Raw genomic sequence first — 126,350 nt, forward strand, 5'->3', positions numbered from 1 at the left:
TTGAGTAGGACTTGAACATTTTTTAAAAGTTCAGTTGTTGCTGTATTTTAGGTGACTGCATTGTTCTTCGTTCACATTACTGAGCCAAGGAGAAGCAGAGACGGCAAAAATTTTCCTGGTTACCATTTTACAGTGCCATCACCCTCTACGGTGCAACCGTTCTCTTGCAGTTTTATTTGAGTGAAAAAACTATTCTCTCTTCATATTTCATTAGTCATTCATCTATTTACTGTTAATTCTTCTGTGCTTGAAAGATCTGAGCCACTCTCTGAGTAAAATCAAACCTGGGAATAGAAAACAAAGATAGAGGAACAAAGTCTTTGGGAAATTAAGAAAGATTGAGTGTTCCGGAGGTTAGGACATAAAGAGAGTAAAATGCTCAAGGTGGGCAGGATGATCCCTAAGGAAGTGTAGGTGAAGAACGCGTTGGAGGCTTTGGAAGAATCCTGGCCTAAAAATTTTAATGGACGACCTGGAGCTGTCAGAGAAGTACATATGGAGTGCACTATCTGCCCAGCTGTCACTTTACATAAGCCAAAGTAAAAGTATGTTTAGTTACCAAAATTCACAGCAAATCCTTATGTTTGGAGAGATGCTTCAGCAGATGCACTTCTCCAGTGCGACGTGCAACTCAGAGTAAACAAAAGCACATCATTGTCAATAGACAGAGGACTTAGATACATACACATAATGACCAAAACAGCTTGTTTGTTCAGTACTGCTCGCATTCCAGTTACGACCTGTAGAAGTGACACACAAATAGGAAAATGGGTCTAAAAATGATGGCAAAGGACCATTTTAGCAAGCTATAATGAGCTCTGGAGGAAAAAAGGGTCCAGAAGAGATGAGTTCTGAAACCTTTATTGACTTAGATTTCTTCATTTGACTGACATTTTTCTCCAACGTGGCTTACAGTGTTAATCTACTTCCAATTACTCACCCATTTAGACAGCTGTGCAATTTTACTGGAGTAATTTAAGGTAAGTAGATTGCTCAAGAGTAATACAGCAGTATGTGGAATTTCAACCAGCTATCTTCAGAGCTGAAGGCAGCAGCTCTAACCACTACTCCATCAGCTGAGTTAATGTCAGCCCCACCAACGGACCTTCAGCACATCAGCTGCAGCTTTTCGCCTTGTTTCACATTGTTGTCCTTCGCGCTCCCCCTCTAACAGCAAGGGTAGCATCACAGGAGGCAGTCAGAGACTGTAGAGATCAGCACGTCTACGATAATGCAAGGCTAAAGCCATTATGCAGTAGCTAAAACCATAGTTTGGCTCCCGACTGCCTTCAGAATGTCAGGGTAAATGTTAACATAAAGAGAAAAAAAATCACAGCTTTTGTGTTAGTTCACTTTATTTGTTTGGTAGCTTTGATGCTGGTATATAACATCAACTTTGTTGTTGCTGCATTTTAATGTTCAGTCATTACTTCTAAAAGCAATAAGCTGGGAATCATTCTTTTGTGCATCTGCATGTACCGGTGGCCACATTTAATTATGGGAATGTCGAGCAAAATTTGCTATGTCGCTGCCACCCCGCTCGGGACAAGCGGCTGTAGGCATTGGTTGGTTGGTTGATTGTTACGGTCAGCTGGGCAGTTTGGTACCAATAGCCCCGCCATGTGCCATTTCAGCATGCGCCCCGGAGTGCAGTGAGCGCTCGAGGTGCGGTTGTCTGGGTTCGAGGGCGTCGGCTTCGTGGTTTCTCGCACGCAGAACACTGCGACCTTCTCTCCTCCACACCCCCACTCGCACCACCAACACCTGAATAAGCCTCAACCCTGAACCTTTGCAGAACTTTACTTGGGGGTGCACTTCAGATAAAACCGGTCTTTTTAGAAGGTTTTCTTCTCTGTTTTAAAATAATTTCTGCTCTGAGTGTGTCATTTTTCCAGTTTGTCCCCCTCTCATTTCACTTGCTGACGCACAGACCTGTCTGGTGGGCGTTCGTTCATTCAAAAATACACTCCTGAAGCTTCCTGTACGGTTTCTGGTTTTATAATTTTCAGGTACATTTTTCATTGAAGTTTCCTTGAGGTTTTCAATAGAATGCAAGAGGTGTATGTGAGATTTGTGACAAGGCTCGGAGTGTTTCATATCATTGCAGTTACATCTCGTTAGCATGATGGAGGGATCTTATGGATCTTATCACTTGCGACAAATTCAAGTAACCATCAAGCCAATTTAATGTTCCAGCAACAATTAGGAATTTGAACACTGATCTCGGAACATCAGTGGGCTAACTCAGTGTAACATCAAATCCATAATAGAAAGCAGCGGCGATGGCACTGTCTTAATTTTATATTCTCATCTCATTCACAGAACCGCCTATCCCATACGGGGTCACGGGGAACCGGAGCCTACCCGGTAACACAGGGCGTAAGGCCGGAGGGGGAGGGGACACACGCAGGACAGGACACCAGTCCATCGCAAGGCACCCCCAGCGGGACTCGAACCCCAAACCCACCAAAGAGCAGGACCCGGTCCAACCCACTGCGCCACTGCGCCACCGTGCTCCCTGATTTCCTATTATACTGAAATATTTTTAAGTAACATACAGCTTGAAAGCCTCCAGTGTAAAGCAAATTCCAGTGCATATAAGAGTTGCTACCTATCAATTTAAAGGTCCCCAGTTCGAATCCCTGTTCCTGCTGCAATACCTTTGATTAAGGCATTTACTCTGAAATAACCCATGAAAATCATTGAAAACTTGCTTATCTTTCACTAGACGATTCCTTGGACAAAATTGTTTCGTTAATAATGGTAGTAATAATACAAAGAGTAAAGTGAAGCTGTTATAGAGAAATTTATATGGAAACTTTCTTGTTACCTACTGAGATGGCTCTAAACCTGCAGGCTAGGAACCTCGACGGGGTAACTTGAGGCCTTGTCTTGGGAAATGCACATTTTGCGAAATGAATAAATTTAGAAGAAACAGAGAATGGTATATGCCACTGCTGGGGAGGGGGGTACTTAGTAGTTCAGACTGAAACCAGCCTGCTGTCAAAGGCCTTAGAAGCAGAAGTCATGCTGTTTTTTTTTTTTTTTTTAAATAAATATTTGGTGCTTCACAGTTGCAGCAGACGTATATGAAGCTGCCTACAGAAGGAGAATCGGTAGGCCAGGTCACTTGACTTAACAATATTTGAGTGTTATGATATATATTTGCGATTTTTTTAGCACATTCCTTGCATCCAGAGACTTGTATTGCATGCATGTGAATATTTGTAATTTGGGCCAGATACCATATGATCAGTCATTTCCTTCTTACTTCATAAATCAGATACTAAAAGCAGATGATCCCAGAATCTCCAAAGCTGATAAAATTGTCAGACAGAGCGATTTGATCCAGACTTTCTGGCAGACGTCTAAAGGAGTACCTTCCGGATGTTTCTTTTTTCATTTAAACTTACAGCTTACGTCCTCATCTTTTCTTAGTCCTGCACTCACTTTCCACGAGAGCATGCGGTGCCCATGAGGAAGCTCGACGCATCTGACCGTCAGACACCGCGCAAGTGCCAGGGTCTCAGAGCTTTTGAGTTCAGTGAAGTTCAGCCTTAATAAGGTGCACCCTCCAGGTTTCCTGTCAGGCTACTCCTCTTTTTCGGTGCACTTTACACACCCACGGCTTTTACGCATTCAACCCCCCTTCAAACCGCACGCACACCGAGAGTGAATCACAGTGTGTTGCAGAGTTAGCGTTGTTTTGTGCTACAAAGGCCTTGGTGTTTGTAAAGCTATGAAGGGCAGTTTCATTTATTACCTTTTTCCAGCATAAAAATATTAGGAGACTCAAATCCATTCCTCAAAGGACCATGCATTTGCGATTTATCCTTCATGCATGTATTTGCATGTTTGTTTTTCTTTTGCCTCCACCCCACTTATTGAGCCAATTAGCCTAATCCACTTGATATCTCTGATTTTTTAATAATCACCAACAGCAGCTGGTGAATGCAGTTTTCCGAACCTCCTACTAATGAGCGCTGTATTTCAGCATACATATGAAAAACACGTTTCCTAAGTATGATTTACTGCAGGACCAATTAGTCTGGTTTAATGAGTTTAAATGAGAACCAGCGCGCAAACGGTCCTCCGTGTGACATTAAGGCCCCAGATTACTTTGCCTGTTTTCTTTTTTCCAAATGCGTGTAATCTTTTCTTTGGCGTTCCAGCTTGGATCTTTCAAGTTTTGGGATCCCAGGGAGAGGAATCATCCCCTGCTACACCACCAGCACCCACCCTAGCGAACCCCAGTTACGGTATGGAAAGCGTTAAGGCCACGAGCAGGAAATTCTACCCCAAAGGACCAGATCAAGTGCCCATCTGGATCCAATCCCACCTGACTGTGGATAAAAATAGCGGCCTGGTGATGCGCCGTGGCTAAAATACACCAGGCTGACATCAAAAGCCTCCAGCTGTAGGACGGGGGATGCCGGTTGCCGGGCCGTATGGGCTGGGCCCGGGCGTCTGCATGCTCGAACCCTGAAAGTAAGGCCCCTGTTCGCACCGCCACGGTCAGCATGCTCCGTTCCGCAGATGAGTTCCACCCATTAGACATGTTGAAAGGATATGTTTCTGATTTGACTCGTGCCACCGTCTCAACACACACACTTGTTTTCCCCATCTGGAAGTGCCGTGTGCCTGACACCTGATTAATTTACCTTCAGAGTGGGGGCAAAGTGGGGATCAATAAATCATTTTTTATATGTCCGTGGGTAAATGAAAAACACATCCGTCACTAAAAATACATTGATTCCATCGCATCGCCGGTGCGGATGGCCGACGTTAATGTCTTGTAACGTTGTTGTAATTTATAAGGTGTCTTTATATTTAGGCCCTGGGGATATGTCTCCTTTCACTTGAACCCTTTCCTTCTTTCCACCGCTTCCCTCCAGTTGACCTCCACGGAGTGATTTTCATTAGCTGGTTGGGGTCCCCGTCGCTGTTATTGGTGTCACTGTGGTCATGTGAAGTCTCTTCCTCAGCGTGGCAGGACGAAGGAAGGAGACGGGCCGATGACGGCTCGAGGGAGATGACACGTCTACAGATGTTGTGGGAACGGCATGACAAATTGAGCCGTTTTATTGTACTTGAGTCATTATTTACTCACACACTGCAGTTTGCTCATGTTGTATATTGGAATCCCTCACGCCAAGGCCCACCCTTGGAGGGAGCATGAGTTCCACTTAACAGGAATCCAGAGTTCTGATTAAGCACAGTGGCATGCCAAGGTTTTCCTGCTCCTTCATATGTCATTGTTCAATTAATCCAGGTACAATCCTGTGTCAGATATAATGGGATATGAAATATTTCATAATTCTTATTTCATAAGTGCCACATTAAATTTTTCCAAGTCATAAGTACGTGTTCATTTTTTTTTTTTTTTTTTTTTTGGATGTGGCACATCTTTTAACAGACCTGTGTGAACCCTGATGTGCTCAGCAAAGATTAACTGAAGGGTCTTAAAAGGATCTGCGATGCTAAGCTTTGGCAAGTAGCCTTTGACCCAGGGTTAGTGGTCATTGCTGCCACCTTCCAATCAAAGGGTCTGGGTTTGAACCCCCACCTTCCAATCAAAGGGCCTGGGTTTGAACCCCCCTACTGTGGTACCCTAGATCACGGTATTTATCTTGAATTGATATGGTAAAAACTACCCAACTGTATAAATGAGTAAATTGCTTGATATTCTAAGTTGCTATAGACAAAAGTGTCAGCTAAAAGAATAAAACATTTAAAAAGCTGAAAATTTATAACAACGCATTTTCTAAAATAGTTTCATACAGTAACAGTTCCTGATGTAGGAAAATTACAGAGAAACATGGTATAAGGAGCTGCACAAAGTGGAAAAGATGCTATCATACTCTGACACTTGTTGAAATGCAGCATCATCAGTTTTACATTCATTTATTTAGCAGATGCTTTTTCTCCAAAGCGACTTCCAATGAACTCTATGTAGTGTTATCAACCCACACGTTATTCACCATGGTGACTTACACTGCTATGTACACTACTTACAATGTGTCACTCATCCACACATCAGTGGAACACACTCTCTCTGTCACTCACACGCTATGGAGGAGCCTGAACCGCATGTCTTTGGGAGGAAACCAGAGCACCTGGAAGAAACCCACACAGACACAGGGAGAACATGTAAACTCTGCAGAGACTGAGCGGTGATGAAACATATGTTCTCTTACCACACTCAGGCGCTGTGAGACAGCAGCGCTACTCGCTGTGCCATCGTGCTACCCAATTCCCCTGGCCATTTGAAACACAGGTAAAAACACAATGTGCCCAGAAGAAGCGGGACACAAACACAAGAAAAACATATAAACTGCAATTTTGAGCGTTATGGTCTTGATGTTTTTAAGTGGAGGCTGTGGAATTTTCCATAACTCATTCTAGAATTTTCCACAAAGCTCTGTTGGATGGCCTGTATCAGAGACAATCTAATGATCCCACTCAGACTGTGGGTTTATCAGCTTCGCTGAAGTCATGTTAAAGGTAATGAATGTGGAGGTAAAAATGTAAAGAGATTTAAAAAAAAAAAAAAAAACTACACTACATTCAAAATATATGACGATGACAACACCTCCAGTGCCTAAAATGAAGACAAAAGAATCAAATGCAAGGAGCCCTGATTTTAAAGGTGTCATTTATTTAATAAGAAGTATGCCTTGGTGTTTGTTTACTGAAATTTTCGCTGACATTTTAGCACGACTCTGTGTGGGTTTATTGTTTAATACAAGAAGTTGTTGATACGTGATGAAAACCAAAGGTTCGCACACTGTTTTTGTGCTTTACACACGGCGCAGTGTCGTTGAGCTCAGCAGGGTTCTTCACACGCAGATAAAGGTGGTTTCCTGTAGAAGCTCCAGTCCTCCTCTCCCCCCCCCTCACCCATGTGAGATCGTGAAAGTGCAATCACAGCGAAAACGAGAGGTGAAGAAACCAGGCTCCTGCACCGGGGCGCTCGCCCGAAACTGGGGTCACTTCCTCCGGCCAGCTGAGGGTGTCCAGGTTAACGGCCTCACATTTATGACTCAGCGACTGCCAGCCGTCGGCTGTGGGTTCGTCGACCCCGAAGGGGACGTTTCCTCCTTCTCCGCATCCCTATCTGGTCCTGCCCACTCAATCTCAATGAGTGCAGGGGAAGCGGGTGTTCTGAGGTACAAGGGGTGGCTGGTGCAGCACTGATTTTTTTTTTACTCCGTTGACTTGATTTTTGGAGGTGTAGGGTGGAAAAATTAAAAAAAAAAAAAACACTTCCAAATTTTTGAAATACCAAACTGGGTATTGTTTCTCCTTGTCAGTAAAAATTCTGGAGTTTTCATCATGATAGAACGCACTGACTTATTAAAGGTCATTGTGACCAAACGTTTTCACACTGTATTCTGGCGCTTGCAGATCAGGGCTCCTGCAGAGCACCAAACTTCTGCTACTGCTGCTGCTGCTGCTGCTGCTGCTGCTGCTGCTGCAAAGCAACACCAATCAAAGTGTCCAGATCAGCGCCCGTCGAAGGTGTCGTGTACAAAGTGATGAACAGCGTGATGCATGACCCTTCGGTTTGACTGGCTTTCACACCTGATATTTACATTTAACAGTCTCTCTTCTATTAAGAAGCTCACACTTTATAAACAAGTATACGAACTGTACAAAGTGTATGTATGTATACAGCAGCGTATGAAAGCATACAATGCAGGCCAGATGTTTGCAGACACCCTTAATACATCTGATTTTTATTATATTTATATTTGTTTTCGATCCCAAATATTAATTTTCGGTGTGTAGGTGAACAATTGTATAGGGCTTAACCAGTACATGTATTATACCAAGGAGTCAGGGAATCAGTGATGCTCCTAGGAGGACTAATGGCTGTTGGAAAGAGTGTGTGTGTGTGTGTGTGTGTGTGTGTGTGTGTGTGTGTGGTGATATCTAGAGCCTGAGTCATCTGTAACTGCTTTCCTTCTGCTCTGCTGTCACCTACCGAGGTCTTCTTTGTCCCCCACCAGTGTTTTCTTTGCCTGTTGCACCCGACACTTCCAGCCAAGCGTGATTCCCAGCTGCACATCTGCTCTACGCAAGACGCTGCGAGGCTGACATGTGAGAAACGGGGGCCCGCGCCTTTCCCAGTGACGGCCCAGGAGACCCGCTGCAGACGGAGAGCCGATGTGAGAACAGCCTGGGAGAGTTTCCGACCGCGCGCCACCCGTCGGCCCATTAAAGATAGCGCCTGTTTTCTCCCACCGCAGTGGAACGAGTTTGCAGTTTCATCTCACAGGGAGACCAAACAATAGTTGCACACATGGTGCCAATAGCTGCTCTAAGGCCCTTCTGGGGGGGGGAATTATTTCTCACTGTAGGGATGAGATTTTGCCGTAACCAGGAGCGTAACAACTTGTCATATTTTGGCAAAAAAAAAAAAAAAAATTTGCATTAGTACTCAGTGGAGTTATGCACAAATAGTGAGGGGGGGACATTAGGCTTGACAGAACATGGGGGGCACATCCCAGACCTTCACCTTCTTACACCACTGCAGAAAGAATGATCAGGAATAATTTTAGCAACAATGTTCCTTTATTTTTGCGTCCTTCTATAAACTGCACTTTTTCCCGTGCCTTTTTTTTTTTTTTTAACTTTTCTTTTTCTGGACCGCATTCTTCTTTGAGGAGCCAGCAGGTCAACAGTCTCCTCAGCCCTGCATCTGATCCCTCAAAGCTTCAGAGTGGTCATATGGGAGCCACAGGTGGCATTATGTGCCGAGTGGTTAGAGCTGCCAGCTTTGGTATTTAAGGGTTTGAATCCCACCTCCTGCTGCAGTAACCTTGATTGAGGAACTGTTCCAGTTCAAATAACTCAGCTGTGTAAATTATTGAGTGATCATAAGTAACTTAACATCGTAAGTCATTTTGTAGAGCACCAGTTGTTCAGTTAAGCGATGGGTAATAAATCTGTGATTTTATCATTCCTCATACATTTTTCTCTGTAACATCAGTGGTTACGCTGAGCCTAGGATTCTGCCCAAAACCTGCAGAACCCCATAGTGCCAAGAACAGCCAGGGTGGCATGATGACATGGTGGCACAGTGAGTAGTGCTCCTGTCTCCCAGAGCTTGGGCAGTGTGAGAGGATGTGGGTTTGATTCCCTGCTCAGTCTCTGTGGAGTCTGCATGTTCTCCCAGTGTCTATGTGGGTTTCCTGTGGGTGCTCTGGTTTCCTCCCACAGTCCAAAGACATGCTGTTCAGGTTCACACATAGTGTGGGAGTGACAGAGAGAGTATTTCAGTGATAAGTGATCCATTGTAAGTCACCTTGGTGAATAAGGTGCGTGGACTGATAACACTACATAGAGTTCATTGGAAGTCGCTTTGGAGAAAAGCATCTGCTAAATGAATAAATGTAAATGTTGCGTGACCATTCACCCTGTTGTCAGGACACCTTTACACAATAACATGATTCACTAGTGTAGAAGTGTGTACACTGAATAGTTTGACAACTGCTAAAAGACAGTAAGTATGATGTGACACCAGGCCTCTGAAGTAGGTGAGGGAGCTAATCTGTTGCTGTAGAAGTATGCAGCTCTTTAATAGAGACATAATTACTCCTTTAGGCATAAGCATCATCATATGAAAGAATATTTGGTTTTGTTTTGTCTGGTTGTGCTTCATATTTCATATTTCAGATCTATGTTCGCTGTGAACTCTCAGGCCATTGTGTTTCCATTGGAGTGTGTGAAAAAGTTGCCCGTTGTCTTTCCCATGTGTTACATTTTACTCCCCTTTACATAGTCTTTCATTCTCATTGACTCAGTGGGGTGGTACCCAGCTGGCAGTGGGATCCAGGCTCTGGTTTATATTAGATGTGAGTCACTTGGATGGCCTTGTTTACATCAGCCGGAGCTTTGCATGCTGTGAATATGGCCGAGGGAATTTTTTCTTCCGTGTGTGTGTGTGTGTGTGTGTTTTTTTTTTGGTTATTGTCCTGCCTACCCCAGCCCTGGTGGAGCACGCAAGGAAAAGGCCCCTCAGGGGTATGTGCGTAAAGGGGCTCTCAGGACGTGGGCGGACTGGTCGGAACTGGACACATCATTCTCCTAACCGCACTGTCATGTGACTTTCTCACGCATTAACAGGAGTCGGATGAGTCCGAGCAAGGGGTCAATACGGTCCTCACGAACTGGGAAGATGCTGTACAGCTCATGTTCCTTTCATCCTTTCATTCCGTCTCAGATTTCATCCGAGAGGAAACTTTTTGACGGTCATCATATCACCGGATTAATGGAATTTTAATAGTAATTGACAAGGCAAACAAATGGTGCTTTATTGATGATACAAGAAAATCAATAGGCTCCAAGAAGTCACTGTGTTTGAGGTAGTGTTATTTCCAGAAAAATTTCAGGAAACGTTTGAAAAAAGACCATTTTAAACTGAACTTTCTTTTCTTCAGCACTGCTAATGAGCGGAATAAGATTTCCATCTCGGGGTACATTGCTCTCCAGCTGTTCATTGCTGAGCATCCACATTTGTCATTGAGAAACACCGAGCCTCTGCCTCCTTTCTTCTACATTAATGTGGCCTCTGGTCGCAAACGTATATAAATAAGACTAAAACCCGAGACATTATCTGTAGCAAACGTCTTAAGGTAAGTTGGATGAGGAGGGAGAGGTCTTATCAGTTGGAGTTCAAAGGTTTTTGAAGTACAAGCGAACGCAGTGCACTTGTCAGCAGCCTCCTGCCGACTGCCGTACAGATTTAGATCAAGGCGTGTTGGGGTCAAGAGGTTATGTGCCCGGTGCCAGGGGACAAGAGCCGACCTACGAGTGCCACACTTCCAGCAGGGCCCTCTCGCCCCCATGGCGCTGAGGGAGCAGCTCCCATCTCCCCCCACTGCTGCTACCCAGAGTTCCAGACAGCAACCGAACGGAGAATGTTTTCTCGTGTAATTTTTATGCATGCATAGCTTGGGGCTCAAGACAGGCCTGAAGATATTTACTGTGTTATTGTAAGAGAATGGCTTCATTCATGTTGCATACGGCCTCGTTCACACAAGCCTCGAGCAGATTCGTCCTTTCCCACAAGACCTCGACCCCTCGAATGCCAAAGGTTGCTCCAGATCACTTTGCTTGCTGCGGCTCTTGGAGGAGCAGAAGGGGAAAAAAGCCAAGCCTCCAGAGAACAGTATGTGCAAGAGCGCTGGGGTGTTTTCAGTCAAAAGCCCGATGGATGTCCGCAGAAGTGTTCCGGGGACAGGGGGGTCTCACTCTTGCTAACAAGGCTGAGGCTGGAGAGCGTATTGCCGGAGCTGCGGAGGATCAGCGGTAGACCCTACATGATTAATATAAACTTTCTTTTCCCTTTTAACATAAACCATTAACCACAAACAGCAGGCTGATTAATGAGATCAGCCCATTTCCACAAGAGAAATACTGACTGTGCTCTCATTCTGTTGGCTAAAACTTATTATAAATCTCTTGCTGTGTCAGTTCGCATTGCTGTATGTGACTATCAAAAATGCAATAAAAACCATTTTCCATTCTTCGAGTTATGCCAGACTACTGTGGCGGTACTCAAGTCAGACCTTTTGGAAATGAGTATTTAGCGTTAATGTCTTCGGAATTCTATCGCGGAAGAGCAATGGCCTTTTCGTTTACGTGAGCGCTATGATCTTATTGCCCATATTAGAGGTATCACCTTGTAGTCCAAGGGCCCAGGGTTTGAATTCTTCTCCTTCGACCAAGGTACTTACCCTGAATTGTTGTTGGAAATATTGATGACGGACAAACCATCAAGTCGACCCCGACTCATAGTGACCGCTTGCGTGGTTTGCGAGACAACGGAGGAACGGAGTTGGTTGCAAGTACCTTCTTTGGAGAAAGAAGAAACATGTAAACTCCACACATCCCAATCAGGACTCAAACCCCACACCCGGAGGCACCGGCTTGACCCACTGCGCCACCCACCGCATCCAACAGAAAAAAATGTTGCCCAGCTGTATAAATAAGGAAATAATTGTAGTTCGCATAGCTAATAAACAGAACAATGCAAGCTGCCTTGGAGAGAAGTATAAGTTAGATTAATAAAATAACGAGTTTTTCGGTCTCTGGTTTTAGGATTACGTCACAGGAAAAGCGATGATCATATAACAGTAATGCAGAAGTTTAATGATTCAGGCGTTCGATGTGATTCTGAAAAAGCTGCAGTCTCAAGTTTCCTACATGCAATTCCTGAATAAAGATACATGTAGAAGGTGTTTCCTAATTCCAGTGGAGGAACTTTACATTTTCTCACTTAGCTTCTGGTTTGCCCAAAGGATGTTGCAATTAGCTGGTGCCTTTCTCCAAAGCAACTTGCAACGTTAATTTAATTACAACTATTTACCCATTTATACAGCTCGGCAATTTTACTAGAGCAATTCAGAGTAAGTCACTTGCTCTGAATGTACTACAGCTGGAGGGGGGATTCAAACCTCCAACCTATTGGACCAAAAGCAGGAGCGTTAACCACTACACTAAGAGTGTCATGCCTCTGGGATAAAGCCAAGCAACCACACCTGCAGCTTGTTAACCCGGTCCGGTACAAAGGGAGTTACGTAACCACACAGAGGTCCGGATTCTTGCAAATGCCTCCTTGTGTGGATTTTGGGCTACTGAGACTTGCTTCACCTGTTTACCGACCTCTGCGCCTAGAACGACCCTCGCCTGTCCCTGACCACTGTTGTCATCTGTCCCAACGAACCCTTCCCGAAATAAAGCCGACCCGCACTTGGGTCCATTACCGGACCTCCTGTCTCCAGCCCGTCTGTCTGACAACCAGCTGCCCCTGCAACACCACAATTACAATATTAGGTCAACATACAAAGCTATATACTGTGATATTTATACATTATAGCCATTTATACAACTGGGTGTTTTTGTGGAGTAATTCAAGGTAGGCACCTTGATCAAGGATACTAGAACAGGGGCAAGAATTCAAACAGAGGTCACTGGACTGCAAGGTAGCAGCTCTGACCACTACACTTTCAACATAACATATGGAGGGTTTTCACATTCCCACTCTATGGGTGTGGCCTGCTGTGAACACGGTTGTAACCCCAACCTGTGTGATGGTAGCCAGAGACAGTGGGGTTATTACACCCCAACCCCAAACACACTCCTCCCCTAAAACATGGGCCAGTGGCGGGAGAGGTGGCTGTGCAGGTGCTCGTAGTTTTACCCCATGCTTATTTATAACACGCCGTGCACGTTCTTCGTGTTTGTTTTCGTCCGGGCCACCGTTAGGGACGCGGCTGTATTCTGAGCTCATTCACTCTCCGCACAATTGGCGCAGACCACTATCCGCGGCTGCTGAGCGAGGTGGTCCGAAACCACATCCAGAAACCAAACATCCCCCATCTATGCTGTTCATTAGCTCTCCTCAGAGTTTGACATCCTTTGCCACAGAAATGCAGGGAGCTTTTCGGTCAGATCTGTGGCAACCTGCTGTTTAAGAGTATGAAAATTACTATGGAAACAACAGTTAAGAGGCTGATTCCTTTTTCTTTATTTTACCCAGTCAACTGGCATCTTGATTTACTCATTCATGCCACTATTGTTAAATCATGTATATTGATAATCAGGTAAAGTACCTTGCTCAGGGGTACATCAAGGCTCTTCAAAGGCTTGAGCCACATTTCAGCCTAAAATCTTCGCTCTAAATCATCCTCAGTGTCTAGAATTTTGGCCAAAATGTTGATGGTTGTCAAAATTCAAGAAAATAGGCTACAACCTTATTACACTGTAGCCATTAGTTCACTATGGTATTCTGTTTCCTACATCATTTACATTTATTCATTTAGCAGATGCTTTTCTCCAAAGTGACTTCCAACAAACTCTATGTAGTGTTGTGAGCCCACACACCTTATTCACTGCAGTGACTTACACTGCTAGATACACTACTTACAATGGATCACTCATCCATACACCAGTGGAACACACACACTCTCTCTGTCACTCACACACTATGGGGGAACCTGAACAGCATGTCTTCAGACTGTGGGAGGAAACCAGAGCACCCCGAGGAAACCCATGCAGACACAGGGAGAACATACAAACTCCACACAGACTGAGTGGGGATCAAACCCATGTCCTCTCGCACCACCCAGGTGCTGTGAAACAACAGCGCTACTTGCTATGCCACCCCCATTATACATTGTAACAATTCATTCAGGTGCTGTTTTCCACATTCTAGTCTTCAGTCTGAAGATCTTGCTCAAGATCCATTACATGTGCCACATGGTCTGGGGCACGCATAAGCCAGGGACTGACCCCTGCACTCGGATCACTGACTAGCGCACGTATCCTCCAGGGTTGCTGTTGGGTGCAGATTTATGTAGCAGTCGGTGTCAGGATTATTCAACAGAGGCAGTCAGCACTACAGAGTAGTAAATCAGGACAGCGGGGAGCAACCGTGGCAAGGGGTCAAAGGTTGATGGATAGGAAGTAGAGATCAGGCTTGTGAAAGTTGTACATCCCATTTGGGGTCACATTTTAATTATCACTGACTGTACATTTCTGAAAAACTGCACACGCTGTTGGATCCTTACGAATCTGATGATTTCGATTTCAATTTATTTTTATTTCAGAGCTTTTTTTCACACAGCAGAGGGCGGATCAAGTGACACAGTAGAAACGCGCGCGCGCACACACACACACACACACACACACACACTTTCCAAACCACTTGTCCCATACGGGGTCGCGGGGAACCGGAGCCTACCCGGCAACACAGGGCGTAAGGCCAGAGGAGGAGGGGACACACCCAGGACGGGACGCCAGTCCATCGCAAGGCACCCCAAGCGGGACTTGAACCCCAGACCTCCCGGAGAGCAGGACCCGGTCCAACCCACTGCGCCACCGAACCCCCTACAGTAGAAACAGATATAGAAAATATAAAGTGCCAGTAGTAACAGCTAAGAGAAGAAAGAGTATACAGCTGTTTATGACATTACTGCAGTCACTAGAGGGTAATGAACTGACATCCATACACTACGGGATTCCAGTGTGATCATCATTGGATGCAGTTGTCAGTTCCCATCAGCATGAAGTGCTGGTGTCGCAGCCAGTTTCATCAGGATGATGGCATTCACAGTGTAAAAAAAATGTTGTACAATTATTTACATCTGCTGTACTTATTACAATAATAATGTTACAAGGGGTTGCAAGTCGCATAGTAGTGACTGTCTTCTAATCAAAGGACACTGTGACAAATCCTGATGCCGTACCTTTGATGAAGTTACTTAGCCTCAGTTGCTCTGGTTAGGATACCATCCATCCATCCATCCATCCATCCATCCATCCATCCATCCATTTTCACTAACTGTCAGGGTCTCAGGGGTCCGAAGCCTATCCCAGAATCTCTAGTCACAAGGCAGACGGGAGTACACCTTCTATGGGACAGCAGACCAATTAGAACACCCTGTTATATAACTTTGAACACCATGGTAAATATACACACACACACATTTTCAGAACCGCTTGTCCCATACAGGGTCGCGGGGAACCGGAGCCTACCATGGTAAATAGCTTTCTATAAAACATGATATGTAACTTTGGACAAAGGTGTGAATTTAATAAAAATAACAACTAAATGTGTCATTTTAAACAAAACTGATTTAATACATATTGTAACAAGCTGTCCACAAGTTATTCTATAATTTTGACACGATGACGTGTAACAATTACGTCCAGGCAAGATGATACATGCTATGATGAAACCACATTGCTGCTTTTTCACCCCAGCTCTACTCTTCTGGCCTCTTCTGGGACTGAAGTGTGTGAAGCTGCCAGAGTGAAGTCTGGCCAGGGCTGTGAGAATAAAGGCAGCGGTGAGAATAAGGGCAAAAGTGGTTCTTGTCTGTTTTTGTTAGCTTCCAGAGATTCGCCAAGCATATTTCGGAATATTTATGGAAAGTACCTGTTATTACAAGCAGGTTTCGGTGTTTATTGACACAAACCAGTAGAAAGCCACGCTTAGGAAAGCTAAATCAGGGACCACACAGGAAAGTAAAACATGAAGCTGAATGGGCGAAAAAGTGAAATATTTGTAAAAACAAAGAGAGCGAGGCGGCACAAGTGACCAACGGGAGAGGAAGAAAAGCCAAGGGGCTTTGGCAAGAAGGGTTGACCCAAGCCCTGCTTTCTCAGGGAGGGGAGATGGCGGGGGCGGGTTGCTGAGAGCAGCAGTCCTGTGGCCTGGGTCTGCAGCCACACAGTCCCCAGTCCTTCCACCCCCCCTAAAACCATCACCCAGTCTGACCCAGCACTCCTTACCCCACTTCACCAGCCTCCCTCCATCTCCACCTGCCTCCCCACCAGCTTCACTTCTTTCAAGGAAAACAAGGAGATATGCTCGCCAGAGACTGATAGGGCATTACGACCACTTTCAATAATTTTATTTGGTTGCATCAATGTCGTGGCCTTCAATTATGGCTTTGGTGCGAAACCTGACAAGAACAAGGTTTCGCTGAAAGTGGTATGATTTTTGCATCCAGTTCGGCAGGTAATTTAATTTCTTGAATTGCTGTCTTTTTGATTTGGAAGACCCAGGTTTGAATCCCACCTCCTGCTGTCCCACCCTTCATCAAGGTACTTTGTAGCACCCTGAATAGCTCTAGTAAAAATGACCCAGCTGAATATAAAGGTAAATATCGATAACTATCTCCACAATGTAAGCTGCTATGGAGAAAAGCATCAACAGAATGAATAAACCAAAATGTAGGGTTAGGCCAATGTTTTTGCGTCACTTCATCTGTCTAAGATGACCGTCCGAAATAATAAGTATTCCGAACAAGGTCAGTTTCTGCTTTGAGTGAAGAAAGTATGGCGTCTGCCACTTTTTTTGGAATGCTCTGCAAAATATGCCATCTGGAATGTGTTACGTCTGCATTTCATATTAGAGTGTGAGTCTAAGTGTATTAAGAAAAAAAAACTGTTCCATGGTCGGTAAGTATAAATCCCCTTCTTAGGGCTATGTAAATCAAGACCGTTTTGCTAAAAATTTAATGCTAGAGGAACTGCAAACAAAGCGAGATGGAGGGCTTTGTGGGGATGGGAGGACAGTTTCTGGGGGGGGGGGGGTGTGTGAGAAATAAAGCAAGTGGGAGAGGAAGGCCAGGCAGCATCTGATTGGGAGCAGATGTTGAACGGAGCAAAGGCAGAGAGGGGCTTGTTTCCGAAAAATTTCTCAGGATGCAGCCTTCCCTTTCTGGGCCCTGGCTCCGACGGCCAATCACAGCTCAGCTTTTCCTGGTCTGGGGGAGGCTGAAGCCGCCGGATTGGTGTACGGTTCGAGATGTGGGCGCTAAGAGCAGATGTCCTGGGAACGATAGCAAATCCCATCCGGCCGGCAGCTGAAAAGAAGCAAAAAGTTTAAATACAGCAACTGGACGGTAACCAAAACCTGTTCTCCTCCAGCTGTGCTCAGACACACACACACATACACACTCACATACTCGCTGTCCATTTGTACAAACAGAGGCACACATGCATAGAATCAAATTTTCAGCAGCACAGACCACGCAAGTCTGATTTTGAATGTGTCGCCATAAGCAGGGACTGGAAACAGCTCATTATTTCATTCATGTGAAGAGTTTTTCTTAGTTTGATTCTTTTTCCTGAATCTTTGAATCACGTGTTCTGTCGACACTTTGGGTGTTTATGCAGGATTCAGTTACAAAGCACTTTGCTTCTCTGAGTTTTATTGTGTTATTATCAAGTGTCCTTTTTGTCTTTTACAACTGTTCGAGGTAATTTAGCACAAAATAATCAATGCGGCTCTAACCAAAATGAGGATCTGGATCACAGAGGCTTCACTCATGAGTAAACCATGCAGAAAGTATTCAGGTTCTTGACAAATTTCCAGCAAAATAAAGTTTCCGAAACAAAATGTCACAATTTCTATGCAGAGATGGTTATATGGTCTCTTCATTTAGGGAGCAGAGAAATTCCTTCTGGGTGTTTTTTCACTCATCCACTGTGATCATGACCTCTTTCTCTGGGTATGACAAAGTCTTCTTTTTCAGTAGGAGCAACCGGAGCACGGGCAGAGAGCAGGAAAACAAGTGTGAGCTTAGATATTAAAATTACCGCCAGACAGTAAACTCAACGATCGTGGTCATGTATGGACCGCAGCAAGAGAAACATACTGAACTGATGAATGTGCTATAAATATGTTTTTCATTAGTGTCAAAACAAGCTTTGTATGAAAGTCAAGTGGGTGCAAACGACTGCTCTACAGGTTTCAACTCATGTCGGAAAGCAAACAATGGGAGGGACTTTGAGTTTGTTTTTTAATAAAAGATGTGGGCACTTTGTATTCCTTCCGCCTTGCCCCGCAATGCCTTACAACCCACTGCTCCGTACTCCTCCTCAAAGGGAGCGGCTCATGACTCCCAGCGCCTGGTCATCGGTTGGGTCCCATCCAGCCAGTGCGCCGATCAATCATCGTTACCGACGGAGGGCCCTCATTACCATCTGAAACCGTTCCATTTCCTGTTGAGAATGCCAGGCCGACCCCCAAACCTCCAAACCCCAGCACGGCCGGCCCCGTCATGAATGCAGCCTGGCCCATGTTGGAGGGTCTCGTGCAGAGGAGGACGTTGTGAGGCGGGAGGCAGCGGACCTCACCGGGCACCTCCTGTCCACGCCGGGGGTGGCCCACATTATTGCCAGACGTGACAGCTGTAATAAAAATGCAAATTGCAACCTGAGCCGGAGCACCCCATCCTCGACCTTCATAAGCCCACATAATACAGTCCCCACCCGCCTTGACACCTTAGCCTACAGCGCGAGAAGAATGCAAAGGAAGGTGAAAATCGGCCATCCGCTCCAAGACAGCAGAAACAGTAAACAAACTACCACCGTTTTTATATCAGTGCGTTTCAGCAACGGGGAAATGCGATATTTCAGTTGGCGCTGAAAGTAAATATTTTGTTGTCTCCTTGCTTCTCCCTGATGTTCCTACTGCACAACTTTCTCAAAAAGTACACGGCGCTGAATCTCCCGCGGTGGTAATAGTTTGAAAAGCCCCCCCGTCACATTGTTATATTTTTTTTTCCATTGCCGGTACAGTGAGAATTTTCAGCCACCTGAAGTACGGATGAGTATGCGGGCAAAGTCAGCCATGTTTACGAAGGTCCCAAGGCAACCCTTCCACTCGCTGATAATTACTGACAAAATCCGATTTCGCCATGAAGGAACAATGAGACTGAAATAGAAAGCACTCGGTGGTGTTATTGTCAGCTGGGAATAGGCGCACTTAGTTTGTGTGTCATGGTTTCCTTTAAAATAGAAACTAGCAGATATGCAAACTTTTGTGAAAAACAAGAATGTCCTATAATCATATCTGGTGCATAGAGGATATTTATGAGCAACTACACAGCAAATTAATTAATTAATTAATTCCTCTGTTTTTGTGCAATTTCTTTCATAATATCTATCTATCTATCTATCTATCTATCTATCTATCTATCTATCTATCTATCTATCTATCATGTTTTCATTTACTGGTCATGCAGTTGTTGCTCTATCCTTATGAAATTCTGAGTGCTCACATATGACATTTAAATTCAAAAATTATCTGGAATAATTTGCTTTTGTCAAAGTGATAAAATTGCAGATACTTTTTGACCTACCCTTGTATGATGCCTCTAACCCGAGAACTTTTTCGGTACTCTCCACACACATCTGGATGTTCAACAGGAAGACTCTTCTCCCTCATCTTTCAGCGATCTGAAAAATAAAGCCGACTGAACATTTAAACTCTGGTCTTTATTTTGCTAGACCTAATTGACGTGGTTTGACAAAGCTTCTTGTTCCCGTACACATAGGAAATCTGATTTCTCACTGAAGGACTGAGAACTTTCCTTATAAAACCCGGTTGTGACTTTCAGAGATTTGTCTGCACTCCAAAAAACATTCAGATTTCGCTTGAATTTATTGTATTAACATTATTTTCAGGAACAAACAAAAACGATAGAACTTTTCTGGTTTTCTAATACTTAGGAAGGTCAATGGACCAGTTTTCTCTGCGTGCCTTTTTAAAACACACTTCCCGAGAGTTTCCTTTGATCAGTCTGTGTTATTCTTGGACGTCTGCAGCGGAGGCAGAGTGGATTACACTGTTTCAACTACCTCCATGGTTCTCCGCATACATTTACTCATTATAGCAGATACCCTGGCACTCTTTAATCTGTGAAGGGAATGAAAACTCAGGTACGTGTGACACGAAGTCTAAACTTTGTCTCCTACAGATGCAGTGTATAGGAAAGGGAAGCAGATGGCAAACCAGTTAAAAAGCTGACCATGTGGTATATACCAAAACCCCACCAGAGCATCTGCTGCTGTAGCCATGAGAAGAACTATTTTCCTATTAGTACTTGTGCATTTAAAGAATATACAAATAAACCAAAGGAATGATTCAGTACTTTTCAAAAACCTGCAGTCAGTCTAATTAAATAAAATATTTAATAACTCCGGTCATTTGCTGTTTGGGAGCGTTGCATACTTTTACGATGACTGTAATAAATAAAACCAACAAATTTGAAAGCAGTCTTCAGCAGCAAGGTGAAATCTGGTAATTCTGGGACGTTTTCAGCTGGTTGCTTGTCCTATGGATCTCAGTTCCATGACTTACTTGTGAGATTGTGAGGTCACCAGTACCATAGTGAACAAGCATGCTGACTTGTAAACCTGAAAGTTCAAGCCCTGGGCCCCACAAACAGCCCTGCTTTATTACCCATGAACAAGGTGCTCAACCTAAATTACTCCGGTAAAATGCCTCCTTGAGTGCAACTTTGCCACTTTGAAAAAAAGTGTTGGCTATCTAACATCATAGAAACAAAAATGAAAGCAACGTGTTTCTTGGGAAGGTTCATCCTGTGTCTTCGTCCTTTATTTTTACTACTTCATGGACAATCTAACGGAAATGGGGAAGCACAGCTTAAAGATTTGGGTGGAAACCTGAAAAGGGGAAGCGTCTCATAGCTGAGTGGCCTAAAACAAGGGTGACAGCCGTTCCGGATGCTCTGGGTTCCAGGGCCATGGAAGCCGACGATGCCAGATATCTGAACACCCTTGCCAGGCGCGATGCCTCTCTTTACTCCTGTGCTACTTCTCACTCCTCTTCTTCTTTTATCAAAAGCAATGGAAACTTTTTTAGGTGAGATAAATATAGCCAGTGAAATCCCCGCATACATGTGCGCACGTCGTTTTTTCCACAACAGACACGCGGGCGCGGAGTCGAGCGCTCGCACCGCGTGATTGCGAGGTGGAGAAGAAATTCGCTGGCGCCCCGGTCATTTATGGTTATGGCCTGGGCCAGGCATGGATTCTCAGATGCATATATGTTCAGCATGTTTATATTAGTGTGTGTATGTGTGTGTATTTCAGGGGGCAGTAATCTCCAAACAGTAATCTCCATCTCCAGGGAGCTGCAGGCCTAGACCTGGCCTGGCTAAAAGAAGCGCTGAGCCTGTGAGGCTAGGAGATGCAGGAGAGAGATGAAAGACATGAAGGAGCTGCAAAGGTCAGCCTTGATATGCCGTAGCCTCTTGCGTTATCTTGGGCGTTGGCCTACAAAGGTTGCTAGCTGTGTGGTTGTAGACGTGTGCAAATATAGTGCTTGAAACACAGCCTTGCCAAAATAGAAAGAAAAAAAAAAGGTATGAATCACTGGCACAGCAGAGTTTCACTATTCATCTCAGTGTTCATGCGCATTCTGCTTTCTGGAGCAGCAAAGTGCCACAAATAAATGCCACAGAGTGGAAAACACTATTTTACAAAAAAAAAAGTTTAACTGAAATATTTACAGTGTTAGGTAACAGTAACGTGCACAATAAAAAAGTTCTCATAAGTTTACATCTATTTCTTTGCTAATGCATCCAATGGTCTGTGACCTCAGTAGCCAGATCTTAAACGAGAAAATGGCGAATTCTTGCCAAGTTACCAAAATCATGCAGCTTATGACAGAAGGATATGAACAGCTCTACATCACATAGAAAAAGCACCCAGGGCAGTTTTTCAGAAATGCTGGGGAGGGGTGCATAGATGATAAATCATCCTTATATTCATATTGTCATCTGCATTTCCATTTCTGAAGAACGCGTCCCTTCACTTTATTGCTTTGAATTATACATCTGACAACCACTAAAACTAAAAAGAAACTAAACATGCAAACAAACCTGCTCACACAGGAGACAAAATTAGCTGTTTCAATAGAGAAGAGAAGAGAAAAAATGCAAAAATAATATTCACTTGACTACTCAAGTGTCACTGCCAACCACAGTTTCAGAGGCCGAATAGTTAATTTACAGGGGGTACTATTTATATAGAATAATAAACTTTCAGACAAAAGCACAAAACAGGCCTTGTAGCTATGAGTTCTGTAAATTTTACCCTTAATAATCAATACCCATTTTGTTTTATAAAATTCTCCTGTGTCTGATAATGTCACTGCATGACCAAGCATTAAAAAGCTACGTACAGAAAACTACAAATAATCATAATGTTAATGCTGACAGGGGTAATAATGCTTTTAAACAAGGTTTGGAATAATAAAAACAAAATTAAAAAAAAAAAAAAATGATTGTTGTGCTGTCAAAAGCAATTTCATATTAGATTTACGGATGAGAGGTATCCTAAATGACTACCCATGTATGTGTTAATCAAAAGCAGTGACGACCTCTGCATTCTTTGCTCTGCCGGTATAGGTAGTATTCACTGCTCCGCTCTGCACGTGGCATTTAGCTCAAATGGTCTTTAGCCTTTATGAAACTGAAATATGTCATACTCTTGCAACATTAAAGGCAGACGTAGATGGCGAAGAGATAGATACAAATCAGCCAGAAAGTAAAATCAGATCACATCTTGAAGTATTTTTCTCCATCTGCTGGAGATAAGTAACTATCGTTTACACTAACAAAGCAGCGCACCGTCGTCTTGCTCTACATTGTACTTTCATGTCTGAGGTCAGTGGTGTATACCCTGCACAAGACCGCCACGAGACCACCTTCTCGCAGCTCTTCGCTGCACTAACAAGCAATAACAAACCTCCTCAAACCGCTTATTATATATACATGAGAGCTCAGTTACAACGGGTGAGACTAGAGGAATAAATTGTACACTAGCAATTTCAGTTTTAATAACTTATCTACATATTTTGCAAACACTTTTCTCCGAAGCAGCTTCCAACAAACTCTGTGTAGTGTTATCAGCCCACACACCTTATTCACCGTGGTGACTTACACTGCTAGATACACTACTTACAATGGGTCACTCATCCATACATCAGTGGAACACACTCTCTCTGTCACTCGCACACTGTGGGGGAACCATGTCTTTGGACTGTGGGAGGAAACCAGAGCACTCAGAGGAAACCCAGGCAGACACAGGGAGAACACGCAAACTCCACACAGATTGAAGCAGGGAGAGAACCCACATTCTCTCACACCACCGAGGCACTGTGAGACAGCAGCAGCCCTACTTGCTGTGCCACCGTAATATATGACAATCAGCAATGATCCACTGTTGTGTGATTTAACAATTATTGCAAAATTCTCTGCCCCTTTCCATATTCACAACTGAGACATTTTTTATTTGATTTCTGCAGCCATGTACAGAAGGGCAGTACAGTGACATAGCAGGTACATCTGGGCTCCAGATTTGTATTCAGCTCTCTCCCATGCAGAGTTTACAGGGTGGGTTTCCTCCCACAGTCCAAATAGATACATTTCAGATAAATTTAAATTTCTCTGAGCGTGTGACATCCTGTCTGATGGCCCTACGATGGCTTGGCGTGGCATCCATGGTGTACTCCTCCCAGGGGATTCCCTCTGCACCTCTGTGGCCTTGTACTGGATTAGCAGTTCCTGAAAATGGGTGAATCCATGTACAGTGCCATGATGAAACGATAATGCCCAGGTTGCTTAGTATAGGTTCTTTAAAAAGTTATAGTGCATCTATATGCAATTTTGCACACAGAAATGCTGATATGAGGGAAGTTCCACGCATACAGTGGAAAAAATAAGAGCACAAAGCCAGTACTAATGTGTAATTTTTCGGAGTAAATCACATCACCTGCACACTCATAATCATTAACACTCTGCATAACAGAATCTTTCCTGGAAAGCAAAAACAGCAGTATATTTAAAAAAGCCTTTTAGGATACACTTTTTTGAGAGATGCCTTCTGCGCTGCTGTGTATTGTGGACAAACCTTGCTTGTAATAAATCAGATGAGAATATAGTCAATGTGATCTTATTATAGATGTCCCCTAATGAAAGAGACATTTTTTTTTTCCCGACAGGAATAACTGGAAAGGGGGCAGCCATAGCCCTGACTGGAAATGAATTAGCGGCAGCTTTCTTTGTTTGCTTGCTGCCCAGCCGTAGGGACGAGGGCCGCTCCGGTTAGACAGGCTAGTGCGGTGGATGGAGAGGAAGGGGGGTTAGACAGACCCAGGATGAGTATTATTTTATTTAGATGTGAAATTCACTGCAGTCCAGGGCTGCAAATGAATGGGGCATAGTGCATCTGCGTTTCCTCTGACATCATCCATTGCTGGCCCACGCTTGTGACGTGGGACATGCTGCTGTATGAGTAAAGATCAATGGGGGGGGGGGGGGGGTCTTCAATCACACCTCCTCAGAAAGCTGTGGTATGCAATAGTCAATGTAGTAATGAACCATCATGGAATAAGCATGTATTTTTTTAGGTTGAGTGAAGCCTCAACCTAAAGAGTGAAGCCTCTTAGAGTGGAGCCTCAACCTCTAACCTCAGCTGGTAGCATAGTGGTTGGGGCTACTGCCTTTAGACTCAAAGGTTGCAGGTTTGATTCCTCTTCTGGCTGTAGTACCCTTGAGCAATGCGCTTACCCAGAAAATGTCTCTGTTAACATAACCCAGCTGTATAAATAATTACAAGCTGCTTTTGGAGGGAAAACAGCCTCAGCTAAATGAATAAATGTAATGTAAATGTCTGCAGCTATGGACCCAGAAAGGTGATGCTCAGCAAATAACTGCCAGAAAAACCTAATACAATTAAGACTGATTTGAAAAACTTGCAGCAATGTATGAAGTCAGGTGCACGTACTGCATTTTCAATACGACTTTTGTTTTAAATGTTAAGGTACTCGCCTTCCTTGTAATAAATCGGATTATTCATTTAGGGTTTAAAAAAAATGAACTAAAATAGCTGAAAGTGTTTGCTATTTTTTTAGGTTCCATTTTTCCATTTACACCATTTTCCATAAATCATCTTTAAAGTACCACTTACCCCTGAAGTCCATCTTGGGCTGTCTCAAATGGTACTTTATTATGTCAAGTCTTTTCTATGATTCAACATATTAAAAAAATAATAAAAGCACAGAGACTAAATTGAGATATGAGACAGAAATTTTCGGAACGTCAAAGCTGAGACTCTCCTTCATGTTAAAGGACAGGCTTGCCGTTAAGGTTTGATAACTGAGCTCAAGCATTAGAAGTGTAGTACGTCCACCAGAACCAGGGTGTATCTTTGAGCCACCACGATGCTTTAATGAGAATGACTGACAAAGCTCAAGCCTATATTTTGCATAGTGGAGCTAAGTGCTTATTAAACTTTCATGAATTCATCACAGATATAAATAAATAATAAGCTGCTCAAGAGTTATGAGCAAGAATCTAGTACATCTTTATAATGGTAAACTGCATTTTTCGTGTTTTTTGCTTTAGCGAAACCTTTAATATTACATACTGTGGGTCTCATCCACTACAAAGTTATTGTAACATCCCAAACAGACCAAGAATGAGACTTTTTTTTTTTTTCTCAGCAGTGCGCAAAGGTTACAGATGGGCAGCTCACTGCGGCAACTGAAGCTGTCAGTAACAGACGCAAGCTTATGTTCAAAGAGCCACTAAGGTTACCAAACTTCAGTTTACCGCCAGTTTTTCTGCTTCAATATTTGTTTCACGTTTTGCAGAGGGACAAAAAAAAAAAGGACACAACTCGAGAAGTTACGAAATATTTTTGTTCACATATATTTTTTGTAACATAACATTTTTTTGAAGTACAATAAGAATAGAAGCTACAGTTTATAAAACTCTCCAGCAGAAATCAATGATGGGCCAGCATCAGCCTTTTCTACAGAACCCCTTTGCAGACAGGTCTTCAGTTATTTGTTCATTTTACTGCATTAAAAAACGAGGAAAAAAAAAAAACGCTACATTTTTTTGTCCCACGCTACCTTTGAATCCCATTAAAGCACCAGCTGTCTGCACCTTGTATTTCAAAGTTTATAAAATATAAATTATTTGAAAAATATTCAAATGTTTGTGAAACAATATTAAAAAAAAAAAAGATCTCATTAACATAAAAAATACAGAAACACTATAAAATATACAAAAAAACAGCAATAACAGTAACAACAAACAACAACAAAAAAATTCCTTACGGAATTGTTGGTGGCATTTAAATACCACAGAATGTGTATGTCGGTACTTGCCAAAGTAAAGTACACTTGGAATGATTTGAACAATGCATTTATACATTACATATAAATCTGGGCATACAAGACATCTCTAATAATCTGATTTGTACACAGCAAAGCTACTTCCTATCACTGTAAAGGCATATCTTGAAGCCCAAAGTTCGCAATGACCGAAACACTGTGTTCCATACAAGCACCGACAGGTGCACTCGCTCACTTAAAACATAAATGGGAATGATAGAAACTGGTGAAATGAATGTATGTTGACCTGAATTACTGCTTTTATCTCTCTAACAGACAAGAGCGGCAGATCTGCCGTTTATATATATATATATATAATTTTTTTTAAAGGAGGTTCAATGTATATTCAGCAGACAGAGACAAAATGTGTGTAGTTTAGGGAGAATGCTGTGGCTACACTCCCGCAATGGCAGTTTTGGCTGGAGAAACTTCTACTCCATCTGTGGCACCAGATAAAAATGGATTGTCCGGTAAACATGGATAAGATTGTCCATTTTGTCCGGTAAACATGGACATGTATAAAACTAGACCAAAAGCAGAAAAAACAAAGAAATTTACACTTTTAATGCACAGGAATTCCATCCCCTAACTAACTCAGCAGATGGACTCTTCCCATTTCACTCCAAGACCCCACACATGGGCACGGTTATTATTAGGGCCTTGAATCTGTTTGTTTATTTGAGGTCTCTTAATACAACATATGAAATACAATCTGTACAAACAGACAACTGTGACGCTATTATAATCATGATGGGTGACACTGCCATTGTAAACAATAACCTTTTTTTTTTTTTTGTATTTTAAGACAGTATTTTTGAGATTTTGCATTTCCCACACGCCCTTTACACAGTGCTATTCCCGCTGAGGGAAACGGCGAAAACCGTCCTGCCTGTTCGTAAAAGTGTAACGCCGGCACAACTGGTAACGGTTTGCCAACATTCCCAACTTACATTTCATATATTCCTCAGAGCACAGTGCTGCGTTCTTTGATTTCCTCTTTTGTGTCGAGCAGCTGCCGGTTCATCACCCTCCAAAATGAAGCGTCTATAAAAACACTACAGCAAAAAGAGTTTGTACCACTCAACCCCATTCATCTTGTATTTTCCCAAACCTCGACATTTATTTTTTTCCCCCCAGTACTTCTTGACACCTTCTACTACATTAAAACGGAGCTTAAAAACACCTGTATACTTGAGCTTGCAAAACCCTCTTCCAGAGCAACTTCACGATAGCAAATCCATCCACGTGTTCTCAGTACAGGAGATGTCTTTCCGCCAACTTATTTGTGAAATGAGGCACATGAGCGAACACCTCATCCGTTTGCCACTGGATCGTTCACTAATACCTCATCTCTACAGTCTTTCGCACATTTCTTCTCAGTATCCTCTCTAACTCCACAGCCTCGTTATCTATTTACTCTCCTCCTTTTTCCAGTAAAACACTTGGTTTACAATAGCTGGCCTCCTCCATTACAAGGTTATGTATTTTAACGACTGTGCAAGGAGAGAGAGGCTTGCTGTCTTTCCCAAGGCTATTGAGTTCCTAATATAAACTATAATACAGTACATTCAAACTACATTCCCAGGCCTTCCACTGTAACAATACCTCAAGTATATGTCTCACAATTCAGTTGAGACCATGATTCAGTCAAACTAATGGGATTTTTTTTTTCCCCCTTCAGATCACCCTATAAATTTAATACTGATTTTTCCTGTTATTTCCCCAATATCATTTTTTTTTAATTTCGGCAAAGGCAGAAGTGAAAGCAACAGTTGCTTAAATTTGTTAGTCAGAGATTCAGTGGGGAGGTTGGTTGAATTAACATGTAATTTCCATTTTAATAATACTTTACCTACACTTGAGAGCGACATACACAATGCAGTGACAGCAAATCACCAGGGACCTTCTGCACAATTCTTAGCCCTCAAACGATATACTCTGTGTTGGGCTGAGACAATTAATATGGGGAGGCAAACACCAATTCCTGACCTTACGTTCCATGCGCCCAAAAATCTTTAAACCCCAATAGAAGCTGAAGGTCGAGTCGCCAATGCCTACCGAAGGCGTTAAAAGGCTGCAGGAGTGCAGCGACGTGCAGTCGGCCGTTTGTTTTTGAAGCCCAGGGAATGTGTGCACGGCATGGAGGAGACAGGCAGCAGTTTAAATTCAACGGTCGCTTTCAGTTGTGTAAATCAACCACTCGCGGAATGAGTATTGTTTTCAAAGCGTTGAAAATGACTCAATGTCAGCATCGACTGAAAACCAAATCAGCACTATCGTGTCAGGTTATCCTCGTTAAAAAGCCCGTTGCTGTCACAGACTTGCATGGTGCAAGGAAATACCACCGGCGTTAACAACTTTATGGTTTCCAGCCTTCATAAACGTAAACCATTCTGAGGCCAAAAGGGAGCCCTCAGAAACAACAGGGAGTTCATTGTTTTAAGACAGGAGATTAAAAACAATAATACTGGCACAAACTTCTATTCAACATAACATAACAAAAAAAAAAAAAAAAACACCTTTGGGGTCTTGGCTAACAACTCTGCCTATTTGTTCTCTGTGCAGAGAGGCAGACAGACCATAAGTATGTAAATACCATAATTTATACAGTTCCTCTTAACTTTTGGCAACGGTTTTTTTTTTCTTTTTTGTAGTAGGAATCATCCATCTCAGATCAGCCTGTTTCAGGATCTTCTACTCTCCTCTGGCCCTTTCTGAGTCAGCTGCTTGTGCTCTAAAGCATAATGGCCTTTTTTAACTGATAGCTTTCCATTTACCACTTATTTGAGCTGAGATTTATCTTTAATGTATATATATACATGTGTTTATGCTTATGTACGTCTAACATCTATGTCTATAAATACATGTATGAATATGTTCCACACACACACAGTCCTGGATGTGACAGGCAATGAAATGACGCACACAAATGGCAATCTTCTGCCCCTTTTCAATGTCAGCTGAAACAGCTCAAACGGTAAAACGGGCCAAAGCTACGCGTTGAAAAAGACCCTGTTTGGTCCTGTTACGCCCACCGAGTTCTGCACAGAATTCTTTGAGCGCCCAATCCCCCTGGCTCCACCCCTCCTGGCGCTGCCCCACCCAGGTGCCATCACTCGTCCGTGTCGGGCTTAACATCCAACATGGCATGAAGCTCCTCAGGGGCATATCCCAGCAGGCTTTTCAAGTCACAGACAAAGCGGTACACGTAACGCTTGCCCGATGTCTTATGGATGATGTTCTTGTCATAGTAGTAGCGCAGGCCTCGGCTCAGCTTCTCGTAGTTCATCTTGGGCTTGTTTTTCCGCTTGCCCCACCTCCGGGCCACCTACAGAGGATGACCAACAATTCATCACACAGTGAAAGTAAGCTAAGAGTGGAGCGACAGTCATCATCAGTGGTTGAAGTAAAAGACACCAGGCAACTTGTTTCTGATGTGTCAGCTTAAATACAGTTGAAAACTGCTGAGGAGAAAAAAAGAACCAAAGCAGGCCATTTCTGCCTTGTTTTGATTTGGAAATAATGCAAGATCACTTATGTAAGCAACAATGGAACAGTGTACTGCTTAAGAAAACAGGAAGATTTGTCCTGACTGCTAAAGCCTTTCCTTCCCTACCCAACTTCTGAAACCCAAGTCCTGGTTGGGAAGCCATACATCGTGGCCTCTTACCTCATCTGGGTCAGACAGCTTGAACTCCCACCCATCTCCTGTCCAGCTGATGAAAGACTGGCAAGACTTGTCTGTAAGAAGCTCCAGGAGAAACTGCCATAACTGAATGGGTCCACTACCTGCAGGGTGGAAGGACACAAAACTTGTGAAAACCACAAAAGAGCGCAAAGTAAACGAGACCATTGTTGGCAAAGTCAGTCGGTTCTTGAGTGTATTAAAAACTGTCACGATCCACTGCTGCTGTTTTAACTGATTATTTTAGCTCATAATTGCAAAAAAATCTACAAAATCTCCAAGTGTAAAAAGGAGAGATGCATGTTCACGAGCACATTTTCAAAGCACAATTTTCTTTGTGTTAGTGCCCTCTGCCATGCCCCTCCTGTCCAACAGGAATTTAATTAATTAATTTATTTTCCAGATCTGCACGATACAAATTCCACGAGGATGAAATCATCACAGCCTAAAAGAGGGATTTCTTCATCGGGTAGCGATTCTGTCACACGGCTGAAACAAGGTCTTGTGTAGGAGGGAACAGGGCCCTGCCTTCATAAGACACGCTCTCCTTGCCCTTCTCGCGGCTGTGGTTTGAGTCTGGCAGCAGTCACGCCACTGCCATGGAAGACAGGCACTGCTCTCCTGCAAAGATCCCTCCCAGTCCTTACAAGGAAAATATTTAATTCTTAATGACTTTCATGCTAGTGCTAACACTGATGAGGCTGTAAACGGACTCCCAGTACATTCCATGCAAAACTATTTTTTTACCCTAATTCACTCAGTTACAATTAATCTTCCAAGTCTGCACAGTGGCTTTCAAAATATCCACTTATGCCTTCCTGGGGTAGTAGAATAACCAATATTTCCCGAACAGTTAAAGGCCTACAAAGCTCAAACTCAACAAAACATTGTTTGAAATATAAGCTTAATTTTCTGTTACCTTCTGTTTACCAACACCCACATGTGTTAAAAAATAATTTAAGGATGTGTTTAGACATATTTTTCACATTTTTCTTTTTTACTCATACACCTTTAACATGACCTGCTGCATGGCAGCAGGATTACAGAAGTCTTGCACCATATTTTATTTCACCTTGTGGTTTTATCAGAATTTCAAGCAAGATTATTTTGACTGTGCTTACTTCTAAATCAATACTACCTTTGTGGCAGTTCACAAGCGACTTTATTTCTAATTTATTAAAGGCCCTCCCTAAATTACCACTTCAAAGGTGCTCCAGTGCACTATGAGCTCAAATGCGAGAAAGGGAAGTGAGGTTGGGCTTTTTTGCTGGCAACAGCATTTTTATGTTCTACCTATTTTGCTGGGTCTGCTCACCACTAAAAGCTTCAAAGCACATTCTTCCAAAAAAAAGAAAAAAAAGATACTCCTACCATGATTGTGAGGTAAATGCCGAGCCAATTTTCGTCAATTTTTTTCCCTCCAAAATTAACGCGTGCCAGCATGCAAAGTGTGCCAGAAACGTGCCAGAAACTCACCAGAGTCACACCCACCACCAACAGTGGAAAACGACTAGAGATTTGGAAATACATGGACTCTGCTTGTTTCTCACTGGTCAGATAGTTTTTCAGTCATTGGCCAAGCTGACGTGGCTGTACGCTTGTGAAAGCGCTCCAGTCAGGGCAGTTATTGGCCATTTCTCCAGAGCAGCAAAAACAAAAAACCCTGAGAGTTCAGGCAAAGGCTCAGCTATCTCCCACCTTTCTTATCGGCCTCCGATCTTGACTTGAGACATCGCTCTGCCTGCGTTTGTGGTACAGCAACAGGAAACAGAGGCTTGGGTTTTCATAAACAGTTATTCTGATTATTATACAAATGTATACGTTTATTACCACACCTGCTCCCCCCTCCTACCCTCTTCAGCTGCTACGTTCTCAGAAAGAAAAACAGTCATGTTTGCATCCTTCTCATTCTTGACTCGATAATGGCACATAATAACAATTTACTCAATGAAGAAACTCTTTTAAAAGTTTTCCCAAAGTATTTACACTTTTCTTCCCTCTTTTGTTTCATCCCCTCTTTTTTTCTGCATGATGTAGACAACTACATAAACCCCTCCTGCTTGGCCTGAGCATATTTTTAGTTGCCATTTATGTGAGAATTTTGTACTCGATTCAGTTTTCTGGTGACTGGTTCAACATATGAAAATACAAGAAAAGAAGCCAACACTGTATTCAGACTGCTGATGACACCACTATAAGGTAAAATGATGTAACTATACAAATTAAACTGCTAAAATAGTATGTTAGCAAATTTCAGCCTTTTTCCAAATTCTCTAAAGTACACTCTTGTCCTTTTCGATTCGTACAACCCCAACCCCCCCAAAAAATAAAACCCTCAGCTCTTAGGAACAGATTTGCTATTGTCATTTCTTCATATAAAGTTTGTCACCACCAGTATCAAAGGAGTTCACATTTAGCTGACACTGTTCTCCAAAGCGGCATACAATGTTAAGCTACCTACAGTTATTTACCCTTTTATACAGCTGGGTAATTTCACTGGAACAATTAGGATAAGTACATTGCTCAAAGGTACTACAGCCAGAGGTGGGAAAAAACCCACAACCTTTGGGTCCAAAGGGAGTAGCATTAACCACTAGGCTACCAGCTGCCATAGTTTCCATAGATATTTGTGTATTTATTTTTTTCCTCATTCACATAGTTATTCTGTGTACCTTTATATTTTAGTTCATATGCTGTATGAAGTTAAAGAGACATAATTTTGTTGTTTTGTTTTCTTCATTTCTACAGAGACCCTAATGGTAGTGTAAGCACGCATCACATCGGCATTCAAATGCCACGAGAGACACGACTATCGCTTCTGTGAAGAAGCTCAGTGAAATGCAAGCCTGGCATTTTGTAAGAGTTTCTACAAAAACTTTTTCACCGTTCTAATAATCATTGTTTTGTTTGTTTTACCTTTTCATGTATAATTTATGTGATTCAAATTGCTGAATGCCTACTGAAAATGCATTGGCCGGATTAAAAAAATGATTATCAAAATCTAAGTATAAAATGAATGAGAACTCAACAGTTACAAAAAGTGAAAGGTATAATGAAACATAAAGCAAGCGTAATCGTGACGCAAATGTGCTGGTATTCCCCTTCTCTGCCAGCTAACCCTGTGACTGCAATTTTGCATTGGTTAGAAAGAGTCCCCCGGGGGTTTTGTCATAACATTCTTTGGTGATAATTCCACTGAATTAATTCTGTACTTAGTCTATCTCTTACTCCAAATCCTGCACGGTTTTCTTCTTCTTTAGACTACTGAAGCAGTCTTTCCACAAATCTTACAGTCTCTCCCCACTGGTAACTAATGGGGTAGCATTGAAGCCGAACGGGTGGACACTAAAGCGTAACAGAGCGAGTCAACAGACCAAAGAAGATTCAGACGAAGCTTCCTTCCCTTAAAGCATTCAGCTACACCCTGTGCCTAAGGATTCCGATGTCATAAGCAATATTATGAAGAGGGTAGCATCCACTTTTGGCTTTATGGTGTCTGGAGTGGTACTGACACTGTGACCTACGTAGGAAGGGCGCACCTGAACACTTGTTTAGCCGTTAATAAATGTTCTACGAATTAACCAGACAAAATGTCAATGAAATATTATGTCCATTAAACAAGAAGCACAGACTATTTTAGCTACATTACTAGGCTACTTACCGGAAATGGTTGGATTAAATTAATTTACTGCATAATTGCTTTCCATGGAGCACATATAGCGCAATTAGGCTTTCATATTAAATCTTAAAAAATATATATTAAAAATGTAAAAACATTAGTTTTACCACAGGTGCTTAGAGATGTTTTAGGTCGGAAGTTTAAAATAGATAGTGCATGCCTTCGTTTGCTATTAAAAATGTGGGATTTTTTTTACAAAAAGACATGATGCTATGTAGGCTGAAAGAAGTCCTCAGAGATGACAAGATACTCTGGTGTCTAAAGTGTGCAGGCAGATATCACTTAGACCTGCTCCCAGGTTGCCAAGACGACCCGAAAAATAGGTCGAGATATGGTTGAGATAAAGCCTGCATTTGAAAAAAGAAAAAAAAACTCCATCTTCATGGGCGAGGCAAGCAGGAGGGAGAGAGAGAAAGAGTCAGTTTGTGTTTGTTTCCTGTAATGTACCTAGCTTCAAATAAGATTAATCTACTTTTTTTTTCTTTCAAAGCACATACAATCTGATGAAAGAGCCTACCAGAGGTAGAAACTCAGGGATATCAAAATGTGCTTCACTAGCACAGTGCACATGTGAAAAAGCTCCAACTGTTGTCAAAGAGCAGTGCTGATCCTTCCAAAAACTGGTGCAGTGATAATGTCATCAAACATCTTAAGCCACAGTTCTGCACTGAAGCTGCCCCCACACAAGCCACAACACGGTCACATGACCTGAAATACTACACAGTTCTAGACTGGAAATGCGGTATCGCTAGTAAAGCCGTTTCTATCAAAGCTTGCAATAAAAATTTTTTTAGCTATCAGATGATTTGAACACTTGCACAAGATCTGTAAAATTTACACATGAAGACCTTTCCCCTCATTTTTCATCAACTATGCTGCAACAAAACGGTGCAGAAAGTGCAGGTTCTCTATAGTTTCTGAAGGTATTCACCAAGAACCAAGCAGAATGAGTAAGATAAGTCACAGTGGTTAACAAGGTGTCTCGAAGGCATGAAAAAGCTGGTGTGGAGGTGGGAGAGTCAAGAACAATGGGGCGAGCAACGAAGGACACACACCTGTGTATCCGGCGAGTGCAGCTGCTGGAATGACAGGCTTGTCTTTGTTGAGGTCAGAGCGCTCTCTCACGTAGTCCTTGAATGTGCCCTTGGGCTTCTGGCCATGAAGTGCAGTGGGGTAGTCCTCAGAGTCAAAGCTGTCATAGGAGGGCACGCGCTGCAGGCTGTTGAAGGAGGACTGACTGTTCCAGGACTGCGTCAGCCGGTCACAGCTCTCCACGCTGTCCATGCTCTCGAAAGAGTCCTGGCCTCCCAGTTTTCCTGCAGGTGAAGGAAAGAGCTCTGAATGCCTGAGAACATCTCCACAGACCTAGAGTACCCTTTCTGTGGACCTGCATTGTACCATCATACAAGCCTCTCTGCATCTAATCTGTCCTTCACATGGATTTCTATGTACCATGATTTTCACTCTTATGAAAATGAACTATGACTTCACGCTGATTATTTTGAACGCAGACCTTGGACATTAAACTAGCTTTTCTCAGAGTAAATATAAACAATGGCATTTGCATACCATGTCAGAAAGTCTGATTTAAGTTTTGCCTGTATTTGTACCTCATCATGTCAAAAGCATTGATTTTTGATAGCATAAATTATTTCTGTTCTAGTCACAGCATTATTCTGATGTTGTTCTACATATTCATATTGTATCATAAAACAGGCATCCCACGGCTGGCAGCAGAATTAATGGAAAATAATGACTTCATCCATGGCTTAAATTCACAAAGTACACGTGGCGGAATTTTTAAGCAAAGGATAAAACTCTCTAGGTTATATACAAGGTTAAGTTACTGCAGCTGGTCTAACCTAAGTTGCAATGCTCCAGAGACACAAAAACAGTAATTTATTGTTCACTTATTGTCACATCAGACTGTCCTCTTGTAGTAAACATAAGTTTTTCTTCTTCTTTAGTGAAACTGGAAAAAAATAAATGAGGACAAATTACTCTACTTTTGCCAAACTAAGATAAAAGCTTCGTTTCTGCTGAGCCCTGTTTAAGAATGAAAGATAATAGTGTGTGGTGCTGATCTTGAAGCTATTCAGCGGCAAAACTGGAGACACATGTCTCTTCAGTGATGCCACAAATCCTTTCCCACGTTGGGAAAGCACTCGATACTGTCAAATGCAGAATTTGTTATGTATTAAGTCTGGACACACCTTACAGGATAATGTCCTTGTTATTCTTCACTCTACAGACCCTCAACTAAGAAATACGGTTCATGTAACACATTCCTGCTTTTGGAATGCGTTTAAATACATTTAAAAACGTTTTGCGGGGGGGGAAAAGATGTGTGCAGAGAGCAAAGGACAAAAAATAGACTGTGAACATGCACCATGCCTCAACAGTGAGGTACTCTGAGCCTGAGCACCTGCTGCACTTTCTGAGAACTTCAAAGTCACACATTAGGCAAGTTAGGAGAAGACGCTCTTAAAGGTTAACTCGCTCTTGCTGTTTTACATAAACGCCAGAGGCAGACAAGACTCGGAACAGTGCGGCTTCACCCGGTTCTCACTTTGACACAAACAATTCAGTTTTCCCCCCACACAGTCAAACGGCTGAGGCATTTTTTTAAAAACCACAACCAAACCAAAGAGCCTCTCTTCTTGTCGTTCGGTGTGCTCACAGATGTGGCACGGTGAGACGCCGGGGCGCGGGCTCAGCGCTCGTTTGTCATGGTGCGAGATTGAGGCCCTCCCTCACTCTTTGTGACCTGCCGTCCACACGGGGCTCAGCCACCGTTCCTCTCACTGCTAACTCTGGGCTGCGTCTCATTTCTGCTCAGCTTGTGGCCATCTTGTGGGCTAAGGCGAAAACGAGTCGTCTGTGGATTTGGCTGATGTATGGAAAAGTTCTTGCGGTCAGATTTGCTGACCCGGTTGCACCCAGATGCCTTCGTTCACCAGCTGCACGAAAGCCGAGCGTGTTCTGCAGTATCCGAGTGAGGTCTGACCCTGCTGAGAAAAGCTTTGGTTTTCATGCCACTTGCTGCATCAGCCTCTAGTATGCATCAACAAGCCAGCAAATGCGAAGGTGGCATCGCCAGCGCCTTACCTCTGCTGATGCGGCCCACACACATGTTGTCTGGAGAGATGACTTCCTGCTTGATAGAGACAAAGTCCCCTTGCAGGGGGTTCAGCGGGGTGTCGCGGAGGATTACATTGGGGTACTCGCTCTCGTACTTGAGCGACAGCAGGTCTTCCGAGCTGATGGAGTGCAGCGTCTGGTACGACTCGGTGATGAATCCCGGCTCTGAGTATTCAGAAGGAGGCACGCACTGGGCATGCTCAATGCCGTAGCCTTGGGAGGGAGAGGGGGGGAACGCTTACTCACACTGGCATCGAAAGCAAGCAAGTAGTCAAACAACAGTGAAACAAGCAATAACTGTGTTTAAACCTACCATGGTCTCGGTTTTTCACTGTCAGCTGTCACTAGGGAACGTAGACTGAATTAAACTGAATTTACGTGGCAAGAGTTCAGGTTAACCTGGAGCCATACTTACTGGCAAAGTAGTCTGAGGTATAGCGGGATTCCTGGAAGTTTGAGATCAGGCCGTTGACGGGAAAATTTTTCACATCTACCTCGCAAGAGACATGATACTGAGAATTAGGAAGGCAATCGATTTGTTTTTCATCTTTGATTGCTGATAAAATACACTTATGCTGAACCCAATAGATAAAAAAAAAAACCTGCAGAAAGATTGTGAAAGATTGTTGTGACTTCAGTGGTAACAATTAAGGTCCGTTTTGATTGAGTGGGCTCTGCTTTTTGGAGGGTTAAGAAAAACAACTAGCAGCATTGAGCAGAGACTCAAGCTGTACCTTTCTGAAGCATCTCTAAATGCTCCCAAAGGATGTCCCCAACAAAATCTGGGGCGAGGTCCAGAAAGCGTTCCTTGCCCAGCGCACACAGAGAGGCACCATTCATGCAGAACTTGTGGAAGTCCACATTCTTCAGGCTGAACTCGTTTGCAGTCCACGTCAGCCACTCGGCCACATGGTTCTCTGTCCACTGCCAGGGGTCTGAGAGTAATAAGACCAATAAATGTTTAAGTCCAGAGGAGCGAAACAGTCTCACCAGATGTCACCACGCTGTTTGAGCAACGTATGCTTAGAAGTATGATCACATATGAGGACACAAACTTGTTGACTCAACCATTATGTATGCAAGACGTTTAAATTGTTAAAAAACGCACCCATTTGGTTAAAACTCTTACTAACCAAGGTTTGCACATTTTAAAGTTCTTCTACCCTTAACAAAGCCCAATAATGAATGTTGAGCGTGTAACTTAAATGAAATGTCACTAAAAACTGTAGAGGACAACTTCCAACCTAGGCAATCTAATGCTTTTCTGAACTAGCAATGAACAATCCATAGCTCCATGAAATCTAAATCACAGTAGATTCACTCTTGCAAATGTCTTCCCATTAAAATGACCTGCGAGCCATGCACCATATACCATTTTAAGTAGCACAAGACACTAAAGGTGCACGGTTTTCATGTAGCTACACCTTCCGGTCAAATGTTTCCAAACTGGCTAACATCACCCACCTCGTGCAGAAAAATCTGTTCAATTTATGTTAACCCTTGCAAAGACTTTAGTATACAATGGTCGTTGAAACTGCGCTCTTCTGTTGGTTATTTAATGCTAGAAAACCACTCCTCCTGCATGAGAAATGTGCATTTTGACAAATAAAGCTGACACACAATAATGCACTCAACTAAGACTTGTTTGGTTTACACAAGAAGTTCTCAGCTACCAGATAACGTCATAATGAGCAGCACATGTTGGTATGCCCCCAAACTGGGCCTGTCTTTTTGTGAGCCGCGTTCACGCTTTACCTTTGGGTATTCCGAGACGCTGCTGCTCCTTCGTGAAGCCACTGAAGGTGTCTTTCAGGGCCTGGGACATCATCTCTTTGCTCCCTGGAGTGAGCAGAGGAACATCGCCGCACTCCAGATCTGTCCAGCAGGAAAAAGAAGAGTTTTGAGCCATTGTGTGTGATCGGTCTGGTAAAGCAACATGCATGCCTTCCATTTTCATGCAACCACCACAAAGTGGCATCCAGTTACATCACTGCATCCTGTATGAATGAAGCACATCAAAGCAAAGCTTAATAGCGGCAGCATCAGTGCTGCAGTTTAAGTACTCGAGTTTCTTGTCTTCTGTACGAAGGTATCGTTGTCTCCACATCCTAGGTTATTTGTTAGGGTTCTGAAACCCACTGGCAGGCTCTGGGATGTATGGTGGGCAGTCTAACCCCTGACCCTATAAAACCCCACCCCTCCAGAGACCCGAAGTGTCCCGGAAAAACACACTGTGTGTGGGACTGAATGCGCCCATCCAGATGCTTTTCACTGAACTGTGACTGCCCTGCTGCTTCGGCCACTTCGTCTAGCCGAAGACAGAGAGGATACTGTAGCTTGAACACAACTCGGGTCAAACGGACAGGGTCAGAGGTCATGGGGAAGAGGGGGAGGTGAGCAAGGGAATGATGTCACCCCTAGTAATGCCAAGCTGGGGGCTTTTTTGTGACACACAGCCCACTGTTCTCCCTGTTAAGACACTGGGCACCCAGTGACAGACAGAGGGATCTTTGAAGACTTAAACAGCAACTGATGAGTTCCAAAGATTGGGTTAGGCTTGGTCCAGGACTGGGAGGGTAGCATTAACTGTGGGTGGGGTGCCTGGCTGGTAATTCTTCTCTAGGCATCGGGGGAGGCTGTTCATCTAACGCCAATCAAGGCACAAAGTTCTTATTTTGGCCCACAACAAAAGAGAGGCAAAAGAACATAGATGCAGAGATCAATGCATCCAGGAACATCCCAAAGAACTTCCCCAAAGTGGATCCATGCTCGGCTGTTACAGCTGGAAGCAGAACTGGAGCCGGTATCCACTTTCACTTCAGACACATGTTAATGCTACCTCTGAGGCAGGATGCAGAGAGAAAGCTATTAGAGGGGCTTTGTGTAACCGGAGCAACTCCAGGAAAAAAAAAAGAAAAAAAAAACACCCAGACTGGCCGCAAAACCCTGAATGACGGCAGCAGTACTCCCACCTTCCATGGCAAAAGAGGAAACACTGCATTCCCCAGCATTTAAGCAGCTGTCATTTTTTTTAGCAAAGATGTCCTGTTCACTTTTAAAATGTCCCCTGAACATAGAGACCATTGCAGTCTGGAGCAAACAGCAGCTGTCCCCTGTCTTTAACCTCCCACTGTAACATAACTCCGATGGTGGACCTTGAGTTCATTGACTTAAACGGCACACAATGGAGGGCTGCATTATGCAGAGGGACTAAATGGATGAGTCTGATAATGCTCTGCAGCATGATTTGATTAGCTGGAGATGTTCCCTTTTCCATTTAGAAAGTCTTAATTGTGCATTAGGGCTTTCATTTTATTGGTTTTGTGTCGAGCGCTTCTGCCATACAAAAGGCCCCATTTTCACATTACCATCTCAAGTATATCTTTTGTTTGTCTCCAGTGAACAGGAATTCGGACTCATCCCTACAAGGTTCTAAGGAAAAGGCAGGATTTTAAAGTTGGGACATGGCGAACGAAGAAAGGTTTCAAAGCCGGTGAAAAATACAAAACATCCGCAGAAAGCGACCGGAGTGACGTGCAAACATGAAGCTGTTTTGGAGACGGAGATCAGGTCGCCATTCAACAGCATTCTGGATGAGATGGAACGTGGCCGTTGCAGAGTGTAAACGCTGCAGGGCCGGTACTGATTCGCCTTGCTGTTACTGTGGTACACAGTGGTACAGAGCCACAGATACTGAGCGATACAGAGTCAGAGATAGCTGATGTGGTGAAGGGGAGAGATCACTCGGTCTGGAGGTTGCAGCATGCACCGAGCGGTTTATTTGAAATGGATCAAGTAGAGTTTGTTTGTGCTTTCGAACCCCTCCCTTGCACCCTGTCGCCCACTGCAGCCTCCTGCTCTCCCACGCAACCCAAAGCCCCTCGCCTATGAACCCCCCCATCAAAAGGCCCCTCTTTATCACGGTTTGATGTGATGCTTCTCATCAAGTATTACATACCAGTGTTTAAAAAAAATATGCTATTAAAGGGCTCTTTCTCTCTAGCAACCCTCTCATACAGCTTTTTATGCTTTTCCCACTTGCATAAACTTAAAAAGTCAACAATAAACAGTACTCAGCAGGCACTGTTAAGCCATTCATTCACAATCTTTTTACGTTTTTACATTTCTTTTTTTTATTTTTACTGCGTCGGCTAATCCGTCAATTTGTATTATTATCTGCAACATTTTCACGCTGCAGGCGTTAAAATAAGCAAGCCTAGGAGGAAAAGGTAGTGGCACGCACGGCCTGCTGTGTGATCAGGCTGATTGCTTTGAGAATCAGCATTCTAAGCTGGTATTTCTCAAAACAAAAGCGCAAAACCCACGAATGTGGTGCAGTATGAAAAAAAGGCTGTAGTGGGGTATCACTGAGTACAATCTACTTAGGACTGGCAGACTGAAAGAGAGGTTATTTACCATGCAGTATGACTGGGAACAAGTCTTATCAAGTAGCCTGGTCAGCAGAGGCAGATTTAACATTTCTTGGCCCAGATCATTGATGTCAGCTCCTCTGCAGTAGGTCAGACTTTCTCAGCAGGACTCACATTAACATTTATTCATTTTGCTGACACTTTTCACCAAAGGAACTTACAATACAGCTGGGTAATTTTTACCAGAGCAATTTAGAGTAAGTACCTTGCTCAAGGTACTACAGCTGGAGGTGAGGCTCAAACCAGCCAACTTTAGGTCCAAAGGCAGCAGCTCTAGCCACGGTGCTACAAGCTCTCCAGCTGACACTGCTCAGTGAATCCCTGGATTTCTGGTGTCCGGTTCGGTCACCGAAGCCTGAAGAGTAACAGTATCTCTGCTTGGTCCACAATCCAATGACATCTCAGGGTTAGTTCTCTGCACTGGAAAAGGTGCCACATCTCTCTGTAGACACTACTTGCCAGGCACTAAAAGAATTGCATTGGGTTACACACACCACATCAGCTATCTCTGACTCTAATGTGTTAGAATTTTTAAAAACCCATGTTAGTCCCGGTCGCCTGGTTCTCCCTAGAACACAAAACATTGAGGCAGGGTAGGGGTGACTGAACCCAGAGTGTTTCTTTCAGGTCAATTTTCACAATCCGCCCAGGTCACAACCCCCGACGTACGACTTCAACATACTGTGAAGTTTATTTCCCGGGCACCTGCTAAGACACTGATACCCCCGTCAGCCCACAGATGCCAGTCATGTAATTCCTTCATCGAGATCCCTAGAGGTGATGGGCAAGCCCCCTGTGCCGAACAAGAGGACATAGCCAGAGAGGCACGGCTGAGGACTGTTGTGGGGGGGAGGGGGGGCACATAAACCAAATTAGCAGGGATGAAGCCTGTGTGTCAGATGAAGGCGTGAAATTGGGATTCTGTGGTCTAGCTGAAGCTGTGGGGGGGATGCTTTAGGGGTGACCAGAGTGATTCATAGAGTGGTAATGTGAGCCGATCACAAGACTAAAATGAATGGGATGGCTTCAGAAGCCTCCTCATAGCGGAAACATCTCATTCAGCGGCGCTCATTCTTAACCTCGCACCCAGATGATGCAATGCCACACTTGGCAACTTTGAATCAGAGGGCGAGAAAAGCGCGTTCGCAGAAATCCTATATATAGTCACAGAAGCCATCTGTGGGGTTAACGCATCTGCGCATGTGTGTCTGTGCGGGGACACGACACGAACGTCCGCATTCGTTACGACGAGGAGCGGAAAACAGCCGAGAACATAGAAGTAAATCAACGGAGCATCCCAGGGCCGGTGGGTTCAAGCGTAAAACGGCCTGCACACGAAGCGTTGCGGTTCACCTCGGTCCACATGCGCGATTAATGGCGCCTGCAGACAATGAGCGCCACTAGCGCGGCACTGCGTGGGAGAGCTCCATTTGTGCCTGAGAAAAGGAGTTTGCAGCTTAGGGCGGAACGCCTCCGTATAACGTATGGGTGAAAGGTTAAAGTTCTGCCTCTTTTAGGCACCGGGAGCTGACCTGGGTCGACCCTTCCAAAAAATCTGTCTTAAATTATGTAGACTTTCCCTCCGCAGGGGGTGCGTTCTCAGCAGAAGGGGCACTGCCCCTCCGCTAATTCATAGGGTCCCCACCGGACGTGACACTGCTATCAGCGCCACTCTTTGATGGCGATCCTTATCTTTCCTAGTCTGGGAACGCAGAGCAATAAACTCCAGTGACATGAAGCAAGCCCATTCAGCCTCACGGGCCACCGAGGAGGAGGGGGAAGCAGTCATAAGAAGGATGCTTGTTCTGCGGCTATTTGGATTTCCATCTGAATATAGAGGCCAGGGACAGGAATAGTAAAAGGCTTTGCTTCTCGCAAGCGGCTCGTCGCTGCGCCAAGCCCACGGAGGGCCAAGCCCACTTCTGAGGTCACAAACAGTTACAGCCGGGGCTATCCCGCCCTGAAACACTGCTCTATTCTTAGACTACTGCCAGTGTCTGCTGGATGGCTTCTCGGGACAAGACCACTGTTCTAAGCCTGTACTATTTCTGCTGGGCCTCTTGGTTGGGAGGCTGGGCACTGTCTTCAGGACACAGAAGTCTGCATTTCGTGTCCACAAACCCGAACCTAAATCCAACACGTTTGTCACAACTGTTCACGCCGTTCATACATCACTTCTGCGGCTTGAAAGAGGTATTCTTCGGAGGCATGTGGAAATTCCCTGAAATCCATGGAGAAAAACGAATGGGAATCACATCCTCCTGACTGAGTGACGTCAAACGACAATATTAGCGAACTGCGCTTCCAGAAAAGCAGAAATATTAATGTGTGCACCAACTAAGCCCCAAGCTCCCCATCAAGGGCCGCGGTGTTCCCACTGGCACCACGGAGCAGTTCCGAGTTCGAGGGCCCTCCGTGCGAGCCACGTGCAAGGATGACCCGCTGTATCAAACAAAGACCAAATCGGACATCACGGTAAACGCAGAAGCTCGATCTGATGCGGAACGTAGCGCCCGTTCGGACTGTAAATGCGAGCTTTTAAATCCATGTGAAACATGCTTTGTTTCACGCCATCGCAAACACCAAGAGTAAAACAGCTTTTAGCCAGAACCAAAAGGCTCTAAAAAGAAAAGCAATGAGAACCTTTACATCACCTGCAATTGTCCTTAAATCTGTCACAAACAGGAAAATTCTTATTTGTAATTACATTATCCATCCTGCAATGATGAAAATGTCTCCATAAGGCAAAAAAAAAGTTCTTTTTGTGACAATGCCAGGCTAGTAGCCTTGCTCCAGCAGTCCACAAATGACTTTTAACCTCTGCACCCAAGCAGCTGCGGTAAATGGTCGTAAGAGATACCCAGCAGCTCAAAAAAATGCTGTCTCAGTCTTAAAAATTGTAGGAACTGTTTAGCTGTTAAGGTAAACACATGATAGAGCAGACAAACTGTTTATACTGTACCTCACACACGTCCCATTTTGCTGTTGAGCCGCCTCTGTTTCGCCCCAAAACAGAAGTTTCCTCCCATAAAGCGAAATAACACAAGCGACCGCATGGACAGAACACCATACTTCACGGTATTCTCATCATACACACACACACATTTTCAGAACCGCTTGTCCCTTACGGGGTCACGGGGAACCGGAGCCTACCCGGCAACACAGGGCGTAAGGCCGGAGAGGGAAGGGGACACACCCAGGACGGGACGCCAGTCCCTCACAAGGCACCCCAAGCGGGACTTGAACCCCAGACCCACCGGAGAGTAGGACTGCGGTCCAACCCACTGCGCCACCGCACCCCCTCTCATCATACATCTAACTTTTTTATACCGTGCTTGCACATAAACATTGCGAGGTCAAAGCGAGCAAACTAACAACTTCAGCCTGTTGGAAAAAAGGCGACAGGGCGACAGGGAGTTTGTCGATAAATAAATTCCCTCCTGACCGCACTGCTTTTTAAGTCCCATGCCATACATTCCTTGGGGGTTTTTACAATGTCTAACTGAAGGCTCAGCATCCTTTGTTGTCATCTACAGGAACCAAAAAAGGGGCTCCTTTATGAAAAATGGGCCTAAGCGTTCCTGAGCACGTCTGCTGCTGACATGTTCGGTTCCCCCATCATGGCACTGAATGCATGTTTTTGATTAAAGTGTGAGGCAGCTGGGTTGCCTGAGTACACACCACCATGTTCTGGCATCTGCCCTGAAGAGGTCTGGCTATACTCCTACATCCTTCCAAGGATCTGTTGAGAATATTACATTATGAAGAAGAAAAACTCCACCTGTGTCCCATACATTTGTGAGTTCTTGCAAATCTACCACAGGACAGGATACAGCTTTGAAATGTGGACTTAGCTTACATTTAATAATAGAGTTGACACTCTTTTCCAAAGTGACTTACAATGTTAAGCTACTTACAATAATTTACATATTTATACAGCTGGAAAATTTTTACCTGAAGCAATTTAGGGTAAATATCTTGCTCAAGGCCACTATAGCAAGAGGTGGGATTCAAACATCGGTCCTTCAAATCCAACCACTACACTACCTGCTGCAGTTTCTTACCTAAAATATTACTTGGGGGACCCCAGTTCGTACTAATGGTTTCTTTTGAAAAAACAGTTTAACTTTAGAACGTATGTACGGTTTCATTCAGGTTGTCGCATCATTTATTTTGTTCGCTTTTTTGTTTTTAAATCCTTGTTCACAACTTCACATAAGCACCACTCCTGCAAGAGCTAGCACCACCAAAACAGCAGTTATATGAGAAGATGAGAGCTTGTTGAATCTTACCCTTTCTTCTTTTTTTTTTTATAAACAGCAGGCATTAACAGTGTCTAAGACATGCACCCATTAGCAGTCCCTTGGGCCTCCTCCTCACACCTAGGGTGGCTGCAGACCACAATCTGTGCCCCTAAATGTGATCAAAATGTGCTGATGTGGAAAAGAAAAAGAGGAAAGCTAATGGCAGGCTCTCCGAGAGCCCCACCTCCCCTTGGATGAAACATGTGTGTCCCATGTGACGGTGTGTGGCTGGCGCCCTGTTTTTCGTCACAGAGGGGCCCCCGCCATTGTTGTACACGTCACGCTAGGGATCAGAGGCCATCAGACAGATCCAGCAGAAGTATTCTAAGGTTTTTTTGCACCTTCAGCTGGCGGAGCTGTCAGGCCAGGAGCGACCAGCCCCGTGAACTCCCAACAACATTGCTCGTGTAATTACAAAACCAGTTTAAGGGTTTGAATGTGAAAACAGGCGGTTTCTGGACAACAGGCACAAAAGACTTAACTATTCAATGTAAGCGTGATGCTCCTTGAGATCACTGAACCTTGATTGCCAATGGAGACCTGACGGGAGCACACAAGTGGCCCTTAAAATAAACAGAGGTGCTACCTGGCCAGTGATCCACCAGTTGGGCAGGTCTAAAAACACAACTTAACCATGTCTTAAAATGAACACTCAAGGAGGTACACATTAAAAATGACAGGGAAGTAGGAGGCAGTACTCCCTGCTGCGTGGCACAGAGGGTTATATGGGCCATAGTCTGCAGAGCTCTATCAAGCCCCAGTCTGTCTCCAAGGATTGGGGCGGAGCATGACCAAGGGAAGGAGGAGCATGACTCACTGGTGTGGCGCATGCTGTATGAGCCATGACTCAGTAATTAGCCATGCTGGACTAGCGGGAGGAGACGGCTCCACTCCAGGCAGACGCCACATAAAGGGCTGAGGTGACGTGAGACAAGCTCATGTGGGCCGCAGAATTTAGAAGGAGGAGGTCAGACGCTGGGGGTGGGTGGGATGCTGTTAAATTTAAAACCTCCCAGTTTGTTATTTTCAAGCAAGCCACATGCTATTCCCAATGCTGTTTTGTGCTATTTAAATGGATACTGTACAGATCAGGTATGTAGTGGGAACATGTCAGAACTCTAAATGTCCAGCAGTTAAAGCCCTTCTTGACCTTTTGGAACTCGTTTACAACATCCAGAGGAAAAAATGAGTAACCCTTCTAAGCGTGAGCTGTGGGAACAGATTGTTTCTAAAAGCATGTTGCCAACACATTAAGCAATGCTGCATGTATCTACATTAATCATATCTGTGATATAAACCTAAGAGAGCATGTGTTTGGAGCTCTCCTCTAATACCACTCTAAAATTTTGTCTTCCAGATCCAGTAACACATGATGTCTATTTAGCTTTGACGTAGCTCAAGGTAATGCATCCTTTTATGACTAAGCTTTAAAAGGCACTATAAAGCGGAACAGTCATAGGGCAGGCATGCTGAACGAGGAAATGATTTTGCGTGAGCATCGTCCCGATGAAGCATTGGAGCACGGCGCCAGTGCGGAGAGCACGCTGGCAGTCTGTGTTATGTGATGACAGCATTAGCCAATCAGGTGCCCAAAAGGAACCTGAATGCACAAGCATAATTGCATCTCAAAACCATAGAAACTTTCAAAGGGCAATAGGACTGTGATGTTCAGTTTATAAAAGCATATGGTCACTCCATATTGAGCATTATGGACACATAGGTTAAGTTCACAATGTCCAGAAAGTGCTCATCTGAGACAGTTGAAAAAATAGCTACACTTACTGGGATGCAATGCTAAGGACTCAACCCCTCTGAATCCTCATTCCAATTGCTTGTATTGGCATTCCTTGTTTTTGTTTTGTACTGTTTTAGAAGGATTAAATCACTTCTAAAAACTACCAAAGCAAAGTCATCTGCTTCTGTCAGCCTATAGTCTACATCAGAGAACCAAGGAAGGTCCACTGCTGTTTGCTCAGCTGTACATCGCCAACTGAAATGAAGCGGATGCATTTTTTTGAGGGGGTGGGGGGGGGGGTGCAACACAGCATGCTGACAGCAACTAAAACCACCAGTTGTTGCACGTGGACCATCAGACTGCAGGTCATCGATAACAAGGCAGCAGCTCACATCAAGGTGGGACTGGCATTGGTCCGTGCCACTCTCATGGTGTCAGGAATCTTCTAATGCACCCTGCTGCCCTGCAGTTAATGCAAGCTCAGTGTCTTAATCAGATAGCAGCTCTCCCCCTCCATGGATTCCTTCCAGCCGCTCAACCCTGTCTGCCTCTGAAGAGTTCTCCACTAAAACAAACAGAGACGTTCCCCCAGAACTGATTTGGCAAGGACAGGACTGTGTGCCACCATGAAAACAACACACCCACACTTATACAATTTTTGCTCACTTCTTCATGAGAGGGTTCAACCACTTCTTTGAGTCTTGAGTGTCACTGTTGGACTCCCCTGTCACTATGCTTTTTTTCCAAATGTGTTGCAAATATTGCAAGGATTTAAGAAGGAGCCATGATTTTTAACAGGCAAAACTGACTTCTTTTGTCCTTTCAGATTTGTGGCGACTGGTGGGTAAGTAACCAAAACAAGAACCGTGCAATGAATCAAAGTCATAAGTTAACTTTCACTAAAAGTCCAGTTTTGCAAACTATGCAACTATGCCTGCTGACACTGTTTTTTATGATATTTCAGTGTACATTTTACAATGAAAACTTTTAACTAAGCTGACATGTGGATTTCATAGAGGAATTTGGGATGACTGGATAAGGTCTCCTATCTTCTTTGTCTTTTTCTCAGTATATTTCTGACTTGTGAACTTTGAATCCACAACTCAAAGTTGCTGCCTGGAGAAGACTTTTATCCTTTGGAATTTACGCATGAATTTATGTTTTTTCTCATGCCATGCATTCTGCAACCGTAATGCTTTTACCCCTGAGATAAACAGAGACCAGCTTCAGAACAATAGTTGGTTCCAGTCAGTAAACCAACACCTCAACAAAAGATAACCATTAATTCACAGAAGTGGGTGATGTTAGATTACTACAGGTTCTTCCCATTATTGGTCATGTGTGAGTGCATATGTATATTTGTGTGTCTGCATAGGTATTTACACCAGTGTGTCTATCTCCCGGCAACTTAGAAGATTGTACCAGATCTGCGGCCACACACCAAATAGTAATACGTTAGTTCAGACAGTTCAGGCATGTTACTAAAGGCCCAGCGAAGCAGACGCTAATCCATTTGATATCTCTCTATTATTAATGCACGTATTATTTTGCAAACCTGCTGCAAGCACTAAAGTAAACTTAAAGGGACCTTACATAGCAAAACAAGCTGTTTTCAGGAAAAACTGACTGGGAAATGTCTAATGCTTTAAAAACAAATCCTTTTCTATAGTGCATATGTATAGTGTATATTGTATGATAGAAAAATCAGACATATGCAACTGTGCTAGACATACACTGAAAGTACACTACATTGATAAGAGCTACTGTAACAGTGCATTAAAAAGTTGTAAGTTCACTTTACACACAAGCTCAGCTAAAATAATGACGCTGAAACAGAACATGTGTGAGTAATGAAAAAACTTTTTGGAGTTTTGGCAATATAACAACGCTTTCAGCACTTTAAGGCCAGAATTTACAAGCATGTGTTTGAGCAGATGAGTGTTTGTGCATGTATGAGCCGAGCTTCTCCAGGTGTCCTCTGGACCGAACTGCTGCACGCAGCCACTGTGTCAGCTATGGAGGTCTTTCTGCATGTTTTTCAATCTGGCATGGTTTACAGGGAGCCGCATGTTTCCATGACGTCCCTGCAAGCTCGCCTCCCTCACCCCTGCTGGCATCCCGCCAAGGTTGCAAAACGCTAGTAAGCATTTGCAGTTCTGTCCAGTGCAGGGATTGCACCGTGTTGTCAAAAAAACAGTGGAACTCATCCTGTCCCTGACCCTGGGGAGAACGGGGTCACGCTCAAAGGGAGCAGAAACAGGAAGGCGACGCTATTTTTTTGTGCATCCGTACACCCTCTAACCACTAGCCCTTTCTGCCACTTCATGTGCCAGTCTTTGTGTCGGGACGAGGTGGGGCAGAGGTCAGTGAGAAAGGGTGAGGAACCATCTCCAAAACTGAAGGCTCATTCTTTCTCAATGGTGCCTGGTTCTTCCCTTGGAGAGGTCAGCCCAAGCCAGACCATTCCATTAAGAAAAAAGTACTGACGAAACCCCAGCTACATCAGCGGTATGCCTCCTGGCAGGACAGGAGGTTTAGCAGCGCCAGCTGTATGGCCAGGGCGTGCGAGATTAACAAAGCACGCTCCCTGTAACCCTCCCACTGTGGCCTAAAGGAGAACAACATTGTTCTTCTGCTCAGTCTTATATTCGCTTCGGCAGAACGACGGGCACCGTCACGCAGCGGCTAACTTACACGCAACTCCGCAACGGCCATTAAAAATTCCACAGAAATACGGGTACAGCCAGAGACGTCGTCTGCTCCTACAAAACAACGCATTAATGCATGTCAAGATCAGCGCATGCACTGACTGAAACGAAAGCATCAGTGAACTCCACCTTTCTGGAGTCTAGGCTTTCACCTCCACCGACTGCGTGGAAAAGGCCTTTTTTTTCAAGCTGTTATATTTATTACACTGCTTATTTTCATATGTGTTGTATGTACTGTTATATTATGTTAACAGTGCCAGAGCTGTGTGGCAGTGAGGGAGTTCGGGTCAAACACACCAACTTCTACTACTAACTGACTCCAAACCTGCAAACTGTGTCACCACGTCACAGATGCATAAAAATAACCAAAAAGTGGCAAACGACTGAAAGGATTTTTAAACGGAACTGTTCGAGAGCGAATAAAACGAAGCATAGCGACATGCTGGCAAGGGGGAAATTCAAAACAGCCGGTGAAGAAGTCCTGAAGTAAAATGTAGCGGTCTGGAGAAAACGGAGCAAATGACAACAGAGGACCGCTAACACTGATACTGCACTAATAATATATCACTAAGAGGACACTAATGTAACATTAACATTGCATTATAGCATTCCGCGCAGTGTTTTTAGACCGAGAAACTGGCCAGGACAGGAGCTCGATCAGCAACGCAGCAACGACACGGCGGAGCGGCGCCTCAGCGCCTCGCGGGTAGACCCCCCGCGCGCCCTCCCCGAGCCTACGTCGCCGGGCGCGCGCCCACACAGTCAGAGCCGCGCACCTAGCCCGCGGGACGCGTCCTCTCGCGCACAGCCCAAACGGCGGTAACTCTCCCTTCCTTCCTCGCCCACACAGACAGAGGAATGGGTACTCACCGTCCACTTTCTCGGACTTTATGATAGTTAACGTCGGTTTCATCATGTCAACGGCCGCCGTCATGACTGGGAGCTCGCGGTGTAGGATAACGGGCTCCGTCCTTCCGTCACGGGCGTCAGCAAACAGCTGTCAGCAGCGGCGGCTCTCCTCGTCCTGCCCTCCGCAAGTACTGCTCTTCGTATTGTTCTTCTTTTTATTATTGTTATTTATTGCTGTCGTTTTCTTCACCTGCTTTTGCACTCTCTTCCTCGTCGTTCCAGCCACCTCAGTTTCTTCAGCTTCTTGACAGAAGTAATTTCTTAAGTCCGACCTACTCTCTCTCTCTCTCTCTCTCTCTCTCTCTCTCTCTCCCCGTGTGTGTGTCTCTCACACACACTCCTCTTTCTCTGCCCCGCTGTTTCACACACTCTGACTCTCTCCCTCCCTCCCTCTCACTCACTCACTCACTTATTCTGTCTCTCACAGACACACACACAGAGTTACGCACTTGCTCATCTAGTCTCCCTCTCACTCTGTGTCTGTAACACTCACACTGTCATTCTCTACCTCTCCTTGTCTCGCCCCGTTCCATCCCCGTGTCTTTCTCACACACTTTCTGACTCTCACTCTCTTGTTCTCTCTCTCCTCCCAGGGTGTTCCCGTCCTCCTCGGTTCCTCATGTCATGCCCTCTCAGATGGGCGGTGTTAGGACCCTTGGGGGGATGGAGGTTGGGGGGGGGGGGTGTTCTTGCCCCCTCTCTTATCCTTCACTTTCTCAGCTTGGCGATATTAAGCACAACCCCCACCCAGCCCCAACACCCCCCTCATGGGAGACAGTAATCACAGCATTACATATGTACTGCAAATTATCCCAGTCCAAACTCGAGGGAGGATTATCTGGATGGGCTGTGCTGGGGGACATACTAATTCATTCTGGAAACTTACCGACCACCGTGTGTGTCATACCAAGTCAAAGTTGAGTTGCAACAGACTTGTCAGGATTGTGACCATTTTTTTTCATAATTTTTTATATGTATATTTTTTAAGTCACACAAACATGAAACACTACGCAGCAGTCTTCGACACATAGCGTGTTCCGAAGTGACGCTGAAGAAACAGATTGCTTAACAGGCAATAACATCTTGGAAAAAAAGGCCTTGCATGAATGATAATTATTGATTTTTTCTTTTTCTTTTTCAATGACCGCTTGGTCAGGTTAAGATTTCGGTCTTTCATCCAGCTGAGGGAACATGTAAGATCTCTGTAGTCCCCTAACAACCGAAAGAAGGTGTTTGCATCCCCATAACCTGAACTGCATCCTCATAAACACCTTGGTGTATTTCCTCTTCACACTGACCCAGTGAGGCACCAGGACAAAGTCAACAGCGTCATCAGAAATCGTAGCAGTTGGAAGAACATCTGTTTCTGTGGTCACATGTCTGTTGTCAAACACTTTTAGGACAGACGTTGCATGAACACAAATCCAGCATGCAGTGTGCTTAACATTTAGGCCAATCAGCTATGAATCGTTCCAAATTGCACGGGGGTGCCCTGTCATCAGGGTTTCAAACAAGAATCTGATTCTGTTTTATTTATTTCATTTTATTTATTTATTTTATTTTATTTTTAGACAGTAAATCGAGTTAAGCATGCGCAACATGTCATTTTTGTAATTGAATTAGGCTGATTACCCCATGCGAGGAATATGTTCTTCCAGTGGAGCAAAATAGGGTGAGCGTAATGGAGGCGGGGCTGGCGAATGGGGCGGGTGAGAGAGGCAATGAGGGATATGGGTACTGAGAGGCCTTCTTTAGACAATGGAAACCCCTAAGCAAATTAACTGTCATAGCAACAGATTGCCTTGATCATGTGCTGTCCAGTCTGTCTTCCAGAGGCTCAGGCACCACACATACGCTGGAAAACGGTGCTGCAGCTTTCAACCCAAAACGCTTCTACCCAGTATTACTCTTTGCAAGGACTTCGGACTGCTTCCTTTCTCTGACAATTAGAGACGTGGTAGTCTTCAATAAAAAGTCTGATTTGCCTCCTCTGTAAACCCAGATTGTGTTTTCGGGGAAGTTATGGTGTATACGTTGATTATTCTTACATATCTTGCAAAGAAATTTATTTTACTGCTGTGGTCTACGTCGTATGCTCCCTGTACAGATATCTGTATAAGTTAACATTCGACATGCATCATAATTAGAATGAATTCTGGAAGATCTGGTCACCCTTTTGGAACTTTTTATATTTAGCTAACATCTCTCCAAAGATAACCCTGCAATGGTTTCATCCAGGGTTTACCCCCACCCAGTGCTTCTGGGATAGGGTCCTCTTCATTGCAACCCTGCTCAGCACAAGTGGTTCTTGAAACTGGATGGATGGATCTCTCCAAAGTGACTTATAAAGTTAACCTACTACATTTATACAGCTGGGTAATTTTACCAGACCAATTTATGGTAAGTACCTTACTGAGGAGTACTGCAGCAGGAGGTGGGATTCGAGCTTGGGTCTTTGAGTCAAAGGTGACAGCTTTACTCTGTTTCTCTCACTAAGTTGCTATGACCCAGTTCTGTCATGTTGTTAATTAAAAAGAATAATAAAAAATACAAGTCAAAATGCCACACTGCATTTACACCATGTGTCAGAAATCAGGGCACTCGGTCAGCTGCTAGAATAAGCAGTATAGCACCAAGTAACACAGCATGCGTTTTCTGGAGATGAGGGCCTGGCTGTATTGATCACGTATGGATTTTACAACGGAAATATCTCTGAGCTGCCCATTAGCCGACCTGGATAGCGTTTCATTTGACCGATATGAGCTGCCGTCAGAAATCCTATGAGATCTGGTGCAGTTTAGCGGTCAGGTCTTTGCATGAGGCTGTCAAGAAAGAGGTGGGGCAGAGTGGGGGTTAGGCACTTCCTCATCCCTCCTCCCTCCATTGTTCTTTTTTGTTCTTCTATTAATGAGCTCCTTGTATGTATTCTTAAAAGGAGAGTCTCCTGCGCCCGGTGGTTGTAGTGGAGTGGCACCGGGACTAATAGTACTCTTGACTAATATCTGGGCTGGAGCTGCTGAGTGGCCTTTACTGTCTAGGAGGTGTCCGGCTACAGGGTGTCTGTTGAAAGGCTGTTTTATTGGCTCCTTTACTGCTTTGATTGAGCAACTCAGTCCCGATGGTCATGCCCATTCTGCACCTCCCGGCTGTTGTTCCCAGCATTTTGTCTTGTTTCGATTAGAAACGTGCGTATTTTTGGGAAGTATTGCACATCAGCTGAGAAAGCTTGCATTTTTCTGCACTGTTCGCAGTTCTAAACTGTCAACGTTAGTATGATTATATTGTCCTGGCCTCTGAAAGTATCAGGAAAAGCAAAAAAGGCTAAATGCGTGCATGTATGTGGATGACAATGTGTTTGTATGCCTGTGTTATATGTTATGTCTATACAAAAAAATTACAAGAAATACCATATTTATCAGACATACTTGTGACATGAAAGCAGATTTTATCTGCAGTCATATTTTAACGATAACTGGAAAGAAAGATGTGATATTTCAGTGTGTGTATATGTAACTAATGCCTTTGCTTTTAAATATACAAAATTCATTCATAAACTTGGGAGTCAAGACAGGCATTTAGTAAATTTCCTGGAAAAAAATGCCAAGCATATACAGTATGTATAGCTTTCTGACCTACCAGGGTTATTTAACTGTATAACACAATATAAATGTCCCTTTTGGCAAAGTATATTAGGTTTTTTTTTTTTCCTCCACTCCAAGTATTCTCTGAAAATGTTCCCCTATAGTGTGGGAATGTGGTTGATGTAAAAAACATGTTAGCAGCACGGGCCAAGTTCAGGGCAGCTGACTGCACTCAAAATTAGACCAGGCCAGACCACAACCATCTCCCATTCATGTCATGCCACATGTACATTTGGGGGGCCAGCGTGCCGTGTTATCACCTGACCAGTGTCATGTTTTCTGCATTTTAGTACTGATACAAAACAGGGATCAGCAGGCCTGTGGCTAATAGGACAGCAGTTAGCAGAGAGCTTAGGGAGAAGCAAAAGATTCCCAGATAAAATCCAACAAGTAGCTATGGTGCTGTACTCTTGAGAAAGGTACTTAAGTTCAATTGCTTCAGTTAAAAAAAAGAAAAAAAAACTTTTACAAATGGGAAAAATTGTAAGCTTTGGTCAATGCCTTGCATAAAAGCTCCTAAGTAATAATCCCGATTGTGGGTTTTCATTCACAGCAGATGACATGATTGACACACACTGACTTTGGGGTCTATTTAGCAGCTTAAAGGAACTTAACTCTGAAATCTGTGCAGCTACTTTAAAGTGTCAGGGAGGGGTCAGTTTTTCTCTTAACAATAGCTCTTTCAAAGCACGCTACACGCTTAGTATTTGACAAGCTCTGTTCATCATTTTTAGTATCCATTTATATTCAACGTGCTTTAAGAAGTTAAGGTGCCATCGTGTTCAGAGGCCTTAATAATAGGCTTTAACGACAGGGTAGTGTTCCCAGAATTTTTCAGCAAAAGCGTTGCTTTATCATGGAACGTACAACTGGTTGTTTATATTTAGTCTTACTGTACTTTTGTATTTTCTTTGCAGTCTAAGTAACTTTTCTTCTCGGGTCTGCATTTTTGTTTGATTGCTTGCAGTCTACCGTGAAATAGCTCACAGAAATGGTTGGGTCGCCAAGTACATCGCATTTGTCACCTCATGCATTTATTACCATTTTAATATTTTTACTTTGTGACAGTTATATGTCTGATTTTGGTTTTCTGCATCTATCAGCCAGTGTTTACAATGGACTTCTTCAGACAGTTGACTGACTGACACGGAATTAATTACGGATGCCACAGTGAAACCTTTCCTAACATACATAAGTGCGCTGTTTCAGCAGGGGATGAGCCCTCAGAGTCGCTTGCTGTTAACGCCTAAGGGGTCGAGTGTGGCATTCTTTTGGCACTGATGAATGTGATTGATCATCATCCCCTCTTGTGGACCCCCTGCCTCGGCTTGACAATGAGCCCTCTTGTGGGCCCCTGGCCCTCCTTGACTGGACAGGGTGGCCGTCATGTTCCTGCTGTTTGGGGAGGCCCCTAGGCCCCTACAAGATCACAGGACTCCTATAGAGACCAAGACAGATTGACACTGATGGGGGCGGGAGAACAGGCTGTGCAGAACAAAGACCTGGGTCTTTCCAAACAATTAGCCCGACTAAAAGGACATCTCTTTACTCCATTAGCGCCACCACGTGCCCCCCCATAGCTCCATTGTCTGCGTAATTAAATTACCCCAGCTCCTTTCGGCCTCCTCGGTATGCTCACCCTCGCCTCCCCTTTCTTGTCTCCCCAGACTCTTGCTCTCCCTATCTTGCTCCCTTCACATCCCAATCTAGAGGAAACTCCCTCCGTGTGCGGCCATCATTTAGTGTAATGCCTTAACCTGCTCCTGCTTCCATTTAACAGCAGGTCACCAGATTGGATCATTCGCTTCCCGTGTTTATTACCTTTAACTTTGTTTAGGTATTGACATAATGCAGTAACTTTAAAAGCCAGACACTATGTGTGGGTGGCATGTACTGACTGTCCATGTTCTACCTACCAGGGTCTGCTACCCACTCCCCCTGGACTTGTTTGTAACAAACCACCTGTTTTATTATTATTATTATTATTATTATTATTATTATTATTATTATTATTATTATTATTATCTGCAAAGCAGCTTATTAAGGTGTATATACTAAGCTACTTAGAAAGATTTACCCCATTAATACTACTGATTCATTTCTTTTTTACTGGAAATCCTGGGACTTTGGAAAAGTTTAGTGATTGCAAGACAATTGCTGGAGCCAATATGCTACCTGGCACCCCACAAGCTCAGGGTTTTTGTAGTGGAGAGTGTTGCTGTCATGTCATGCACTCAAAAAGACCCAGGTTTCAGTCCCATCTCCTGCTGTAGCACTCTTGATTAAGGTACTTACTCTAATTGGTCTTAAAGGAATAACCTATGGTAAATCATAAACAGGTTAACACTGTATGTTGCCTTGGACAAAAGTGTCTGCTAAATAAATTAAGTTGGGTTGTACCATCAGAAATGAAAGTTCCCACAGTGTGTTTAAAATTCCTGCCATGTTACAACATTTATGCCTCAGAAATGTTGGAAGTACACTGACTAGTGTGAAACAAGCAGCGTAAGGTTTAGTATTATTCGCTTGTCTTCCAGCATTCCAGCACTGCATCAAGGTTGATGTGGTGTTGCTTTGTCGACCCGAAAATGGATGCCTGGCACCATTCCTTACCAGAAGGAATAGGCTCTTGAACATCAGTGGAATGACTCCACAGGTGTTTACAGATGCGTCAGAAAGGCCACCCCTTCTTTCTCGCCACGTCACGGCACCACCGGTGTTGCCATGTTCGCCCTAGCCGAGGGTTAGCGGGACCCCGGCTCTCTCCTCCACTGTTTCTTTCCCTCCTCTTGTTTTGTTTTATTGTCGGGGGGAAGTGTGCGCCGGGCTGATTAGCATCACTGCTTCCTCCTTTCCCATAACCTCCAGACCCCCGCGGGCCGCCTGTTTACTTTTAGAAATAAAAAATGGGCCTGCGTCCGTGAGGACGTGCCCCTCATCAGCGGCGACCTCCCCCTCCCGCCGGGTCCCCCTCCCATCACCACCACCACCCCCATGGCGGTCCTGTGACTGCCCCTCCACTCCCGATTAACTGTCCAGCTGTCAAATCACATCAAAAAGAACACAGCCCCATGGTCTGTACACAGAGGCCACAGCTGTGTGAGTGCAGCATGGGTAAGTGCGGGTGTGTGTGGGTGTGCAGGAACATATTATAGTACAGAAGTGCGTAAGCGTGTATACATGTGTGCCCGTTATGTTTCTGTATACATGTCTATGGGATGAATGTATGTATGTGTGTATGTGCCTAAGAGCACTTGTTTGAATTGCATGTGCGTTTGAGTGTAATGTGTTTGCGTGTTTTTCATGCATGAGCAAACAGAGTATACTTTGTGGATCTATTTGTGAATGTTCTTGTGTGTGTGTGATTGCATTCATGTGTGTTTGTGTGTTTTTTTTCTGTTTGCAAGTGTTTTTGCGTGTATATGTTTGTGTCTGTGTGTGCTCTTGTACCTGTCTATATGTTTGCGCAAGTATGTTGTTTTTGTATCTGTAAGAATGTTTGTGCGTTACCATGTGTGCCTGCGTGTGTGTCTGAGGGTGTGCGTGTCCTGAGGCACATTTTGTCTTACGGAGCCCTGCAAAAAGGCGGCCGACCCCGGGCGTGGGGGTAAACGGGGCACAGGGCATCGGAGCGGAGAGGACAGTTACGGTAAACACAGCCGCGGCACTGAGGATGTTGGCCCTCTTTGTGTGACAGGCGGCTTAAGTGCCGAGTGCGGCCCCTCAAAATCCCTCCCCCACATCTGGCAGCTGGAAGCTCCATTGGAACGAGGTGGTTCTCGTTGACAGTTACATAAACGAGGTTTAAGGACTGCACCGTGTACGTTCGTTCACTCGCACTGTTCCATTGGGCTGAATCTCATTTTCACCTCAGGGAGATTGTACCCCGTTTTCTTATTTTAAGAAAGGGCATATTTCAATTTCGCCAATAAAGGGTTGCTTGTCTGCCAACCTGGATCGCTTTGTGCTTAAGAATGTGCACCTGTGCTGAAAATAAACCCACTTGTTATAATCTCTGGGACAAGTACATAACTTAGGTGAGTTTGCATTGGCTCTTTCAGCGGAGCAACACAAAGAGGTGTTTTGGAGATCGCATGATACACGGCACGTCTCAACTGACACCGGCTGACGTCTTGCCAAAACCCAAGAGTGATTTAGCAGCACCTGGTGGCGCTCTGTGCTTAATTGCTGGGCTTCATGGGTGGAACAAAAAAGAAACTCAAAGAATAACACAGGCACACTCACATAGGAAATATGGAACTGATTAAACTGTGCATTTCAACTTACTTTGGGGCTGTAAAAAAGGAAAATCAAAGACCCGCACGGAGAAAAGTGTTCAAAGCACAACACAGGTGCTGGGGGGTTGCCTCGGCGACAGCCTCAGGGGGCTTGCAGCCTGTGGGGGTGGCCTCAGAGGAAGCAGGGGAGGACGCACCTGCTGGTGGTAAGGTGCATCGCTGGAGCACTTCTCTCCTTATTCGTGGCCCCGAGTCGATGAGAAACCAGCATCCTCACGGGGGTAAACAGTTTCAGAATGCAGTAAGATTGTCCTTCTGCTGTTGTACCTTCACTAACGCAGTTATGCTTTTGATCACATTGTGGCTCAGGTGCATATTACCCTTCAGATTGTGGAGTGGCATAGGTGTCCTCACCATACAGTCTACATTAAAAACGGGCAAATTCCACTCTCCACTCTACCTAAAGCCAATTGTAATTAGTGTAAAATTGGCAAAAGGTTTTGTTTTCACACTGGAATAATTGCTGATTTTTAGACTCAACAGGGTACGGGTTCAGTTTAGTCAAATGTGGACGCATAGGGGGGACTACCCTTGAAGCCAGTCAAAGGAGTTCCAGATTACAGCATTTTTACTGTGCTCTGAAGAACTGCTCTTGGTGCCACTGAATGAATGGCAACTGGCCTCCAAAACATACTTCTGCTTGACAGCATTTCCTCAAAGGCCCAATGCTGGGTTTATCAGAGACTCAACACGTGTCCTTGGCAACAAACATCGGCCAGCGCCATCAAATATGGCCCCCAGGCCAAGTCCCCCGGGCCAAGTTTCCTAGGCCAAGTCCCCCAGGCCACATCCCCTGAGCTCAGGGAGGCTTGGGAACAGGCCTGTGATGCGGCCGCCCTCGCTTCTGCCCTGGGAGTTGAGGGAAGAAAGCTGGTGCCCCCTGAGATTGCCCTCCACCGCCCAGAGCCCCACACTCTGCCCCCCCCCCCCCCCCCCCCCCGTGGTGTGTGTCCCTATAAATGACTATAAATCACCCTTTAAACAAGCGAGCTTGGAGTCAAGCTGAGGCGACACTCAGTTAAGAATGTTCTAGTTAAAAATAAACTGGAAAAAAGTAAAAGGACAAAAATGCAGAGCATGCTGTCGTCCTGGGTGGAAAGTTTTCAAGGCATCTGGTAAAGGCATCGCTCTTCCATCAACGTTGCCTGCATCCCCCCACTGTTCGTTGAAAGAAGCGTGTATATGTCTCTGTGTGTCTGTGTGTACAAGTATGCATCTGTGTCTGCGTGAGCGTGTCATCGCTTCTGAGTGTATGTTTTGCAAATTTTCAGAGACCTTTGTTTCACCCATAAATATCATTTAATGATCAGCAAAAAAACAAGCTCTGCCTGCTGCTCCTCACATTTGTTGTTTTGCATTTTGCATATCTTTCAAGTTGACCTTTGATTTTTTTTGTCAGTTGCCTTGAGTTCACGTGGGGATCTATCAGACAACGCATTGCAAACAGCCAACACTTTTACACCCAGTATTTCCCTACACTATGAAACCACATTAGCTTGTTATTTTAAGAAAAAGTGCTGCTAGAAAAACAGGTTGTAATTTGCTTACATAATAGGTAAGACAGCCAAAAACTGTCGCTGTAATACTGAATAGCTTCCTCTGTCACGTGCGCGCACACACATGCACACACACACACACACACACACACACACACCGTGTTCAGCTTCATTTCTTCATTACACATTTGAAATGAACCACATGCTCCCCATCCCCGTTGACATCGGCCTTGACGGAAGTACTGCAGTAAATAGTGACACTTTGACACTTGTCTGTGTGACACACAGAGGGGTATGCTGCGGGATCTTACCTGTGAGGCAGAAATCGTGGCCATTGGGCACTTCCTGCAGGGTCACGTCCTGGGGGTAGGCAGGTCGTGGGTTGTAGTACTGCTGTGCGGGACAGGCACCGGTAACGGGGCTCGGCTCTCCCACCTCCACCCTGCTGCCCTGCCTCTGCGAAGGAACGGATGTCATGAGCAGATGGAGCCCTGCCCTTGTTCACTCGAACAACCAGTTTAACTCAAATTACTTCACCAGAGATAAAGATTTAAATAAAGGGCAGAATGGCAAAGGTTCCCATTCTGTGGCATAATAACAAGCAGCTAATAACGAAACAGTGACAGAAACGCCGGTTTCTGAATCCTGGTTGGGTCTCGGGTTTTTCACAACCCAGAGGACCGTATTGTGCCCACGCTGATTATAAAGACATGGAAATAAATTCCGCTGAAAGAGCAGTCTTGAGGAGGTTGTTTGAAATGTAATAATTTCTAAAAGAGATTATTAAAAATAAGTCTACAAGATGCAAAGCTGTGGTTATGTCTTACAATTTCAAGGTCTCTACTATTGTAAAACTTCACTCCATGCAGATGAGCATGTTACATAACTCATGCAAATAGTATTGCTCTTATTTTAAAAATAAAAGCATCGCCTACATGTACCAAAAATGTAATGTGTTTACAGTAAATACGAGTCACTTAAATTATTTCTTTTACTTCTGAACCATTAGAGAGCTTTCCTAAAAGTCCATGTTTGTTGTCGCCCCCCCCGAGATGTTAAATTTAATTTAATTCACTATCCATATATCACAGGTATCAACTCTGCTGGATCTCTGAAACCTTTTACATATCACTTCCTTGATATGAGTTTGAATTTGATAGCAGATATTTTGAGTAAATCAAGATCATTGCGCAAAAGTCCCTCGTTGCTTCTGGTTTCAGTAGGCTGAGTTAAAAATCAAACTTGAGGTAAAGATGACTCAGCAGCTTGTAAACTATGTTTAAGTGAATTTTTTCCAGTATTAGGTATTGCATGGATTAGCATGAAAGTTTTGTAATATTTAATAAGCTAAATATAAGATGCAAGACAAAAACACATTGTGTATTTTGATGTCCATTTAACATTACAGGGGCAGTGATAATATAACTAACAAGTTTACAGCAGCAGTGTATTCTTATTAATCTAATCTCAATATTAGTAAAGGTGACTGGTGGTGTCATGGTTGGAGCGGCTGCCTTCGGCTCCAAAAGTTGTGGGTTCAATGCCCACCTCCAGCTATAGTGCCTTTGGGCAAGGTGCTTGCCCTGCAATTACTCCGGTACCTTTGCTCGGCTGTGTGCCTGGGTACCTAGTTGTGGCCCTGTGATGGACTGGCATCCCATCTGGGGTGTCCCTTCAGCCCTGTGCCCAATGTCTCTGGGATAGGCTCCAGCTTGCTGCGACCCCACTTGGGACAAGCGGTTGTTGAAATTGGGTGGTTGAATGTTAATAAATTTAAATGACTTTAAGATTATGCTTATGAATTGTTATTTATTATATCTTCACTTGGGTTTTGCATCTAAACTATAGCATTTTGAAGGATGAGTTCTTATAATTTCATTTCCATCTACAATGTGACCAAAGCAGAAATACATGACTGAAAAAATTCAGTGTTTATATGTGTGCTTCTTTAATCTTCAAACACCGCAATTTTACAGTAATGAATGTAGTGATCCAGGAAATATCATGCCGTTTTTCTTGTTCCGAAATGTAACTGTTTGTTCAGAAATGCAAACAGTCCCGTGACTTGCTTAAATAGCAGAGGATGTAAATGATCAGATACAGCCGTACAACAGGAAACCAGAGCACGCAGCACGCAGGACACACAAAAGATATTAATGAAATAAATGTTATTTGGAGGCGCACAAATTAATTGCCAGTGACATCAGTAAAAACTTCAAGTGCCCCAGTTGTTAAAAGTACAGCACAATTTCGCTATTGTAGAACGAGTTATATTTGGATTGCCTGCACAAACAATTACACAATATACATCAGGAAATAAGGAGGAAATTGCCTTTTAATAAATAAATTGTGTGAAAAAATAAATAGACATTTCTGCTGAGATATAGTTTAGAAGTTTGATGAACTGGCCATGTTCAATGCAGTGGTAGCTGAGCCACACCCTGCTATTACAAAAAAGTCAGCCTCACATCCAATTAAACTATTGTGACTGGACCACATAAGCTCATCTTGGATGTAAGGAGCTTGTACTGAAGTGGTAACCTACTATGATAGCTCCCTCGATTTCATCCGTGCCCGCTTTGTGAATCCAGCGGCGAGCCGGTGTCCCGCTGGCAGCCGTCTGCAGGCCTGGCCCTGCCTGAGTGAGCGACTGACTGCCGGTCTGATAAGGTCCCTCGTTAAACCCGAGGCCAGAATTATCAGCCGCTTGTCAGCTTTTACAACCTGTTAGTACGCTGAGGCGGGCCACTTATCAGCCCGTCGGGGCATCTTTGTCAGTACGAGGACTGGTGCCGCGACTCTCGCCGGGACAGCAGTGGGAGTTTCGGGGTGGTGGATAGAGGGGGCAGCAGGCTACTGGATACATCACAGGGCTCTGCTGCGGCTGCCCCATCAATTATTGCCCTCCAGTTCTTGTTCAGATGGCATGCTGGGTCATCTGCCAAGGTTCCGTCAATGCCGGCATCACTTAACTGCAGTGGAGCGGTCACCTCACTTGTATTTTCTTTGGAGCTGCTGCGGACAGTTATAATCTGGCCACTGCGCTCATCGCCAACACCTTGAACGCCTTGAGTCGAACACCTTGGGATACAATAGCAGGGCTACTGGACCATGATCGTTGTACAGTCTTTGTGTACTCAGTCTCAGAGTAGAAGAAGACAGGATGGATTACTTTGTTTTGAGCCAGTTACACCGAAAATACTTAATGTAGCATAGATTAACGTTGCATCCTTTCAGACTCATGCCTAAAAGCATGTAGAGTTTCATGGGTAATTTAAAACAAAATCCGAGTAATCCTGCTTTTCCTTAAACTCCCGAGACCGAGCCTAAAGCTTTTTCAACATATGTCTGTGATTTCGGGGAAGTTATCCAAGCCCCATCCCGAAACATGCAGCATCATAAAATCATAGAATGTCCCCTGTTAGGTGCAGTAATACTCAGCATTATATCTTGTACAGCTGGAAGATAAACTTGAAAATACGTGTCCTCTAGAGTGGACAAAAATGGATCTCAGGAGGTTCAAGGTTTCTGGAAGCATCCACTGGCGGAATAAAAAAGCAGGATTCTCATATTTGCCTGTCTGCAGCACACAACCAGCCTCCTTCCGTCCTGTTCCAGAGAGAGGACAGGAAGGTTTGCAGGTGTAGGAAAACAACAAAAATAATTCCCCCCCCAGTTCATGTAAATTTAAATGGCAGGAAAGAAGCCTGATGTTCACCTTATGACCGGGCCGATCCCATATACACCAATCTCCATATTAAGTGCATACACAACTACCTGGCCAATTAGGGGTGTCACTGCATTGTTCAGGGAGGTTCCATGCAGTGCAACATTGGGTGGCAATTAGCATGTGACCTCCTCTCCCACATCTAATAGGCCTGCATTCTGCATACAAATGAGGATATTTCCGCGGCAACGCATCCCGGTGCCTCCCTAATCCGAATAGGAACACTTCCCGCTCCTCTAATCATGGAGTCCGTATTTATTACTTTAATTCTGTGGTGGCTTTATTGTTTATGTGCCCAGTATGCCATCCCCTCTGACCTCGTGGGGGTGCGGGGGGGGGGGGGGGGGGGGGGGGGGGGGGTACATAACACGACTTCTCCTTTTTCCTCAACAGAGCACTAGTCGTTATTTAACTTGGCAATGATCAGGCCTTAGATCTGGCCATCATCTGGCAACATTCCTCTATTGGTTTTTAAGACCAGATTTTGCCCCCTCTGGAGCTTCTGTTGATTCATCCAGAGTTTGGTCTGACTCCAGGACCAGGACACCAGGACAACACTGTCTTTATGTTTCTCACTGGTTACTGACGTTATTACTGTATTGTGCTTCACAAGTGTGTTCACTACGTTCCATCGAGACAAAGAACAACTGTCCAAACAGTGCTCACATCGCAACTAATTCCTTAAAACACTTCATTAATTACACTTTACTATGTTTACATTGGGGGCATGGTGGGGCAGTGGGTAGGACCGGGTCCTGCTCTCCAGGGGGTCTGGGGTTCAAGTCCTGCTTGGGGTGTCTTGCGACGGACTGGCGTCCCTTTTGCCCTATGTTGCCAGGTTTGGCTCCGGCTCCCCATGACCCCGTATGGGACAAGTGGTTTCAGACTCTGTGTGTGTGTGTATTTACATTTATTCATTTAGCAGACCCTTTTCTCCAAAGCGACGTACATCTCATAGAAAATACAATGTGTTCATTACATTAACAGGAAGAGAGACTTAGATGCAGTGATTCTTAAGTGCAGTTAGTTTCTTTCTTTCCACCATATGAACCAAATGTACATCACATGAGTAGTTGCATAAAACTTTATCCGAATATTAACAGTCCCTAATAATTTTTTGTAATTTAAAGATAAACATTGACATTACATTACAGGAGTAACCGCGTGAAGGTTTATCTGTTCAACAGGTATGACCTCAAAGTTGTAGAGCATGAAAATTTACACATTACGTGAACGTAAAAGATCATGGGAGAAGTGAGTCTGCAAGAGGTGAGTTTTCAGACTCTTTATAAATGTGGACAGAGGTTCAGCAGTTCTGAGTGAGAGAGGGAGGTCGTTCCACCACATCGGAGCCAGAACCGAGAACCACTAACTACTGAATTTAGTTAAGATTGCCAAAGTGTCAGGTTGTGAATGAATACTGTTTGTCCTGAGTTACATTTTTACGCATTGCACGGATGAAATAGTTGTATCCTATCTGTCTCTTCTCAGAACCACGCTGAACCACGAAACCGGTGTGTTGTCTGGGCATTCCACTGGTCAACGAGAGTGACTGCAGAAATTAGCACTGGTCACGTTCGTGGCAACCAGTGCAACATTCTGATAAAGTCCAGAGGGAGCACTGCACGCACATGTACACACACACACACACACACACACACACACGTGCAGGAGGCGAACAAAGGTGATTTATGGCACGTAGGTCTTACCATCAGGCCGAGGCGGTCACAGGGGTGAGAGGCAGGGTACGCGGAAACTGGATCCATGTAGTAGTAACTCATTCTGTTGTCTGGGATGGCTGAAGAGTGGAGAACACAGAGTCTGGTGAGGTGAGAGCAGGTCTGCCATCAATCACACTTTGTTTATCCTGGAGAATCAGGTTCAGTCGGCATGATATTTAACATGGAGATCTTTAACCTGCCTCGCTGGTGCCAAAATGACCAAGCAAACGTATTTATATCTATTAATTAGACATACAAGGAAGTATACCGTCTGTGGTGTTACGCAGAAATAAATTGCAGACAACAGATTTGCCTCTGAAATATATATAATTATTTGTTTGAAAAAGGTCTTGTACCTTGATTACCATCAGATATGACAAAGTTATTCTTTATTGAGCATGTGAGTGTATCACGATATGGCAAGTGCTGTTTTTTCTGTCAGTAACATAACACCTTGAGTTGCACCGAAGACAGTTCACGCATTAATACAAAGTTTGCAAAGCCGAGCATCCGATTTGTGCGGCTGCATGGAGAGACAGTTCAAAAGAATCCACCAGCAGCATTTGAACAGTTTTCCCACACTGACTGTGACAAATTCACTAGACCTTCAAAAAAACAAAAAAAAAAAAAATGCCGGCCAATATCATGGGGAATATCTGGAGAACATTCCCGTTGGAACAAACCTAAGCGACCTTTCACATGTATGTATTTTGACAGTTTGCCTTCATCTATGTGAAAAGGAATTTCAAGTTATTTACCAAAAGCTGCTGCGAGGAGGAGAATGGGGTCAGTTTCCCAAACCGATCCGGAGACGGTTCCTTCTGCCCACCCCGGGGTCCAGCCCTGCCAACCAGCCACCACTTTCTCTTTGCTCAAAAAGCAGCAGGAGAGGTGAGGGATGGAAGTGTGGGAGACAGAGGGGCTGTCTGTCCGGGAGGTCCGCGCACAGCGAGCGCAGCACAGCCACACAGGTACAGCGATGGAGCAGCAGCTCTGATCCTCATGCTGTGCAGCACATCTTGAAACGCTCAGCAAACTCTGATCCTTATGCTGAAAACACTCAGAGCTGCATGTGTCTGGATGCATCTACCCAACTCCCATCCTTCTACAAGTTACACGGCAAAAAATCCACTGAACCTACCTTTCCATATGAAACATCAGTACGGTGAGTGATTGATATATTACCCTGAATTACATTAATACAGTGAGTAAGAACCAAATTAATAAGTAGGCAGACGGAAACTGGCAAGGCAAGTAGTGGCAATCTGAGAACAGAACAGTGAGTGAAATAAATTATATGTCACCGGCGCGAGCTGATACAAAATAAATCGCTTTACTCAAATTTAAAAAGGAAAAATAAATAAAAAAAAAGTCATTTTAGTTCATTTACATTTATTCATTCAGCAGACGTTTCCTCGCGGTGTACGACAAAGAGAATACAAATTTGCGCACGTTCACGTGTTAACAACATGACCACTAAGTTAAGTGCTACTTATCATTCATATCAGTAGTTGTGGTGAAGTCCGGTGAACAAATCACATCTATTACACTCCCTAAAAAACTGATACAGAAAAAAAATAAATAACTGTAACTTCATACAAGTTGGGTAAACACGATTCTTTAATAGCTGTGTGCCCGACAACGTCTCTATTATCATGTCTAAGATAAAGGTCCATAAATGTTTGACAAATAAATAAATACGACGACGTGTCTCTCGCATCCGGACGCGCGCGATACGGCCACTCGTGTGCCTTCGCGCGGAGGCTCGCGCGGACAGTCGCTCTTAAGCGCCTCGTTTTCGGAGCGACGCTCGATCGCGAGCGGCGGCCGCCGGCGGCGCTGACCGTCGGCAGCCCCTCGCGGGCGCGCGCGCTCGCACGCGCTCACCCCACTCGCGCCCCGTTCGGGCTGCCGGCGAAGGATCGATAGAGAGAGAGCGCGAGGGGGGAGTGGGGCGTGGAGGTGGGAGGGGGGGCGAGTTGCGACCTACCGTCGGAGAGCAGCGGGAGTCCTGCGGCGAGCCGACGCGTGTCCTGGGCGCTGGGACGTGTACCTGCAGTCTGGAGGGTGTAGGATGGATGTAGGAGGGAGGATGGAGAGGGGATGGATTATAGACCCACCCTCCGCAATCACGGGGCTCCACTCAAAACCTGGTGGGGGGCTCACCCTCACATAAATATACAAAACATGTCCTCATTTGAAAAGAAAAAAAAAAAAAATCTCCGTGCTGCTGCCGATTTCCTCCTGAAATATTGCCTTATTTCTCTTTAAAAGGTATCACTCCTTTGTTCTGCCAAAAAGCCTTACCACCTGTTCCAAGTTGCCTGGATTCATTATTATTATTATTACTATTATTATTATTACTCTTTATTTAGCTTTATCCATGGAATTCACCCTGTTAAGTTAGTGTAAAGCAAGCTGTCAGATCACAAGGTGACCATCATATCATGACAAACTGGAGTGGAATACCATGTTATAGTAACACAAGATCAACTTGGGACTGGACCAGACATGATCATTTAACAAAATTAAGCCTGGAAATGAAAGGTGAGCTATTACAAAAAAAGCCAGGGGTAGGAACAGAGTGAAAAATTTGAGAAAGATCACAAGTAACATGGGAGAGACGCTTAGAGTTTGTGGGGAAACAAGAGGCTAGTGGTTCCCATTAAATTAAAGCATGGGTTAGACTAGATGCTGTAGCGTCCGGACGGGAGTCCGACACGGACGCGCGTTGCTATTACGTCCAAACACAGACGAAATATATAATGACTTCACGTGCAGTGTGAGGTTAGACGTGTACGGTGCGTATTGTAAGACACTCGGTGGAAGTGAAACAAGAAACACGAGACCAGGAAACACACACGGTGTTGGAACTACGGTGAACAGTGAAACGCTAATCTGTGAGTCTGACCGCAACCCTGAGACGTGACGAAATACCGGACAGGAACGATGGACCAGGACTGAAGAACAAGAGGCAGGAACTGACGGGACGGGCACTCGGGACTGGAACATGCACACCTGGGAAACAAACTGAGGGAACAAGAGACTACCAATCGCCAACGAAGCACAAGAGAACTGCTGATTAAGAATCCGCGACTAGTTCTGCTCCGCTGGCTCCTTTTATACCTCCATGTCCTACGAGACTGTGAGGTGATAGGTAAGCGTTAGCTAGCGGCACTGAGTGGCGCCGCCTCTGACCAGGAGGGGCAGTGACCCCGTGGGATGTGACAGTACCCCCCCCTCCAGGGGCGGCTCCAGCCGCAGAACGCCGGCGGGTAGGCGGTCGCCTCCGCCGTCGCGGAGCAGGCCGATCTGGATGACACTCATGGAAGTCCTCAATAAGAGCTGGGTCCAAGATGTCCCGTGCTGGTACCCAAGACTGCTCCTCCGGCCCATAGCCCTCCCAGTCGACCAGATAGTACAGCGTACCCCGTCTCCGTTTGGAGTCCAGGAGGGCCCTGACGGAGTAGGCAGGAGAACCATCCACATCCAACGGTGGAGGTGGAGAAACTGCTGGGCTCTGCAGGGCGGAAACACAATGGGGCTTGAGGCGCGAAACATGAAACGTGGGACAGATACGATAATGCGAGGGCAACTGAAGACGGTAAGAAACCGGGTTGATCCTCTTCAGGATCTTGAAGGGGCCGATGAAACGGGGGGCAAGCTTCCTCGAGGGCAAATGCAGTTTGAGATCCTGGGTGGACAACCATACTCTCTGCCCTGGCTGGTACAATACAGTCCTACGCCTTTTGTCGGCCTTCTCCTTTTGGTGGGATACCACCTCCTGGAGACGGACATGTGCGGATTCCCACACCGACTCACTCCTCTTGTACCAGTCGTCCACAGCTGGCAACCCACTGGTCTCCATCGTCCACGGGAACAGCGGAGGCTGGTAACCGAGCACACACTGGAAAGGAGTTAAGTTTGTGGACGAATGGACCAGGGAGTTCTGGGCGTACTCTGCCCAGGGGAGGTATCTGCTCCAATCCGCTTGATTCTGAGCACAGTAACTCCGCAGGTAACGTCCAACCTCCTGGTTGAGGCGTTCCACTTGCCCATTAGACTGTGGATGATAACCAGAGGAGAGGCTGACTGAGACTCCTAAGCGGGCAAAGAAGGCCTTCCAGACCCTTGAGGTGAACTGGGGTCCCCTGTCCGAGACGACATCCTCTGGCAGGCCATACAGCCGGAAGACATGTTGGAACAGCAGTTCCGCGGTCTCCAGGGCTGTAGGTAGACCTTTCAGAGGAATCAGTCGACAGGCCTTGGAAAAGCGATCTATGACGACCAATATGGTGGTGTTTCCATCAGAACACGGAAGATCAGTAAGGAAGTCCACCGCTATATGGGACCATGGACGGTTGGGAATCGGGAGTGGCTCTAAAAGCCCTGCTGGCAGCTGCCGTGGGACCTTGGCCTGGGCACATGTGGTGCAGGCAAGGACGAAGTCTCGTACGTCCTGTTTCATGGATGGCCACCAGAAGCGTTCAGCGAGAAGCTTCAAGGTTCGGTTGACCCCTGGGTGTCCTGTACTTGGACCATCATGGGCCCAGTGTAGGAGCTCGGACCGAACAGTGGACGGGACGTATTCTTTGTCTTGGGGCTGCTCGTTGGGACCGGGTTCTTGACGTTGGGCTGCTTGGATATCGTCCAATAAAGCCCAACGGATAGGAGCCACAAACTGCGTCGGGGACAAGATGGTGTCTGGTGGGGAGAGCTGAGGCGATACCTCGAACAAACGGGACAGGGCATCGGCCTTGCCGTTCTTGGAGCCAGGACGATAGGTCACCGTGAAACGGAACCTGGTGAAGAACATGGCCCACCGCGCCTGTCTGGAATTGAGCCTCTTTGCCTTCTGCAGATACTCCAGGTTCCGGTGATCAGTTAACACTAAGAATGGGTGCGTAGCCCCCTCTAACCAATGTCTCCACTCTTCCAAGGCCATCTTTATGGCTAAGAGCTCCCTGTTTCCTACCTCATAATTCTGTTCAGTAGGCGACATCTTGTGTGAGAAGTACGCACATGGATAGAGCTTCAGGGGACTTCCCTGGCGCTGTGAGAGCACTGCCCCTACCCCGGCCTCAGAAGCATCAACCTCCACAATAAAGGGCAGTTTGGGATCAGGGTGCTTCAGGATTGGGGCAGAAGTAAAACGCTTCTTTAGGTCTTCAAAGGCCTGACTCGCCTCAGGAGTCCAGGTCAGGCGCCTAGGGGCTCCTTTTAACAGAGCAGTCAACGGGGCTGCAACGGAACTGAAGTTCCTTATGAAGCGCCTATAGAAATTCGCAAAACCTAGGAACCGTTGCAGGTCCTTTACTGTCTTTGGCTGGGGCCATGACAGAACTGCCGAGACCTTCTGTGGATCCATCGTGACCCCGTTGGGTGTTAGGATGTACCCCAGGAAATCCACAGAGTGCACATGGAACTGGCACTTCTCCCCTTTCACGTACAGCTTATGTGCTGCCAGCTTTTGCAACACCTCCCTGACATGTCCAATATGCTCCTCACGGGACCGAGAAAAGATCAGGATATCATCCAGATACACTAATACTGAGCGATTAATTAGCTCTCTGAGTACTTCATTAACAAAAGCCTGGAATACGGAAGGTGCATTCGCCAGGCCAAAAGGCATGACCAGGTACTCATAATGGCCGAGGGCGGTGCTAAAAGCGGTCTTCCACTCATCCCCTTCCCTAACGCGAATCAGGTTATATGCGCTCCTAAGGTCCAGTTTCGTAAAGATGGTAGCACCGGAAACCTGTTCGAGGGCCGACGTGATAAGAGGCAAGGGGTGCGGGTACTTCACAGTAATGGCATTTAGCCCCCGATAATCAATACAGGGGCGCAAACCCCCGTCCTTTTTCTCAACAAAGAAAAAGCCAGCGGAAGCTGGAGAGGTAGACGGCCGGATGAATCCGGCTTCTAGTGCCTCCGTTATATAAGCCTCCATTGCCTGATGTTCAGGTTGCGAAAGAGGGTATACCCGCCCCCTAGGGGGTGTAGTGCCCGAAAAAAGATCTATAGCACAATCCCAAGGTCTATGAGGAGGCAGTTCTGCAGCCTTGTGTTTGCTAAACACCGCCACTAGATCTGCATACTCCCTTGGAAGCTGCAGGGGCAGATCTGCATTAGGGCTCTCTATGGATGTGGAGTTACAAGACGTCTCCAGGTGTTTGGGACACTGCTGTCCCCAAGACAGCAGTTTCCCCTCACTCCAAGAGATAATAGGGTCATGGGTGCATAACCATGGATATCCCAAAATAATGGGGTTATCAGGGGACTTAATCAGATAGAACCATATCTGTTCCTTATGGAGTGGCCCTACCTGCATAGTAACGGGCTCTGTGCGCTGTTCTACACGCCCCGACCCGATTGGAGCGCCATCAATAGCTTTAATAGCCAGGGGTTTTGGGCATCGGGCACAGGGCAAGCCCCAGGACGCGGCCATATCATGATCCATGAAATTCCCTGCAGCGCCACTGTCTACCATAGCTTTCGTCTGCTGCTGCTGGAAACCCCAGGATACTGTAACTGGTAATGTCAACAGGGAGGTATGGAGAGATACATCACTCACCAGTAAGTCGGTCCGTTGGGGTCCACGGGGTGGCCGCACTGGACAGGAAACCTGAACGTGATCCGCAGCTCCACAGTAAAAGCACAAGCGTTGCAGAAAACGGCGCCTCCTTTCCTCCTCTGTCAAACGCCCGTTACTGAGTCGTATTATTCCCTGTCTGACGCACTGTTCTTCAAGCCCTGCACAGCTGACAAGGTTGCGTGCTTGAGCCGGCTCACTGTCCACAGGGCTGTAGGGCACCTGCTGCCCTGGCGGCGTCGGGGTCCGGCTGGACCCGGAGTTGCTCCGGTAATCCGGCGAGAACTCCTGAGAGAGTGGTCTTGACAATCGGGGGCTGGATGTCTTCTCCACTGGAGACCAGGAACGCACCTGAAAACTCCTGGTGCTGGGGAAGAACTGTCTCTCTGTCTTTCTGTCTGGGCTAGGGGGTGACTCAGGAGAGTAGGGCCCTGGGAACAGAGAGGCTGGACTGGGGATTGAGTATTCTGTGTAATTCTGGTTCTCACCTCTGCTACCTTGCAAAGCCTCCTGGAAGGGAACGGACAGCTGCTCAGTAGCGCTGATCCCATTGGTCTGCACAGGGCTCGTGGGCTCCGCGCGAGGACCCGAGGAAGCATAAAGACGATCAAAAAGACATGTCCGCCAATCATCATGCGTTTGCGAACTGGTCGGATCGGCGCCCCGCCCACCATGACTGAGGAGTCGTGTCAACTGCTCGAACTGATCTGTGAGGCGGCTAGCGGCGTTTGTGCAAACCAGGAGTCGTTCTTGGTTCGCCTCTGTCAGATCCGCCAGCTCACGCCATTCCGCTGAAGTCATATTAGCAGGCGGATTCTTCTGTAGCGTCCGGACGGGAGTCCGACACGGACGCGCGTTGCTATTACGTCCAAACACAGACGAAATATATAATGACTTCACGTGCAGTGTGAGGTTAGACGTGTACGGTGCGTATTGTAAGACACTCGGTGGAAGTGAAACAAGAAACACGAGACCAGGAAACACACACGGTGTTGGAACTACGGTGAACAGTGAAACGCTAATCTGTGAGTCTGACCGCAACCCTGAGACGTGACGAAATACCGGACAGGAACGATGGACCAGGACTGAAGAACAAGAGGCAGGAACTGACGGGACGGGCACTCGGGACTGGAACATGCACACCTGGGAAACAAACTGAGGGAACAAGAGACTACCAATCGCCAACGAAGCACAAGAGAACTGCTGATTAAGAATCCGCGACTAGTTCTGCTCCGCTGGCTCCTTTTATACCTCCATGTCCTACGAGACTGTGAGGTGATAGGTAAGCGTTAGCTAGCGGCACTGAGTGGCGCCGCCTCTGACCAGGAGGGGCAGTGACCCCGTGGGATGTGACAGATGCAGGGCAGTGTGTCACCGTATCATTCATCTGGAACCATCCACGTTACCGCCTTAACAATCTGGGTTCAAGAGTGGATTTAAAATTTCCCCAGTCTCCGTGTAACCATCCTCGGTCAGTGTGCTGTAGAGGACTTTATGACACTGGCGCAAACACCAGTGTTATAATTGTGTTTAACGTATGTTTGCTTTGGGGAAATTTGGCACAAAATACAACCTTGAAGAATTGGCGTGAAAATTAAATAGCGATGTTTTATGCCCGTATAAATGGCAGGGATGGTTATTGTGAGGAAGAAGGACTTTTGCAGGGTGTGTTTTTCTTGGCACAGAGGCAGAACATAAGTCAGTTTGATAGCAACAGGACTTTGCTGATTTGGAAGCGAAACCTCTCCTGCCCTCAATTTAAGGAATAAGATCAATACATAAACATGGAAGTCAAATATTGTTCCTCCTTTAAAATACCATATATCCAACCCCAGCCATCTGTGTCAACAGTCACCCAATGTATGCATGACCCATAACAAATACACTTTGCAAGGACGTAGGCCTTGTCACACCCACTGACACATTCCAGGAAGATGCTTTTTTTGTTTTGTTTTTTTGATTGAGACCCTCTCCCCTATGGTGTCCACATCAGAGGACCTGTTATTTCAAGCAGAGGCAGGAAAATGTCCTTATAAAGAGTAACAATAAGGAAGGACAATCCAGGGGGCATGGGGGTGGTGGTGGCGGTATGAATGGGTTTCCTATGACACGTCCTGAGAAGGGGATCACAGCGGAGCATCTGAGGGGCCAGGCAGGGACGGGATGGGTGGGAGCGATCAGCAAGGACACAATGGTCAAGGCCTGTTTTTCTGACCAAGTCCATCCCTGCCGGGAGGGCTGTGTTTTACTACCATGAGGTGTCATGGTAACAGTAAGCAAAAGGACCGGACATTATGTCGTGGCATTAGGATGCCCATGAATGGAATTGGTTCTGGCCTCGTTCAGCCATCTCCAGTGCTCGCCGGGCCGCTCCCCTCTCCCCCCGAAACCCCTTTTTCCTGGTTTTATTCATAGTAAAAGACACGGGTGTGTCGTGCCGATTAGACTCCTGCATGTTTCCGGAGCAGTCTTGTGTGAAATGAGAAGGCGCCGGCGTGTGCCGTGAAATCTACGGTTCTACAAGCCTGATCCCACGTCGAGATTACATGGGTGACACCAAAAACGGGAGTTTTTTTTTTTTTTCCTGCCTGGGCTGCACTCCGCAGTCGCAGTGGGGCCTCGCTATCAGCTCAGCACTCGCATCTCCTCCGAAACACCTTGTGACACACCGACGCTCCCTGACCCTGGAAAAGCTATTTGTTTGAATTTTTTTAAAAAAAGCAAAGCGGGCTGTCAAAAGGAACAACAGACAGCTTTGCGGCGAACACGAGCGCGCTGACAGGCCAGCTGTCGGGCTCGAAGGGGTGGGTGATGTGTCCGATCCTGCGTCTGTCCTCGCTTTCCCAGCGGGGTCGTTTGAAGCTGCGAAGGGTCGCAAGCGGGCTCTGCGTTGGGAGAGTGGAGCACGGGGGGGCAACGCGGAGTGAGAGGGGTTGAGATGCAGGCAAGCCGAATTGAATAAAGGCACTGGATGGGATCCAGGCTCGCCCGATGCCACGGTATTGTTTCAATTAGCCGACCCAGCAAAGTTCAAAGGCGAGTCCTCGATACACTTCTGTTCCTCGTGCGCTGCCTCTCATCACTTGCCTCTTGTCTTTCGCCTCACTGTCCTCACTACCCGTCTCAACCTGGTCCTCGCACTCGCTGCCTCCTCGCTCACCTTGGGTCTACAACTGCCACATGTCACGTGTTACACTGAACAGACTTAGCCAACTCATGTTAAACACCATCACTCAAAGGCCCACAACGTTTTATTGTCAATGTTCATCAAACCAAACATTCCAGGCTCACAAATATAAGCAAACACGTAGATCGCCAAACGTCCAGCTTTGGTCAAAAATGGTTCCCGTCTCTTCATTCGGAGGAACATTTTACGACAACGCAGCCCGTGTGATGAATGACCGCAGTGACCTTGCTGGAATGCGTCCTTTGTTTTCCTTGCACGCTATTGGTTTGAACTGTGAAATTCTGTGAACTCACCAAAGTATTGGCTTTATGTCATAGCTTTCCAAGGTTTGACTCATTTTAGGATTAAAAGACTGCATGCTTTGTTCTGCATATGCTCAGAGTATCTGGCCAGATGGTTCCCAGTGCAGAGTTGTTCATCTTTGCGCATCCTGAAGGTCTCAACACAAACCTTAGCTTTACAACCTCTCTAGATGAAGTGCTGTTTTATTTTTGATTAGCAGATGCTTTAATCCAAAGCAAATTGAAAATGTATTTATTTAAACAGTTCAAATTGGAGCAATGCAGGATGGCTACCTTTCACAGTAGCGCACCGTGGTGACAGTTCTTCTCCCAGTCTTACAGTTACCATGTAAAGACTTTGTCCATTCAGCCCCTATCAGAGAAACTCAAGAGGTTACTTGATTTTTTTTTTTTTGTTCAATTTATTAAGAAGATCATTTAACAACCAGGAATTATCTTCCCACAAATCACAACATTGGTAACACTTTCCAATATTCTTGATTTCATCACATGTTGTTACATCAAGCCTAATAATGGTTGAGGAGCACGACTTATGGAATGGAATAATGGTTGAGGAGCATGACTCCTTAGCAGACCCTTATTGGTTCAACTCCCTAGATCTCTTAATTATTGAACCTGTGAGGTACAAAGTTCTTAACCCGAATTGCTTCAAAAACAAGGTAGTTTTATTGCAATGGTCTTTAAGTGCGATGTCCTTCTGACAGCTCCCTATGCAATCAACTTTAAACACAAAGACAGGACTCAGGACATCAGTTCTGTCTCACTCACACCATCTGTTTTTTTTTTCTTCTCCGATATCTCCGACAGGTTGTATTAATGAGTTTTTATTACGGCCTATCCTTATTGCTATAGGTTTGCCTGTCTTTGTCGGTAAGCAGAGACCCCCCCAGCCCCCCAAGCCCCCAGCCCCTGGACGCTTTCTTTGATACATTGCCCGGTTCTCCCCACAGATGTTCCTCCAACGTCTACAAAGAAGGAAGCCTTTATGAGGAGACGGTCTATTTTGGGCCCCAGGCTTCCGAGCCGTGACGCTTTGAGAGGTAGAAGCCTAATCTTTGTGCTGAAGTCTTGTTTTATTTCTTGCCTGGGTATTTTTAGATTAAAGCCATGTTATAATGAATAAAGCAAGGATGTAATATTTTATGACAGTATCAACTGCTGATCACCAGGCTTGGTTTAGACCCAGAATAAGAGGAACTTTTCACTTCCCCCCCACCCTGTTAGTAATTTAATGCCTTACTGTAAATATTATGCTAGAGCCCTTTTCAGTAAAAATAATCTGTAGCATCATTTTTTATCAATCAAGTCATTCAGAAAGATAAAGTGAGGCTTTGAGACAAAGCAATTGCTGACTTCATCTTTAACTGTTCAAAAACATTTCAGTTTTGTGTACCATCTGTGGTTGAGGACAGAGGCGTAACTTGAATTTTGGTAACTAAAGTCCCAAGGGGACATAGCCAAAGTACCCTCAAGTAAAGTGTTTAACCTCATTGTGGAAAAATTTGCTAAGCCACAAGGTTGTAACTGTAAGTCACAACGGTGCTGTAATTATCATGGCTGTATTTATATTACTATTGGGTTGAATCATATACTGGTGTGTTGACTAATATTGTCATTGCGGTCACTATCAATAAAAGTTTGCTTTTCAGCCACCAGGGAAATCCCTTTCTTATAGAAAGATGGTGTGACTGCACCACAACGTCCTTGATGTGAAGTCTTTCCGGGAGATCTTACTGGTCTGTATTATCTATAAATCCCCACCACTGGCTGTGCATGCTGGCCCAAATGGTCCCGTAAGCAGATCTTTACCATCTGATAGGCTCCCAGCCCTCACTGGGCCTGTCCAGACAGCTTTACAATGCACGGTACTCATGAGTACAACCCAGATGCTCTGGACTCCGAAGGGGACATTGATCCCTCAAATGCCAGAAGCTTCAGCAAGCGCAATGTGCACCACTAAACAATTGTGTCAAAGCCTTGCCCGATTTGTCATGGCAAGAATGAACATCCACGGCATTCCATCCACAATGAAAGCACATTTTTGGCTTGGGCACTATAGCTATGTTCTTGGGGCATGCATCATTGGCATCTTCTGAATTAGTCTTTGAACACAAACCGCTTGCCACTTGTTAGCTGGATCTGGTAAGTTCCTTATGAAACAGAATGAAGCTGAATAGACCCATATCTATGTCTTTCAGACGTTACCATCGACCATTACATTGACGACTTAAAATGTTTGATCATTTCAGACTTTACAAATTTGGACATTTCAGAATGTTAAGGTTGCTTAGAGGTGAAACCAGAAGTCAGCAGCTGAGTCGAGATGGAAGTGAGGCGCAGCTACATGAGAAGTAGAGGTAACATGAGATTTACATGACAGAGACAAGCCAACACTGTAATGTAAGCAAATGGAACTAAGCTCTTAGAACAACGGTGCCATCTGAGAAGGTGCACAATAACACAGACAGCATGTGTACGGTATGTTTTAGTGACGCTCTCCAGTTTTTAGACATGCAACATTTTTGGCACCTAGATTATTATTTCAATGTGCAGAACGCAGCCAGCCGTAGAGATACAACAGAGCGATGGAAAGAACAAAAGCGAAGGAGACCAAGGAGGGTAGAAAGATAGGGAAGGAGAAGAAGGGGAGCAGCTCCAGCGCTGAAGCCAAGGGGGCGTATGGCTCGACGTGTCCTTGATAAACTGCTGGGCTGCAGCCAAAGTAAACCACCCGCCCCCTTCCTCTCTTTAGCCCCAGCACTCGTTATGCCTCTTAATTAGCCACCCAAAGCAAGATGCTTGTCTTGTAATGAGGAAGGGAGGGCGTTGAATGCTTGTGTGACACACTCTCGTTAATGATGTGGGGGCTGGGGCGAGGGGAAGCGGCAGCGGGGGGTTGGTGGTGGTGGTGGGGGCCGCTTGATGGATAACAAAGTGGGAGGCGGCTAAGCAGACCCTAATGCTTCACTACACCTCCACCGAGCACTCGCATTCATGGCGGCTGCTGCTGATACCTGATCCAACGTCACCCAATACAATGAGACCGAGGCGCTGCGCGGCATCACTGCTGTCCTCTCAGGAGGTGAAGTCAGCCCCTTCCGTCCTTTGATGCATCAGGTTGCGTCTCCTGGTGTGAATCAGCCTCCCTTTCAGTTGGTCACTTGGGGCGGTGGCATTGCGAGAAGGAGGCAAAGCTTCCGTTCCACATGCTCGCTACACTCAAGCCTCGCTTGGTTCCAAAGCAGTGGGCTGGACATGTCACCCTCTGAGAAAGCCGGGTGTCATTGATACACAAACTCTCTACCCAGCCTGTCCGCCTCCCCCAGGACAGAAAACCGGTCATGGTGGACCCTGGGAACAGCAGAACGCCATAAACCGAAGGCAGTTCTCATCCACTTTAAGCCTTGCTGGGAGAAATGTTTACAAAGCCACTTCAGTAATTAATAGCTGGAAGGCTGTACTAGACCTGGTTCCGCAGAACTGGGTACTAGCTGGGGGCCCAGATCATCTCAGTATAAATAATGAATGAACTCGCCAGGCCCCCTCCTCCCACCACAGTAAGGCCCTCATATCCATGCTACAATCCACTGGCTCCACTACCCCTTTGTGCTGCCCCTCATACCCGACCTCCTAAAGCCCCTTAAACTCCCCATACTGCTCCCTGGCGGGACACTCCTAGAATATTTTTAGCCCAGCGCTGACATTATAAGGATGTGGAGTCCATCCCGTGCCATGATTTCTGTGAGGAAACAGCCGGCTCTCATTGCCCCCCTCTCCCTCCTCTCTGGCCCTCTCGTCTCTCCTCTTTCTGTTGCTGATTAAAAAAAAATAGAATATTTAAGGAGGCTTATCTGTGGCGTGTCATCATGTTTTGTTCCCAGCACATATTTAATCTGGGCTCCCATCAATCTGCTGCACAAGCGAACCCTCCAACCCGACCCCCAGTTTGAAGCGGCCCCTGTTCTGACCCAGAAAGCCTTTCCTGTTCACCTCCATCACCCCAAGTCTTCCACTTTTTCACACACCCTTTTCAGGTTTGGTACGTTGCTCACGCATGTACGCAGGTGGGGATATACTGTATTTAAATAATTTTTTTGCTGAAACTTTTCTCCAAAGTACATTACAACCTTAAGCGATTTAAACTGATTTACGCATTAAAACAGCTGGGTAATTTTTACTAGAGTGATTTTTAGTGTTATTAGCTTGATCAGGACACTACAGTAGGCAACCACTATGTCAATAGAGCTGGACATGAACTTGTGCAGAACTTGCAAAACCAGAGAAGCTGGTAGCATAGTTTTTAAAGCTGCTGCCTTTGGCACCCAAAAGGTCATGGGCTTGAATCTCATCTACTTCTGTATTACCCTTGAGCAAGATACTTATCCTAAATTACCTCACTCTGTAAATGGGTAAATAACTGTAGACAGCTTAACATTATAAGTCACTTTCTGAAATTGAACCGGAACCTAACCCGGGAACACAAGGCGCAAGGCTGAAGGGGGACTTCCAAAAACATTTGCTATTAAAATATATTATAAGATATACAGATTTAAATTACTTAGAATAATTGACTATTAATGGATGAAACTGTCTAAAGAGAGGGGTGCCTATGAGAATGTGTGATGAGAACGGTGTGGTCTGACATACAGCTATAGCAATGACCATCAAGACCATGACTTGCAGCGTCAATTCGGTCCTTTAGGAGGGTTCTTCTCCTTGTGCAGGGGCAACATGAAGCCTATGGCAACTGATTTAACTCTGTTGATGCGTCTTCATTCCGCATGAATAACTATAAATGTAAATGTTTATGGAATTTCAGTATCAACTAATACTGATGGTTCACTGGCATGACCACCAAGCAAATCTGCTGTGGTTTCCCTCTGGTAGCTCCACTGAAAATGAGAGCTGCTCCAGAGTGATACAGAACTGTTCTCTTGAACTGTTCTCACTTATCGGTGCAGATATTCCACAGTTTAGGTGCTCTATAGCTTAAATGCACAACCTCCTACTGAGGTCCTATTGATCACAGGTACTTTAAGGTAACCTGCATCCAACGAACAAAGACATCGTCCTGGGATATAAGAATCAATAATCTCACAAAGGTGAACCAGAGCAATGCCATGTACTGCCTTAAAGGTCAGAAGTAGATTTTATAATTGACTCTAAATGTGACTGGGAGTCAAGGCAGTGATTTAAGTACCGGTGTTATATGGTCGTACTTCCTTCTAGTGAATTCTCGTTGCAGCATTTTGTACCAACTGTAGTCTGGATACAGTTTGGTACAGACATCCCGATAAGGAAGTATTACAATATTCCAGCCCGCTTGAAACAAAAGCATGAACCAGTTTTTCAACATCTCGTCTACATAGGAATGGCCGTAATTTAGCTATGTTTTTTAACTGAAGGAAGCACGACTTCGTCAAAGCATTTACATGAGGCACAAATTACAAATCTGGATTGCATTTGCAATTTTATTCTTGTCACAATCGTGTGTTTCATTCCAGATTGGTTGTGGCTGCCCAGCAGGACCCAGAGAACATAAGGGTCTGGAATTCACATCCAAGTGCTCTTAACAGATTTTGTGTTACATTATTAAACATATTCAGTCAACTTCTCAAAGCTGGTATTTTTGTTTCGTAACGTCAGTCTGCTAAATTGCTTGTGGGAGGAATCCTCCTGAACTGTTCTCAGAACATTACCCCTAAAGTGCCTGGGAATGAAAAAAAACTCTTGGTAGCTTTATATCGCACTCTGAAAAATATGTGGGCTGCAGAGGGTTCAAATATTAAAAGAGAGATCGGTGCAGATATGGGCGCCGGCGGCTTGCGGTTGGTTCCTCAGCTCAACTGTGCACTCTGTTGGTGAGGAGCCACAGAGCTGCTCAAGGTTGTCCACCGCACTCAGGCCACAGAAGGACGACCACCATGTCAAACCTTCATCACGTCTGGACTCGCGAGCAAAGTGTCCTGCTACACCGACTGAATAACACCTATAGCGTGTGCTCAGTACCGTTGATATGCAATATTCTGCTGTTCGTTCATTATTAGTTTTTTGTGGTTATTCTTACTCCATTTAGGCATCTTTTTGGTTTTCAATGTAAGTAAGATGCTTTTTACGTTTCATTCTTGGCAGAAGTGGAAAGAAAAGTGAAAAGAGAAAACATCATGTTCACCCTGAAGTGAAACAAGGAATGAAAGGCTTGGGTTCTTGAAACATCCTGCTGTATGTGAAATTTGGGGCAATGACAGGACAGTGCATTTCTAGCTTGCCAAAAAAACATTATTTTTGGGACAGATGCCTTTTGGCGGGAAAACCTTCTTCAGATACTCGTATGTTACAAAGCAAATGCTGTATATACACTTCTAAAGTCATTACAATGGGAAATGACGTCAGAGTCAATGGAGCTACAAATATTTAACAGTGGTACGGGGACTGACAAAATGAGGCTTTAATACATTACACTAAATAAAGAGCCAGTAAGCAGAGAATCAGAAAAAGACGCACGAGTAAGCACAAGTATAACCAGAGAGGAGCATAAAAAAGAAAATAATGCAAATAAAAAGGCTAATTGATTAGAAAAACGATCACAAAAAAACAGGACTACAAAAAATTATTTATTCATTAAGGCCATTTGGTTGCAGTGTGTTTAATATAACAAGCCTGTCTGTGTAGCAGACATTTGTCCTTGTCCCATCCCTTCCTGAGTCACTATCTTAGTGCCCAAAAAGCAAAATGCTCCAATCTCATGTCCAGCAGCATTTAAGTATCTAGAAACAGGCAATTCTGAAGTCAACCACCATCCACAAACACTAGGCACCAGTAGGCACCAGTAGGCACCAGGCCAAGGGGGGGAGGGGACACACCCAGGACGGGATATCAGTCCACCACAGGACACTCCAAGCAGGGCTCATACTCCAGACCCACCACAGAGTAGGCACTGGCCAAAATCACTGCACCTACCCAGTTTTGAAGCCTTGTTCCTAATAGTGCACCTGTGATCCTTGTTTTTACGAGTCCTTTTTCTTTACCAACGTAATACAAATCGCATGGGCAACGTAGAAAATAAATCACGTTTTCAAGTTGTGATATAATTATTCTGAGTGTTTGAATAACTTTATTGAATTTAGCAACATTTTTTTTAACAAAATATGCAATGTACCAGTCAATAGTTTGACTAAAATTTGTTCTATTCTAAATTCTCATTTTATGCTCAGGTCGTTTCTATTCTCCTTCACGTCCCTTCTTCTCCAAATGAGTGTTGCACAACTTTGTGGTCTGTTTTGGGTCCTTCTTTTACTGAAGGATAAAGGTCTGCCCAACTAGCTGTAATCCCGATGGAACTGAATGCCTCTGAAATATGCCATGATAGCCACATTAGGTGACATCACCATGGATTTCGCAAAGATCACCAACTATGTGGCCAGCAAAGCATCCCCAGATCATGACACTGCCCCCTAAATGCTGGATAGTGGGAACCACACAGGAACAGCTCATGTGGTCACCCTCTCTCGGTCTTAGACATAGCCAGCAGTTGAAACCAAATATGGTAAATTTTGATTCAACCATCCATAAGACTGGCTTATGCTTCTCAAAAGTCCAGTGTGTGTGCTTTTGGCCCACACAAGTCTGGTTTCACGCATGTGTACTCAAACTTTTGACCAGTGCTTTATTTACAGTGTATGCTGCTACTTGTAATGCTTCCAGTTGAAAGGCGTGTAAAATAACGTAAAGGTCACAAGGTTGACATCGGTGGTGTTCTGTGGGACTACCAGAACTCTGCATAGCACTATGTAATCTATAATTAAGTCTTCCCAAGACCTCGGTTGTGTGTAACCCTCAGACAAGAGAAAGGTACCTTCAAGTGTCTCACACACGCACATCCTCATGCCGGTGGAGAAACCCTGCCACCATAAGGACAGAAAACAATATAGCAGTCTGATCCAATAAACAGGATCAGGCCCATTGCATCTGTCCTGCTTTGAAGTTTGCTGTCCTTCATTTGCCTGGGAAGAACCACGTCGTATGGTCCTATTTTCACCTCGCTCCCATGCTTTTTCCAAAAATGGGCTCCTGGCCCCCCTTGATGCCTGACTAGTTGTGCACCAGTGGAAGGTGAGCACCGTTTCTTGGCATCCCCTGCAATCTGTTCTGCACGTCTGAGTTCACCCCAGCGAGTCTTCACAACGATGGGGGGAAGCAGTTCAAAGCCTCTCCTTGGTTCTCGGCACATAAATGTGGTAAACCATGTACAATGTGTGTGTCAGGGGGGGTTATGCCTCATCCAGTGACTGACATTAAACGGAACCACAGTCTTGGTAATCTTTTCTTTGTTTTCCCAAAATGCTTCATGTGTTATTTCAGACGTCCGGTCTATTCCTAATGTCACGATGTTTGACGCTTGGCTTTCAAAGTACTTTGGAAATGCCTTTGTGAGAAGCCCAGATGGGAGAAGAAAGTTTTTCAAGGAGCAATTTGTCAATTCCCAATGGCAAATACTCTCAGGAGTGTTTTCTTTTGCCATTTCTCTCTCTCGGGTACCAACAGCGAGGCTATCGGATGCAGCGCCTGCAGAAATTTGCACAGGATGGTGCCTCCCACTAGCCTAAGAGCGGAGGGCCCCCCAGTGGGCAGAGAATGCAATGACACCCAAAGGCCACGCAGCCTCAATGGCGGGTTGCGGTTCCTTTATTAGAACCAGACTAGCCCGTCTGAGGGCTCAGATGAATGAATTTGTAGTCTAGAGAGACGCCCGCTTTGAGTGCAGCCTGTCAGATGTGTCTGGGGCACAAGGGCCTCAAGGTAAAAGCCCTAAGAATGTGTGGCACTGCAAGCAGAAGGTCCGAGCAGGCCTCACGCTCACGTCTCAAATGCATGTTCCTTTGAAAAGTATAAAAGAGGTGAATGAGAGCAGAGCTGACAGTCCAGCGTTGCTTTTCATGACCCTCAGTCCTGCTTCAGGTGAGCTGCTGTTGAGGGGACCGCTTCGGGTTGCGTTTAGAAGGCTCACCTTCCAGTCAAAGGTTGTGAGTTCGAGTCCCTCTTCCCACTGTTAAGCCTTTGATGAACATAATAATGGCAAAGTGCTTCAGTAGAAGTTTTGCAGTTGTTTAAATTGTAAATTGATTTATGAGAAACACATTTTTCGGACTTACTTCTCCCCTGATCTCGAGTGCGCTCGATAAACAGGTTACCTTTATTTGAAAAAAAACCTACATACAGTACATCTGCTTGTGTGATGTATAGTGGTTCGTATGGAGGTATGTGACAAATGGACTGTGCTGAAGAATCACGTGTCTGCATCCAAATCTCCCTTTCTGTTGGCATAATGTACTCTTTGTACTTTTCTGAGTTTTACATCACTTTGGAAAAAAGCATCTGCTTTGAATACGTTAATAAACGTCAATGTTAATATAAATCTAAACGTATGAAAGACCAACCAACCACTGACAGCAACCACTTGTCCCGAGTGGGGTAGCGGCAAGCCAGAGCCAACGGAGGGTGCGAGGCCGAAGGGGGAGGGGACACACCACAGACCGTCAGAGGGTGGAAGTAAGTGCACACTGTGCCCAACTTTGAGAACGTGAGCTTCCAAAAGGATATAGCGCTTAAGCACATGCTCGCACACACACACAAACGCTCACACACGGCTTTGTTTATGTCCCACTGCAGGACTTCGCACTGGTTGATGTTTCTTAGGCTGAATAGTATTTTCTAAACAATTCGTTTCCACGGTAACAACCCTAAAAGGTCTATTTTTTAGGGTTTACAAGCACTGCAGAGAGTATGTCCTCAGATATATCCTCGCAAGGTTTATGAAGCACACACAGCACAACATCTACATAGATACAGAGACAGAACTGGTTCCCAGTCCAGTCTGTCCATCTTTGGTACACATTCTCACTGTTCCTTGGCATCCTCACTCTGCTCAGCCTCTACACAAGGCAGAAGCATCAGCAGAGCGAAATCAACTCCGAGAGGCTTCATGTTGCCTCTGCGCGAGGAGAAGAACCCCCCTAACGGACCAAATCGACGCTATCAGTCGTGGTCTTGATGATCACTGCTATAGCTGCACATCAGATCACACCGTTTTCATCACACCCTCTCATAAGCACCTCTCTCTTTAGACAGTCCATCATCCATTCATCCATTAATATTCAGTTACTGCAATTAATTTATATCCGTATACCTTATGTCTTAATGGCAAATAAATTAAGCAGTGAATGGTGAATTAATTAAAAAAGAACTTTTGAATCCTTGTCTATATTCTACATTGAATCATCTCTCTGACACTTTTCCCTTTATACAACAGTGTAATTCGAGCTGTTTGGGGTAAGTACCTTACTCAAGAGTACTACAACAGTAGATGAGATTCAAACCAGCAACCTTTGGGTCCAAAGGCAACAGCTCTATCTCACGTATTATTAACTTTTATTTCGGTTATGGCAGAAGGCAGAGCACTTCTTGAGTTTCCACCAGGTTCTCAGATGTGGGAAGTCTGTTTTTTTTCTGTTAGGCCTCCGCATCTTGTGACACAAAGAGACACACCGTGTGACATTTTCATTTTCACCATGTTCACACTCTTTTCCTAGTCCTAGAATACCTTTTCAAGTGAAGTTATGAGATTCTTCTCTTAAGCTGGAGAGTAATTCTGAATATTGATCAAACCGTGATTGTGTTGAAATAAAGGACATTTAGCAGTGGGCTACTTTTTTCCTTAAATGTCATCATTTTTATAAATCATTTGGGTATAAAGACACCATGAAGTTTTTCTTTAATCTAACCCTAACCCTAAACCCCAATCCTAACCCTAAACTCGAATGTTTACTGGCTTTAGTTCTTCTTCTACTAGTGACTGGTGGTGCACAGAGCTGAGCTCAGTCCAGAAATCGTCACCTGGGTGTCCGTGTTTGAGTTCGAAGCACTGCTCCTGTGCCCTTCCTGTGCTCTTTCTGCTCAAGTCCAGCAGTTTCCACACTGTGCATTGTTTGTACGCTGTTTCTACACTGTTTCTACATTTGCCACCATAGCGTGAAAGGAGACCATATTCCACCTCAGCTCCTTTGTGCCTCACACCCATTTTTTCGTCCCCAGGGGACACCCCTGCAAAATGAGGGGTGATCATCGCAAGATCATCTCTCCTGGTAACTCTTTCAGCTACATAAATAAAAAATTATGCTTCAGAGTGAGGGCTCTTCATTACCCCAGCTGATGTAATCAGGGTTGTCTGTATTGCCCGTGAACTCTTACATACACAAATATTTCACATTTTTGTGGGAGAGGAGAGGGTGTGCCCCCATACTTTTATATAACTTTGGACTTTGAAAGTATATAAGGTTGTTTTCAGAGGGGTTGATATTACTCTAAGTCCATTAAGCAGACCAAGTCATCGTTTTTTGTTTAATTATGTTTAATGCTGTTTGCTGTAACGCTTGCCCCTCCCCACCCCACTAGTCTTTAGCCTCTTTTTGTTTATGAATACATTCAACTTTTACATTTTTTCTCTTCCATCCATTCGTCCGTGAGCGACCAGCATCTATTCACCAAGCGTCCGGATTTTATTCAGTCCCTTCGGAATATTATTTTGCAGATTCCTGCTTGGCCTTGCTGTGTTTCTCGTTTTTAATATGTTTTCTCTGGCTCTGCGTCTGTTGGGAGGCTCATTAATAACCTGCATGGAAAGATGCAGAGATTCAGCAGATTTGTGGGAATTTAAATTTCCTGGCCATTAAAGAGCAGATCAAATGAAGATGTGTTTTCCTTCACCTGCTTTCCGCTAGGAGGCACTTTGATCAATGTTCGGTTTTGTCCAGCTTTTCACCAACTGGGTCCCTGGCATCTACAGGTTTAAGTCAGAATAATAACACAATTAACCTGTTGATGTGAATATATGTGCCAGCCCTATTTACTGGATGCATTTTATATGTCATTTTCTTTTTGAACCTGATGCCCGCTATTAAGAAACCATGGAAGTCCGTATGTCTAATTTTGGTTCGTTGCATCATCAGGGTAATTTTTACACTGCCTTGAGAATTTTCATTAAATATTGAGCATATATGAAGGTCCTAGCTTTGAATTCCACTCCTGTAGAAGTACCCTTGATGAAGGTATGATAATTACTCTGAATGGATACAGTAAGAATACCCTACTGTATTTTAATGACCTAATCAGTGTGTAGTTGAGTATTTAACATAGTAAAGCAACTTGGACCAAATATGTAAAATATATTATTATTATTATTATTATTATTATTATTAGTTTTACACATACCGAATCAAATTTCACAAATTTCCAAACCCCTTTCGTTGGAGGAAACAAACATGCAGTTATGTTGCAACTCGTATGACTTCACCATTCACTCATTTTCAACACTCTTTCGCCTGCAAACGAACACAGCTGAATTTGTGTTTGACAAGATGCGCAAATGAGTTATTGCTCCACTTACAGCCTGGAAACACGAGGCTCGCACCAGGGCTTGGTGTGGTCTTCGCACCGCGTGAGCTCCTTTCCCTTCATCCCGTTTCATTCATTCATTCATCATTGCCATCAAGGACCTCACACTCACAGCAGTCATCCCAATATAAAGTTCACGTAAAACGACACTGAGGAAAAGTAAAGCGGAACATAAGAGAAGTTGGGCTGAAGTTACAGTGTTAATAAGTTATTAATCTCGCCCACTGAAGTCGCATTGAAGTCGCCGCTCACTGCACAGCGCTGCAATCAATAATTGAATAATAATGAACGTACTGCACGTAGACCAGAGCCGCAGTGCTGTTGGACCTGCTACTTTCGGAAGAGAACGTGTAGGGTATGAGGACGAATCCCGGACTCTTCAGTCAGGAGCCGTGTGTGGGTGGGCTGCCTGCTCTACGTGTGTGATGGAGCCCCGCTCGCTTGGTCCGGGATGCTTGGGCAGCTCTGCGCGCACCCACCTCACCTCAGCCACTTCCTCTAGGGTGGGGGGGGGCTCTCTGGGGGGCGATGGAGGTGCTCCGCAGGAAATAGAGTCAGTGAACTGAGTGGGGTCAACAGCGCAAGAAAAGGAGCCCACTGGACACGCGTGCCTCCGTCAGTGGGGGTGGGGGTGGAGGGACCTTGGGGAACGACCGAAAAATGGATTTGGAACGGAACTTGTGTGTGAAGTACACGAATTCAGGGCCGCTGTTTTTTATTATTATTATTATTATTATTATTATTATTTTTTTTTTTTTTTTTTTTTTTTTTTTTTTGTGGGATTACATATATTTTGTTCAGAAGGAAACAAAACTGCAGAGTGCTTTCTGCTGGTTTTTTCCCACTTTTTAGTCGAGACGGTGTTTCTTTAATATTTATTCACTTGCCAAGCTTGGATAAATTATCACGAAGGGTTCGCGTGCCGTGATTTAAATAAGACGGGTTTGTATTCTGAGAGCGCGCTATGTTGGTGAGCAGCTCAGGCTGCGAATGCGGAGTGTGTCTGAAAATTGACGCAATTAGCGGCGGGTGTCATTGATTCATTCGTTCGTTGACTCGTGGATTCATTCATTCATTCATTCATTCATGCTCCCAGTTTGAGACCCGTTATGGGCTGTGTCGGGAGCTCCTCTGCCTTCCAATATAAAAATGGACCCCACGCTTTTTTTTTACGGCGCTGTGTTGCCATTTCTGTAAAATTCCCCTCGTTTCGCGGTTCAGTGAGCTCGGGGCTGGGGACGGGGCTCGGGGTGCGAGGGGAGGCCGGGACCCCCTCCTGTCCCCCTCCTGTCCCCCTCCTTTCCCTCGACCCTCATTGGCTGCTCGGCGGAGCTCCTCTCACCTCACATCCATTTCCATTCATACATCCTCCTCCTCTCCGCGCGCCTCCGCTAAACAAGCCACTCAGATCCATGCTAGGAACTAATTTTTCAATTGGATAATAAGTTAACGGAAATATTGAACATCTGCCAGCCACATATCGAAAGGTGAGTGGAGGAAAAGCCTTTTTTATCTGTTTTCCGTGGCTTCTCTTCTAACCGCAGTGTCTGTATAAAGACCGCGTGTGCGTAATAATGTGCGTAATCATGTGTACAGTAATGTGTGTAATGCGTAGAATGTGAGAAATAATTCACACACAGCGCTCCACTTTCACTGTTTTCTACTAACTCGTAGTTTGTGTACTTTTCCTTTTTCTGTCTGCGCATAGAAATGTCATCAATGGAATTTCTGCCCTATGACAGGGTTGAAACCCATTTATTCCGGACACTTAAAGTCTTAATTTTTATATTAGTGCGAATGCTCTATTAGCAGATGCGCGTCTGAAATACGAACACAGTAAAAACTGCCCCTTCCACTCCGGTACAGCAGAGAACAGTTACTTTCCAATGAAAACTCATACGGATTGTACTGTGATGAAAATGCGAGGATTTGTCTAACTTATTTTTGCAGGCGTGCATTGTTCTGTCATGAGGTCAAACGTTTAAAAAGTGCTTTTGCGACACTCGAGCGGTTACTCCACAGTTACTCCACAGTTGCCCCTCGGTTACTCCACTGCAGCGCTCGCGAGCCGCGCACCGGGTAATTGGGTGCAGATGCGCACATTCAGGAGCTCAGTGCATTTGGGAAAGTTTATGAGGCGAAGCCATCAGCTGCCTGGAAGAGCCCAGTGCAAGAATAAAATAAAACACATAAGCAATAATCGAGGTAAGAAGCGCGGTGCGCGAAGGTCGCCCTTAGCACTTAATTAAATCAAAATTAAATAAATGTATATGTCTGAACAGAAAGGCTGTAACAATAACAGTAATTTAAAATAAAAGCTTGTCTAAAAGTTAACGGAGGGGATTTCAGAAATGTTTAAAAATATTGAAAATACAAAGCCTAAAATGTGTTAAAGTATTTACTTTATTTAGCATTTATAGTGCTGCATTGGGAACTGTGAGGTCTCTATAAATACAGACATAGCCATGAGAAGTTACCTTTTTCAGTGTAATACCGCTAAATAGGCTACAAAGGGATAATATTCTTCATTTTTCCTGCAGCTGTCAGCATTGTTGTTAAATTCCATAACATCAGTGATAATTATTGCTTTCAACTTCAAATAAATAAAAAATAAAACGTTTTGGGTACTTACTTTTGTGGTCCTGGAAATGAATAAATGTTGGGGTAAAATTATGAAATGTAGGATTAATGATACTCGTTGATGAAATGGCCAATGCTGGGAATAAATGGCAAATTTTGGGAATAAATGATGCAGCACCACTCCTCCGGTGGCCTTTTATCAGTTTAACCAACATACACTGCTCCTTTAAAATGACCAGTTTATTCAGTCTTTTTTTGTCATAGTCAAAGTGATGTGGTCAAGATAAAAATGGCACTAGAAAAAAAAAGTGTCTAAAAAAATTCAGAATGAATGTTTTTGGGTGGATGGAGGGCATCTCATAGTGACACGGGGAAAACAGTCACTCTTGACTTGTCAACATGCGACGATCTCGTACAGTAATAATTAGCGGGAAAAGGGAAAGAAAGACATCAAACCAAGCGGCATCACTCGCAGTAATGACGACAATATTAGTAACACTGGTAGGACGAGTGGGGTCACACGCTCAAGTAAAACTTGAAAACGTTTGTTGACATTCTTACGGTTGAGGTTTCCAAGCAGTGGCTCTGTTATTTTCCATTTTATCCCATTCATTCCCCTTTTTTATTCTTATTCCGACGGGTGAGGAATGTTAATGTTCGTCTGTGCCAGTGGGCCCGATAATTGCGGAGCGAAGCGGAGGCTACAGACGCGGTCCCCCAGGTGCCCTTTCACCCCAGACTCTGTAAGCCGCACTTATTAAAGAGAAAAGTGCTTCAATATGCGCCCGGATTTGGGGGAGAACCTGATGGTGGAAGCAGATGGCCCCTGCGCATGATCATCATGTTGTGTAGCGGAGACAATCACGGTCCAACTGAGCAACAAGAAGAACCGATAATAATAATAATAATAATAATAATAATAATAATAATAATAATAATAGTTTCAGCTCGTTTTAACTGTGGAATAACTGAGACATCAGTTCCGCGGCCACTTTTCTCTTCACACGAGCTACTGCTCCAACCATTACCTGGGATTTGAAGAAAACGGAAGTAGTTAAGGTCGAGCCGCGTCTCTAATTTGTGATCGAAGGGCGCGCGCGTTCCCCTGTGCGTGTGTGTGTGTGTGTGTGTGTGTGTGTGTGTGTGTGTGTGAGAGAGAGAGAGAGAGAGAGACGAGATATTCTCTGAGGGACAGGAGTGTGTAGACAAAGGTTAATAATGATTTTATATAAAAGGAGTAGTTGAAAAAGAGGGAATTTTTGAAAGTGGCTGACAGTGACAAACCTAGTGACTTTAGTTTAGATAAATATATAAAGTGAAACGGTTAATAATAATACTAATAATAATAATAATAATAATAACGAAACTAAAGATTTTTTTTTTTGTTAAAATAATTGCATTTGGGAAACAACAAGTATTCTGGGAATTACACGATTAAATGGCAGAAAGAAATGGCAAAGAAATGCGTGCATTTAACCGGCAAATGCACTGCAATGCGTAACAAAAAGAAATGTAAACAAAAGAAATAATTTGATAACAAAATGAAAATCTTGTGAGTGACCCCCAGGCCTGGACTTTTCGGGAGTGGATCGAAAACAACTTCCATGTGTTTTTCAGGAACACATGATGATGAGCGCGCAGGGAGCCCTCAGAAGGAATACGGAAAGAGACGAAATCCCACTTTTTTATCATTTTATTTCGGGGGGTTTCGGCTGCATAAAAATACTTCTCAGCGTCTTGGAAAGGGAAAGGAAGAACATGCTTTATGGGCTGTAAGCACGCCATAAAGACAAGGGGGGGGGGGGGGGGTCATTTCATCTATACCTCATTGACCACGAGGAAATGCAATAATGAGCGTATCTCCTGCCCCGGTTCAGCTGTGGGACACCGTCCCCACGTACCTCCACTGCAGTTTAATCTTCTCTGATATAAATATGTCTGCTACTCTCTGTTATTATTATTATTATTATTATTATTATTATTTCGTATCTTACATACGGCGATGCCTTTCGGCTTTTTCAGGGCCTGTAAAGTGAATTTATCCACACATTTTCGGGCCCTTTTGACAATGTTTCAGACTGTCCCAGACACCGCGTCTTACGTCAAGGTAAGACAACATCGTCTCTACGACCAGGTAATGCTTGGGAACGGGGTTTGGGGTTTCTCACTGCATCAAACCTTAATGTTTTGACTGAACTGTGTGTGCTGTTTTGACTAGGAGCCATTGTTGTTTCCAAAGAACTTGAACGATTTAAGCATAATTTAAAGTGTTTTCTGTTGCCCGGGTGAAATGCAAATGTACTAATGGTGATTTTGCCGTCTTGTCCTGGCTGCTTAGATGTGACGTCATAATTTAGACGGGAAAGCACAGGGCGTCATTGTGTCACTGGTGACGTCAGGCTGTTATGTCCACTAATTGCATTAAGTGAACAAAGAATGATTCAGTCCTGAGTTGCATGTTTGAATGTCAGGGCAAATTTAATACTTTTGGCGCTAAAGCCAAGGCGCCATGATTATTTTAACACATTAAATTTGACATCATACAATTTTCCCCCTTTTTTCTTCCCTGTCCGCCACAGTCTCTAAAGAATGTAAACAAACCAAGGAGGGGGACATCTGGTTTACACGTTTTAAAACGCAGTCTGTGCATCAAATCATAAAGGGCTTTGTGGAATTCGTCCAGGCACTGTAAGGCCTTGAGAGTATTGAATGGGGTTTGTGAGACATATATGCAGTTTTATTTTCATCTGAGATCTTATCAAGATATGAGAGTTAAAATGCGCTGCGTTTAGAAAAGGCTGTTGTTTCTAGGAAATTCTGGGAAGTACTTCAGCCTGGTCTCAGTAGTGCTCTGTTTTTTCAATTATATAAAGCTGCGTATGAAAAAGCATTATTGTAAAATATTTGCGCTGAATTTATATTGTATGTGTCCTCTTTAGCTTTATTACTGATATAATTATGGTTAAGTACAGAAGAAGCCAACAGAGAAACTGGTTGAATATTACAAAAACTGCAATCAATAGTTACGTTTAAAGTCTTTATAGATGAAAAGTGTGCTGTAACAAAAGACATCCATGTCCTGCAAAGTATGTCTCCTCTATGAATCAATCAGTGACCTGAGTCCCAGAGCGTTTTTGTGCGTATTGTAGACTTATCAAAATGTTTCATTGTTCCTGGCAAAGCAATTCATAATTTCTCCACACTGAGCTGTTTTTCAAAGGATGGGTGTTGTGTTTTGAGGACCTATTGCCCCTGACATGGAGATTTTCTAACGCAGACCTAACGTTTGTGTGTCTCGACACAAAGAGCCTTTTTCAGAGCTGCACCAACAATTCCCGATTTGTTCCCAATGGCTTTTGCTGCTGGGGAATGTTTGTGGAGAAAATACGCTTTGAAATCAAATTTTCTCCATCCCAGCAGGTCTTAAGGGAGCCAGCAGTTTTTCAAAAAAGGGACTCATAACAGTGCATTTTTTCCAGATCCAGTTTACCTTGAATTGAAAATATTTTAATATTGCCCACATTTCACTAGTACTACAAACTTCATAAATCTCAAAATATGCTGGTGATTAATTTAATGTTTCAGATGTCACTAGTTATAACAGGAGAAGGCAATAGCTTTTAAGAGGAATTTGCAGCAAAGTCTGGACAGCAAAACATCCCATCTCATAAATAAATGTGTTATTTCAATATCTAGTTAACACTTCATTGCTTGGATAACTACTGAAAACCAAAGTATTTTAAATAGATTTTCTTGTGATGCAAAGCAGATTTCTGAGCAATGGCGGGAAGCATTATCATATTATTTGTTATACTATATTATGAAGGGTCTCAGTTCAGCTTTACCGTGCACTGTGGCTCAACTTTTACTCACTTTTCAGAACCATACTGCATTATTTTGTCTCAGAAAAAAAGAAAAAAAAAAACAGTCAGAATGTGGACCAGGCACATCTCAAGAGAAGTTTTAAAGAAATATTCAGCTTCATTCAGGCGAATCTACTTGCTAGCTGTAGTTTTGTTTGGGTAAGCCCAAACGAGACTCGACCTCTCCAATAAAAATAAATCTCAAATTAATTATGGCCCAGAGCAAGGGGCCAGACAGTTTGGGCCTGTATGCTGCAGTCTTCACTTTCTGCCCCTGGTATTTTTTCTTTGGCTTTTCCTTTACCCGAGAGAGGGAAGGAGCTTACCATAACTCTCAAGTTTAACATACAAACCCAAGGCCTCAGCCCATACTGGGTGTTAGCTGGAATACAGCTGAAAGGTCTGTAACCAAAACTAATTTGAAGACTCTTTCTGGTTGAACCATCACTTGAACAGTGACATTTAGAGGAAATGGGTTATGGTCCAGTGGAAGGAGCATCCTGCTTATTTACTGAAAAAGTTACTGCTACAAGATTACCTCACAGTGCAAATTTACACTAAAGTACATTGTTACATGTTTAATAATAATAATAGCAGTAACAGCACAATATGTAATTAAAGTTTGCTTGTGATTTGAACATTCAAATATATATGAGTGAATATGATATGTAAAATACCCCCAAAGGTTTCCTCCCACTTTCTTGTCAGTTCCCAGTGGTGAGGGGTTTGTTGGCCTCCCGCAGGTCATGGTAGGAAGAAATGTCTGGCTGTCAGGTTTCAACACAGATCCAGATGTTCTGTGGTGCAGTGTATAAACCAACTTTCATTTGTTTACTGGCCTTCCCAAAATGTTTGTTACTGCCATATTCATTTGGGCCTTGCCAAGAGTAGACCTCAGAAAGCCCATGTTTCCTCTAACATACTTTATTTGTTGCATAAATTAATTTTTGTCTATCTATCTACCTATCTATCTATCTATTACAATATATTGAAAAAAGGCATTTCTTTGAAAAATTATTCAAAATAGCCTTTGGTAAATTCAAAATGTAATAAAACTCTGTAATGTGACAACAAAATAATGAACAAAAACCATAAAGTTTCAAATATGGATGGGCACCACATGTAGGCTACGGATAGCAACTTGTATTATTTTCTTTCTCACAGTAATTACAGAAAGGCTATATAATCAAATTTGTTCTTATAATTTATACTGATCGAACTAGGCTTTAATCTAAATCTGCATGAACATTTATTTCAGTTTCAGAATATGGAATCTTTTGGTAACTGACAAGTTACCGTATCTGACAGTCAAATGTATATTGACTCGTTTATATACTGTCATATATGTATATTGTACATATGTTCATTGGTATACATAGGATTGCCCATAAATATATGTATATATGCATACCCATACACACATACACACACACATTCTCAGATTATAATTGGCAAATTCTCAGGTTCTCATGGGAAAACGCACAAATGAAATTATGTACACAAAACACCTTCCGTAGCTCTCCATCTGCGCAGCTTTTTCCCTGAAATATGATGACACTTTTTCGATGTCTGCAGTTATTTTTTTCTACAGCGCAGTAACACTTTAACGATTAATACTTTTTAAGTTCTTTTAATCTTTAGTATCTAATAGGCGCCGCAATTAAAAAAAAAAAATTAAAAAATTAAAAAAATTTCCTCTTCAATTTAACAGAGAACTAAACAAAAAGTGTAATTTTAGTTCATCTGGAAAGGACCAAACAAGGTGTCTCCCTTCATTAGACTGCACTGGAGTGGCCCCAGGCAGCAGCAGCCTTGACCCCTGGCAGGATCCAGATGTGGGGGTCTCTCAGACGCTGAGGTGGCGTGGGGTGGGGCGGGGGTGCCTCCCTGGGCAGACCCCCGAAGTGGAGAGCAGACAGTGCGACCCCCGAGCCCAGTCGGTCTGGTCACGTCCACTCATGTCTCCATGTCAGTGGAACCGGGTCTGAATTGATGAGGGTCATTTCAGCAAGTAAAGAAGGTTGTAGGAACAAACATCCAGACTTCAGCTGCTCCAAGCACTGGGACACATTAAATAACGGTTGGGGGGGGGCGTGGGGGTGCGGGGGCACAAACCCACGGCAAATTGTCCGTCTTTGCAGTTGATGGCAATAATAACTTGACAATATTATAACAAGGATGACCAGTGATGATGTGAACGACAAGAGGAGATCATAAAACTGTAATAATTTTTAATGTTCATTCAGACACCAAACATGAACACTTCTGTTCTCTCTCGCGCCTGCACGCGCGAGGCGATGCGTACAAAGCGAGGACTTCGTTTTAACGTACCGTACTACATGTTATTTTAAAGTTGGAGGAGATGCGCGGTCAGTCAGTGGGCTGCTGTGGCTCTGGGTGAATGAGGCGCGCACACGTGCATTGCGGGGCCCCCGTGCGCGGGTACCACAGGGGCGCGCGTGTCCCGCTAGCTTTTTTTTTTTTTTTTTGTATTATTATAGTGGTGCGGTGAAACTGCCGGGGTGTGGACGTGGACGTGGAGCTCGATGGCCCAATCTCAGGTAGTAGGACACGTGCGCGCGTTCGTCCCGTTTGATTTACACTCACTTTACTGGTATTTTAATCGAGTGCAGCTGCAGCTATTTTTTATTTTCATATTTATATCAGAGCCGCAGGGGGAAAAGAGTTAAAGGAAACTGAGAGTATAAAGTCGCTCGTGGTCGTGGATATGAACAGAAAAATAAGATGTTTTTTTTTTATAGTTTATTCAGTACATTTTGTCCTACTGTAAAAACACGCGTCGAAAACTTTAAACCTTATGATCAAAATCACGAAGGCTTAGAAAGCGTGGAAGAGATGTGTAAATACTCAGACAAACCTACCCTGTGTGACATTCCGGCGTAAAAACAAACTGGAACAATAACGCGGATATTTCCATGTTAAAAAAAAAAAAGAAAAAAAAGGAGCAAAAAATCGAATTCTATTGTTTTGTGCGCTTATCTCCTCGACTCCGATATCCTGCTTCTGGGTGCTGCGATGAAGGGGGGGCTTCGTGTGACACACACCGCTTCCTTCTCCACACCAGTGACTTCACTTCCCAAATTTAGTCGAAAAAAAAAGCCATCCGGAGTGTGTGGAGTGTCGGTGGCTCCGCGCGCGACGCACCGGGGGCTGGAGCCCACTCAGGAGCGTGTCATGCGTGGGATACTGTCGGGCTCCACATCAAACTGCCCAAAATGGACGGAACTATTAAGGTAAGGGTGGGGAACCGGGGGTGCGGGATCGGGAGCTCGTGCTGTTTTTTTTTTTGTTTTTTTTTTTTGTAAGTTGCGCCTCCTTTTCGAGCCGCGCACGATGCTGCCGCAGTGCCTTTTTCCTCCTCCTCGTCCCACATTTCCTTCTTTTTTTACTTTCTCCCGAAGTTTCCTGTTCCTTCTCGTGGTGAAACTGTGCTCAAAGTGCGCACACAGCCGAGGGGTGATCTCCGGGGCTCGAACCGGAGCCCTTTGCTTTGGAAAGTTGGCAAGGACGCGCACGCCGGGGTGCGCATCTGTGGAACTTGAGCAAAACCAAAAAGCGGTTATTTCAAATTTTGTACCAACTTATGTGTGTTTGCCGCACTTTTTCGCGGATGTACGCTCTCAAGGAACGGCCCTCGAGCCACAGTTTGGTGTTTTCCACCCGCGGTCGAGACGTGCTCATTACCGCTCCTTTTCTCGGTGCCTTTTTTTGGGTGTCCTCGCCGTGGCCGCGCGGCAGAGTGAGGGTGGCGCGGCGCCCGTGGGCTTCGTCCGGCGGCTTCAAACCCTGATGTCATCAAAGTAAACGCGCGATCCGAAGCGTGTTGAGAAATAATAACATTTACTACTGAATCAAAGAAACTCTTGAGTCTTATGAGGCGTTTTTTTGTGCGCGTTCTCAACAACAAGCTATGACTCATTTAGAAGATTCCTTATGTGTCAGAGCTGTAAAGCTGAGCTTGTCTTAATACATCATCATGTATCACTAACTGTTTTATATATAATATGTACATATAAATTGCTGCGTATGGTATGTGAGCAAGTATATATGTCTATATCATGACTGCATTCTATTTATGTGTAAGACTCTTGCATGTATTATAATACATATTTAATTTATATCTGTTTGGCAGCACTCCAGTCCAGCACTAAGTTTGTGCGATCTAACGTTGTGATGATGTGAAATCCAGGAGCTGTACCTGCTGCTAAAAGCAAGACTGAAAGTAACACCGGATCCGTTACACACCTCATCTCACAGTTAATAAGGTGGAGTAAAAGTTTTGCTATTAAACACGCACTTTCGGCGTTGACGCCGGTGCTTATTTTAAATTCATATCCAGAGTTGCGGAGGAAATCCGCACTGTGCGCCGCGCTGGGGGTTCAGTTGAGTTGACGCAGTTTGAGGCGCGGATGTCGCGCGCTGACAGTTATTTCGAATATGAACGTGGGCAGTTATGAGCTGTTCTGAGGTGTCATGTCGAAGAGTGCTGGGTGTCTTTCAGGGTTCATTTCAGATCCGTATTTTTCTGAATCGTGTGGGGTTTCCTGCGGTTGGGGTGGTGTTATAGCCGCCTCCCCCCCCACCCCACACACCCATTTGGGTGTGGCCTGATTACGGGCTGCGCGAGCGCGTGTAATTGCGCATAATTGTGTGCTGCAGATTAAGTCATTTTCACGCGGAACGGTTTGCTGCAAAGTGCGCAACAAGTGAATCCGGATCTATGAAAAAAGTCTAAGTGTTCCTAACATTTTACTGTTGTTTTCCGTTCGCCACATTTGGGATGTATGCTGTGGTATATAGATCGTGCCTGCACGCGGCAGTCGGCTCGCGCTAGTATGCGAGATAGTCGGCACTGTACTTCACTGATGTGCGGGGGAACACACGCGCCACTGTGAATGCAAAGCACGCGCAGGGTGGAAAAATACAATATTCGGCACAGCTGTGTATCCCCCCAACCGTAATACATAAATTATAATTTACAATAACTATTGCAGCTTCTGCCAAGGAATACGGATACATGCCTCCTTCGTATGGATTTCATTTATTGATTTTTTTTTTTTTAAATTGAAGGCCACTTTTTTGCCAGAAAGATTATTCTGAATGTGTCTGCCAGCTCGATGCGTCCAGACATTATTATATTATTAACTTTCATCGACAAATTTCTTCAGAGCGAAATTAGATTACCATCTTTACAGTGGTTTACCCCTTATACCGCATTGTATCGACGCGTCACGATATCAGTTAAGGCTGAGTGCTTCCATCAAGAGTAAAAGAGCAGGAGTGCGTTTCGAACCGGGTACCTCCACACGTGCTGATAAGAGCTTTAACTACTACGCCACCTGCTGCCTATGCCCACTTGCTCAGGTTCGTGACGGTCCGGAGCCGTTCCCAGAATCAGTGGGAGGGGTACACCCTGGAGGGGAGGCCAGTTCCTGACAGGATGGGTACACAGGCAACTGGGGCTCTCCAATTAACCTGAAACGCGTGTCTTTGCACTGCCACTGCGCTGTGAGGGAGAAGCGCTACCCGCTGCGCCACCGTGCCGTGCCGCCGCCGACAAAATCATGAGTGACATTACGAGAGCCCGTGTTCAAATAGAGTCTGCGACGCGACAGAGAGCGGACGAGCGCGTTTTGCCTGCGCTCCCAAAAATAAACACTCGCGATTCGGCCGCAGCGCCGCAGATCTGTGCGGTTTTTGTTGACGGAGCGTTAAGCGCGTCCTCGCGGCCTCCTCGGAATGGCAGGTTCCGTTATCGGGTCGTGTGGGCCTTCCGCTCCCGCTCTATCTGCATCCCGCACGCGTTTCCATTTCCTCCCCAAAACAAAAAGGCAGGAATGCGCGTTCCCAGCATGGAGATGGGGCTGTGTGCAGCTCACATGTGAGCCATGGTGGGGGTGGGGGGACTCGCCTTTCCTCCCCTTCTCTGTACAACAGGGTACTCTTAATGGAGTAATTGAGGGTAAGTACCCTAATCAAGCACACTACAGCTGGAGTGGGATTCAAACAAAGAACCACCCGATTATAGGGAGAGCGCTCTAAATACTACAGTATACATCATGGTTTGCTCTTTTTATTATTTCACTTTTACATCGAGTGACTTGTTGAGTTTAGATTTAGTGGTATGATGTGGAATCCCACTCATCATAAGGCAAAGGGTCACCGGTGCGGTCTTGGGCAAATGAGTTTAGAAGCCAGGCGCTGAATCAAGCGCCACAAGTAGCAGCATTGCTGTGAAGAACCGCTGCTCTACCGGTGTTTTCTTGTTAATGAACCCATTTTGAAACCTATAAAAAAAAGAGAAAAACTTTCAGCAACTTTCCCAGAAAATTCTGCTCAGTAAGCCATGAAGTATGCGAGGGGTTGCAAGGGGTTGATATGTCACTTTGAGCGTAACATGCAAGCAGATATACCCTTTTTTTGCCAGAACTATGGTCTACATTAGCTGTTTGGTTCTTATCAACCCCTCGCTAGTGTGTGTGGACTCCCCAGACAGCACCGCTGGCTGTCAGTGCCTTGACAGCTCTGCTCTTGATGATTAAATCAATGTCCCTGCAGCTACAAAGGCAGTTGGTACAGCTGGCATCTTAACTCCAAACCCTTTTTTAAGTGTAAACTTTTATTTACACATCATTTACACGTACATGTAGTTTTTCACAGTTGCAGTTGTTCATCTGCACAATTACATTTTAGCTCGATAAACACATTTCACACACCAAAGGTCAGCAGCGACTGCTGCGGAGTAAAAGGACACGTAAATGAATGTCATGTAGTTAATGGCAAACTAACTTCAGTCAATTAATCCCATTTAGTCTGTTTCTTTCTTTTATACTTTGTTTCTTTCATTATGAACTTGAGATACTTAGATATTACTGATACTTTACCTTAACACGGTGTTAAACTGTTATTTGTTCGTGTATACAGCTGGGTAATTTTTAGTGGAGCTGTTTTTGGTAAGTACCGTACTCTTGGGTACTGAAGCAGGAAGTGGGATGTAAACCTGTAACCTTCGGAGCCAAAGTCATCTGCCGTATTCGCTATGCTGTTAACTGCCGCTTTTCGGCAAAACCTCGCAGAATTCTGTTCTTACATTTGTGGAACTGTACGGATTTTGGTTTTTTGACATTTGGTTAGAAATTGTGGTCCTTGCAAAATTTTTGAAAACGTTTAATTCCTCGTAGGGGGAGTGCAGTGGCGCAGCAGGTTTGGCCAGGTCCCATTCTCTGGCAGGTCTGGGGTTCGAGTCCCACTTGGGGTGCCTTGTGAGAGACTGGCGTCCCGTCCTGGGTGTGTCCCCTCCAGCCTTGCGCCCTGCGTTGCCGGGTTGGACTCCGGTTTGCCGCAACCCCGCTTGGGACAAGCGGCTTCAGACAGTGTGTGTGTGTAATTCCTTGACTGTGCTAATGGAGCAGCTCTTATTTGGAAATTTAAGCTATAACCTAAGCAGAGAATACAAATTTTCTTTTTTACCTCTGCCTTTACATTTTAGGAAATCATACTTTTTACAGTTGTGCATTTTAGGAAGTAATACATGTTTTTCTCTGACTTTCAAACAACTTATTTAGGACTGTACTGAAGACAGATGTTAACGCGGAGCATCTCGAACCCTAGACAAGGTGTCATAGCATCTTGTATAGTTTACTGTCGAAGCTGAGGAGCCTCCGTGACAGACTTGAGAAAACGGGGTGTGAATTTCTTGCTTCGCACCTGCAGTGGACTGAGAGGGTTCCAGACTGGCAGAATCCCACCGTTCCCACGTAAGAACGGTCTCCAAGGACACCACCAGAGGATGCTGAAATGCGACTTTTTTAATTTCATCGCGTCGCGGCGAGAAAGGAGGCACCTAAGAAGATAAACCTCTCTCGCTGTAATATTTCGGAGGCCCGGCCATGCAGTTTTTATCTCATCCTGGCATCTGCTAAGGTGCAGGCATCACACACACACACACACACACACACACAGAGATAGAGAGCGAGAGAGAGAAAAGAAAATCTAAACCTGCCAGAATGTTTTAGTTTGTTTTCTTTAATAAAGTTACATCTCTTTGGTTGAACTGGGCCAGCGGAGTCCGCGCAGGAATGACCCCCCACCTCCGACTGAACTCCAGCCTGCTGTCTGCTAAAAGGAAATATGGTGGAATCACACTTTTGGCAGGAAGTTTAGGCAACTCGCTGTGGGTTATTAAAGTCCATCTGAGGTGTTCTGTTCCACATAACAGAATGCAGAGGAATACAAGGTTAAGTCTGTTGTTGGCTTTCTCTTGGTGGCCTCATCTAGCAGTCATTCATATTCCTATAATCATTCATGTTTTATTAAGTGTACCGCACTTTCACCAGAAAGTTGCAGACAGCAAAGAGGACTATTGCCGATCTTCCAGAAAAACCCCAAAATACCAACATGGGAAATACCGAAAATGATCCCATGACCACTTGTAAAGACGGCAACTGACTAAAAATAATAAGCCCATAAATGTACAAGTCCCAGAGCACATTGGTAAAGTGCATATGAGGGCCCGTTGATCGCAGATGATTGTGGTTAGGGTTTTGGTGACCGCGGTCAGGTGGCCTCTGGTAGGTGGAAGTGGAGCGCTGAAAAAGGTTCGAATATAGAGCTGCGAAGTAACGGCGAAAATCCCAGCTACGTGCGCCCGCATAAACTGTAAATGCATAAGCAGTCACTGAAAGTGGATTCTTATAACTCTGGATAAGTGCATTATGTAATTAAGAATATATAAACTGTTTACCACATCTTAACATGCATCTTTAAACTACATTTGCCTGCGGACTTGCTTCCATCCGCACAACAGCGCAAACACCACAGAGCACCAGCAGCGTTCTATTTTAACCCGGTCTTTAATCTTGTTTAAGGGCCAAACAATTAAATGAGATTATATTGTGAGTGAAATAAATAGAAGCAATTGTCATAATTGCTGATGTATAGTGCGATTATGACCGTTACAGATACTGCTGAAATGTCCAATGGGAACCCGTGTAAAAATAATCAAGTAGTGGCACAAATACAGCTATTCTTTTGCTTCTAAATGTTTTCTTCACCTGGGAACAACATATCCTTCTGGTTAGTCACTTCGGCAGCATTAGGGAACATTCCAGAGCCTTGCTTTATGTGATTGCCTCTGACATTTTTGAAGTACCTACCCAGAGAATTTCATTTCTATGTCTGTGTAAACAATTTTTTTTTTTTTCTTTTTTTTTCTTCTAACCGCTGTCGAAACAAGTTCCAGAAGACACCTGGCAGAAGAATTATAAAAACAAATCTATAAAGTAACAGAAGACCCTGCGTAATGTGTCGGCAGAACACAGCACGGCCATGTGTGACAGTAGCGGAACTTTTGTTGCTGCCTTTTTGAGCCTGAATGAAGATGCTGTGTTGGAGATTCTGCGTTAACCTAGTTTTTCACCTGCCCTGCAGGAGGCGCTATCAGTGGTGAGTGAAGACCAGTCCCTGTTCGAGCCACCGTACGCTGCTGCTGCCCCCTTACCCAAGCCGGATATGACTGCATCCAGCGCCCAGGACTATGGGCAGGCCCACAAGATCAACCCCTTACCCCCACAGCAGGAGTGGATTAACCAGCCCGTGCGCGTCAACGTCAAGCGGGAGTATGAACACATCAACGGATCTAGGTACAAGAGGACTTCTTTTACTAATTTCTCTTCCCATCCATTCGCCCTGTCCCCAGCTTTAACTCTGCTTAACCCTAAGTGGAGGATCCCAGCTGTCTTTCGTTTCTGCTGGTGATGGTTGCGTGTCTTTTTCACTGAAGACCTTGCCATACAACTCTCACCCCTCTGCCATCCTGGTTGCTCACGCCACGGTGCTTGTGTGACAGGGAGTCCCCGGTGGACTGCAGCCTGGGGAAGTGCGGTAAGCTGGTCGGCGGGACGGACCCGTCTCAAATGAGCTATGGGAGCTACATGGATGAGAAGAACGGTCCTCCCCCTAACATGACAACCAATGAGAGAAGAGTCATTGTGCCTGCAGGTAAGAGCATTAACCCCATCTTCAGTGAGAACTCTTCTGTAAATGTCTAGAGGACACTAGTTAATATTTACTTCGTCAGCTGTATCTTGACAGAAAACAAGCTTTTTTAAAGGTTGTGGTAATTTCTTGGTTAGAACTAGGGGTCACCATGCTGGCTTTGACATCCATTCGACAGCTGACCTTGCTTCAGTTTACCTAAAGATCCGCTACAGCTGTACAATACGGCGCTGTAATAGCACGCTGGCATACAATATGTTTCATCAGCAAAATTTGACAGTGTTCGTACCATAGCAGATGCAGAGTAGGACAGAGTAGATGTTAGAGGCGATGTCTTCGGACTTCAGCGATCCAGGTTTGAATCCCATCTCCTGCTGTAGTACCCTTGGTCAAGGTTCCAACGTTAGAAATTGCTCTAGTGAAAACTGTCCAGCTCTTTAAATGGGAAAATATTTGCAAGGCACTTTGAAGAGCAGCAGCCCAATTATTTAATGTACATCAGTACGGTGGGTCGCACTGGGACTCTTATAGTTTGATGACATAAATTGATGTGTGTCGTAATGAATGAATGCTAAGATGATAAGTTGTTTCTCGAGCAACAGATACGGCAGGTGCCTGGGCATCCACGTAAAGATCAGTGTGTTTTGTGTTCTTCACAGACCCTTCGCTGTGGTCCCAAGACCACGTGCGGCAGTGGCTGGAGTGGGCTATCAAGGAATACGGACTGGTGGAGGTTGACACGTCTTTGTTCCAGAGCATGGATGGAAAGGAGCTCTGTAAGATGAGCAAGGAGGACTTCCTGAGGCTCACCAGCATGTACAATGCCGAAGTCCTGCTCTCACATCTCAATTACCTCAGGGAAAGTAAGTCATCTCTTCTGCTTATCCCACTTCGCTGTGTCCTCATGTGCATGACTGATGTTATTATTTTTGGTTTAGTTGAAGCTTTTATCAAGACCGCGTTACAGTTTTCCAGCTGGATGTTTTTCCGACAAAGGCCAAGCTTGTGGCCACCACAAAACCAGCACCACCACAAATGCTTGAGTCTTCGTAATGACGATCCCTGTTAATTACACTCCCTGGCTGAGTGTATTTTCAGCATAACAGTGAAGCTCAAGCTTGTCATCTGAGGCGTTATCAAGGCAAATTAGTCTTCAGCCTTCAGCGGTGGCTAATCGGAGCTCGGCAGATTCTGCAAAGGCTCTCATGCATACGTCCACTTGAGTTTTGGCAGCAGGATGCCGTGGAGAGTAACACAACTCACCCCGTTTGCAGGCTGTCTATGACTCAGCAGTCGTGTGGATGGAAAGCATCTGTCCAAGCTTCCAAAGCAAGCGTCTCATTGGTCAGCATCTTGCCTGTCTGAATTCTAAGAGATCTGACTCCAGTTTGTCGTCATAAACTTTCAGACATTTGGCCTATTTGGGATTTTAAAATAACTGCATAACTCAGAGGATAACAGAGGTGACAGGCAGCTGCAGTTCTTGGATAAACAACATTGACCGTAACAGGTAACCGTGACACCATCAGTCAGTAGTATCCGTTGAAGCCATGATGACTCCCACTGTGACAAAATCAGGTATGGGTCCATCCCGGGTGCAAGTAACTCTTCCAGAGGCTGTATACTGCCGGCGCAAGTACAACGGTCTTCTTTGTGCGTGACCCTGGGAAGGTCGGCATCGCCAAATCTGGCGGCAACACCCCACCCAAGATGAAGTTCCATTAGGAACGGCTGCCGCAGCAGCTCAGCAGGGCTTACTGTGAAGCGTGGCGGGCTGCTCCTTGTGCGCAACATTTGCGATTTAGATGTGAGTCTTGGAAAAAGAAGAGATGTTTCACAATCCTCAGCTCCATAGACTAAATTGTGTTGGATCGCGTCCCATGAAAAAAAACAGGAATCCTTTGCCTCGCCGGCCAAGTGCATTGAGGTCGATATTCAAGGAGTGTAGGTTAATGTTGGCCTGTGCCATTAAAGAGACCTGCGTTTGGAGAGCCTGAGGGTCTTCGGCTTTTGGGGGATGGTAAGCCAGACTCGCCAAACAAATCCCCTCAAAAAAATAAACAGAGTGATAAAGACTGAAAAATCCAGCATTGTGCGTATGGGTCAGCTGCAGTGTTTGGAGCAAAAGCCAGACGGCTGGGAGCAAGCCCTGGAAGTGTTTAACAACTAAGGGCCGCGAGGTGTCCATCATTGGCTTTCCTGGTCAGCTTCCACTACGTGCCCAGCAATAATATTGCACACATCTGCATGCAACATGCACAGCATGTTGTTTGTTTTAACTCTGATTAGGGAAGCTCAAGGCCGCACATTCGGTGCTGCGGAGGGATAATTCCCAGCCTAAAGGCCTGGGCTGAGTTGCGCAGATACACGGCAAGCTATCAAACCAGCACCTGCAAGAAATTCCGTGGATTCGCGACTTTCTTTTTCGCTGGCTAAAAGTAATAAGGAGATTGTCCGTGCATTATTTTCTTCTGCTTTCGGTCACTCGCCGAGATTTTCGAAAGCGATCGCTACTTTTGCCAATGTGCTTTCAATTTGGGTGCAATTTGAGAATTTGTTCAAATTAGTCTGTCAGGGCGAGCCTGTGGACTGTTTGTTTTATCGCACCCATGCATGCTGGTTCTCCTACCACATGTGCTCGCGTGCCCTGTGGGGAAACTCTAACCGTGAGCGAACGGCTCTCGTAACAAAGCGCTCGAAAATGGTCTAAAAGAGCAGTGATTGAGGGCCATTGGGATGGATTTAGTATTTCCATTCCAGACGTCACTGGGCCGGTGTGTCGGGGTCAGATTTACAAGGTGAATGGTGAGCTTGGAGAACTCTGCACCCTGCACCACTTACCTAAGGCCAGGGGGTATATTTCAACCCCTTCCACAGTTGGGCCAGACTATAAACATCTGTGCTGAATGAGAGGTGGAAGGAGTGCGGAGCTCCCCTTTGGGGGATGGGGGGTTATGGGACTCCCAGATCTAGCTCTTCCTATTGGCTCATTTACAGTGGAATGGTGGTCCAGGCCCCTTATTTCCGCATCTCCAGGTCTGGGACCAGTTTGTGGGGTGGGTGACAAGTGTGTGGTTTCAAGAGAGACTATCTGTGACTTCTGCCACCACTCCTTAGCTTTGCTAAGAAGCCAAAACAGTGCAGTTCTTTCTCGAACGCTGCAGATTTTTTTGCCAATATTTCTGTCTTTGCAGACAGAGAAGATGTTTTATTATGATGTTAAACCGTAATCTGAAACATGAGGAACATTTTAAAGGGGCACACATGTTGCTGGCCCATGTCTTGCACCCAGAACACGTGTAGAGAGGAGATGCTGAGGACTTCTTGGTCTTCTCCGGTTTTGCAGCCTTTCATGTGGGAAACATGTCGAGTAAGCTGGAAAGTCATTGTAGTGCCTCCCATGTTCAGGTGAAGACGCTGGTTGCTGCAGCGGCCACAGAAGGCCAGGGAAGGGTTAACACCTCTCTCAGGGCGTGTCTTCCATCTCGCCCACTCGCTCGGTCACTCTAGGTGTGTGTGTGGAACGATTTTTCTTTTTTTTGCGTGAGGACCTGTTTCATTGCTACATAGGGACTGCAACCTCACACAATGACTGCCCTGTTCGACTGCCACGGGTTCGGGGCAGCCAGAGCTCTGTGGGGTGCTTGGGGGGGGGGGGGGGGGGGGAGGCGGACGTGTGTGTGTGTGTGTGTGTGTGTGTGTGTGTGTGTGTGTGTGTGTAGGGGGGGGTTAAATTATGAGTGCACCAGACCACACTTCACTCCCCAACGCCGCAAATACCCCAAACAAAGGATCGCAGCGGTTCCTCCAAACACACAAAAAAGTATCCCGCTCCATGAGAGGGGGAAAAAACAACTTGCGTTTGTGCCATTTTACCCCCTTTCTCGACTCATGAAAAGCTCCACCGCGTTCCCATTGTCTTCCACCTCACGCTTCCTCCAAAGCCTTGCCTCCAGCGTTTTCTTAATGCGCTTCCCTCCAGCTGATTTATGTGGTGCAGTAGCTAAAATTAAGAGGAAGCTTGAGCGCCGAATCAAAACAAGAGCAGCGCAGGACGACAGGCTTTGGGAGACTCAAAGAAGCTCTTTCCACGCGAGCTGCCGTGCCACTGATGTAGAGTATTTAGAGAGGGCGGTACTATTTTAGGCGTCGGGTTCACAGAAATACAGTGATTAACATGAAAACATGGACAGAACTGGAGAATTTACTTGGCGTAATTGCATATTTGTGTGTTCTGTGAAACGAAGTAGTGCAACGTTGCCTGGAAATCAAATCCAGGCCTTTGAGCAGAACGGGGTAGCAGGACCACTTGACCTTGACACATCCCGGGGCAGGAGTGCGAATTTAAGAGCGGGCCATCAGGTTTTATTGTAAACGCACGTAGGCCCTCTACTGGAGCTCAACGAAAAGTGGGCTCACGCTGACCTGGGAGCTTCGCTGTCGGACACACTCACAGATTCCGAAAAGCAGCCAAACATCGGTCAGTTTCCAACTTAGGATGGATCTCTCTGATTGTTTGTTGGTTCATAAATGTCTCCAGTTTAGATTATTGCTCGTTTCGCGAAAACCTTTCTCTGAGGCAAATTAAACTAAATCGCAGCGATTTTACTCGTTTGTATGTCAGGGTGTTCGTATGTATGGATTCAAGGCACCGTATCATGAGTGGGATTTTATTCCGGTACCCTCAGATCTCGAGGCCCCGGCACAAACCGCTGCACCAGTTGCCTTTTTCAATTGAATTCCGCTGAATTTCCGTTCCGTTCCATTAACATTTTAAACAGAATACAGTTATGTATTTACACTAGGAGAGGGAATCAGAAACTATGTCCAGCGATAAAACTCGGCCTGGGGTTGCCGTAAATACCGAGTCAAATTTTGATGCATTGTGTTTATACTGACCTGGAGTGGCAGAGCAAGCGCTAGATATGAATCAGGTCGGAATCAAACTTACATTTATTCATTTAACAGACGCTTTTCTCCAAAGCAACTTAGATATCAGAGAAAATCCAATGTGTGCATTACATTAGTAGAGAGACTTAGATGCAGATGCATGATTCTCAAGTGCAGTTAGTTTCTTTCCACCATATGAACCAATGATCATCGCATGAGTAGCTGCATAAAACTTTATCTGAATATCCACAATTCCTTCCTAGTATTTTTTTATTATTATTATGAAGATATATATATTTATATAGATATACTGTGTGTGTATATATATATATATATATATATAAACATTTACATTACATTACAGGAATAATTGGGTGAAGGTTTATCCTTTGTTTAACACATTCCCACGATGGTTGGACTGTCTGACACATTTCCTTGCTCCGTGTTGCAGGCAGCTCATCGTTGTCGTACAACGCCCCATCTCACACAGACCAGTCGCCTCGCCTGGCCCCTAAAGAAGGTAAGGCGCTCATTCCATTTTACGCTGACCTCCCTTTCGGGGAAGTCTGTCCATTGACTCTGACGGCCACGCGGCGACGGCAGAGGTGTCTCTCCGGGCGCCTCGGTTCCGTGACAAGTGAACTCCCTGAGGCTGATGATGAGGATTTGTGCTCCATGCTGTGTTTTCCATCTGAGAGACTTGTCCCACCATTGACTATTTAGGACTTAATGTTTTTCATTCCTTATGCAAAGTTCTGTCATTGTGTCACGATTGATCCCCTAATTATTTAATCAGCCGGAAGATATGAATAACAATGACCGGAGCAGACACTCTACGGGAGACGGCTTCAGCTGTGATAATAGTTTGCGTATGAAGAATAGCCGCTAAATGGGCAATAGCTGCTCTAGGTGCCTTGTCTCCGAAGAACCACATGAGAAAAGAAAATGCTCCGCTGTTGTTCAGCCCCGCGTTTTTGATGGGGAACCCTTGAGAAGCACAGGCAGAGAGGGGCCCCGTGCCTTTTTTCTACAGCAGCCTGAAGGGTGCCCATATGACGGGAGACATGTTCGCGGACAGGTGCGTCTTTGTGAACCTCATAATGACCACTCTACTTCAGGCTCCCATTCAGCAGGGCCTACCTGTGCCGGGTGCGAGGTTTGTGCTCGAGAGGGCTCTGAGAGACAGCTGGTGTGGTGCGGAAAGACAAAGAGTGTGCGGCTGGCTTTATTTTTTTCTAAATGAGATGTGGCGGGGAGCGGGAATCCGAGCCTGTCCTTGTCATGGGGTGGGTGGGGACACAACGTAGGATCTGGGCACAACGTAGGATCCTCACAAACACGAGTTTGATATTTTTCATAATCGGGCCTAGATCGCTGTCGTCGTAGCATTTGGCAGCAAGTGGCGCAGTGGTTGAGAATGTTGCCTTGTGCCTGTTTCACTTCGAGAAAAGGATTTTGAACAAGTATTTCCAGTAATTCATTCGTCTTTGACTGCTTGTCCAAAGCAGTGGCACGGTGGTCCAGAGCCTATGCCAGAACCAAACAGTGTGAGGTAGGGTGTGCTTGGGATGGAGAGTAAGCCCATCTCAGGGCAGTCATGCAGTCGTTCGCTGACATATACAGACACACAGGGTGAGTTAGACTGACCAGTTTATTTGAAGCGCACGTCTTTGGAGTGTGGGAGAAAACAGGAACAACCGGAGGACATCCATACAAAGACAGGGAGAACAGCCAAACTCCGCACAGACTTCTTAAAAATGAACTGCTTAAATATCCAGCTTTAAAAATATGAGGGAGAGTGTAGGATGTCAAAGATTTTAGCATATCGGTTTTGTAGTAATAATAAAATGACATCACTGTATAGGTGCACAGCCCAGCTTTCCTCATTAGGTATGTTCCCATACGCACACACCCACCCTGACTAACCATGTTCTGGAGCACGCCCATCCTGCCTTCTCCCAGGGGGGAAGAATGTAGAATCTCCGGAATTCCTCCCGAGCTAGCGTGTTTGTCTTTGGGGTGAGCGCCGCCCGCGTCTCCACCAGCTTGGTCCCAAATCACGGGTCTGGGGACCACTGGAGAGAAGAGATAAAGATAGGCTTGGGTCCCGGGAGCAGCACTATCTAGGCGGAGTCGGGGGGTTGGATAGAGTTGTGGCGAGGTTGACTGGGAGACAAGAAATGATAAGAGTCCAGACTGGCAGCCCCCCTTACCCCACCACACAGCGTCTAATTTTTTTGAGTCGCAATCTAATTAATTCAGTTAGCCCAATGGGATCTCGGGATAAGACTACGCAAGAGCCAGCCTCGCACCCGCACGTGTCTGCTAGCTGTTTGACCTGGTGGCGGCGTCTGGTGGCTCCCCCTTTCCCGACCCCGAGCTCGGACGAAGGGTCCCCACCGCAGTCACCCCCATCACGTCTCCTCCACTCTTTTAAAGGGACCCCTCGATTATAAACGGGCGTCCTCCTTCACCCCGTTTTTCTCCACTCGTCCCTCTTACGTCACTTGCCCCCCAACGCGGGGAGGCGAGCGCTCGCACACCCGGCGTCGAGCGCGCCGCCCCTACGTGTTTCTGCAGACGCTGCTGGCGAGACGTATCACAGCTGATTAACAGCACACATCTCGCCGCTGTCTGGCCTCGCAGCTGGCAGGAGAACGCATCCAGCTGCACTAGTAAAACAAACTTCTCCTGGGCTTTCGCTTAAAGCAACCTCGTGTTAGCATAAGGTCGCGCGCGCATGCCAGCACATTCCGCGCGGACGGCGGCTAAAGAGAGCAGTTGTCCTTTTTGTTTAGATGGGGAGGTTCGGGCTTTATTCGGTGATTCATCGTCGAGGATTCAGAAGTCGGCGAAAAGAGGCTTATGGACTTTCACGGCTTCGTGTTCAGCCGTCCGTTCTTTTGGGTCTTCGTCACGGAGGACTTGTGATGGCGGAGACACGCGGGGTTGTACGTTGGCCTCGCAGGAAAAGGAGTCCCTTGCGTGAACCCCGACAGGCGAGCTGTCTTCTTAGTGGACGGTCGTGTGTCGATCCCGAAGCCTTCCATCGAAAATATAGAGCCGTACGCACGAAGCCGTCGGTGGCGGACGCCTTCGTTTCGGCTACCTGCCAGAGGAGGGTTTTGGCCGGACAGCTAACAAGGCGATAAAGCGCTCTCCGTGTTTTCGAATCACGGTGCTTTTTCCGCCATATTAGCCATCGTGGTATCTTCCCGACTCGACGCTTTGCTTCTCCTTTCTGCCTCCTCCACATCCCGCAGCTTTGTGTTTGGGTTCGGCTAATCGAATTAGAGCCACGGTAGCCCGACTCGGCGAGGGTCCCGTCGACGGCCAACGTCTTGCAACCCCCGTGTTATGTAAAAGAGGCAGACGCTTGGACAAGGCCCAAGTCCCCCCATGTTCTCAATCAGACAGTAGCGGGATCTTTCGTAATTGTTTTTTTTCCAGATTCCAGTGTTGTGTTTCGTCTGCCTGACACCCCCACGTCCCATGACCCCCACCCCATCTCCCACTGCTCGGCTCTCTCGCCCTCCGCTTTCCCTCTCCCTCCCCATATGTTCATGACCCTCACCTCTTCTTGGAAGGAAGCAACCGCTGCGTATTTTTTCCACAGAGGAGGGTTTAAAAAATGTGTGTGTGTGTGTGTGTGTGTGTGGTGGGGGGGTTTAAAAAAGGGCTGGTTAAACAAAGAGGCGTTGTCTGCTGGCGACGTGGACAGGAAGCACAACTCTCCCAGGACCTGTCCATCTACCCGGCGCACTCCAGATCGAAGTTGACAGGATCCGCTGCACCCCCGGCTCCCCCTCCACCCCTCCGACCCCAGGCCCCCCACCCTGCGAGGAAAGCATGGCTCAGAACGGGACAGACCTCCTGCTTCAGTTTCCCCACCGGATCGAGTCGGGCGGCACAGGGCTGATGGATACACTGGATACACAGAAAAAATAATGAAGGGAGCCCTTTCTTACATTAGAGAAAGGCCGAAAGCAGTGAACGCAGGAAAAATGAAACTCCGCGTTTGCTTTCACACACGTAACCAAATGACACTTGTTCCGAAACAGATGTTCTCCCAGCCATCATATTCTTCCATTCGTCGGCCAAACCCATCGCCTCCTTGGTATCGCTGGCTTCTTCCGTGCGTTCTTTCGGGTCTTTTCTTACGAGGCTCACCAGAGCGTGAAGCTCCCGAGCCGATGGTTTCTGGTCAGGGATTAACCATAATTGCATTTTAAAACACCGAGGGTGTTTCCACGAACGTGCCTGCAGCCAGTGCTTCGGAATGGCACTCGGCCTGAAGTTCGGGGCCAATGACGTAAGTGTGAGACGTCGTTTAATGCGTTTATAATTAAAATTGTTTGTTGGCCTTTTTCTTTGCATGGCAACCAGCCTTCCTAATTGAAAACAAACACGAAAAATCCGCACTGAAGCGATGATTCCAGAGAACCACTTTGCTGGGATGGATTTTTACGAAATGTTGTTTCTTGTTTTCTCCAGAAGGGAGCGACGTTGCTCTATTTCAGCCCTCTGGCTCACAGTTCTTCTGGAAAGTATGCGAGTCCTCTTATTACTCTTGAATAAATATGAAAATAAACATAAAATAAAAAATTTTAAATCTTAAAATAAACTTGTAAAGAAGAGTAAATGACGATGATTTAGGGGGTGTGGTGGCGCAGCGGGCTTGGCCGGGTCCTGCTCTCTGGTGGGTCTGGGGTTCGAGCCCTGTTTGGGGTGCCTTGTGACGAACTGGTGTCCCATCCTGGTTTTGTCCCCCTCCCCCTCCAGCCTTGCGTTCTGTGTTGCCGGGTTAGGCTCCGGTTCGCCGCGACCCCGCTCGGGAGAAGTGGTTTCAGACAGTGTGTGTGAGACTATGATTTATACTCCTGATTCTATTGACCTACTTGGTTTAACCAATGCAACTTGGGCTTCACTTATTTTGCACCTGCACTACTTCCATGTTTCTACCATACACATGATTTCCTCTAAACCTACATATGGAATTGGTCTTTACACACCTATTTTGTCACATGAGAAATATTGCTTCTCATTAAATAACCATTTTGTGGTGAAACTAAGGGACACGGGGGGATCGCATACTTTCAAGCAGCACTATACGGAGGTAGCTGAGCCCAGAGCTAAAGGTTCCTACCTGAGCTACTGGTCTGGAGTCAAGGACACCTACCTGTTGCTATGCTTAAATACCGTTTTTAAATATTCCTGAATGGAATGGGAAATTAGTCTGACACACGATGCATCAAGAACTTCTAAACTTTTTCATCTCTGGGACAGCTGGTAGTGTTGGGTTTGCACTGCTTTATGTAGATGCAAAGGTCACAGGTTCGAATGTCATTTCCAGCTCTAGTGGCCTTGAGCAAGGTACTTATCCTAAATTGCTCCAGTAAAATTACCCAAATGCGTGAATAATTATAAGTAGTTCGGCACTGCGAGTTACTTCGGAGGAAAGTGTCAGCTAAATGAATAACTCTTAACTCTATTAAGTGAGCGGTGGTATGAGGTTGTCAAGGCCTGAATTTCCTAATACTAGGAAAAAATAGTCCTTGATCTGTATGAGAACTCACGTATTGTATTGTGGACTGCTTAGACAATGGGGCTTGTTCACACTTTTGAAATATTACAGTTTTTTTGTCCTCGCTTTGTGGATGTGGATGTATTCATAATTTTTTGTCTTGCTGTTCATACTTCAGGAGGTTGCGGTGGTGCAGTGGGTTTGACTGGGTCCTGCTCTCCGATGGGTCTGGGGTTCGAGTCCCGCTTGGGGTGTCTTGTGATGGACTGGTGTCCCGTCCTGTGTGTGTCCCTTGCGCCCTGTGTTGCTGGGTTAGGCTCTGGCTCCCTGCAACCCTGTATAGGACAAGCGGTGTCCGATGGTGTGTGTTGCTGAGACTCGGTGTTGCGGCTGTTGCTGTTCAGTAAAAATACACCATTTTGTTGCAGATAGTTTGGTGGCTCAGCACGTAGTATTGGTGCCTCACTGGCCTGGGTTGTGGCTTCACACATGGGTTCAAATGTGACAAAGACATGTCTTTCTGGACAGTCGGTGATTCCGAGTTGCTGCGACTGTGTGTTTGAATTACTCCGTTGTATGGATGTGGGTTGAAAATTGTGAAGAGCTGAGCATGTTGTGTTGGAATTGATCTTCTTTGAAGGCAGTTCTTGGTTCTTTGGAGGCTCAATGAAAAGGCACAATAAAGCTTAAAATAATAGTTTATTACTGTTCTCCAGAACTGCAGCAGGCGCTGTCTGTCACTGATGTACACACACAGTGAAAGGACATAATACACACTCATGTTAATGCACCTGTGTGCCTGGTGGACGCCGTGTCCACTCCCACACATCTCTGTTCTGTCTTTAATACAACCTGGAGCTTCATTATCTACTGGTACTTGAGACCAGAACCATCCAATGTCATTCAGCTTCCTGTCCCCTGCTAGTGAAATTTTTTTTTTTGCCAAATTAGAAAGGCGCCGGGGGGGCACGGTGGCGCAGTGGGTTGGACCGGGTCCTGCTCTCCAGTGGGTCTGGGGTTCGAGTCCCGCTTGGGGTGCCTTGCGATGGACTGGCGTCCCGTCCTGAGTGTGTCCCCTCCCCCTCCGGCCTTACGACCTGTGTTGCCAGGCTTGGCTCCGGTTCCCCGCGACCTCGTATGGGACAAGCGGGTCAGAAAGTGTGTGTGTGTGTGTGTGTGTAGAAAGGCGCTGTAATTCTAGAACTTTCCAGAGTATGAAAATAACTGTAATATGCCCAACAAGTATAATAGAAGGAATGAAAAACATCTGATGGGATAATACAATAAAAAAACCCATAAAAAAGTGAGTACACTCCATCATCAGATGAGTAGGAGTTATAATAATATTTAGGAAGCACCACTGGGTGAACGATGTGTCAGCGGACAACTTTTTATAGTCATCTGGTGGACCGGCTTGCTGTTTCTGACTCTTTTATTCCATAACAACACGGTATCTTGCGAAACTCGGGCAACGGTTTTGCAGCGTGCGGACGGGCTCTTCGCTTTCCGTGAACGAGTCCGCCAGCGTCTCGGCCATAGCTAGGGGGAGGTGTCCTGCCTGGGGGTGGCGTTGGACGCGCTCTCTCTGATGACAATAACAGTTGTGTTTTTGTGTAAAGCCAGTGAGTCGTGTTTCAGCCGTCAAACTTTCTGTATCGCTAAAACATCCCTTTCCGTCTCTCCTTCTCTCTTTCGCGGCCAGACCCCTCGTATGATGCAGTACGGCGGTCCGGATGGTCAAACAATATGCACAGCGGGAAAGGTGAGCATCGGTGGCAAGTCCACTCGCTTGAGAGACACCCTGTGAAGAGGGACATGTGCACTTTATATAACGGTGACAGCTATACTGGTTCCCTGGGACGAGAGGACACGGACACAAGGATCTTCACTCAGCTCTAACTATATTTAGACTCGTTGAGGCAACAGGTTCCTTCTCAACTCCTCGCTCCAGGTGTAGCGTTTAAAGGATTTCTCTCACTGTGGGCAGAAGGGACTCGAATGGGGGAGTCATGGTAACATACTATACATAACATAGTAACATAACCAGCGGTGGCCCGACGTGTCGGTGTTGTTACCGCAGCAGGTTGCTAGGTGTGTGTGTGTGTGTGTGTGTGTGTGTGTGTCAGTGTTCTCCTCTGCCGGATCACCCAGGCTTGAGCCTCCCCCCCCCCCCCCCCCCCCCAAGTCTTCACTTATTTATGAGGCATCATGGATGAAACAAACTTCATTTAAACCTTCCCTGTAGCTTTAGACGGGCACATGCACAAATCCAGACACCATAATTTTACCGAAAATATTTTTGCTTTTTATGGTGGATTAAAATTTTAAACAATATATTTGCATTTTTTTAATATTTTTAAAGACTTGTGAGACACGGTTATTAAAATCTGCGTTACTTTTATTTATTTAGCTGATACTTTTCTCAGAAATGAAATATTATTAACGTACTTATAATGGTTTACCCATCTAAACAGCTGGTACTACCTGTGACCTCTGAGCCTAAATACAGCAGCTCTAACCACAACACCACCTTTTGGCCACAATGTGCAATTCATTATAGATATTTTAAATCTGCACACATTATAATAATGAGATTCTTGGTGAAAAATGTGATGCTACTGTTATGATAAATTAATATTGAGGATTGTGATATACACTTTTTTTCAAAATGGCGTTAAAGACATAGCGCGTTTAAGGCTAAGTAGGCGAAATCATCGCAGGCATCCTTTATCGTTGGTTCATTACACTGACCTGGATGGACTCGGACAGAGGACGCTGGCTCGGTACACGTGCCTTTAACCTCAGAGTTGCCCATCTGAGTTCTAAAAGGACTTGAGCAGCGTACTACAGCGATCTAGAATTTTCCAGTGAAATATCCATCCGAATAAAAGCGTGAAACTGAATCTCAATTTGGAGAGCAGTGTCGGCTAAGAATGAAACTGGAGTAATGAGATGAAAACTCAAGTGGTTTATATAATGTAATCCAGTGCTGCCACCCAGTCCTTGATTTCAGGGATCAGGCGCTTGTGTGGTTCTGTTTTGACAGGCCGCTTTACTGGGTGGGTTCAGTGACTCTATTTATCCAGCGCAGACCAGGCAGCGGTCCAGTGATTAAGAACCGCGCAGGCGGCTCCCAGACTCCAGACACTCCGAGCTCCATTAAGCACTTAGCAGCGCGCCCTTCTCCTGCCCTGTTTTCATTGGCATTGTCGCAGCGTACTGTTCAAAAACGATGCTTGCCTGACTTTCCGATACCCCTCCTTCCCCCGTCCAGGCTCACCAGCTGTCCCACAGAGCGTGTGCAAAACCACCGAGCAGCAGAGACCCCAGCCAGGTAACGGGGAGAGCCCCGTCCGTCTTTGTCCATACCTGCACATCTAATCCCGAGGCCACGCGCACATGACGATTCTCACAGACTCACCTGCCGTCTATGTTTTTCCCCTGCATCAGATCCCTACCAGATCCTGGGTCCCACCAGCAGTCGACTCGCCAACCCTGGTAAGGGTGCTTCTGGATGAGAAGTATATAGGTTGGTTAGGTCAACAGGTGGCGTAGTGGTTGCAGCTTCCCCCTTCCGGTCGAAAGGCCCTGTTTAAAATAACTGTTAATACGTCAGTTCATAGGCCTGTCAGATTTCATTTGTATTTGTTATTTGTCTACTTTTATATTTTTAAAAATTATGATAAAGCTACTTAGACAATGCTTAATTGGTCATATATTTCATTGATTAATTAGTCAGGAATTAGAAAAAGTAATAAGTGAAAATATCAAAGTATTCAGTTTTGGAACAACTGAAAATCTCTAAAGGAGCCCTTTAAAAACTGTAGTAGAAATTTACTCATGGAAACTGTTACAGGTGCTTACATAAGTGTAAATAATTCTGATACTCCAATGAGATTTCCACGAGAGCTAATAACTGTTTAGTGCCCTCGAATATGAAGCCGAAATGAACGAGTGGCTATAAGAGGACTCTTACTTGTTTAATTTTCTTGGCTTCTGACCTTTTTCTCAGTCCAGATTAGACAGTAGAAGGATTCAGGCACCGATGTTAGATTCCATCCCGATGTGTGTGTGTGCCTGTGTGTGTGCGTGTGTATGCGTATTTACATTTATTCATTTAGCAGACGCTTTTCTCCAAAGCGACGTACATCTCGTAGAAAATACACGTGCGCATTACATTAGGAGAAAGCGATATAGCTGCAGATGTGTGACTCGTATGCATTCGGGTGTGTGATGCGACTGATCCCCGCCCATGCGCTCCTAGGCTCCGGGCAGATCCAGCTGTGGCAGTTCCTCCTGGAGCTGCTGTCGGACAGCGCCAACGCTGGCTGCATCACCTGGGAGGGCACGGGCGGTGAGTTCAAGATGACGGACCCGGACGAGGTGGCGCGGCGCTGGGGCGAGCGCAAGAGCAAGCCCAACATGAACTACGACAAGCTGAGCCGCGCGCTGCGCTACTACTACGACAAGAACATCATGACCAAGGTGCACGGCAAGCGCTACGCCTACAAGTTCGACTTTCACGGCATCGCCCAGGCGCTGCAGCCGCACCCGACCGAGGCATCTATGTACAAGTACCCTTCAGACCTGGCCTACGTGCCCCCCTACCACACCCACCAGCAGAAGGTCAACTTCGTCTCCCCGCACCCTCCCTCCATGCCCGTCACCTCCTCCAACTTCTTCGGGCCGGCCGCCCCTTACTGGAACTCCCCAACCGGGGGCATCTACCCCAGCCCGAGCGTGCCCCGCCACCCCAACTCCCATGTGCCGTCACATCTGGGCAGCTACTACTAAAAAATGCCCCTCGACTCGCCCACTCTGACCTGCACTCGCAAAGAAATCAAGGGGACAAGAGAGTCCTGTCCCTTTAAAAAAAAAAAAAAAAAAAAAAAAAAAACATTTTCTAACTGGTGGATTTTTATCGAGAATACTAAATTAAGGATTTTGTAAAGGAAAAACTGGATCTTGCTGTCCATGTATAAATGGAGTACTACTTATATACCTGACGGTTATTTTTTGGTGTCTTTCTGTGTCTGTGTTTCATGTGTTACTATGTGCCTTTGTACCCTGAAAACTGCACCCACGGGTGTGCGAAAACGCTCCTGGAGCCCCAGCTACCCCCTGCTACCCCAGAGGCACGCCAGCATTCACGCAGAAAAGGGCATTATGGGACAGCACTGGCTGCCTTGCTGCCCTCTTGCAGACATGGGCCCAGCATCTACGGGTCTCAAGCCTTCCTCCTGTCGACTCTCAACTCCAGCCTTTTTATTGACTCTGGGTTCTCCGGCGCATCTCGCGTCCGTCCTGCGTCTTTACAGTTATGTCTACGTCTCGCGTTCCCCTGGAGCATCTTCTGGAATTGCTAGCGGAGCTCGAAAGCAAGGGACATCTCAGCCCCAGGAGGGTTACGCTGAACCTGTCCTCCAAACTGGAAGCTGGAGACACGGGAGCAGGAGCAGTTTTGAAGTAAAGCCAGCCGGATGGACACCTGCGTCCAGCCATCCAGTGGAACCAGTATTAATGTGAATGCACTGTCGTCCGTGGGACACCCTACCTTCTCACAACCTGTTGTTCAGAGAGCCCCGCTCCTCTCCCCAGCATCACCAGGCCCTGAACATCTCAGTCCGAAAGACTGACCCCGTTTAGGTCAGTCTGGCTCTTCCCAGTTCAGTCCAGTACAGCACAGCGGACGTCCGGTTTCTGGCCAGCAGTCGGTTGTGTTGTCCAGCTCAGGGGATGAATTAAAACGGCTGTTCGCCACGTTAATGTAGTGCTCAACATTCCTTTGCTTTTTGCATCCATCTACGACTCTAACGTCACGTTCACGCTGTGTTCATTCGATTTCCAAAGCAGATTGTCCCAGGCATTATCGTACAGGAAAGGACCAGAAGCTCTTAAAAGTTAAGCTATAACTAAATAAAACAGAAGCAACAGAAGATAAGCGGAAGTCCTCGGATTCGCGAACGCTGTGCGTTCGTCAGATCTATTTTCTTTTGTTTTAAGAAACATTGGTCAACCAGGCAGTAAAGCATCTTACTGTATAAATTATGCAGAGTTATTTTCATATGTGATACAGTATTAAAAATCAAGAGAATTAACGAGTTGACCTCGATCCAAAAGGCAAAATTGTTTGAAAAGAGAAGAAGTCATTGACTGATATCTAGTATTTGCATTGTTTTATGAAGTGTTTTGTATCTGTACATTTGAGCAATAGCTTTTACAGATTTGTTTTATACTGAATGCAGTTTGTGTTATTCCTCGGTGCCTTGCAGAGGCAAAGCAAGATACATTCATACCTGCCAGTTGAAAAAAAGAAGTCATTTATTAGTGTTTTTTTGTCTTCAGAATTAGGACAATTGATTATTTTGGTCTTTGCTGGATGTGGCAGGAAGACAATACCCAAAAATTATTTAGTCCACTTCAGTGTTTGACTGTTTTTCTTCCTGTGACCAAACTGACTTGTGGAAGGAAGCTTGTTTCCTGGAAACAAACTAGGCTACAACAGTAATCAGTAGAGATCTTCTAAGCCGGCGTCCAATTGATCCCATTTTCATTTTAAGAGTTATACGCAAAAAGAAAGCATCAATTTGAAATGTAGCCAGTTCCAATTTTTTTTTTTTTTCCTTACGTTGATTCTAGTAAACGGGGCTTTGGTAATCCGTATATGCAATTTACTCTGGATACTAATTATATATAAATATATATGTAAAATTTTGCAAGTAATCTTTTTTGTAATATTTTTGTGGATCCTGCAATTTAAGAACTATTATCTTTTGTAAAAGGGCTGTTGTGTAAAGAAAATGTGACAAAAAATAAATGTTTCCTTTAAAACTGCACGTTTGTTAATCTATTGCTCTGAAATGCTCAGCATCGCATTTTAGATTGCATTACATTAGAATATGTGTTTCGCTTCCACTCTTATTTCACTTGATGTAACTTAACAAGTACGGCAGATTTTTGAAAACACACCAAGGAGTTGGTTTGAAGACATTGTTATTTAAATGTCATTAACTTCGTATTTTTAAATCGGTCTTCCAGAAATTCTCACGGCTCAGCATCATGAACCAGCGAATGATGTCGACAGTTATTTCGGTTACTTAGTCTTAAATAAACTACCAGCGTTCGACACTGAACAACAAAGTGTTTATATCGTGACCATTTGTATTTTTAGAGACAAAATAAAATTTTAAAAAGTATTCTTTACTGAATATATTATTAGCATGATGTGTCTGGAATTAAAATAATTATTAACCAAATGCGTACAGTTTTTTTTAAATAACTGTTTCCAACAACCCAAGCATGAAATAAAACATACATATGTTACAAATCTCAATCCACAATAAGCAATTTTAAGTGAAATTACGGTGTTTTACACATTTCTTATAACTTTTGTTCATGGCTTGTCACTGTTACAGCCAAAGTTTATATGACATTTGATTCTTCCTTGATGCTATTAAAGACGAAGACAAGATAATCTTTTGTTTCTCATACCTTAACAATGCCATTGTTTTTCCTTAAGGAAGTTAAAACAAAATGATGAATCATTTAACAATGATTACAGGATCTACGATGATGTTGGCAAAATTTTTGTTGAATTGTTGCGGCTGCCATCGTCATGAGCAAAACTGCAAAGGACTCTCATTACATAGACAATTTTCTCATCTGCTTTCATTTAATGTTCATGAGACTGACTCTCACACAGTTTTGGCTGTATGTGACCTCCAGCCAATAACTGCTACCTGACAGCCAAGAAGTAACAGCCATAACATGCTAGATGGAAGATGAGCAGAGTATGGGTTGACCTTACAGAAATGGAGTGTGATGATATGAAGTATGACGAAGAGCTCTCCAGCAGTTTTGGATAATGTGCTCTCCCTGTTTGATTGTTTCCAGAGTAGCACAAGGACACATCAGAGAGCCACATCATCATACTAACGGTGGTGATTTTGGAAAATAAAACAGACTGCTGTGAAGAGGAGGAGCTAGTACAACTTTTCACATCCACTGTAGCTTGTGTTTCCGCAAATCTCGAGAATCCAGGATGGTGGTCGACCCACCTCGGAGCACAAGGGTTGGAGTACCACTTTTTCGCTGAGAGTGATGTTTGTGGAATAAATGAGCTCATGGGACATCAGTCAGTGGTCTGCTATAGATCCCATCTGGGTGGGTTGATAAGATACTGAAGCTTAAAATGATACTGGCAAGATATATTGTATGTTACTGTATGATTCAGTGTCTGGGAGGAAAAAACTTGAGCATCTGTACACCTGCTTTTTGGCTGGGATCAAAAGCATGTAAACACACACACTGGCTGAAACCACTTGTCCCAAGCTGGGTCACGGCGAACCGGAGCCTAACGCGGCAACACAGGGCGCAAGGCTGGAGAGGGAGGGGTCACACTCTGGATGGGAGGCCAGTCCATCGCAAGGCACCCCAAGCAGGACTTGAACCCCAGGTCTGCCAGAGAGCAGGAACCGGATAAACCCACCACCCCTGTGCCCCTGTACATGTAAACACTCACTATAAAAATTAAGACAGATGGGACAGCAGGTATTGCAGTTGTTAAAACTAGCACTTTGCATCCATAGGTGTCAAGTTTTAATCCCACCTCCTTCTGTAGCACCCTTGAGCAAGGTGCTTATCCTCTTTTTCCAGTGACAGTTACACAGCTGTTTAATTGGGTAAATCACTGCATGTAGCTCTATATGGTAAGAAGTAAAGCTAGTAGTGTAGTAGTTAGAACTGCAGTCTTTAGATCCAAAGGTCTGAGGTTTGAATCCCTCTCCAGCTGTAGCATGCGTAAGCACTATACTCACCCTAAATTGCTCCAGCAAAAATTATCCAGCTGTATGAATGGGCAAATTATTGTAATTAGCTTAACATTGTAAGTTGCTTTGGAAAAAAAGCATAATGCGGATTGTCATTAATTAAAAATTCATTATTATTACTGATGGATAGCTTGGGTTTTTTTATTCAAAGCATCCAAGAATTTTACATCAGTTTTTGGCTGGAGTAATTCAGATTAAGCAGGTTTCTCGCTGTATAGCCGCAGAGCCTTTCCAGCGAATTGAATCATAATCCGTTTAGATGATAGGTCTACTTCAGTGTTGCGCAAGACCTGGAGACTTTAATACCATGATTTTTTTTTTTTTTCTTGGAAACTGCAATCAGAAAGCAAGAAATTAGCAAGCAGTTACTGGAATGTGTGTCTTGTCACTGTTGATGCTAAATGTCTTTGGAGGCAAAACGGTAAAAAACAAATGAATGATCTAATCAACATGCACCAGAAAAGAATCTTGTCAAGTTATGTGAAGTTATTGTGTCAAGTATTTTCATTCATAGAGCATGAAATTTCAGAGCACCATTGGTGATTCAGGAAAATAACAGAAATGGTGTAGTGCATGAATATTTTTGTAAGGAACTGTATTTAATCAAAATGCAGTGATATGAAATCTCTCATACTGCCATATTTTCTCAGGCTGCTACTGATGTAAAAGTTCTGCACAGGCTTTGACAGTATGTGTGAAAGTATAGAGTTGGGAAATCCAGACTATACTATAAATGTCTTTTAAAGGCTTCCAGTTCCTCGTGCCTGTTTATTTCTCCATTCTTTCTACATTCCTGTGACTGAATACATACCAAGAAAAACAAAGTTCAAACAATGACAATGGAATTTCTCTTCCAGCCTCTACGGACTGATATGAAACAATGCAGCGAGCCTTATGACTTTTGTTTTTCATCATAGCAGCTCCACCCATGACGGTGACAAATGGCACATCACGGGCAAAAACACGAAGGAAAAAAAAAACAATAAAAACATTTGTGGAACATTGTCGTCTTTTGAAACTCCGTGAGTAAGTTCCCGAGTTGTGAAACTTACATACCAGAATAACCATTAAATCAAGTATCATTAACTTAAATGGGAAAAATAAGTAATGCATTCATGAGCTGCGAAAGCTTCACCCTTTCTTTGACCATGCCTTCAAAACTCCTGTCTTATCCTTTGGACATTGAGGAAATCTAGCTCAAAACTATGTGGAATATCAGAACTGTTCTGAAAACCTTAAAGTCCAGACATTGTGCATGCTCCCTTTTCTATTCCTCTTTCCTTCTCATTTACCTATCATTTTCTCTTCATTTTTCTTTTACTCTGTTGTTCTTAGGTGAAACTGCGGTACAAATGTACGGGAGGGAGTTATGTCAAAGATTTTGGGATTTGTGTTCTTCAAATACACCTCCATCTGGATGGTGTCTGCATGTTCTTCTGGTCTTTGTGAGGGTTTCCTCCGGATGACCTTGGAGAAAAGATGTGTTTTGGGTCAATTAATGGCTTCATAGGGGTGCGGTGGGGCAGCAGGCTTGATCAGGTCCCCATCTCTGGCGGATCTGGGGTTTGAGTCCTGCTTGGGGTTCCTTGCGATGGACTGGCGTCCCGTCCTGGGTGTGTCCCCTCCCCCTTCAGCCTTACGCCCTGTGTTGCCGTGTAGGCTCCGGTTCCCCGTGACCCCGTATGGGACAAGTGGTTCAGAAAGTGTGTGTGTGTCTGTGTGTGTGTTTCTTTTGGTTGTTTTATTGTTCTTTTTTGTCACTGTATTTTTTTTATCCTTTTTTTTTTTTTGCTTTACAGCTATAACCCCTATATCTAAAATTCAGTGTTCAGAGATGAAAAAGCATTGTAATAAGCAGATTTTCTAGAAGTGTTCATTTTTTATGCATTACTGTTTAATTAATGTGAAATAGCCTGTTTGCATTTGGTGTTTGGTGCCATGACAGCTGTATTAGTTATAGTGTTTGACTGTTCACTATCACTAGGGGCCAGACTGCAGCATCAACTGCTGGGCTCAGTCTCAGTTTCACTGCAGCCCTGGCAGCACTCATCAATTACCAACTCTCGTTACTTTGAGATTTTTCTTTTTTTTTTCTTTTTTTTTGACATTTGCAAATTGATTTATG

At 45.0% G+C, this 126,350-nt stretch overlaps 2 protein-coding genes across 11 annotated transcripts; one reads left to right on the plus strand and one right to left on the minus strand.

The window, feature by feature from the left end:
- Window positions 1-26,495: 26,495 nt before the first annotated feature.
- On the minus strand, window positions 26,496-68,213 carry ets1 (v-ets avian erythroblastosis virus E26 oncogene homolog 1). 5 transcript variants are annotated; one of them, XM_018748700.2, is made up of 10 exons: window positions 67,983-68,213; window positions 65,981-66,069; window positions 60,856-61,000; window positions 38,779-38,898; window positions 37,758-37,958; window positions 37,439-37,513; window positions 36,991-37,236; window positions 34,938-35,198; window positions 30,189-30,307; window positions 26,496-29,846 (listed from the first exon to the last, which is right to left on the minus strand). In XM_018748700.2, exons 2-10 carry the CDS (start codon window positions 66,050-66,052, stop codon window positions 29,631-29,633), a joined length of 1,455 nt encoding a protein of 484 aa, XP_018604216.1. In that variant the 5' UTR covers window positions 66,053-66,069; window positions 67,983-68,213; the 3' UTR covers window positions 26,496-29,630. The 5 variants fall into 5 exon arrangements, with proteins under 5 accessions (XP_018604216.1, XP_018604217.1, XP_018604215.2 ...); XM_018748701.2 differs by having other exon boundaries at window positions 65,981-66,092; XM_018748699.2 differs by lacking the exon at window positions 67,983-68,213 and adding an exon at window positions 66,751-67,845.
- A 21,258-nt stretch (window positions 68,214-89,471) lies between these two features.
- fli1 (Fli-1 proto-oncogene, ETS transcription factor) lies at window positions 89,472-120,294 on the plus strand. Of its 6 annotated transcripts, none has more exons than XM_018748693.2 (10): window positions 89,473-90,010; window positions 93,126-93,237; window positions 104,417-104,628; window positions 104,835-104,986; window positions 105,643-105,846; window positions 110,325-110,393; window positions 117,100-117,159; window positions 118,672-118,731; window positions 118,848-118,895; window positions 119,662-120,294. In XM_018748693.2, exons 2-10 carry the CDS (start codon window positions 93,172-93,174, stop codon window positions 120,189-120,191), a joined length of 1,401 nt encoding a protein of 466 aa, XP_018604209.2. In that variant the 5' UTR covers window positions 89,473-90,010; window positions 93,126-93,171; the 3' UTR covers window positions 120,192-120,294. The 6 variants fall into 6 exon arrangements, with proteins under 6 accessions (XP_018604212.2, XP_018604209.2, XP_018604210.2 ...); XM_018748694.2 differs by having other exon boundaries at window positions 89,474-90,010; window positions 93,126-93,210; XM_018748696.2 differs by lacking the exon at window positions 117,100-117,159 and having other exon boundaries at window positions 89,472-90,010.
- Window positions 120,295-126,350: the final 6,056 nt, after the last annotated feature.

Source organism: Scleropages formosus, chromosome 10, assembly GCF_900964775.1.
Source record: "Scleropages formosus chromosome 10, fSclFor1.1, whole genome shotgun sequence".
Taxonomy (NCBI): Eukaryota; Metazoa; Chordata; class Actinopteri; order Osteoglossiformes; family Osteoglossidae; genus Scleropages; species Scleropages formosus.

Coding starts and splice junctions, on each gene's coding strand:
- ets1 (XM_018748699.2), bottom strand. CDS start 67,078: ATGCATCCAGACACATGCAGCTCTGAGTGTTTTCAGCATAAGGATCAG. Junction 38,899..60,855: donor CCACGATTTCTGCCTCACAG/GTAAGATCCCGC, acceptor CCTGCTGGACAG/ATCTGGAGTGCGGCGATGTT. Junction 29,847..30,188: donor AGCTGTCTGACCCAGATGAG/GTAAGAGGCCAC, acceptor CATCCTCTGTAG/GTGGCCCGGAGGTGGGGCAA.
- fli1 (XM_018748693.2), top strand. CDS start 93,172: ATGTTTCAGACTGTCCCAGACACCGCGTCTTACGTCAAGGTAAGACAA. Junction 104,987..105,642: donor AAGAGTCATTGTGCCTGCAG/GTAAGAGCATTA, acceptor TGTTCTTCACAG/ACCCTTCGCTGTGGTCCCAA. Junction 117,160..118,671: donor CAATATGCACAGCGGGAAAG/GTGAGCATCGGT, acceptor TCCCCCGTCCAG/GCTCACCAGCTGTCCCACAG.